The sequence below is a fragment of the Pristis pectinata genome, chromosome 14 (assembly GCF_009764475.1).
Source record: "Pristis pectinata isolate sPriPec2 chromosome 14, sPriPec2.1.pri, whole genome shotgun sequence".
Taxonomy (NCBI): domain Eukaryota; kingdom Metazoa; phylum Chordata; class Chondrichthyes; order Rhinopristiformes; family Pristidae; genus Pristis; species Pristis pectinata.
In genome coordinates, this window is record NC_067418.1 from 48,068,578 (window position 1) to 48,179,295 (window position 110,718).

General features: G+C 48.7%; 1 protein-coding gene across 1 annotated transcript; it reads right to left on the reverse strand.

Annotated features, from left to right (window-relative positions):
• Positions 1 to 9,990: 9,990 nt before the first annotated feature.
• Positions 9,991 to 95,273, reverse strand: chid1 (chitinase domain containing 1). The gene is made up of 12 exons (XM_052029101.1): positions 95,065 to 95,273; positions 92,252 to 92,401; positions 89,597 to 89,729; positions 80,792 to 80,836; positions 78,192 to 78,298; positions 72,961 to 73,022; positions 60,105 to 60,197; positions 52,347 to 52,448; positions 49,548 to 49,703; positions 21,210 to 21,290; positions 10,844 to 10,886; positions 9,991 to 10,285 (listed from the first exon to the last, which is right to left on the reverse strand). Exons 1-12 carry the CDS (start codon positions 95,164 to 95,166, stop codon positions 10,187 to 10,189), a joined length of 1,173 nt encoding a protein of 390 aa, XP_051885061.1. The 5' UTR covers positions 95,167 to 95,273; the 3' UTR covers positions 9,991 to 10,186.
• Positions 95,274 to 110,718: the final 15,445 nt, after the last annotated feature.

A 110,718-nucleotide genomic window follows, 5' to 3' on the forward strand; every position in this document is an offset into this window, starting at 1 on the left:
TTGTCCAGACGTTTGCTGTGGGTTACAGCCTTGTTGGAGTGTAGTCATCTCGGGCACCCACGGATACAGTGGGTGTATGTGGAAGGGCAGTGGGACTGATCTACTGATGTACTATGGCTGACCTGTCACCAAACTCGTTCTTTTTTTATTATTTTACAAACGTTTATTTGCTAAAAGCACCACAAAAGGACATCCAGTGTCAAACTACTACAACTAACGCAGGAAGCAGAAGAAAAACGATGCAAACTACATAACTACAGCGATAACGCTAACTAACACCCGCTAAACGCACCACGCAGCACTTCAGGTGAGAATCGCATTCCCGCCGTCCACCAGACGCAGTCCCCTGAGGGGCCCACCCATCGCGGAACTCAACCGGGCTGCCCGGGGATACCACCTGCTCCTTCTCCAAGGACACCTGGGCGTGGACATAAACTTGGAAGACAGGCGGACCGGCCGGAACCCTTGGCCGCCTGCCGCCTGGACCCGCAGAGGGCTGGTTTGGCCAGGCCCAGGAGAAGACCCACCAGGAGATCCCTCGAGCGCCGCCCCCCCCCCCACCCCTCCCTGCCGCACCGGGTGACCATAGATCGGCAGCGTGGGGTTGAAGTGCAGCCAGACCTTGAGGAGCAGCCCCTTCAGATACCCGAGGAGGGCTGCACCAAACTTGTTCTCCCAAAACCTTTCCCCGTTTTAAATCTACAAATCTTGGCCTTAAGTTTAGCCGGCTGAGGTGGCATTAGTTGCCATTGGTGGGGAGGTGTCTGTGGCCTCACCCACTCTGTGTCGAGGTGCTGTGTATCCCTGGTAGCCCACACACTGTTCTGGCCTATAGTCCAAGGTTCACCAGGTAAGGAACATAGAGTCATAGAGAGAGAGAGAGAGAGACAGACAGACAGCACGCAAACAGGCCCTTCGGCCCACCGAGTCCATGCTGTACGTCAGCCATCCATTTACACTAATCCTACATTAATCCCATTTAATTCTCCCCACATTCCCGTCAACTCCCCCTACCCCTCCCTCCCAGATTCTACCCCTCACCCACACACCGGGGGCAATTTACAGCAGCCATGTAACCTACCGACCCGCACGTCTTTGGGATGTGGGAGGGAACCGGAGCACCCGTGCGGGTGGGGAGCCCACGCGGTCACCGGGAGAACGTGCCGACTCTGCGCAGACAGCGCCGGAAGTCAGGATCAAACCCGGGTCTCTGGCGCCACGGGGCCAGCGGCGCTACCCGCCGCGCCAGCCCTTAAAACTAAGTATGACCGACGTTGACGGGAGCCTTGGGCTGCAGGCTCCATGGACCACTTTTCCCGATTCCCTTCTGCAGTTGTTCTTTCGGCTGGCCTTCAAACCTTGAGCGGTACAGCGGGAAGAGGCCCGTCGTTGTGTGGTTGTGGGGGGGAGGGGGGGCAAACCAGGCCACAGCAGGACCCTGGGTGGCAGGAGGCATCCCCGTGCCAGGTCAGGAAGGTGCAGACCTCACCCACGGCACTCACTGTCGGCACTGCTGACCCTTGCGCCCGCCCTGTTTCGCCTCCCCTGGGAAGGTCGCCTCCCAACTCTGGACAGCTGCCTCCTTTACTGACGCCGCACATGTATCCGGGCAGACTTCAACCACTCCGTGACAGAAGACCTCCCCCCGAACCCTCACAGCTCCTGCTTTCGTGGACCCCACATCCGCCGCTCTTCCACTGTCTTGTATCCGCCTGGAACATCAGCTCCCCGCACCCTGGCTCCCGGGGTTTTGAGTCCGGATTTCGGTTCTCCCGGATGTTTGTAACTTTGCTGCGGACGGCAGGGTCCAGGCCACCAATCCCAGCCGGGGACTCCCGCCAATAATCGACCCCACCGCCCACCCAACCCAAGCTGGTCCCTGGCAGGTGGGCGCTGGGGGTCAGCGGAGGGCCTGACTGTGACAGTGGAGGACGGAGAGTCTCAGCTTTGGCCAGTGAGAATCCCCGCTGAGCAGTGGCTGGCTTGTACAACAGCAATACCGGATATGGAAAGGCCTGGATAGGGTGAGCGCAGAGAGGATGTTTCCACTGGCAGGATCCAAGGGCACAGCCTCAGAACAAAGGGACACCCCTTCAGAACTGGGATGAGGAGGAATTTCTTCAGCCAGAGATAAGATCTCTTTATTAGTCACATGTACATTGAAACACACAGTGAAATGCATCTTTTTTTGTGTAGAGTGTTCTGCGGGGCAGCCCGCAAGTGTCCCCACACTTCCGGCGCCAACATAACACGCCCACAACTTCCTAACCCGTACGTCTTTGGAATGTGGGAGGAAACCGGAGCACCCGGAGGAAACCCACGCAGACACACGGGGAGAATGTACAAGCTCCTTACAGGCAGCGGCGGGAATTGAACCCGGGTCGCTGACGCTGTAATAGTGTTACACTGACCGCTACACTAGCATTCATGGAATCCGTCGCCACGGAGGGCTGTGGAGGCCAAGTCATTGGATGGATTTAAAGGCAGAGATCGATGGGTCCTTGATTAGTCAGGGGGTTAAGGGTTATGGAGAGAAGGCAGGAGAATGGGCTTGGGAAAAAAAATCAGCCACAATCGTAATGGCGGAGCAGACTCAATGGGCCGAATGGCCTAATTCTGCTCCAATATCTTGTGGTGTACAACCCCCAAACTATCACAAAGCAATGGGATAAAGCCCTTGACATCCATCTGTGGATAACTGCAGGTAACCCACAAACCCAGCGGTGGATCCCCAGGCCGTTGGGGTCCTGGAAGGGGAGACCCAGTGGCCGTGCACTAAACGTGTAGCTGGATTAATTGGACAGTTCAGTTCAAGTTTATTGTTGTCATAGCCACACATACGCAGTGAGCTCTTTGCAGCAGCAGCACAGTGCATTACAAGACGAGGACAAACGTAAGTTAACATAAACTTAAATTAACATAAATTATACACAACTTACATGAGTGCAAAATACAAAACAAAGTAAACACAATCACACCAGTACAAGATTGAGAGAGTAAAATACAGTCCGAGGTCGTGATGGGGATTTTCAGGCCGGTTCAAGAACCTGACGGCAGTGGGGAAGAAGCTGTTGTTGAACCTTGAGGTGTGGGGTCTTCAGGCTCCTGTACCTCCTGCCTGATGGCAGCATCGAGAAGAGAGCACAGCCCGGGTGGTGGGGGTCCCCGATGATGGGTTGTCGCCTTCCTGAGACGTCGCCTCATGTGGATGTCCTCGGTGGTGGGGAGAGCTGTGCCCGTGATGGAGCTGGCTGAGTCCACCACTCTCTGTAGCCTCTTGTGATCCCGTGCACTGGAGCTTCTGCGCCAGGCAGAATGCTCCCCACTGTACGTCTGTAGAAGTCTGTCAGGGTCTTCGATGACATGCCCAATCTCCATCCAACTTCGAAGAGTGTAGAGCAACGGTGAATCGATTCACCTGCGCTGCAGCCCAACTGTTAATGCTCTGCGTAAGTGACATTTGGTACAAGTCTGATCAGTAAATGGGAGTGCAGGGGGTTGGAGAAGGTGGGGTGGGAGGGGAGAAGAAATCTATTGACCTTTAAGCAACGGTGGGTTGCAATTAATTCCCTTGCTTTGAAGAGACTGGAGGGAGAACGCTCCACCGCACATCAATCACACAGGAGGCAGCACGCTGGGCCCTCCCGGGAGTTTGCGATGAAGGCGGCTGGAGCCTCACTGCTTGCGGCTGCTTCAGTTTATTGCACCTTCTGATCCTGTCACTGGGCTTCCTGACAGAGGAGGAATGAAAGGGGACTGACTGCGAGAGGCTCATTGCTCGCCTGTGCGCTTTCTCAGTCATCATAAACAACCCCAGGGGCAGGAAGGGAGGATGGGTCACAGGCAAGAGACGCTCCTGAGCTTTGAAGAGCTTAACTCTTGCATCCCTTGCATCAATTCCTGCAGCCACCGCTGCATCTCTTCACCCCTGCAGTAACTCCTGCATTAACTCGTATCAACTACTGCAGCCCTACACTCCTGCGTCAACTGCTGCAGAATCTCTTCATGCCTGCAGCTCTTCACTCCTGCATCAACTGCTGCAGCCACTCCTGCAATAACTACTGTAGCTCTTTACTCCTGCATCAACCCCTGCATCAACCACCGCATCCCTTCGCTCCTGCATCAACTCCTGCATCAACCACCACATCCCTTCGCTCCTGCATCAACTCCTGCATCAACCACCGCATCCCTTCGCTCCTGCATCAACTCCTGCATCAACCACCACATCCCTTCGCTCCTGCATCAACTCCTGCATCAACCACCGCATCCCTTCACTCCTGCATCAACTCCTGCATCAACCACCACATCCCTTCGCTCCTGCATCAACTCCTGCATCAACCACCGCATCCCTTCGCTCCTGCATCAACTCCTGCATCAACCACCACATCCCTTCGCTCCTGCATCAACTCCTGCATCAACCACCGCATCCCTTCACTCCTGCATCAACTCCTGCATCAACCACCACATCCCTTCGCTCCTGCATCAACTCCTGCATCAACCACCGCATCCCTTCACTCCTGCATCAACTCCTGCATCAACCCCTGCATCCCTTCAGCCCTGCATCAACTGCTGCAACTCCCGAATCTCTTCATGTCTGCACCTCCTCACTCCTGCGTCCGCCCCTTCACAAATTCCTGCACAAACATCCCGCGTCAATTCCTGCTTCTTTTTGCTCCTGCATCTGCTTCCCCTTCGGATGAAATGAGAACATCCCGGCCCGGTAAGTTGCTCTTGGTTTGCTTGCGTAGGTGTAAGTACGGTTCGGTGCCCTTCACTGAGCACCAGCAGCAACCCCCCCCCCCCAACCCACACCACACAGTCATTGGTAAGGATCGTATGTCACGCCCAGTGAAAGCATCAGCCCTCACGGGTCGCGTGCTCCAGTGCCAGGCTCCAGCAGGCCTAGTCTGGCATGGGGTGGTGCTGGTGAAGGCCAGGCTAGGGGCGGGTGGGGCACTCAACAAAGTAAAACCAAACAGCAAGGGCAATCAGTGTGGAGACGACAACCACTCCCCTCGCCCCCGTGCCGTGTTCTGATTTGTGTGCGTGCCCTGTGATGCGACCGTCGTCGCCTCGTCTTTCGACGGGTTCGGAGGTCGGTGTGCCTTCGACGCCGGGGCCCGATGCTCGGTCCTAGTCCCCTCCCTGCAGCCCAGCCGCCAAGGTCGCACGAGGTCGTGGCCAGTGTGCGCGGTACGGGGCAGGGCACGCTCCTCAGGTGGACCCTCGGCATCGAGGGTGACCCAGTTCAGTGGGTCCTGAGGTCAGTGTGGGACCCGCCCCTCCCGCAGATGAGGCAGGAGATGTCAGGCGGGATGGCGGCTGGCAGGCTTCGGCCAGTTACACGGGGACACTGCGCGCTCGAGATTCTCCACACCACCCCAAGGAGTTGAGGAAAGAGCTGCCCACTTTTTTACCCTGGGAGCACAGGTGGGGTGGTAAACGTTCTCCGTCCATCACCATTCTGATTACCTCACCCAACTCATGGACCAATCGTAAACAAGCCTGTACCTCAGTCAACCCCTCACTGAGTCAGTAATGTGGTTGTGAGCCTTCCTCATCCCCAGTCCCACCTGATCCATGTACAAAGAGGCACGGACCACCCCCCGTACGCAGCTGACTATAGATCTGGCGCGTCAGTGCTATCTGAGTTGACACACATGGGGGACTACTTGCCTGTACGTCGTCACCATTGGGATGAGTCCAGAAATATTCTGGTGTGGCAATGGATCCCTGCCAATGTGCAATCCAGATGATACACCAATGGTGTTGGAAGAACTCAGGGCTGCAACATCAGTTAGATTCATCATAGAATATAGAACAGTACAGGACAGAACAGGCCCTTCAGCCCACAATGTTGTGCCAACATAGCTAATCCCTCCTACCTACAGAATCCCCATATCCCTCCATTTTCCTCTCATCCAAGCCCCTCGTAAAAGCGCCCAATGAATTTGCCTCCACCACCCTATCAGGCAACGCATTCCAGGCACCCACCACTCTCTGGAGTGAAAAAACTTACCCCTCTCTGAGTAAAAAAACTTGAACCCACCCTCTCTCACCTTAAATGCATACCCTCTCTCACCTTAAGTGCATGCCCTCTGGTATTGGATTGCTCAATAATGGGGAAAAGATATTGCTTGTTCACCCTACCTGTGCCCCTCGTAATTTTATACACTTCCAACAGATCACCCCTCAGCCTCTGCCGCTCCAGACAAAAGAGCCTAAGTTTGTCCAGCCTCTCCTGATAGCACATGCCCTCTAATCCGGGCAGCATCCTAGTAAACCTCCTCTGCACCCTCTCTAAAGGTTCGACATCCTTCCTATAGTGAGGTGACCAGAACTGCACGCAATGCTCTAACCAGAGTTCTGTAGAGATGCGTCATAACTTCTTGACTCCTATACAGAGAAAATGTGCCTTCACATGACACACCATGTCCAGCATCTTGGGCTTCAGCGTTGCTAAGATGCATCGCAGAAGGTGGCCACAATGTTCCAAAGGAGCAAACTGCTCCAACCTTACCTCTGGACATCATTTTTCCATCAGCTCAAGCTTGTGGGAAGGAGACTTGAAACCGGAGAGGCGTGCGGCAGACCTCATGTAAGAGAGGCGAGGACAGTCTCGGTGGCAATGGGCAGGCACGGTAGTGTAGCGGTTAGCGTAACGCTATTACAGCGCCAGCAACCCCGGTTCAATTCTGGCCACTGCCTGTGAGGATTTTGTACGTTCTCCCCATGTGTCTGCGTGGGTTTCCTCCGGGTTCTCCGGTTTCCCCCCACATTACAAAGACGTACGGGTTAGGAAGTTGTGGGCGTGCTCTGTTGGCGCCAGAAGCGTGGCGACACTTGCGGGGCTGCCCCAGAACACTCTACGCAAAAGATGCATTTCACTGTGTGTTTCGACGTACGTGTGACTAATAAAGAGATCTTATCTTATAAAGACTCCTTCCTTCTCCAGTATGAGGCAAAGGATCACAGGCTGCCCACTGCGTACGCTGTGCACGCGCCCACCTCCACGGTATGAGATGGGCACAGATTGAAGAGGACCTCTCTGTTTTGTTTGGTGGTCGCTCGGTTTTATACGACCTTACATCCTGCTCGCCGACCAGAAAGACAGCGCTGGCCCCAAATCAGCCACTCCAACGACAGCGGCTCCCCAACCACGTTGTCTTGCATCCCTTTCGCTCTGCGATCACTCCGCCCCTGCACCAACAGAATGCTCCGGCCGATGCCGGCTTCCGGCTGCTGTTCGAGAGGGGGTGACCAACCTGGCGCAGTTGGGTTTGACACTGCAGGTCATCGGCAAAGGTTCCTCGGTCAGGGCAGATGAGGCTGGCAGGTTCGAGATGTGTATGAGTGTACCCTATCTGGCTGGCGTGAGGCAGAGGTGTCTGTGTGTGAGGACTGGCTCTACCCAGAGAAAGTGGCACGAGCTAACCCTGAAGCATAGAACAGTACAGCACAGAACAGGCCCTTCGGCCCACAATGTTGTGCCGACATAGCTATTCCCTCCTACCTACAGAATGCCCACCTCCCTCCATTTTCCTCTCATTCATGTGCCCATCCAAGCCCCTCTTAAAAGCCCGCAGTGAATTTGCCTATCAGGCAACGCATTTCAGGCATCCACCACTCTCTCAGTAAAAAATGTACCCCTCACGTCTGTTCTGAACCTACCCCCCTCACCTTAAATGCATGCCCTCTGGAATTGGATCTCTCAATAATGGGAAAAAGATATTGCTTGTCCACCCTATCTGTGCCCCTCATCATTTTATACACTTCCGACAGATCACCCCTCAGCCTCCGTCACTCCAGAGAAAAGAGCCCAAGTTTGTCCGGCCTCTCCTGACAGCACATGCCCTCTAATCCAGGCAGCATCCTAGTAAACCTCCTCTGCACCCTCTCTAAAGCCTTAACATCCTTCCTACAGTGAGGTGACCAGAGTGGACCAAGCACTGGGCGGTTTTGCCGAGGACACTGCAAGAGGTACCCTAACCAACGTCCACACAAACCATGGGAGATGGTCCACATGGAGAGTGCGGCAGAGTTTCCTGTTTGGGCAGGGAATTGATCAGATATGGAGGATCTGTTCAAGGGAGCTCGATGTGTTAGATGTGTTACCCTCCAGTCTAGATGAAGGGTCTCAACCCAAAACATCAACTGTCCATTTCCCTCCACAGATGCTGCCCGACTGGGTTCCTCCAGCATTGTGTGTGTGTGTGTGTTGTTCCAGATTCCAGTGTCTGCAGAATCTCGTGTCTTCAGTGCGTTCGGATGGCAGGCTACAGCAACCCAAAATCCTCACAGGGAACAGGTGAGAGTGAGTGCCCTCAGTGCTAAGGCAGCAATTGACTGAGTGTGACTGGGCAGGCACGGTAGTGTAGAGGTCAGCGTAACACTATTACAGTGCCAGCGACCTGGGTTCAATTCTGGCCACTGTCTGTAAGGAGTTTGTACGTTCTCCCCCTGTGTCTGTGTGGGTTTCCTCCCACATTCCAAAGACGTACGGGTTAGGAAGTTGTGGACGTGCTATGTTGGCGCCAGAAGCGTGGCGACACTTGCGGGCTGCCCCCAGAATACGTGACGCAAAAAGACGCATTTCACTGTGTGTTTTGATGTACATGTGACGAATAAATAAATATCTATCTATATCTAATGGACTTTGGGATGTCAAATTCTAGTAGGACATATAAAGTAAAAGGCAGGGGTCTTCAATACTCCTAAGGAGAGATGTATGGAGACACTTTGGGGTGCAAATCCCTAGCTCCCTGAAAATGGCGACACAGATGGATAGGGTGGTGAGGAAGGCATTTGGTATGCTTGCCTTCGTGGGCCACTGAGTGTAAGAGTTGGGATGTCACGGTGCAGCTGTACAAGACATTGGTTAGGTCACACTTGTGGAGTACTGTGTACTGTTCTGGTTGCCACACTACAGGAAGGATGTGGTAGCAACAGAGAGAGTGCAGAAGAGACTCAGCAGTACGTTGCCCGGAATGGAGGGCTGTAGTTACAAGGAGAGAGTGGACAGGGTGTGTTTATGCTCGCTGGAATGTAGGAGGCTGGGGGTGGGGGTGACATTTATAGAGGTTTATAAGATTGTGGAGGGGGGCACAGGTAGAGTAGTCAGAGAAGAAGGCGCAGGTTTAAGCTGAGAGGGGAGAAGTTTAAAGGAGATCTGTGGGATAAGTGCTTCACACAGAGGGTGGTGGGTGTATGGCACGAGCTGCCAGTGGAGGTGCTGGAGAAGATGCGTTAACGATGTTTAAAAAGCGTAGCGGTTAGCGCGACGCTATTACAGCGCCAGCGACCTGGGTTCAATTCCTGCTGCTGTCTGTAAGGAGTTTGTACGTTCTCCCCGTGTCTGCGTGGGTTTCCTCCGGGTGCTCCGGTTTCCTCCCACGTTCCAAAGACGTACGGGTTAGGAAGTTGTGGGCGTGCTATGTTGGCACCAGAAGCGTGGCGACACTTGCAGGCTGCCCCCCAGAACACTCTACGCAAAAGATGTATTTCACTGTGTGTTTCGATGTACGTGTGATTAATAAAGATACCTTAAGCACAAACGGACAGGTACTTAGATCGGAAAGGGGTAGAAGGGATTAGTGGGGACAGGGTCACGGTCAGTACGGGTGAGGTGAGTCTAAGGACCTGTTTCTGTGCGGTACGATTCCATCGTTCGAACAGCACGTTATTAACACCCAATAGTCCGGCGCTGCCGAAGTCCCAGGCGTGCCGGATTGATGGAGTCTTACTGCACTGCTGCCGAAGAGACGCCTGCAGAACCAGGAGCGAGTCGGCGGCTGAGCTGACATCACTCTGCCTCTATTGGCGGGTTGGGATGTGTTTCCACCTCCAGTAAAAGAACCGGGATGGTATCCGAACCATTCCCGGCCAGGCTGCCGCCGTGCGTTAGCGAGGAAACCTGCGGCTGGAATCTCGCCTCAGGTACAGAACCAAGGGAGACAAAACAACAATCCCGGAAACCTCTCACTCCATTAGAAAGGAAGCCGAGGGCACTCTCCAAACTTTTATTTCAAACCAAGTTTTTGGGAACTTAAATATTTACATTGGCTTCCAAATTCCACAAGTCTGGGTCAGAGCCCCTGTGTACCGTGACCGAGTTTGGCCACCCTCTAGGCTGCCCAGAGACAGGCTCAAAAGGTTCCAAAGGGCCATCTCTGTGGGAATGCCGTTTTCACAGTAAATCGTAGAAATAGTCCAGCCCCTGTCCCAGTTCCCAGATGGAGATCCCGGTGCCCAACTCTTTAGCCAGTTCCAACCGTAACTGTATAGACTGCAAAGAAAACAAAAGGAGTGAGTATTCCTATACGGACAAAAACTTCTCCAAAATAAAAGCAACTAAGTTCTCCAGTCAAGTGCTCGGAGTATAACATCATTCTCAGCCACTTACAGCATGGAGGTCACCAAGCTTGATTGACAGGGGGATAATCCAATCATCACGAAAAGGTCGTGGAGAATGAATGGAGAAGGGGACTGATTGGACAGTCCTACCAAAGAGCAGACAACTGGGTCAATGGGTTTCTTCTGCAAAGTGCAATCCCATGAAGTGAAAGGCGCCACGTAAAGGAAGCTGGTTTACCTCAGGGGCTCGGGATATACCTGCCATCGAGGTTCCTCAATTCACATTCACTCCAACCAGCACAGAGGGGATGCTGGGAGTGTGCGCCAATGGACCGCTTCACACACACACACACACACACACACACACACACACACACACACACACACACACACACACACACACACACACACACACAGAGCCAGGTACAGTAAAACTAAGACCCTTTCAGGAGTTAATGCAGAAATGTCCCCAGACCACGGCCTCTCTCACCTTTAATGTCGGATAAAACACAACGTGCTTCCCGCCCTGGTACCTGGAAACAAAGAAGGCATCATCAGGCGGGTGTGGTGATCCACAACTGGCCCAACCTCTCATTATCATGGTTCACCTCCCAACAACACTGTAATCACTTAGTCATGTCCCATTCGTATTCCAAACCCATTTCCCTTTCACACCTCTATGTGGTGCGTCATCCATTACAAGTTCTTCTTTCTTTCTTTCTCAATCTATTTATTAATTTTCAAATTAATACAGATAAATACATATAACATCGGTAATTATACACGTAATACAAAGCGATCAGGAGGACAATCATGACATATATAGTCATAAAGAATAAAAAAAATATAATCTAGGCCCCACGGTTTCTTGGTAAACGAATATATTACAAACAAAAAATCAAAAGGAGAAAGAAAAAGATTTATTATATAAAAAAAACACAAATCGAAAAAAAAATTGTAAGTAATAAAACGAAACAAACTAAAAAAAATTTCAAAAGAAAGAAAACTGGATGATATTTCTCGACGAACAAAGAGCATCATTATGTTGTCAACTCTGCTACTCTAAGTTCAAAGAATATTGAAAAGGGATCTATATCAGATGAAAATATTGAATGGATGGACTCCAAACTTCCTCAAATTTAAGCGAAGAATCAACAGTGCCACTCCTGATTTTTTCTACGTTTAAACATGATATAGTTTGAGAAAACCATTGAAAAGTAGTGGGAGGTATAGGGTCCTTCCATTTAAACAAAATGGATCGCTTGGCCATTAATGTAACAAAGGCAATCGTACGACAAGCAGCAGCAGATAGGTGGCCAGATTCCAGCAATGGTAGCCCAAAAATTGCCGTGATTGGGTGAGGTTGTAAATCAATACTCAATACAGTTGAAATAATGTTAAAAATGTCCCTCCAATATTTTTCCAAAAGAGGACAGGACCGAAGATCATAAGTTCTGTATGCGGCTCAACTCCCAGTGATAGACTAGACTGGGTTCATTCGCTGTTATACCTGGGTCATCCGCCAGTAATATCTTCTTCATCTGATCATCTCCCACTATACCAGGTTCATTCGCACTAGGCGACCGTTTCACGGAACACCTGCGCTCTGTCCGTAACTGTGATCTGCGTCTCCCCGTTACCGGTCACTTCAACTCCCCCTCCCACACTATCACTGATACATCCGTCCTCGGCCTCCTCCACTGCCGGGAGAAGTCCAAACGCAAACTGGAGGAACAGCTCCTCATTTTCCGTCTTGGAACCTTGCAGCCTGACAGCATGAACATTGAATTCCCCCGCTTTAGGTAATCCCCACACCCCTTCCCCACAACAACCACCCCCCCCAACCGTGCTTCTTCTCTCCTTCCCTTTCCTAGCCCTTTTATCCCCCTCTCTCTCCTTACCTTTAACCCGTCCCCCGGTGGATCTGCTCTCCCCTCCTCCCCCGCACCTGCCCATCACCATCTCTTACCTGCATCTACCTATCACCACCCTGTGCCCACCCCGCCTCCCCTCTCCTGTCCACCTATCACTGCTCTGCTTTTCCCTCCTATATATCGGGCTTCCCCCTTTTCCTATCTTCAGTCCTGAAGAAGGGTCCTGACCCGAAACGTTGACCGCCTGCTTTTCTCCACGGACACTGCCCGGCCTGCTGAGTTCCTCCAGCATCTCGTTGTTTTTCATTAGCACCACTACCCCAGGTTCAAAGAGCCATTTGACATTACGGCACTGAAGGAGGTCGTTTGGCCCATTGAATCCATGCCAGCCCAAAACAGGTCACTGGGTTATTCTTACTTTTCAGCTCACAGTGCGAAGCCTGGCAAATTACAGCTCTCAGCCAGCACGTGACGAGGGCTTCAGGTAGGGAGCACCAGGAGCACAACAATCACTGGGAGAAAGTCAAAATTGTTTCCTCCTTTTTAATTCTTCCAACTTAACAAGAGAAATGTGGTTGCTGTGGTATAAGAGGACTTCCACGTGACATTTGATAAGGCACCACATAATCAATTTGCCCCTGAGATTGAAGGTCATGCAATAAAAAGAGCCGCAGAAGCACTGGCTCAGTTGTGCATATAGCATAGAACAGTACAGCACAGGAACAGGCCCTTCGGCCCATCATGTCTGTGCCGACCGTGATGCCAATTTAAACAGCACATCCTCCTGCACGTGTAGGATATCTTTATTAGTCACATGTACATCGAAACACACAGTGAAATGCATCTTTTTGTGTAGAGTGTTCTGGGGCAGCCCGCAAGTGTCACCACGCTTCCGGCGCCAACATAGCACGCCCACAACTTCCTAACCCGTACGTCTTTGGAATGTGGGAGGGAACCGGAGCACCCGGAGGAAACTCACGCACACACACGGGGAGAACGTACAAACTCCTTACAGACAGTGGCCAGAATTGAACCCGGGTTGCCGGCGCTGTAATAGCGTTACGCTACTGTGCCATATCCTTCAATTCCCTGCCTGTTCATTTGTGTCTAAATGCCTCTTAAACGTTGCTACTGTATCTGCTTCCACCCACCTCCTCTGGCAGCGTGTTCCAGGTGCCCACCATCCTTCTGTGTAAAAAAACTTGCCACATAAATCTCTTCTAAACTTTCCACCTCTCACCTTAAACCTTTGTCCTCTAGTATTGGACATTTCCACCCTGGGGGAAAGGACTCTGACTGTCTACTCTATCTATGCCTCTCATCATTTTATATACTTGTATCAGGTCTCCAATGGTCCAGTGAAAACAATCCAAATTTGTCCAACCTCTCCTGGTAGCTAATACTCTCCAATCAGGCAACATCCTGATGAACCTCTTCTACACCTTCTCCAAAGCCTCCACATCCTGTAGTTCAGAACTGTGCATAATACTCCAAATGTAGCTTTACCAAAGTTTTACACAGCTGTAACGTGACTCCTCGACTTTTCTACTGTGCCCTTACCGATGAAGGCAAGCATGCATTTGGAGTATTGCGTGCAATTCTGGTCACCTCACTATAGGAAGGATGTCGAGGCTTTAGAGAGGGTGCAGAGGAGGTTTACTAGGATGCTGCCCGGATTAGAGGGCATGTGCCATCAGGAGAGGCTGGACAAACTTGGGCTCTTTTCTCTGGAGCGATGGAGGCTGAGGGGTGATCTGTTGGAAGTGTATAAAATTATGAGGGGCATAGAAAGGGTGGATAAGCAATATCTTTTCCCCATTATTGAGTGATCCAATACCAGAGAGCATGCATTTAAGGTGAGGGGGGCAGGTTCAGAAGACATGTGAGGGGTGTTTTTTTACTGAGAGAGTGGTGGATGCCTGGAACGTGTTGCCTGATAGGGTGGTGGAGGCAGATTCATTGGGGGCTTTTAAGAGGGGCTTGGATGGAGACATGAATGAGAGGAAAATGGAGGGACATGGGCATTCTGTAGGTAGGAGGGATTAGCTATGTCAGCACCTGTTCTGTGCTGTACTGATCTATGCTGTACGCCTTCTTTACCACCCTATCCAAGTGTTTAAGGACAGCTTGTCTTTTGGACTGAAGGAACGTGTACAGCAGAGTTCCCCAGAGATCGTTGCTAGCACCACTGCTCTCCTTACTATACATTCATGACTTTGATCTGAGAGAACAGGACACCAGTCCCCAATTTACAGATGAGGGTGGCACGGTAGCGTAGCAGTCAGCATGATGCTATTACAGCGCCAGCGACCCGGGTTCAATTCCAGCCACTGTCTGCAAGGAGTTTGTCCGTTCTCCCCATGTGTCTGCGTGGGTTTCGTCTGGGCGCTCCGGTTTCCTCCCACACTCCAAAGACGTACAGGTGGGTTAACGTAGGTTCAAGTGGATCGGCGCGGACTCACTGGGCCGGCAGGGCCTGTTACCGTGCAGTATAAATAAAGTTTTAAAGTTTTAAAACTAGGAGTCAAAGTGAACCACGAGGATGATAGAAAATGACCTCAAGGAAATGGGCAGATAGGTGGCAAGTGACATTTAGTGCCGGGAAATGTGAAGTGTTATATTTAGGTAGAAGAATGAAAAGAGGTGATATAACTAGAGGGCATAATTCAAAACAAGAACATAGGAGACTAAGGGTATAAGTGCATAGGTCACAGGGTCGAGAATATTGTTTGAAAATCAAACAGAGTCCTGGATTTACAATAGTGATTATAGGAGCAAGGAACTGCTGATAAGCCATCATAAAACAGTGGTTTCTGACACAACTGGAGTACTGTGTCCAGTTCTGAGTGATGCACTTCACAACTGCAGATGCAGACAGATGTGCAGTTTAAATGGGCATAGATAGGGTGGATATACGCAGTCTCCCCCCCCCCCAGGGAGAGGGAACCAAAAACTAGAGGGCATAGGTTTAAGATGAGAGGGGAAAGATTTAAAAGGGACTTGAGGGGCTTCTTCTTCACACGGAGGGTGGTGGGTATATGGGACGAGCTGCCAGAGAAAGTAGCTAAGGCGGATACAATAGTTCCTGGGAGTGAACATCACCAACAGCCTGCCCTGGTCAAATCACGTAGATGCCACGGCCAAGAAAGCTCACCAGTGGCTCTACTTCCTCAGGAGGCTAAAGAAATTTAGTTTGTCCCCTTTGACTCTCTCCAACTTTTACTGATGCACCATAGAAAGCATCCTATCTGGATGCATCACGGCTTGGTACAGCAACTGCTCTGCCCAGGACCGCAAGAAACTGCAAAGAGTTGTGGACACAGCCCAGTGCATCACTGACACCAGCCTCCCCTCGTTGGACTCTGCCTTTACCTCTCGCTGCCTTGGTGAAGCAGCCGGCATAATCAAAGACCCCACTCACCCGGGTCATTCTCTCTTCTCTCCTCTTCCATCGGGTAGAAGATACAGGAGCCTGAGGGCACGTACCACCAGGCTTAAGGACAGCTTCTACCCCACTGTGATAAGACTATTGAATGGTTCCCTTATACAATGAGATGGACTCTGACCTCACGATCTACCTTGTTGTGACCTTGCATCTTGTTGCACTGCACTTTCTCTGTAGCTGTGACACTTTACTCTGTACTGTTACTGTTTTTACCTGTACTACATCAATGCACTCTGTACTAACTCAATGTAACTGCACTGTGTAATGAATTGACCTGTACAATTAGTACGCAAGACAAGTTTTTCACTGTACCTCGGTACAAGTGACAATAATAAACCAATACCAATACCAACCAATACCAATAATGACATTTAAAGACATTTGGACAAGTACAGGGATGGGAAAGGTTTAGCGGGATACGGGCCAAACGCCGGCCAATGGGGCTAGTTCAGGCAGGCACCTTGGTCAGCATGGACCAGTTGGGCTGAAGGGCCTGTTTCCGTGCTGTATAACTATATGACTAGAGTTAAAGTGCCGGAAGTGTGGCGACACTCACGGGCTGCCTCCAGAACACTCAACGCAAAAGACCCATTTCACTGTGTGTTTTGACGTACATGTGACTAATAAAGAGATCTTGTCTTAAGGGCTTTGGAGAAGGATCAGAAGAGATGATACTAAAATGATACCATGGCTAATGGACCTTGGTTATGTGCTCAGACTGAACAAGCTCCTTGTGAGGGGATCTGATACAGGCTGTTAAATCATCAAGTGTCTAGACACAGAAACTGTTCCCATTGTGTTCCCATTGTCCCTCGCATTTCCCATAAAGTGAATGTGAGGAAATTTTGTACATACATTGTGGTTAGGGGGTGGAATACACTGTCCGGGGAATAGTGGGAGCACATTCAATTGTAGTGTTCAAAAGGGAGCTGGACAAATATCAGAAAGGAAGTGCTTTCTGGGGCTTTGGGACTGGCTGGATTGCCCCTACATAGGACCAGCATGGAGTCAATGGGCCGAATGGCCTCTTTTCCTGCTGTAACCTCTCCGTGACTCTGTAAATCTGAATCCCTCAGTAATTGACCTCTCCGCCATGGTAAATGGGTCGTTCCTGTTTATCCAAGGTTCTCACAATATTGAAAATGTCCATTAAATCTTCTCTGTTCTGCCAGCTTTTCTTTATAACTAAAACTTTACAGCTGAGGCATCATCCTTGTAGCTCTCTGCACCCTCTCTGGTGCTCTCCCATCTTTTCTATAGTGTGGTGACCAGAACAATACATAGTAGTGTAGTTACAGCCAAGCTAGTGTTTCAAATGGCCGCCCTCTTATATTCTGTACCACGGCCACTAGAGGCAAGTATCCCCTATACCTGTGTATCAACCTTTCTTGCTACCTTCAGGAATCGATGGGGATGCACTCCAAGATCCCGCTGCTGCTCTTGGGTTCTTGGTACCCGAAAACTTACCATGTGTTCCCTTTTCCAAACGCATTCCCTTCCGCGTCTCCAGAATGAACTTTGCCATTTGGGTGCCCACCTAACCAGTCCACCTGACATCTTCCTGTAACTAGGAACGCCCTTCTGCATGGTTAATCACGCTGCAACTTTGGTTTCATTGGGAAATCACGGGCCCTACAATCAAGTCGGTAATGCATAACACTAAAAGCAGGCAACCGAGTAGAAAGCCCTGCACTGAATGTTGCTCCGGTCACCAGAACTCCCAATGGTCACTACCCTTTGATAAGATATCTTTATTAGTCACATGTACAACAAAACACACAGTGAAATACATCTTTTTGCATAGAGTGTTCTGGGGGCAGCCCGCAAGTGTCGCCACACTTCTGGCGCCAACATAGCGCACCCGCAACTTCCTAACCCGTACGTCTTTGGAATGTGGGAAGGAACCGGAGCACCCGGAGGAAACCCACGCAGACACACGGGGAGAACGTACAAACTCCTTACAGACAGCGGCGGGAATCGAACCCGGGTCGCTGGCGCTAACCACTACACTATCATGTCTGTGACCCGTTGCTTTCCCCCACTGGGCCAGGTTTTAATCCGACAGTGCATCATCATCCAGGGATCCAGGCTCTGCTTCCAGGGAAAGCGGACATTTGCTTCTTCCAATCGAGACCACTGCATTTGTTCCTCACGACGTGCTCTCCCCTACACTGGGGAAGGCAAACCTGTGGCTGCTCTTCAGGACACCTCCGTTCAGTCCGCACGGCAACCCTGAACCTCCTGTCTCCGGTCACTTCAGCTCTCCCACCCCACTCTTGCCCTGAACTCACCGCCTTTGCTGTCCTGTATGAACAGCACCTCAAGAGCACAAGAGGATAGGAGCAGGAAGGAGGCCACCAGTCTCCTCAAGCCTGCCTCGCCATTCAACATGATCATGGCTGATCTGCCCCAGGCCTCATCTCCTAATATAGGTAAATTATCACACAAGCCTCTACTATAACTTCTGCCATTTCTTCCAGTACCCTGGGATGCATCCCATCAGGATCAGGGGACTTGTCTACCTTCAGGACCACTAGTTTGCTCATCACTACCTCTTTAGTGATAGCAATTGTATCGAGATCCTCACGTCCCATCGCATCATAACATTTCTCTTTGGCATGTTAGACGTCCTCCACCGTGAAGACTGACACAAAATAGTTGTTCAAGACCTCGGCCATTTCCACATCACCCAATATTAATTCCCCCTTCTCGTCTTCCAAGGGACCTACGTTCACTTTAACCACCTTTTTCTGCTTTATATAATTATAGAATCTTTTACTATCTGTTCTTATATTTTATGCTAGTTTACTTTCATAATCTATCTTCCCTTTCTTTATTGCTTGCTTAGTTGTTCTTTGTTGCTTTTTAAAGTTTTCCCAATCTTCCAGTTTTCCACTACTCTTGGCAGCTTTGTATGCATGAGCTTTTAGCCTGATGCCTTCTTTTATTTCCTTAGTTATCCAAGACCGGCTCTCCCCACCCTAACTGTCCTTGCTTTTAACTGGAATATACTTTTGTTGAGCACCGTGAAAAGACGCTTTGAAAGTCTTCCACTGTTCCTCAACTGTCCCACCACACAGCCTGTGTTTCCGGTCTACTCTAGCCAACTCCTCCCTCATCCCGTTATAGTCTCCCTTGTTTAAGCATAATACACTGGTTTTAGATCGAACTATTGCATCCTCCATTTGTATGAGAAATTCAATCATACTATGGTCACTCTTTGCAAGAGAATCCTTAACTACAAGATCGTTAATTTTACTTGTCTCATTGCACAGGACCAGATCTAAGAAACCATTTTCCCTTGTAGGTTCACTACCATGCCGTTCAGGAAAGCTATCACAGATGCATTCTATAAATCCTCCTCAAGACTGCCTCCACCAACTTGATTCACTCAATCTATGTGGAAGTTAAAGTCCCACATGACAACTGCGGTTCCATTCTTACATGCATCAGATATTTCTTGGTTTATTCTCTGTGCCACTGTAATGTTATAGGTAGCATAGTGGTTAGCACAATGCTTTACAGCGCCAGCGACCCGGGTTCAAATCTGGCCACTCTCTGTAAGGAGTTTGTACGTTCTCCCCGTGTCTGCGTGGGTTTCCTCCGGGTGCTCCGGTTTCCTCCCACGTTCCAAAGACGTACGGGTTAGGAAGTTGTGGGCGTGCTATGTTGGCACTGGAAGCGTGGTGACACTTGCGGGCTGCCCCCAGAACACTCAACACAAAAAGACTCATTTCACTGTGGTATTTCGACGTACGTGTGACTAATAAAGATCTTATCTTATAGACAACTCCCACCAGTGATTTTTTTTCCGTTTACTAGTCCTAATCTCTACCCAGATGGACTCAACGTTCTGCTCCTTAGAGCTTATATCGTCTCTCACTATCACCCTGATCTCATTCTTAATTAAGAGTGCTACCCCACCTCCCTCACCTTCCTGCTGTCCTTCCGTATTACCTGATACCCTTGGATATTTAATTTCCACTCATCTCCGCCCTGCAACCACGCTTCTGTAATGGCCACTAAATCGTACCCCTTTGTACTGATTTGTGCCACAAGTTCACTGACCTTGTTTCGAATACTACAGACATTCAGATAGAGTGCCCTGACACTCATTGTCCTTCTAGAATCTAATCTTTGTGTCCTTTGCGTTTGACTTTTCTGTTCTCCACTCTTACTTTTCTCTTTTCTAACTTTTGCTCTGGTCTCTGCTTTGCTTCCCTCTGTCTTTCTGCATGGATTCCCATCCCCCTGCCAGATTAGTTTCAACCTTCCCCAACAGCACGAGCGAACAATCCCCCGAGGACATTGATCCCTGTCCTGCCCAGGTATAGACCTTCTGGTTTGTACTGGTCCCACCTCCCCCAGAACCGGTTCCAAAGCCCCAGGAATCTGAAACCCTCCCTCCGCCACATATTCATCCTAACTATTGCTGCTATTCCTACTCTGACTAGCACCTGGCACAGGTAGTCATCCTGACATTATTACCTTTGAGGTCCTACTTTTTAATCTATCTCCTAGCTCCCTAAATTTGGCTTGTAGGACCTCATCCTGCTTTTTTCCTATATTGTTGGTACCTACATGCACCACGACAACTGGCTGTTCACCCTCCCCTTCCAGAATGCCCTGCAGCCACTCTGAGACATCCCTGACCCTTGCACCCGGGGTCAGGGATGTCTCAGGGAGTCCCGTTTGCGGCCACAGAAGTTCCTCTCTATTCCCCTTACCATGGAATCCCCCACCACTATAGCTCTGCCACTCTTTTTCCTGCCCTCCTGTGCAGCAGAGCCACTCACGTTGCCATGATCCTGGCTACTGCTGCCTTCCCCTGATGAGCCAACTCCCCCAACAGTGTCCAAAGCGGTATATCTGTTTTGGAGGGAGATGACCGCAGGGGACTCCTGCGCTACCTCCCTGCTACTGCTCTACCTGTTGGTCACCCGTTCCCCATCTTTCCCTCGGCCTTTAAACCGCAGTGTGCCCAACTCACTAAACGTGCCATCCACAACATTCCCAGGATCGCGGATGCTCCAAAGTGAATGCATGCGCAGCTCCAGTGCCGCCATGCGGTCCATCAGGAGCTGCAGCCGGACACACTTCCTGCATACGTAGCCATCAGGGACACTGGCAGCCTCCCCAAGTTCCTACATTGCGCTCTCCTTTGTGACGGCTGAGAAAATGTATTCATTTAGTTCTACCTTCTATCTCCAGGCACAGCCTGCTGTTTTAATCTCCACTGGAACTATTTTCATTAAGACCTCTGTCCTTACTTCTTTCCGATAACACCTAAAAATCTGGTTCATCTGCCATGAACCTCGCATCTGCTTCACCTTCTATATCTAGCTCGTCATCAGAATGTCAGAAAGATCTTACGCCGCATCTAATTCTGCAGCTCAGCAGTGGGACAACACCTTGGGAAAGATCCGTGAGGAGCATTCTAGGGCAGAGACACAGATGGAGTGGAAGGAGGCAGGAGATTGAAGAGAGGTTTCAAGGTCGGCTCATTTACAATTAGCATATTTTATATGAAAGCTCACCTTTTATATTCGAAGTAGTGTTCACCAATCTGGTCGTCCCAAAGCAGTTTTGTCTTGTGATCTTTCAGAATCTCTATATATCTGTAAAGATAAACCAGTCACTGAAAGTCTGGTTGTGTGCAGACATTATCTGTAGCAGTAATTACCAATAAGTTAAGATATCTTTATTAGTCACACGTACATCGAAACACACAGTGAAATGCATCTTTTGCGTAGTGTTTTGGGGGGCAGCCTGCAAGTGTCGCCACGCTTCTGGCACCAACATAGCACGCCCACAACTTCCTAACCTGTACGTCTTTGGAATGTGGGAGGAAACCGGAGCACCCGGAGGAAACCCACGCAGACACGGGGAGAACGAACAAACTCCTTACTGACAGTGGCGGGAATCGAACCCAGGTCGCTGGCGCTGTTATAGTGTCACGCTAACCGCTACACTACCGTGCCTGCAGTCCTCAGTATACAGAGCTGCGCCCTTTCAGAGTACAAATCCACAGAACTGTGAAGGGCCTAAAGAAGTAGCATCTGCTCAGCAATAGTAGATGCAACTAAAAACTCAGAGTCACAGCGTCACACAGCACGGAAGCAGACCCTCTGACTCAGGCGGTCTATGTTGACCATCAACCACTCATTTACGACAATCTCCCCACATTCCCATCAACTCTCCCCCAGATTCTACCCCTCAACCACACACCAGGGGCAACTTACAGCAGCCAATTAACATACCAACCCACGCGTCTCTGGGACGTGGGAGGAAACCCAGGCGGTCACAGGGGGAGAGTGCGGACTCCACGCGCAGACAGCACCCGAGGTCAGGATTGAACCCGGGCCCCTGGAGCCATGTGGCAGCGGCTCTACCTGCTGCATCAGTCTGATGCCCAAATCCAGCAGTTCACCTTGACCCTTCACTCTCAGGAGACTAACTGTTCATGCCTTTCCCTATGCTGAGCTCGCTTTGGATAGAAAGGAGGCCTTGTGGGTCATTTACCCATGCTGGCCCTTGTGAAAAGCCATCACTATTGGCCCAACTGCACCACTTCTTATTCACACCCGAAACGGTCGAAATGAGTGTCCGATGGACAAGTCTAAACAGATTGAAATCAGAGCAGGTTGGCCCGTCCACATCACTGAGGCAACGCACCCTCGCACTCAAATTTGGCTCTTTTGTGTGACTGCATCCTTGCGGTCCTGCCCAGGGCTGGCCAGCAACATCACGTCTTCTTCACGGGAAGAGGATGGGCTGTGTTAGGCGACAGGGATGCTTGGTGCAGCGTCCAATCCTTGTCGCGTTTCCATCGTCGTCTTGCTCAGCACCAGGAGGCAGGACCTCACGAGGTGGCTCAAGCTACCATTTACTCACCGTACGACGTGGATGAGGAGTCATGAGGTGACAGCTCACTACTGATGAAAGCACAACTTGGTGTCCTCTATTGAGTAGAAGGAGCGTCCAGCGCTCAAACCTTCCCCGATGGAGAATGCCCCACTTAATCACATGCAATGACACAATTTACAAGCTTATTACTAGTATTGAGATAAAGAGAAGCCATCTAGCTATAAATCCAACACAACATGGAAGAAATGTAAACAGGAGAGCAGGTTCCTCTTGATTCTATGCGGATTCTTTCAGAAGGTTACACCCGTCACCTCATCGCTGTGACAGCTACAATAAAACATTTGAATCCCGGAGGTAAAATAATGCAGCATTTTGTACAGCTGCGAGATACTGAATATGACATTAAATTCAGGACAAACGCACACAGTGAAGCCTCATACAGCTCAGAAGAACTCAAATTCGTTCCAGCTTACTCATTACAGAGGTGCTAATGACGGGAGGTGAGGGGAAATGCCTACCACAGGTCTGTTGGGAGGACAAGTACTGGTGTAGACAAGTCTCTTTCATGAAACAGTGCATCTTGCAGATTAATATAATAAATTGGGACACAGAAGTCAAGAGGATTAGAAAACGCCACATCCCTATCAGACTAAACCAGAAGAAAAAATCCGCAGTAAGTTAACTCTGCTCAGTAAATGTCGACTGAATGCGGTGACTACAGAGAGTGTACTTTATTGAGTAAGGATGTCTGTGAGACAAGGGCAGTGTCGTATCAGAATCACAGCAGGATTAAAAATAATTTGAGTCAGGGAGCTAATCTGATGGTAAATCTGGCATAATCTGCCGTAATCTGATTGCAAATATCTTTTCCCCATTTTAAAGGGATTCATCCAAAATTCTAATCCACTGCATCCGATTAACTAAAACTGGCGTCTCAAAACTAGGTTGTCGATGAGACAAAATTATAGCTGGTTGATAATTTGGTTAATCAGTAATTAAAGCAAGACGGGTACGGGATGATAGGTGATGTGTTGCAGCTGGTTTACATTCAGACACACGGCAGTAAATATCTGCAGCTTGAGGAACTTCAGCTCGGAGTTGATGAGCTGGAGTCCGAGATTCAGATACTGTGATGCATCAGGGAGGAAAGATACCGGGACACTTTGTTCCTAGAGGAAGTCTCACCCTTTTTTAGATTAAGGACCCTAGAGCTGGTTAGTCAAGAGAGACGGGAGGGTTGTCACCAAGAATAAGGCAGATGTGGGGATCCAGAAGGAGGCACTGGAGGAGCCACAACCTTTGCAGCAGGTTCTTGCAAGGGTAGGGAGGGTGAGTACACTGATCGTGGCAGGGCACCATTTAAGGGGGTGGTGGTATAAGGAACAGATGCTGTTCCATGCAACTACCAGAGTGAGCCCTGAAGGCTGTATTCCTTGCCAAGTGCTAGGGTTGACAGCTCTTCAGGGTTGGAGAGGACCAGAAAGGGAGACAAAGGAACCAACTTCCACGGTCCATGCGGGAACTAATGACACAGATAGGACAAAGAAAGAGGTTCTCCTGGATGAATATGGGCAGCTCAGGTTCAAGTTCATCAACAGAGTCACACTGAGGTAATAATCTCTGGATTACCACTTCAGCCAAGTGAATGGCGTTAATGAGACCAAGGAGTTGAGTGCGTTGCCTCAAAGATTGGTGTGGGAAAAACAGGTAAGATCTCTTTATTAGTCACATGTACTTCGAAACACACAGTGAAATGCATCTTTTGCATTGAGTGTTCTGAGGGGCAGCCCGCAAGTGTCGCCACGCTTCCGGCGCCAACATAGCACGCCCACAACTTCCTAACCCGTACGTCTTTGGAATGTGGCGCTGTAAAGCGTTACACTAACCGCTACAGTACCGTGCCTTTCATGGGGCACTGGGCACTGGGGAAAGAGGGAACTATTTCACTGGACCAGAATTGGGATGGGACCAGTGTCCGAGCAAATTAAATTACTTGGGCGGCAGATAAGGCTTTAAACAAAATAGTTGGGAGAAGAGTTCAGGCAAAGAAAACGTAAGAAGGACGAGAATAAGATGGTGATGCAGGGTAGTAAAGTGGTTAATGATAACCAGGGTCTGTTAGGAAGGGACAGAGTGTACAAACATAACAGGACACTTCCAGTTAGAGTCAGCTTAAGGCAAAATGGTAAAAAAACTGATGACTCTTTGTCCGAATGCACACAGCAGTCAGAGCAAGGTGGACAGACTGGCGGCACAACTAGAAATATATGAGTTTGACCTAATAGTCATGTCAGAGATGTGGTCCTAGGTGAGCAAGGTTGGGAATTAAATATTTCAGAATATTTAACGTTTAGAAGCGATAGGCAAAATAGAAAAGTGCAGCCGACGACTTTAAAGAGGCAGAGAGGAGGGGATCTTTGATCGGAAAATCAAGAAGAATTAGTTTGAGGGAGATAAGCAACAACGAGGCGCAAAAACCTTTGGTGGAAGTTGTCGATAGACCGCCCCACCCCCCCAGACAGTAAAGATAATGTAGGGCACTGTGTAAATCAGGCAATTGAAGGGGCATGTAACAATGGTAGGACAATCATTATTGGGGACTTCAACCTACACATAGACTCGGCAAACCAAATTTGCATTAACTAATTCACGAAGAAGAAATGTTTATCTAGATCAGTGTGTAGGAGGTGTGAACACGCTATTTTAGATCTTGCATTGTGCAATGAGAATGGGTTAATAACGCTGTTTGGAGTGTTTGGGGAAGAGTGATCATAATATGGTAGAATGTTTATATAACCAATGAAAGTGATTTAATTCAATCCAGCATCAGAGTCTTACATCTAAACAAAGCAAACTGTGAAGGAATGAAGTATGAATTGTCTATGGTAGGCTGGGGAAACTACATCTAAAGGTTTGACAGTAAATAAGCAATGATTAACTTTTAAAGAATTAATGCATAATTTACAACGAGTACACATCCCTTTAAAGACACAAAAACAACCAACAAGAAGAGTGGTCCAATCATGACAAGCAAGGGAAAAAAGTTTGAGATGCCGATAATATTACTGGAAACAGCGGAGAGCCTGGGGGTTGGGACTCAGCAAAGGAGTACCCTTGTTGGGACCGAGATCAAAGGGGACGGTGAATGCAAGGATCATCTCTTGAGGGATATAAAAATTGTCTGTAAAAGCTTCCAAAGAAAGGAAAAGATCGACAAAAGTTAATGCGGGTCCCTTACAGACTGAAGCAGGAGAAAATTATATCAAGGGCAGAGGAAACAATGGAGAATTGAAGCAAATATTTTCTCTCCATCTTGACAGAAGGAACTGCAAGAAATATGGAAATAGTGGGGGAACAAGAGGTCTGAAGTAAAAATGTATTTTCATTTTTACATATATTGTATATAAAACATATATTTTATTTTTATTTATACGTATAATTTTATATTAAAAAATATATATAAAAATCAGAAGTAAAAAATGGTATTGGAGAAGTTAAAGGTCAATAAGTCCCCAGGAGGTGATCACCTACATCCCAAGGTTGAGAAAGAGGTGCTCATGGAGACAACGGATACACTGGTGTCAACTTCCAAATTTCCATAGATCCTAGAACAGCTCCCATGGAATGGAAAGTAGCAAATATAACTCCGCTCCAGGGAAAGAGGGGAAAGAATACGAGGAACTGGAGCCTGACATCAATAGAAGGGAAAATGTTGAAATATATTATTAATAAGGTGGCATTAGGGCTCTTAGAAAATAAGAAGATCGGGCAGAGTCAACACGGATTCATGAAAGGAAAATAAAGTTTGACAAATTACTTAGAATTTTCTCGCAGTTGTAACCACTGGATTAGATAAGGGGTAGGCAGTGGACATGGCAAATGGATTTTTATAAGGTCTCCGACAAGGTGTCACGCAAGAAGCTCATTGGGATGGCGGTGAAGATTTGTGGAGTGAGACAGAGAGCAGGAGAGAGAGAAAGATAGATAGAGAAAGGTAGATAGATAGAGTGGGGGAGAGAGAGAGAGAGAAAGATCGTTTGATAGAGAGGGAGAGAGAGAGAGAATAAAAAAGGCTATTACAACATAAACATTCAGGTTTTTAAACTGAACGACATTTCATTTATTCTTTGACAGAAGCAATTTTCCCCACTTTTGGAATGCTCAGTACCCATTAGGATTGAAATTGGTCAGTTGGAGAGTCTCAGACAACCTGTCGGAGGATGGGCTTGCGGTGACTCGGCTGTCAGTAGCTGACAAATGTCCCACTAGTTTACCAATGAGCCACTGGTAATACACACGCTAAAAGACATCAGAACCAGCTACATGCCCAGCTCTTAATTCACAACTAGAAGAAGTCAAAAAAATACGAATGAGAAACTTTACTTCCAACCACATACAGGAGGCACGGACTTTCAGTACAATAATTACTACAAATGCTATACAGGAGCCACAGTACAGACCGCTGCACACGACACGTGGGCTGAACAGTTACTCACTACCACAACGCACCGCACACTGTGCGATAACTATTGCAGTGTATAAAAGGCAGGAGAAATGAAATGGCACCGAAAACCACTCAGTTCAATCGAAGCCATTGAAGGAATCAATAAATCCAGCAGAAAACCCAGCGGCAACGTGGGACATTCACTGTGAATGATAGGATCCCAGGGAGAACTGAGGAACAGAGGGACCTTGGTGATCAAGGATCCCTGAAGGTGGCAGCACAGGTAGATAAAATGGCCAAGAAAGCATACGGGATCCTTGCCTTCACTAACTGGGCCATAGAATTAAAGGTCAGCGGGGTTTTTTAAAATGTTATTTATACAGCATGGTAACAGGCCCTTCCAGCCCAACAAGCCCGCGCCGCCCAATTACACCCATGTTAACTTACTAACCCGTACGTCTTTAGAATGTGGGAGGAAACCAGAGCACCCAGAGAAAACCCATGCAGTGACTAATAAAGATCTTATCTTATATCACTAAGATATTAAGATATTTAAGATATTTATTTTTTAGCCACATGTACATCAAAACACACAGTGAAATGTGACTTTTTTTGCATTACTGAGAATTGAACCTGGGTTGCTGGCGCTGTAATAGCGTCACGCTAACCGCTACACTACCGTGCTTTGGCTTCCAGCATCTGTAGTCTCGTGCCTCCACCCTGCAGTCAAACACCGGCACCTGTTGCTCCAAGGCATATTACCCCACACTCGAACCTAACTCTCTGACCCATTAACACACCAGCTCTCAGAGGGCGGTTTCACATCACCCTCAAATGTGCACATAGCCTGGAGTCTGCCAAAAATCAGTCAGCACGCACATGAATAAGGAGAGCCCCTGCAAGACTACAGTGGTTCCCATCGTTCTGGACTATAGCACCTCGCCTGCTAGTACTCTATTTTCCTGCTCAATCCAATTCACTGAAGTTTAGGAGACACAAGAGACTGCAGATGCTGGAATCCGGAGCAGGCCAAGAAAGCTCACCAGCGCCTCTACTTCCTCAGGAGGCTATGGAAATTTGGTTTGTCCCCTTTGACTCACACCAACGTTTACTGATGCACCATAGAAAGCATCCTATCTGGATGTATCACGGCTTGGTACGGCAACTGATCTGCCCAGGACCGCAAGAAGCTGCAGAGAGTTGTGGACACAGCCCAGAGCGTCACGGAAACCAGTCTCCCCTCCTTGGACTCTGTCTTTACCTCTCGTTGTCTTGGTGAAGCAGCCAGCATAATCAAAGACCCCACCCACCCGGGACATGCTCCCTTCTCTCCTCTTCCATCGGGTAGAAGATACAGGAGCCTGAGGGCACGTACCACCAGACTTAAGGACAGCTTCTACCCCACTGTGATAAGACTATTGAACGGTTCCCTTATACAATGAGATGGACTCTGACCTCACGATCTACCTTGTTGTGACCTTGCACCTTATTGTGCTGCACTTTCTCTGTAGCTGTGACACTTTACTCTGTACTGTTATTGTTTTTTACCTGTACTGCATCAATGCACTCTGTACTAACCCAATGTAACTGCACTGTGTAATGAATTGACCTGTACGATCGGTTTGCAAGACAAGTTTTTCACTGTACCTCGGTACAAGTGACAATAATAAACCAATACCAATACCACACACAATGCTGGAGGAACTCAGCGGGTCAGGCAGCATCTGCGGAGGGAAAATGGACAGTCGATGTTTCAGGTGGAGACCCTTCACCTGAATTGAAAGAGTAGAGGGGAGACAGCCGGTATAAGGAGGTGATGGGAAGGGGGTCGAGCAAGAGCTGGCAGGTGATAGGTGGGTCCAGGTGAGGAGGAGTGATGGGCAAGTGGAGGAGGGGAGGGTGGATTAGCGACAGGCTGGGAGGTGACAGGCGGAGGTGACAGAGGGCTGCAGATGGTGGGATCTAACAGGAAAGGAAGATGGAGCATGGAGTTGAGTGAGGGAGGTGGGGAGGGCAGATGGGAATAGTTGGGGGGAGGGGGCCCAGTGGGAGGGGTGTGTGGGTGAGGGGCAGCTGGGGTGGGCGTAGGAGCAACTGGGTAGATCAGGAGTAAGGAGAAACATAGGGCAGAGGAAGGAGCAGTTCATCGGAAATTGGAGAATTCAAGGTTCACTGATAACATTTGTTTCTCCGTTGGAAGTGAGTGAATGGAATTTCACAGCCTAAGACATCGAGCTGTCTTCAGGTTATAAAGTCCAAACGCCACATTAGAGAAAGGCAGGCCTGTATCCCACCCCCTCTGAAGCAACCCAATTGAAACCAGGACCATGCATCAGTGCCTGCTTCACACAACCATCAGACAGCCTCGGCAGAAAATGACTGGGCTCACTCAAGCACGGCTACTGGTGATGCCTCGCTGTCAAATTGGAAACGATATTAAGTCGACTGAGAGAATTAGTTTGGGAAATGAGCACCAGGCCTCCAAATGATTTCAAGGTTCATGGAGCCTGAAATGAATTATTTTAAAGGGGTTACATGGAAATTGGGAACATTGCGGCCATGTATTGGTATCAGTACTGGTATGGGTTTATTATTGTTACTTGTACCGAGGTATAGTGAAAAACTTGCCTTGCATACCGATCGTACAGGTCAATTCATTACACAGTGCATTGAGGTAGTACAGGTTAAAAACAATAACAGAACCAGAGTAAAGTGTCACAGCTACAGGGAAGTGCAATGCAGGTAGACAATAAGGTGCAAGGTCATAACGAGGTAGATTGTGAGGTCAAGAGTCCATCTTATTGTATAAGGGAGCCATTCAATAGTCTTATCACAGTGGGGTAGAAGCTGTCCTTGAACCTGGTGGTATGTGCACTCAGGCTCCTGTATCCTACCTGATGGAAGAGGAGAGAAGAGAGAATGACCCGGGTGGGTGGGGTCTTTGATTATGCCGGCTGCTTCGCCAAGACAACGAGAGGTAAAGACAGAGTCCAAGGAGGGGAGGCTGGTTTCCGTGATGCGCTGGGCCGTGTTCACAACTCTCCGCAGTTTCTTGCAGTCCTGGGCAGAGCAGTTGCCGTACCAAGCTGTGATGCATCCAGATAGGATGCTTTCTGTGGTGCATCGATAAAAATTGGTGAGTGTCAAAGGGGACATGCCAAATTTCTTTTGGCAATTCCAACGCACAGGAACGCAAGAGGCTGCAGAGAGCAGTGGACACAGCCTGGTCCATCACAGGCGCAGCTCTCCCCACCTTTGACAGCATCTACAGGAGGTGCTGTCCCAAGAAGGCGGCATCTATCGTCAAGGATCACGACTATCCAGACCGTGCCATCTCCTTGCTGTCAGGCAGGAGGTACAGAAGCCTGAAGTCCCACACCACCAGGTTCAGGAACAGCTACTTTCCTACAGCCATCAGGTTCTTGAACCGACCTGCACAACCCTAACCCTACCTCAGCGGGAACAGTACGGACCACCTCTTGCACTGCCATGGACTTGCCTCTGATTGTGTTTTTTCACACTAATGTCTTTTTTTTACTATGTATTGTCTGTACCTGCGTGCCTGTGATACTCCTGCAAACAAGCTTTTCATTGTGCCTGTACCTCACTGCACCTGTGCACGTGATGATAAACTCAACTTGAGCTCGCAGAGCTGCCCCTTTGCTGCTCACTCTGAGGGCTGATGGCTGGCCAGGAGGAGGTGGTCACCTGACCCTCCCCATCACCTGCGGTGAGAAGTCTGTTTGGTGACCACTCTTTGCTGTGTTGCAGGGTTCAGCAGCAGTGGCGATTGACCATGCATTCCATGTTAGTGGTTTGTAACTGCGCCTCCTTTTGCTATGCTTCTGGTTAGTCCACTTAATGGCCATTTGTCTGTGGATGTAATGCAGCTGAGACTGAACACGGCCACCCATCTCACCCAGCTCAACTGGGAAGGGAAGGCCTTGTCAACTCCACAACCTTTAAGGCACGGTAGCGCAGCGGTCAGCGTGACGCTATTACAGCGCCAGTGACCCGGGTTCAATTCCCGCCGCTGTCTGTAAGGAGTTTGTACGTTCTCCCCGTGTGTCTGCGTGGGTTTCCTCCGGGTGCTCCAGTTTCCTCCCACATTCCAAAGACGTACGGGTTAGGAAGTTGTGGGCATGCTATGTTGGCGCTGGAAGCGTGGCGACACTTGCGGGCTGCCCCCAAGAACAGTCTACGCTAAAGATGCATTTCACTGTGTGTTTCGATGTACATGTGACTAATAAAGAGATCTTTGTCACCTACACTTCCCCATAGAGGTAGGCTAACTCAGGGACGACCAGGAATTGTGTGTTTAATGGCTTGGTATCAAGCCTGAAAAATCAGCGTAGCAGAAGGGCAGCAAGGTTACGAGCCGCTAAAATGGAATGCATGGTCAATGCCTCAACACCGCCATGGTTCCCTTCCCTCAACATCACACCATTCCCCCCAAACCACCTACCTGGACTTTGCCAGATTCCCTGGTTGACACTTGGGCACGGAGAGGGAAGGATCATCTCCAGTTGGACACTTGGGTGAACTAAACATAGCGTGTTTGACATCCACCACTCTGGCCAGTGACACCATCCCCTGACTTAACTCTGACTCGAGCACAGACCTGTATCCTATGCTGCACCAGGGGTATGCTGTCCAACATAGAACAGTACAGCACAGGAACAGGCCCTTCAGTCCACAATATCTGCACTGAATACAATGCCAATTAAACTAAATATCTTCTGCCTGCATGTGATTCATATCCCTCCATTCCCTGCATGCTCATGTGTCTATCTAACAGCTTCTTATACATCACTATTGTATCTGCCTCCACCACCACCCCTGGCAGCCCGTTCCAGGCACCCACCACTCCCTGTGTAAAGAAACTTGCCCCGCACATCTCCCTTGAACTTTCCCCCTCTCACCTTAAATGCATGTCCTCTTGCCCTCGTTGATTTACAGTGACTTGTGGTTCCAATACATCACACATTTGAAATCCTGCTCTCACCCTGGGAACTTTCCACTGCCCCCGCCACAGGTGCAACACCTGCCCTGACACCACCTCCATCCAGGGACCCAAACTGTCCTTTCAGGTGAGACAGAGATTTACCTGCACCTCCCTTAATATCATCTACTGCATTCGGTGCTCCAAGTGTGGCCTCCTCTACATTGGTGAGACCGAACGCGGACTAGGTGACCGTTTTGCAGAACAGCTGCACTCTGTCCGTAACCACGATCTGCATCTCCCCGTTACCGGTCACTTCAACTCTCCCTCCTACACTATCACTGATATGTCAGTCCTCGGCCTCCTCCACTGCCGGGAGAATTCCAAGCGCAAACTGGAGGAACAGCACCTCATTTTCCGTCTTGGAACCTTGCAGCCTGACGGCATGAACATTGAATTCTCCCACTTTAGGTAATCCCCACACCCCTTCCCCACAACCTCCCCCCCCCCCCCCACCACCATGCTTCTTCTCTTCCCTTTCCTAGCCTCTCTCTCTTTTTTTCAGCCCCCCTGTCTGTAAGGAGTTTGTACATTCTCCCCGTGTCTCTGCGTGGGTTTCCTCCGGGTGCTCCGGTTTCCTCCCACATTCCAAAAGACGTACAGGTTGGGAAGTTATGGGCGTGCTATGTTGGCACCGGAAGTGTGGCGACACTTGCGGGCTGCCCCCCAGAACACTCTATGCAAAAGATGTATTTCACTGTCTGTTTCGATGTACATGTGACTAATAAAGACAAGATCTCTTTATTAGTCACATGTACATCGAAACACACAGTGAAATGCATCTTTTTGTGTAAAGTGTTCGGGGGACAGCCCAGATAAGATATCTTATCTTATATCTTACAACTCTCCTCTTTGGTCATCCCTTCGGCTCAACGTCACCCCTGTGAATAAAAATGACTGCTGCAAATCGCACCCCTCGTTTGTGTTTTGTGTAAAGGGTATGTTATTCTGACACACACACTCCAGCTCTACAACACGTGCTTGGCTCGTAATGCCCCGTGAAATTTAACGAGTCGCACGTGACTGAAGAATCACTGCAGAAATTCAATAATAAGTAGAAGAATAAGTTGGCCCGCGTGATGCCTGGGTTATGATCCAGGCTTTGCATCAGGATAGGACTACACTAATCTGTAAGCCTTCCTCACTAACATCTGGGCACTGGTGCCCTCAAAGCTGGGTCAGCTGTCCATCAGAATAATGAAGTTAAAGCCTCAAACAGATAATATTCTGTGAGAACGACAGCTAGTCAGAGCACCAAAACTCTCCTGCACATTTCCTGGGTGTTTCAGGCCCATTGGAGAGACATGAGCTGTGAGGCATGGTGTGACACACACTAGGGTGGGTTTAGCCCTGGGAGTGCGCAAAGGTTGAAGCCAGACTCCATGAAATCTTATGATTTCAGAGCCCGGTCACTCTGACATCCTCCACCATGAAGTGCTTCAAGAGGCTGGTCATGGCACTCATCAACTCCAGCCTCCCAGAATGCCTCGACCCACTGCAATTTGCCTACAGCCAAAACAGGTCCACAGCGGACACCATCTCCCTGGCCCTACACTCATCTCTGGAGCATCTGCACAGTAAAGACACCAACGTTAGACTATTGTTTATTGGCTACAGCTCCGCTTTCGATGCTATAATTCCAAGCAAGCTCATCTCCAAACTCCTAGACACAGTGAAACACACTCCCTCTGCAACTGGATTCTTGACTTTCTGACCAACAGACCGCAATCAGTGAGGATGGGCAGCAACACCTCCAGCACAATTATCCTCAACACTGGTGTCCCACAAGGCTGCGTCCTTAGCCCTCTACTCTACTCCCTATACACTCATGATTGCGTGGCCAGATTCTGCTCCAACTCCATCTACAAATTTGCAAATGATAGTGGGCTGTATCTCAAATAAAAATGAATCAGTGTATAGGAGGGAGATAGAGAGCCTTTGGCACAGTATCATGACAACAACCTTTCCCTCAATGTCAGAAAAACAAAAGAGCTGGTCATTGACTTCAGGAAGGGGAGTTGGTGCACACACTCCCATTTACATCAACAGTGCTGAGGTCGAGAGGGTTGAGAGCTTCAAGTTCCTAGGAGTGAACATCACCAATAGCCTGTCCTGGTCCAACCATATAAACACCATGGCCAAGAAAGCTCACTAGCGCCTCTACTTCCTCAGGAGCCTAAAGGAATTTCCCCTTTGACCCTCACCCTATCTGGATGCATCACAGCTTGGTACGGTAACTGCTCTGCCTGGGGCCGCAAGCAACTGCAGAGAGTTGTGGACACAGCCCAGCACATTATGGAAACCAGCCTCCCCTCCATGGACTCTATACCTCTCGCTGCCTCGGTAAAGCAGCCAATATAATCAAAGACCCCACCCACCCTGGACACTCTCTCTTCTCCCCCCTCCCATCGGGCAGAAGATACAAAAGCCTGAAAGCACGTACCACCAGGCTCAAGGACAGCTTCTGTCCCGCTGTTATAAGATTATTGAACAATTCCCTAATACGATAAGATGGACTCTTGACCTCACAGTCTACCTCGTCATGGCCTTGCACCTTACTGTCTGCCTGCATCACCATATTATCTGTAACTCTAACACTTTATTCTGCATTCTGTTATTGTTTTACCTTGTACTACCTCAATGCACCGTTGTAATGAAATGATCTGTATGGATGGCATGCATAACAAAGATTTTCACTGTACCTCGGTACATGTGACAATAATAAACCAATTTATGATTTAAGAGCAGAACCGGCCAGGAAGCCCTGATCACTAAACCAACCTCCCCTCAACCGGCAAACCAGTACTCCTCGCCATTGGGCATTGTGAGGCGAAAGCACAGCACTCCAATGCTTCATAAAGCTGTACCATAACCTCCCTGCTCTTATTTCCTACGTCCCTGCTAATGAAGGCACGTATCCTGTCTGCCTTTCTTCACCACCTTATCTATGGAGGGAAATGGGCAGTTGACAATTTGGGTGCAGACCCAGTCCAGATGAACGTAGTATGACCCTGTCCATACTAAGCAAACTCAAGACTTGCAAGTTCTTTTTGGTAAATGTAAAGTCAGCTATGACTCCTCAATACTCTGGACAACCATTTCCAAAGGACCTTCTCCACCTGTCCATTGAGGCCAGGGTGACCAGCCCGTGTGCATGCTCTGTTAGCTTTTCATGGTAAACATTTGCCTGCGCCACCTCCAACCATCACCGCCACCACACCCAAACGTGCCAGGAAAAAAACATCCCAAGTTTTCACACGTTCTATCCGGGTCACCCTAAGTGCTGTTACAATGAACAGAGTGCCAGGTAAAGCCTGGTTCTCCTCGGATGGTCAACGACCTTCTTTAAATCACAAAAATGACCTTCATCTGCCGACACTTCACTCAGTGTTGTTCTGTGGAAGACATCGCTTGCTCCTTGCCGAATCTCTGATGCCAGTACAAACGTTCCAGGTCACACTTTGCAAACTTATGAGATTCTTGCAAATCACTTTGTGTTTTCAGGACTCTCCCTTAAAAACCCTCAAAATTCATTTGCACTGTACGTATAAAATTTTTGGAGACACAAGATAGCTGAAGCAAAAAACTGCTGGAGGAACTCAGCGGGTCGAGCAGCATCTGTAGAGGGAAATGTACTTTCGATGTTTCGGGTTGAGTCCAAGTCCTGCTGAAGGGCGTTGACCCAAAATGTCGATTGTCCATTTCCCTCCATAGATGCTGCCTGACCTGCTGTGTTCCAGCATCTCGTGTGTTGCTCCAGATTGCAGCATCTGCAGTCTCTTGTGTCTTCACCACCTTATCTACCTGTGCTGATGCCACCAGGGACCCTTGGACTTGTTCACCGAGGTCCCTCTGTTCCTCAATACTCCCTAACCATTCACTATGTATGTGCTACGCTTATTAGCCCTCCCAAAATGCATCAGCTCGCACTGATCAGGATTAAATTCTGCCAGCTTTCTAATTAGTAGTTCATTGAGACCCAGCACTACTTCCCTAGGGACAATACACTGGATAGTAAATGTGACCTTGCCAGCATCACCCACTCTCAGTAAACAATAAACACTACAGAAAGCATCCTATCTGGATACATCATGACTTGGTATGGCAAATGCTCTGCTCAGGACCGCAAGAAACTGCAGAGAGTTGTGGACACAGCCCAGCACATCACAGAAAGCAGCCTCCCCTCCCATGGACTCTTGTCTATAGCTTTCACTGCCTTGGTGAAGCAGCCAGCATAATCAAAGACCCCACCCTCCCGGGTCATTCCCTCTTCTCCCCTCTCCCATCAGGCAGAAGATACAGGAGCCTGAGGGCACGTACCACCAGGCTCAAGGACAGCTTCTATCCCACTGTGATAAGACTATTGAACGGTTCCCTTATATGATAAGATGGACTCTTGACCTCACAATCTACCTTGTTGTGACCTTGCACCTTATTGTCTACCTGCAATGCACTTCCTCTGTAGCTGTGACACTTTACTCTGCATTCTGTTATTGTTTTTACCTGTACTACCTCAATTTACTCTGTACTAACTCAATGCACTATTGAACGGTTCCCTTATACGATGAGATGGACTCTGACCCCACGATCTACCTTGTTGTGACCTTGCACTTTATTACACTGCACTTTCTCTGTAGCTGTGACACTTTACTCTGTACTGTTACTGTTTTTACCTGTACTACCTCAATGCACTTTGTGCTAACTCAATGTAACTGCACCGTGTAATGAATTGACCTGTACGATCGGTATGCAAGACAAGTTTTTCACTGTACCTCGGTACAAGTGACAATAATAAACCAACACCAATACCAATTTCATTTTATAAAGCATTCAAGAAATGCCTCTCCAGGTTAAGGGTGCTGTACTGTTGGCGTGCTGTGAAAGACATCTGAATGAGAAGCAGGACCCTGACTACAGGGAAAACATTGGCAATCACTTTCTGTACAAAACAAGCCAAGAAGTCAATTAAATTAAAGCAAGGCAGGAAATGAGCAATACAGAACAGATGTTCGGGGATGGTTTCAATGGTTGAGTTAATCTCAGTAGTTCCACCATTGCAATAACACACTGGAACCTCTCCATTACTTGTTGGCACTGTTTGAAGGCATCCTTTCCTGTCCAAAGATAATTACATTATTTCCCCTCTGGGCATGGAGGACATGTCCAACCTGACCTGCTGGGAGGTTACGCTGCAACCGTACAGGGTACCAGTGAGGTGGGACCTGGGGTACTGCGTGCAGTTCTGGTCTCCTTACTTGAGGAAAGATATACTGGCTTTGGAGGCAGTGCAGAGGAGGTTCACCGGGTTGATTCTGGAGATGAGGAGGGGTTAGACTACGAGGAGAGATTGAGTCGCCTGGGACTATACTCGCTGGAATTCAGAAGAATGAGAGGGGATCTTATATAAAATTATGAAAGGCATAGATAAGATAGAGGCAGGAAAGTTGTTTCCGCTGGTAGGTGAGGCGAGAACAAGGGGACATAGTCTCAAGATTCGGGTAATAGATTTAGGACGGTGATGAGGAGAAACAGCTTTTCCCTGAGGGTAGTGAATCTGTGGAATTCTCTGCCCAGAGAAGCAGTGGAGGCAGCCTCATTAAATATATTTAGGACGTGGTTAGATAGATTTTTGCATAGTAGGGGAATTAGGGGTTATGGGGAAAAGGCAGATAGGTGGATCTGAGTCCACGACCAGATCAGCAATGATCTTATTGAATGGCGGAGCAGGCTCGACGGGCCAGATGGCCTCCTCCTGCTCCTATTTCTTACGTTCTTACGACTCTGCGTTTTGCGACTCCTACGTTCTTTTCTCTACGTTCTCACTCTCTGACTGCTCCCATTGTAAAGCCTCTGGGATGATACCCCTGACCCAAGCCTGGGTCCTAGGAGGACCTCCAGGGAATCCTCTGGCTCACGAACATCCACTTGGGAAGGAAATCTCCTGCCCTCACCTGGTCTGGCCTCGCCTTTCTGTGACTCCAGACCTACCAAGGGGGTTAACTCTTAACGGTCCCCTTGGGTCGGGGGCAATTAGGGATAGACAATAAATGTTGGCTTTTCCAGGGACATCCACCCCCCTGTGAACTAAACTGAAAAACCTTCCTCCTCCCCTGCCAGACAAGCAGGCTGGTAACTTTCCCAATGACTTAATAAGAAAATCTCTGCTGGATGGTTAACGTACTCCTAACTAACAATGGCAAATAAAATGTACTGTGCCTGTGCTATAATTCTTCAACACTGCAGAGGACAGGTACCGTCCTGACACTTCTGAAATTCAATATTGCACGATTGACAACTGAAGATGCACTTAGGAAATCAATAATGTAGGCCACAGGATGAGATATCCTGAGAGAGCAAAGGACTGATTTATTTATGGGAACATTTCTGCTCATCAAGGAGAGTGGAATCAAGTAATTCTTTATCGTCAGCAGCCTGCGGTCCCCCAAGAGAGAAAAAGAGTAAAGCTTCTTTACATTATCCCGGCAAACTCCCCCAAATCAGAGACATTACACAATTGGCTACAAATATAAAGCTCCCACTATGTTCTATCAAACACTCCAAAGCCAAGTACTAAGTAAAACTCAAATAAAAACAGAAATGCTGCAAAGACTCAAGAGGTCAGGCAGCATCTGTGGGAAGAGAAACAGAGTTAACGTTTCAGGTCAAAAATCCTTCGTCAGAACCAGGGAAGAGAGATTTCATTTCAGATTTCCAGCATCTGCAGTTTTTTTTTGATTTTTCACTAAGTGAAGCTCTGGGAATACTTTATAAATAACCGGTATTGACAAATGAACTTACAATTTATGTGGCATTTTCCACGTTTTCAATGTCTAAGCTCTTCAATGACATGGACATATTTCTCTTTTCAACATAAACCATCTCATCTCTTTTACACCCATAGAGAGAAACATTTTAGTGTTGTGTTGTTGGAATCTACCCAAAGCCCCATCATATAGGAGCTTCACAGTGTTAGAGATGGGAGGAAAATACAAAGTTAAAGATAGAGAATGAGAAAAGGGAAATGGTTTGTGGAGAAAGTAAAGTAACAGTCCTGCAAGATTAGCAGAAGTAAATGCATGAGCCTTACTCCATCAATCTGACTTACCTCCAACAAAGCATCAGAGTAAAAGGACAGGCTATGGAGCTGAGTATTCAAGCCTGTTGGTGTGAGGCTGTGCAGGTATGTCCCCTCATGCTCTTTGAGTTAGTCAGTGGGACTAATCACAAGGCAGGAACATAAAACCTTGTCCATGGATAAGTGACCCTTGATCCCTCTTCTCACCGCACCCAGCAACAGTGTTGGTGTTTGACAGGGGGGGCGTTATTGGTTTAGGCAAAGACCTACCACTGGACATGAAGGTTCAGCCAGAAGCTCAAGGGTAGTGAGTATAGAATCCAGTGCATAAATATCAGAGCTCAGGTTGTCTCCAATATAAATGCTCCCCTATATAAATGCCCTATACAAATCTCTCCAATATAAATGCCTCCTATATAAATGCCCTACACAAATCTCTCCAATATAAATGCCCCCCTATATAAATGCCCTATACAAATCTCTCCAATATAAATGCCCTATACAAATCTCTCCAATATAGATGCCCCCCTATATAAATGCCCTATACAAATCTCTCCAATATAAGTGCCCCCTTATATAAATGCCCTATATAAATCTCTCCAATATAAATGCCCCCCTATATAAACGCCCTATACAAATCTCTCCAATATAAATGCTCCCCTATATAAATGCCCTATACAAATCTCTTCAATATAAATGTCCCCCTATATAAATCTCTCCAAGATAAATGCCCCCTATATAAATGCTCTACAGAAATCTCTCCAATATAAATGCTCCCTTATATAAATGCTCTATAGAAATCTCTCCAATACAAATGCTTCTCTATATCACTCTAAGCTTGTAACACCCAACCTAATCCAAGTAAGCGTCGGATTGTAAATGACACAAGTACTGGTTTGGGGTGCAGGGGCTGTGGAGGAATCTCAGGCCTGTACCAGCTGCTGTTTGGAACTAGCAGTGTTCATAGAGCTGGAAGTAAACGCCCCTGATTCGGATCCCGAGCCCAGCTCACTGAGGCTTTCAGACTGAGGCCGCTCAATGGGACAACTTCTCAAGGAGAGGAGGTCAAGGGAGATCAGCTTCTGACTTGGTCTATATTTATTCCTGGTCCTTAGTGAGAGTGGTAAACAGGGGATTGGATTTCCCCGGACAGATATGGGAAAGAGTAAAATGTGAGCCTTGCCCTCTTTCACACCATTAGCATCGATCAATACATCGTGCTCCAAACTGAATCCGTCTGAAGAAATATAATCTGCTTGTCAGAAGCAACTCTGGTCCAGATGCACTAAGCACCATGCCTGAACAGATACATCAAAGGGAATCATGCTGCAAAGACTATGAATAGATAACACATATGAGATACACTGGTCTGGCCAATATTCAATAGTCTTCAGACAGTACATCTCTGACTGTGCAGCCAACCTCCTGTGGATCATGTTACCACAATGTTTTAATTACCACTGAACTAGTGTTCGCAAACCAGGTCACCATGATAGCTAATCTCCCAGGTACACAAGTGTCATCACAAGAGATAGGCAGGGAAGAGGACTTCAGTTTTACCAGAGCGATGGGATTTCAGGACGGCGGTGGTGATACTAGAAGCTAGAGGCACACAAACAGGCAATGGAATGAAGTGGGGAGGTGAACACAAGAATAAGGGTTTTAAAACCAAGGCACGGATAAGAAGGGTGAAATGGTGCGGTGGGTAGAGCCACTGCCTCACAGCTCCAGAGACCCGGGTTCAATCCAGCCTCAGGTGCTGCCCGGCTGGGGTTTGCACCTTCTCCCTGTGACCGTGTGGGTTCCCACATCCTGTTAGTTGCCACTGTAAATTACTCCCAAGTGTACTTAGGAGAACGGGGGGGAGTGGAATCAAAACCTTTCGAGAGAGAGAAGGTTTCAGGGAAATAAATGTGGGAGAGGGATTAATGGGGTTGTGCTGAGAGCCAGTACGGGCATGATGGGTTGAATGGCTTCTTTCTATGTCAAAATATGAGAAGGAGCCCAGTGTAGGTTAAATGCTGACAGGGAGATGTACGGAGTGGCAGTCAGCATACAGGTGGCACAGTTCATTACTATAGTGCAATACGCATCTACTTACAAAAATTGAGAAAAAAATATTAACTGCAGGACAGGAGGGTGTGTGGGTGGTGCATAAGCCGATGTGTCTGTACGTGGGTGGGCACCTGTGAATCCCTGCTTCTCAGAACTGCGAGCCAACAGTTCAGAAGGTGCCGCAATTCCCCAGATGCGGCGACTAATGAAGCAGGATCACAGTAATGCACTGCAGCTCCATTCATTATGTGTGCCTGGAATTCCTCCCAACACACTCAGCCTCATTACCTCGCCAGCAGAGAATCTCATTACAAGCCGACACCGCCATTTACATGATTAGTGTGGAATTACAAATCAATTCTAATACACATCCTCTTTATTGCAGTTAATTAAACATTTAAATGCGCGACTGCTATGACATTTTAATTCTGATAATCAAAATGCAGATTGCTGAATAAATAGGTGGCGATAGTTTTGCAGCACTTGCTTCCCAGACAGTGAGGTAGCAGTGAGTCCACGCCACACACCCACTAGCAGTCTCGCCACTGGTCAAAGGGCAAATACTAGGAGTGAAGAACTACAGGGGCATCAGGAACACACAGCCGACGAGGAGACTCTTGAGGGAACGGTTGCAGGCGTTGGCCAAGAACCAACCACTGCTGGAAAATAGACGAACAGGGCACTGAGAGGAGGCATTTTCTGCATCTCACCTTTGCTTTTTCCGTAAATTTCCCCACCACCCTCTCCGCCTTCCCCACATCAATCATTTCCAGCAACTCACCAACCTCAGACCAGTAACCCGTCTGGCACCCACCCCAGGATCCCTTCCCCTTGCCTGTACCTTCCCCAACGTCACAAGTCCCTCACCCTCCTGTGCCCCCACCCTGGAGAATTACTGATCCTTCTCTTTACAGCTGATTTTCCCACCTCGCTTTGTGTCATCAGCAAACCCAGTACAGAACCCACTGGTTACCTGCTCTCTTCTCCACCTTCTCTCTTTCAACCAATACTCTCCCCGTGCTAATACAGTGGAAAATCTCCAGTCCAGTTCCTTGGGACTAAGAGAATTTGGAATTATGGACCAATTCCAATCACGGAGTTGATCACTGACTAGGTTTAACAGTGGTGCTGTGCACCCACTGTAAGTTTGAAGTGTTATTTGCTTACTATAAATACACTTTATAAGTAACATTATGGATAAATAAATCTTACTAAATCCCGTGTCTGCGTGGGTTTCCTCCGGGAGCTCCGGTTTCCTCCCACATTGCAAAGACATACGGGTAGGTTAATTTGGGTTTTAAAAATGGGCGGCGCGGACTCGTTGGGCCGGAAGGGCCTGTTACCATGCTGTAAATAAAAAAAATACTTATTGCATTCATTCAATGGAGGTATTAACATTTGTAAATATTTCTTGAAAAGTTACTGCTGAAACTTGTATTTTGGATCTTTTCAGAAGACAAATATTTGGACTGGGAATCTTCCCGAGTGTTGTCCTCAACTCAATGAGCTTTTATTTTATGAAACAATACCTTGTGTGGTGCTCTGTAAAGCGTCATTTGAAAATCCGGATGGATTACATCCACTGCTCCACAGTGAAAATTAAATCCACTCCATAAATTTCCCTTTGTGCCATAACTTTGCCCAATGTGTGCCGTTCTAAGTGTCATTACCAATGGGAGATTCTGAGAATGTCCTGAGAACTAACGGGTCTTTCATTCCCTATTTTTTCTCTCCTTCAATAGCAGTGTTACAGTTTAGAAAATATATTTAAAATATATACAGCTACTGTGGCTCAAGTCATGCCAAGGGGATTGGTCTGGTTTCTTTTATTTTTAATACTTTCTCTTCAGCAATATTCAAGACGAGGGCTTAGTTCTCAACGCCATCGGACATTGGATCCTCCTCCATCACTGTGATGTTTAGTTGGTAAATGCAGATACAAAATGTTCATACAATCCTGTACATATTCCATTATCCCCCAATAATAACCCGCATTATTTTTACTAATCTCCCTTTTTACATAGTTGTGAAAGCTCTTACAATCATTTTCTTTTATATTTCCTGCAAATTTGCTTTCAAAATCTGCCTACTCCCTCTTTATCCATTTTTTGGTCATTGGCGGATGCTTCCTAAAACTCATCCAATCCTCGGCATACTATTCTTGGCAACATTTTAAGCTTCTTATTTTAAGCTTCTTTTAATGATGACACCAACTGTAGAACATTTATTCAGCAGGGTAAGAAATACTAATAACTGTGGAAATAGTAAACCAAGGATTAAATTATGGACCCTGCAATCCAGATGCCTGACTAAATATCCAGTGACACATTCAAGTCCTCCCACGGCACAGTGGAAATTAGATTCAGTTAATTAAACCATTTATCAGGTTTTTTTTAAAGCACAAGTTTTATCAGACCAAAAACTATTGCTTATCATTAAAAAAATCTTGCTCACTCTTGCTCTTAAAGGAACAAAAATTCCTATCCCTTTCTGCTCTAATCTATATTTGATTAGAAACATGCATGTTAATGAATTGACATTGCCTGAGAATTAAAGAAACAGTGTGTGTGACTTGTCTGAAGTTTATTCAATGTGCTAAGCAGGACATACTCTGGCCACAAAATTTGGTAAGGTATTGTTTGGATATCTAAAATAAAAACAGATAATGCTGGAAACACTCAGCAGGTCAGGCAGCATCTGTGGAAGAGAGAGAGTTAATGTTTAGGTCGAAGAACTGGAAGTGGGTCTTGTTCGAAGACGAGGATGCAAAGAGACAGCACTGAGGGTGAACAAGGCAAGAGAGACAGATGGAAATCCTGCTCCAGAGCACAGTAGAACTTCGTCAGGTTAGGGCAGGCACGGTCGTGTAGCGGTTAGCGTAACGCTATTACAGCGCTAGCAACTCGGGTTCAATTCTGGCCTCTGTCTGTAAGGAGTTTGTACGTTCTCCCCGTGTGTGTGCGTGGGTTTTCTCCGGGTGCTCCGGTTTCCTCCCACATTCCAAAGACGTACGGGTTAGGAAGTTGTGGGCGTGCTGTGTTGGCGCCGGAAGCGTGGTGACACTTGCGGGCTGCCCCCCCAGAACACTACGCAAAAAGATGCATCTCACTGTGTGTTTCGATGTACATGTGACTAATAAAGATACCTTATCTTATCTTCCTGGAAGGGAAGTGGCGGTGAATTCAACAAGAAAGGGAAAATCAAAAGGAAAACCTGCGGATGCTGGAAATCTAAACTTAAAACCAGAAAATGCTGGGAACACTCAGCAGGTCAGGCTGCATCTGTGGGAAAGAAACAGAGTTTAATGTTTTAGGGGCAAAGACCATTCATCGGGATTCATTTTCCGAGGTAGAAATGTTAAATACTACGGGGGACGGGTTTAAGATGAGAGGGAGAAAGTTTAAAGGAGATTTATGTGGCAAGAGAAACAAAGGACTGCAGATGCTGGAACCTTGATGAAGAAAACAAGCTGCTGGAGGAACTCAGCAGGCCGGGCAGCATCCGTGGAGAAAAGCAGGCGGTCAACGTTTCGGGTCGGGACCCTTCTTCATTGATGTGGCAAGGTGCCTGGAACGGGCTGCCAGGGGAGGTGGTGGATAGCAACATTTAAGAGGCACTTAGACAGGCACAGGCAGGGAACGGAAGGACATGGATCACGTGCAGGCAGATGTGCAGTTTAAATTGGCCTCACGGTCGGCACAGACATGGTGGGCCGAAGGGCCTGTTCCTGTGCTGCATTATGTTCTATGAGTGTGGTGTTTGGTATTGGTATTGGTTTATTATTGTCACTTGTACCGAGGTACAGTGAAAAACTTGTCTTGCATACCGATCGTACAGGTCAATTCATTACACAGTGCAGTTACATTGAGTTAGTACAGAGTGCATTGAGTTAGTACAGGGTGCATTGAGTTAGTACAGAGTGCATTGAGGTAGTACAGGGTGCATTGAGTTAGTACAGGGTGCATTGAGTTAGTACAGAGCGCATTGAGGTAGTACAGGGTGCATTGAGTTAGTACAGAGTGCACTGAGGTAGTACAGGGTGCATTGAGTTAGTACAGAGCGCATTGAGGTAGTACAGGGTGCATTGAGTTAGTACAGAGTGCATTGAGGTAGTACAGGGTGCATTGAGTTAGTACAGGGTGCATTGAGGTGGTACAGGGTGCATTGAGGTGGTACAGGGTGCATTGAGTTAGTACAGAGTGCATTGAGGGAATACAGAGTGCACTGAGATCATACAGAGTGCATTGAGGTAGTACAGGTAAAAACAATAACAGAATACAGAGTAAAGTGTCACAGCTACAGAGAAAGTGCAGTGCAATAAGGTGCAAGGGCACAACAAGGTAGATTGTGAGGTCAGAGTCCATCTCATCATATAAGGGAAGATGGTGTCTAACTTGCCACTGTAGCACAAGGTGCACAGACCTCCAGAATGGAAAGTACATACTGCAAAATGTACAGAGGGTCGGATCCTGGTTAATATGCACAATGTTCAATTCCGTTCACGATTCCTCAGGAAATGAAGCAGGCTGTGCCAGCATGCAGCAAGTCCTAGACATCATTCAGACAAATAACAATCATGTCAACACAAGTCATGAGCAATGACTGTCTCAAACTGGAGAGAGAACATCCGCCCATCTTAACACTTGACAGCATCACCACCCCTGTCGCCTGAAATGAAATGAACAGCTTGGGGGGGGGGTGGGGGGGGGGGCGGTATTGCCACTGACCAGAAAGGTAAATGGACCAGCCACATAAACACAGTGTCTCACACAGAATGACAGTGGATTTACTAGATGCTACGCATTGGAACTACGGCGCGCGATGGCGGAAGGACCAAACGTCGAGTGCGGTGGGTGGGGTGCGGCTGCTTTCTCTTGGATGGTCTCGAGCTTCTTGAGTGTTTTCGGAGCTGCACTCAGCAAGTGGAGGGTGTTGTGTGCCACTGCCTTGTGGATGGTGAGAATGCTTTAGGTTGCCAGGAGCTGGGTCACTCACTGCAGGATGCCCAGTCTCTGCGTGCACAGGCTGCTTCACCTGCTGAGGAGTTGTGAATGGAATTGAACGCTGCGCAATCATCATAAGACAAAGGAGCAGAAGTTGGCCATTTGGCCCATCGAGTCTGCTCCGCCATTCTATCATGACCTGATCCATTCTCCCATTTAGCCCCACTCCCCCGCCTTCTCACCATAACCTTTGATGCCCTGGCTACTTAGATACCTATCAATCTCTGCCTTAAATACACCCAATGACTTGGCCTCCACAGCCGCCCGTGGCAACAAATTCCACAGATTCACCACTCTCCGGCTAAAGAAATTTCTCCGCATCTCTGTTCTGAATGGGCGCCCTTCAATCCTGAAGTCATGCCCTCTTGTACTAGACTCCCCTACCATGGGAAACAACTTTGCCACATCTACTCTGTCCAGGCCTTTTAACATTCGAAATGTGTCTATGAGGTCCCCCCTCATTCTTCTGAACTCCAAGAAGTACAGCCCAAGAGCCATCAAACGTTCTTCATATGCTAAGCCTCTCATTCCTGGAATCATTTTAGTGAATCTCCTCTGAACCCTCTCCAACATCAGCACATCCTTTCTTAAATAAGTGTGCATCCTCACGATGGAAGGAGGGTCATCGATGAAGCAGCTGAAGATGGTTGGGCCTAGGACACTGCCTTGAAGAACCTCTGCAGGGCCTGGGTTGCTTGACCCAACATCCTCAAGCAGCTTCCTCTGTGCAAAGTACGAATCAAACCACTGGGTGCCCACTGCCTTCAGCTTCACCAGGGCTCCTGAAGCCAGAGATCTGTGAGAACACTGCCAGGACTCGAGGGCCCGAGGTATAGAGAGAGGTTGGACAGGCCGGGACTTTATTCCTTGGAGCGTAGGAGACTTCCAAGGAATAAAGGAATGGATAATTAACTGCTGGCTCAGCCTACAAAGCCCACATCCCTTGAATGAATAAATGAGGGGTGACCTTACAGAGGTGTATAAAATCATGAGGGGCATAGATAAGGTGAACGAACACAGTCTTTTTCTCAGGGAAAAGGGAACCAAAAACTAGAGGGCACAGGTTTAAAGTGAGAGGGGAAAGATTTAAAAGGGACCCGAGGGGCAAGTTCTTCACCCAGGAGGTACTGCATTTATGGACTGAGCTTTTAACAACATTTAAAAGGACATGTGGTATGAAAGGTTTGGAGGGATATGGGCCAAATGCAGGCAAATGAGACCAGCTTGGGTGGGCACCTTGATCGGCATGGACGAGTTGGGCCTGTTTCAATGCTGTACAACTCTATGACTCTATGACACAATCAAATGACGTGTGGTTGGTTAGACACTAGTTATATGGAGCAGCTTGGCTAGAAGCAGGGCTAGTTCCACAGTGCAACTACTGTCAGGATGTTGTAGGCCCCACAGCCTTAAGCTGTCTCAGTGCTCGGCCATTTCCCAATATCACAAGGACGCAATCAGGAACACAAGAAAATTGGAGCAGGAGGAGGCCACTTGGCCCCTCAATCCTGCCCTACCATCCAATATGATCATAGCTGATCTACCCCAATGTATCAACTCCTGCTCTGTGCCAAACAGAGACAATTTGTTTGGACTGGGTTCTGTGATGAGATAAGATCTCTTTATTAGTCACACGTACATCGAAACACATAGTGAAATGCATCTTTTTTGCGTCGAGTGTTCTGGGGGCAGCCCACAAGTGTCGCCACGCTTCCGGCGCCAACATAGCATGCCCACAACTTCCTAACCCGTACGTCTTTGGAATGAGGGAGGAAACCGGAGCACCCGGAGGAAACCCACGCAGACACACGGGGAGAACGTACAAACTCCTTACAGACGGCGGTGGGAATTGAACCCGGGTCGCTGGCGCTGTAATAGCATTACGCTAACCACTACACTACTGTGTCTGCCCACCTGGGGACCTTGGGAGAAAGCAGGATGGATCATCCACCCAGTAGACTGAGGTTGCAGAGTTTTTGCAGCTGCGACACAGCTTGTTGTAACATCAGCAAACTAAACACAGTGCTCTCGATCCTTCATCTGAATCATTAAACAACAGGGTCCCCTGTACAGATCCTCGTGGCACCCTATTAAAAACTAAACAATCTGCCAACTTGAAGATGACCTGGTTTTCTTTCCTTTAAATCGGCCTCCATCACATATCTTTTAGCTTCAACCCATGAAACTTTATGGTGACGCAACAGACAGCAGATGCTGGAACCTGGAGCAACATGCAATCTGCTGGAGGAACTCAGTGGGTCGAGTAGCATCTGTGGGGGTGGGGATAAAGGAACTGTTGATGTTTCAGGTTGACTGATGCCGGGTTTTGACCCTAAAGGTCAACAATTCCTTCCCCCTCCACAAACGCTGCTCGACCCACTGAGTTCCTCCAGCAGATTGTTTGTTGCTCCACGAAACCACATTTCGCGTACAAGGTCTCACAGACGTGGCACAGGGGTTGAAAACCTAACCAGTAGTGCAGCGGTTAGCGTAACGCTATTACAGTGCCAGTGACCTGGGTTCAATTCCTGCCACTGTCTGTAAGGAGTTTGTACGTTCTCCCCGTGACTGCATGGGTTTCCTCCGGGTGCTCCGGTTTCCTCCCACATTCCAAAGATGTACAGGTTAGGAAGCTGTGGGTGTGTTACATTGGCGCCGGAAGCGTGGCGACACTTGCGGGCTGCCCCCAGAACATAAGATAAGATAGTTATTTATTAGTCACATGTACATTGAAACACACAGTGAAATGCATTTTTTTGCGTTACTTGAGAATGTTCTGTGTTACATTCTCAGTAACGCAAAAAAAGTTGCATTTCACTGTGTGTTTCGATGTACATGTGACTAATAAATAAATATCTTAAATATCTTAATATCTTAGTTATATAAGATATCTTTATTAGTCACATGTACATCGAAACACACAGTGAAATGCAACTTTCTTGCGTAGAGTGTTCTGGGGGCAGCCCGCAAGTGTCGCCGCGCCTCCGGCGCCAACATAGCACGCCCACAACTTCCTAACCCGTACGTCTTTGGAATGTGGGAGGAAACCGGAGCACCCGTAGGAAACCCACGCAGACACACGGGGAGAACGTACAAACTCCTTACAGACAGCGGCCGGAATTGAACCCAGGTCGCTGGCGCTGTAATAGCGTCGCGCTAACCGCTACTGTGCCTTATTCTTTACAGTTAAAGCTAAAATCAGCAGATTAAAGAAATAAATTACCACTTGTGTGAGCCTTCAGAGGGTGCACTGAATTCACACCTTTATATTTCAGTGGCCTGACTTGTCTGAGCTCATTCAATGGCCAATAAGTTTGCCCTACCAGCACTTCCAGCATGTAACAGCAACAGGATCCAGGGGGAATTTATGAATAATCCCTGGCTTGAAAGAGAATGAATCTTAAATTCAAGACTGACGATACATCTTACCTCTGTCCCACAATTGGTTCTACAGTTCCTCCAAATGTACCATAATCCATCCCGTAGAAATTCAGTCCCAACAGAATCTTACTCCTCCAGTTTGCATCAGGGTCCAATACCTGAATGCATGCTTGGATCCAGGGGATAGGAGAATTGGGGCCAGGTCTGGAAGACAATGGAAGGCTGTCAATACCACAAAAACATCGAAGGAACAAACCTGCAGCAAGTCATACAAACTACACTCTGACCTAAGTAAACAGAGGAAAACAAAGGGTTTTTTTTTAGCATAAAACGAGCTGCTAGAGGAATTCAGGTAGCACCAGTGGAGGGAAACGGGCAGTCGGCATTTCCGGTCAAAACCCTTCATTTGGACTAGGACTCGACCTGAAATATCGACTGTCCATTTCCCTCCACGGATGCCACCTGACCCGCTGGGTTCCTCCAGCAGTTTGTTTATTTGCTTCAGATTCCAGCAGCCTCTTTTGCCTCCAAAGGTTTTTACATGCAATGCAAATGAATTTTGACGGTTTTTAAAGAGAGAGTCCTGAAAACACAAAGCGATTTGCAAGAATCTCTTAAGTTTGCAAAGTGTGACCTGGAACGTTTGTACTGGCATCAGAGATTCGGCAAGGAGCAAGCGACGTCTTCCACAGTGCAGTACTGAGTGAAGTGTCAGCAGATGAAGATCATTTTTGTGATTTAAAGAAGGTCGTTGACCACCTGAGGAGAACCAGGCTTTCCCTGGCACTCTATTCATTGTAACAGCACTTAGAGTGACCCAGATAGAATGTGTGAAAACTTGGGATGTTTTTCCTGGCAAATTTGGGTGTGGTGGCAGTGATGGTTGGAGGTGGCGCAGGCAAATGTTTACCATGAAAAGCTAACAGAACATGCACACAGGCTGGTCACCCTGGCCTCAATGGTTGTGGAGAGTACTGATGAGTCATAGCTGACCTTACATTTACCAAAAAGAACCCGCAAGTCAATGTTTGTTTAGTATGGGTACAAAACGAATAAGGGGCTGTTGTGCAGAAGGCCACGTAGAATTCACTGAGGCCAACTTTCATTCCATTAAAACTATTCTTCTAAAGTATCCGGAACTAAAGCCTGGCCTTATGAAAAGTCGAAACCTTCTCCCTCTGGAACTCAGAGTTCAGTTCCGAGTCCTGAACTAACTTCCCGAGCCCATGAGCAGTTCCGCCCTGGAAAACAGCAATACCCCTCGCTCCAATCCCACGAGCCCAGTGCCTGGCCATTGTTCCACAGTGGAGCAAGATAACACCCTTGGAAGGGGTCAGGGGTTGGTTGGGCAGGAGGTCGGGGAAGGGTCAGAAGTTGGTTGGGGAAGGGGTCAGAGGTTGGGGAAGGGGGGGTGCGAGGGTTGGTTGGTTTGCTTTGGGAGGATCCCAGAGAAGGGAGACACACTTCAGACATGCTACCAGGGCCAATCTTGTTGGCTGGTGATTCTCCTCCATGAACTCCACACCCAGGTTAGCAGCTAATAATAGGAGAAATGAGAGGCCGCCTTATACCACGACCTGCCTTCAGAAATTGACTGTCAGGGCCTCATGCTGAGAGCTTACAGCTGACCCAGACTGCCGTGGACCTCACCTGTGGCCACCTTTGTCAGCGGTGAAAGCTCCCGGAGACATACTACTTCCAGTATTTGAGGATTTGCAGATCATCAGCCAACACCGTTAGGAGGGCAAGCACCCTGCACAACCTCTGAGCTTACGGCAGAGGTCTCTGATGGGTGATTGAGTCGAGATATGGCACGGCCGGAGGTCTGCCCGAGGATGAGGTCGTCACGTGCACTTCCCGGATGCCTGCTACGGGCCACGGGGAATTTTTTTTTTAGTCAGTGGCGACAGTTTATGAAGAGCCTCGTGTTCTGGCGGGGAGCCCGCAACGCCCACACAAGTGCAACTCCCAAATCTCGGCAAGTCCACGAGCCAGGCCTCTGTGTCACACATGCAGAAGTGCCCCAGGACCTCAGTAGGGATGATGCGTACCCCGAGCTTGTGGGTGACAGGAGATTCTGCGCTGCAAAGCGGTGGATGGGTAACGCGGACCACAGGAGGGAATTTTTAGGTTGCCAAGCTTTCCTGAAGGGCCTTGGATGGGAGATCTTGGCCTACCTCCCATCATGTGAAGAGACTGGTATTGGTATTGGTTTATTATTGTCACTTGTACTGAGGTACAGTGAAAAACTTGTCTTGCATACCGATCGTACAGATCAATTCATTACACAGTGCAGTTACATTAGGTTAGTGCAGAGTGCATTGAGTTAGTACAGAGTGCATTGATGTAGTACAGGTAAAAACAATAACAGTACAGAGCAAAGTGTCACAGCTACAAAGAAAGTGCAGGGCAATAAGGTGCAAGGTCACAACAAGGTAGATCGTGAGGTCAGAGTCCATCTCATCATATAAGGGAACGGTTCAATAGTCTTATCACAGTGGGGTAGAAGCTGCCCTTAAGCCTGGTGGTATGTGCCCTCAGGCTCCTGTATCTTCTACCCAATGGAAGGGGAGAGAAGAGACAATGATCCCAGGAATGTTTTCTCTTTCCATTCCCACCACCCCCCCCACCCCCCCAATGATCTCTCCTGACATGGTGGAGCTGCATGGGTGTTGTGGTGGGAGGGAGGGGCAGGGAGCAGTGGGGTGGGCCAGGTGAGATGCAAACCCAGTATGGGAGACCGAGGCGGTGGTCACATTCTGCATTAGACTTGGTGGCAGGACGGACACTGCTACAAAGGGCAGAACTGCCGTTCTAGAGTGCGCACAGCTTCGCCACAGACCTTACCGAGGTGCATTCGAGTAGTCGTACGTCATGAGACTGAATCCATCCACGACACGGGCCAACTGGTCAAAGTCTTGCTTCCCAAACATCCCAGGCTGGTTGGTCCTTGAAAGAGAAAGAGACAAAGTCAGAATTGATAGACAAGGCCTCACTTATCCTCATCCAAGGACCCTCCCCACCCGGGACATGCCCTCTTCATGTTACTACCACTGGGGAGGATATACAGGAGCCTGAAGACCCACACTCAACGTTTCAGGAACAGCTTCTTCCCCTCCACTGTCAGATTTCTGAATGGTCCATGACCCCCATGAACACTGCCTCGTTATTCCTCTTTTTGGTATTGGTATTGGTTTATTATTGTCACTTGTACCAAGGTACAGTGAAAAACTTGTCTTGCATACCAATTGTACAGGTCAATTCATTACACAGTGAGGTTATGTTGAGTTAGTACAGAGTGCATTGATGTAGTACAGGTAAAAACAATAACAGTACAGAGTAAAGTGTCACAGCTACAGAGAAAGTGCAGTGTAATAAGGTGCAAGGTCACAACAAGGTAGATCGTGAGGTCAGAGTCCATCTCATCGTATAAGGGAACCGTTCAATAGTCTTATCACAGTGGGGTAGAAGCTGTCCTTAAGCCTGGTGGTACGTGCCCTCAGGCTCCTGTATCTTCTACCCGATGGAAGAGGAGAGAAGAGAGAATGACCCGGGTGGGTGGGGTCTTTGATTATGCTGGCTGCTTCGTCAAGGCAGCGAGAGGTAAAGACAGAGTCCAAGGAGGGGAGGCTGGTTTCCGTGACACGCTGGGCTGTGTCCAGAACTCTGTGGTGTTTCTTGCAGTCCTGGGCAGAGCAGTTGCCGTACCAAGCTGTGATGCATCCAGATAGGATGCTTTCTCTGGTGCATCGATAAAAGTTGGTGAGTGTCAAAGGGGACATGCCAAATTTCTTTAGCCTCCTGAGGAAGTAGAGGCGCTGGTGAGCTTTCTTGGCCATGACATCTACGTGATTTGACCAGGACAGGCTATTGGTGATGTTCACTTCCAGGAACTTGAAGCTCTCAACCCTCTTGACCTCAGCACCATTGATGTAGACAGGTGCATGTACACCACCCCCTTTCCTGAAGTCAATGACCAGCTCTTTAGTTTTGTTGACATTGAGGGCAAGGTTGTTGTCATGACACCATTCCACTAAGCTCTCTATCTCCCTCCTGTACTCCGACTCATCAATGTTTGAGATATGGCCTACAACAGTGGTATCATCTCCAAACTTTTGCACTATTAGTTTTGTAACTTATAGTCATTTTCATGCCTCACACTGTGCTGCTGCAGCAAAACAACAAATTTCACGACATCTGTCAGTGATAATAAACCTGATTCTGATTCACCCCCTCTCTCTGACACCTCACACCGTCTCTCACCCCAAGCTACAGCAATGAACTGAATGAAGAATTCTGCTTTCTATTCCGACCCAATGCCATCTCTCTTTGTGGCATGCCTGCCCCTTCTCATTTACCCCGAGTGTGGGTTTTTGGGGTAGTACTTTCTGACAGGACTAAAGAACAGGAGCTCCTGCTTCAGTCTTTTCAAACAGCCATACCTCTCGGTCTGCTGGGTACTGTAGCTGCTGCTCTGATACACGTGTGTGTGATTTCCCCCTCCCCTACGCTCAGCGACTTCTCTTCCTTTAGAATCAGTGGTCTCCTCTCTCAATTCTCACTATCCACTCCCATCTGCTTGACGCATCATGGCTCGGAATGGCAACTGCTCTGCCCGAGACTGCAAGGAATTGCAGAGAGTCGTGTCACGGAAACCAGCCTCCCCTCCGCCGACTCTGTCTGCACTTCCCGCTGCCTCAGGGAAGCAGCCAACATAACGAAAGACCCTACTCACCCTGGTCATTCTCTGTTCTCCCTGGCTCCATCAGGCAGAGGAAACAAATGCTTGAGAACACATACCACCGGGGTCAAAGACAGTTTCTATCCCACTGTTATAAGACTCGTGAACGGACCTCTCGTACAATAAGGGTGAACTCGTGATCTCTCAATCTACCCCGTCGTGGCCCTTGCACTTTGTCTACCTGCGCTGCACTTTCTCTGTAACTGTAACACTGTGTCTCTTTTTCCTTTTATACTGCCTTGACGTACTTATGTATGGCATGATCTGCCTGGATGGCAAGCAAGCAAATGCTTCTCACTGTATCTCGGTACAAGTGACAATAATAAACCCATTACCACACCTGCAACCCCACCTTTCACAACAGCCTTACATCCAATCTGTTCTTTTGCCTTGCCCTCCCATTGGATGACGTTACTGCTCGAGGTATTACACAGTGGTACACTCAACACGTCATTACCGCTGGTACGGAAAACAAAATCAGGTGGAAGCTTTTCCTGGGGTAACACTTTGAACCTCTGGTTAACCCCTGCCGCATCTGTCCACCTAACCTGTTGCACGCACAGGATCCCCACTACTAACTCCTCAGCTTGTGGCTTCAGAGGAGCCAAGATGCATCAGTGACAGCAGAAATGCGGTCATCAATTGTTTGCAACAGGTTTACAGTGTCCAATGCTCTGCTGCAAGCAGTAATGGGGACGGAGCAGAGATTGTTCAGGCCCAGTAAAATGTGGAAGCAGACAATGGCTAACACGAGGGGATATAATTTTAAGGCGATTGGAGGAAGGTATAAGGGGGACGTCAGGGGTAAGTTTTTTACACAGAGAGTGTGTTGTGAGAAATCCACATGGCTGTCACGTGACAGTAACAGTAATGACCCCCGCTGATCGGAGGACAGGATTGCTCCTCTGATCGGAAGTGATACTACTGTCAATCAAGGTGCAGCTCCACCCACCCCTCAGGTGTGGGAGTACCTTTTGCCTCTGAACTTGCCTGACCAGTGCCCTTTGTCTCTGAACCTGCTTGACCTTTGGCTGTGGCAGGAACCTTTGTCTTTGACCCCCCCCACCCCACCATTGGCTCATTTAAATCACAACAGTGAGGCTCCACCCAGCCTCCTCGCACCATAAAAAGGGCTGCATCCACTAGCCCTTCCTCTTTTGACGACCCCAGGAGTAGTGAGACAACGCTGCAGAGATCACTGGTAAGAGTGCATCACCACATGGTCAGGGAGCGTTTCACTCAGACTCAGGGAGTGTTAAGGGCCAGTGCTAGTGTGGGACGGGCACTGAAGTGTTATATCTTGAAGTTGTACATTGTTACTGTGTGCTTGCGTGTATTAGTGTGTGTGAGTGTATTTTACCCCAGTTGCAATCCCCTCTCGTGTTTGTGGTATCCTGTGCGTGAGTGAGTGTGTTTCTGTTCCCATCCATTCTGTCCCGCGTTTGCCTTCGTGATTAAACTAGTTTTGATCTACAAAGCTCGTGTTCAGAGTCCTTGATCCTTAAGACAGTAAAGAACGATTTCACACAATAGAGTGGTGGGTGTGTGGAACGCACTGCCTGCAGAGGTTGTGGGGGCAGATACATTAGAGACATTTAAGAGACTCTTAGATAGACACATGAATGATAGAAAAATAGGGGGCAATGTGGGAGGGAAGGGTTAGATCGATTTTAGAGCAGGAGAAAATGTGGGCACAACATTGTGGGCTGAAGGGCCTGTACTGTGCTATGTAGAACAATTGTCAGGACCTTGTGTGTGAACATAGAATGTGCACAGCACAGGAACAAGCCCTTTGGCCCGTGATGCTGTGCCGAACTAATTAAACTAGCAATTAAATGCTTAACTAAACTAAACCCTCCTGTCTACACAATGCCCACATCCCTCCATTCGCTGCACATTCATCTGAGAGCCTCTACTGTATCTGCCTCCACCACCACCCTTGGCAGTGCATTCCAGGCACCAACTACTCTGTGTGAAAAAAAACCTGCCCCGCACATCTCCTTTGAACTTACCCCCTCTCACCTTAAATGCACGCCCTCTCATAGCAGACATTTCGATCCTAGGGAAAAATATCCCGGTTGTCTACTCTATCTATGCCTCTCATAACCAGGTAAACCTCTACATGATGCCTCCCCTCAGCCTCCGCTGCCCCAGAGAAAACAACCCAAGTTTGTCCAACCTCTCATCATAGCACATGCCTTCCGATCCAGGCAACATCCTGGTAAACCTCTTCTGCACCCTCCCCAGAGCCTCCACATCCTTCCTATAATGGGGTGACCAGAATTGAATGCAGTACTCCTGCTGCAGCCCAACCAGAATTTTATAAAGCTGCAACATAACTTCCTGACGAACTCCATGCCTCGACTAATAAAGGCAAGCATGCCGTACACCTTCTTTACCACCCTATCAACTTGTGCAGCCACTTTCTGGGAGCTATGGACTTGGACCCCAAGATCCCTCTGTACATCAATGCTGTTAAGGGTCTTGCCATTAACTGTGTACTGTCCCTTTACATTTGATCTCCCAAAGTGCAACACTTCGCATTTGGCTGGGTTAAACTCCATCTGCCATTTCTCTGCCCATATCTGCAACTGATCTACATCCCGATGTATCTTTTCGCAAACTTGCTTGGAGGACACAGATTTTGGGCAATGAGTAAATGAACCAGAAGGGAGCAGGTACGACCGGGGATACCTTGGCAGAAAAGGCGATGCAAGAAGATTCAAATCATCAATTGGAACAAAAAACTTGAAAAGGAAAAACAAATTGCTGGATCGAGGATCTAATTGTCCAGCTCTGTCAAAGAACTACAGGCAGTACAGCCTCCTCGGCTGTATCATCCCACAAAGTGTGCAGGGGTTTAGAGAAACAGGTTAGCACGCTTGTTCCACAATCCAAAGAAAGCTGCTCATGTGGTCTGTATACTAACCCACAACTTGTAACGAAGTCGGGCTGCATAGCTAACAACAGTGCATCCCTTCCTGATGAACTTAACGCATTCTATGCGCATTTTGAACAGAAGGGAAGTGGACTGTCACCATCCACCCTAACAGCCACCAACGCAGCTGAACCTGTGATCACAGTGGAGGACGTAAGATCAGTCTTCCGGAGAGTGAACACAAGGGAAGCACTTGGCCCAGATGGTGTCCCTGGCCGTGTGCTCAGATCTTGTGCTGATCAGCTGGCAGAAGTATTTGTGGACATATCCAACCTCTCCCTACTTCAATCTCAAGTTCCCTCCTGTTTTAGGAAGACCACTGTCATCCCGTACCAAAGAAAAGCAAGGTAACATGCCTCAATGACTACCGACCAGTGGCTCTGACATGCACCATCATGAAGTGCTTTGAGAGGTTGGTCATGGTACGCATCAACTCCAGCCTATCAGACAACCTGGACCCATTGCAATTCACCCATTGGCGAAACAGGTCTACAGCAGATGCCATCTCCCTGGCCCTACACTCAGCTCTGGAGCATCTGGACAGTAAAGACACCTACGTTAGACTATTGTTTATTGACTACAGCTCTGCCTTCAATACAATAATTCCAAGCAAGCTTGTCACCAAACTCCAAGACCTAGGACTCAACACCTCCTTCTGTAACTGGATCCTTGACTTTCTAACAAACAGACCGCAATCAGTGAGGATAGGCAGCAATATCTCCGGCACGATTATTCTCAACACTGGTGCCCCACAAAGCTGCGTCCTCGGCCCTCTGCTCTACTCCCTATACACTCATGACTGTGTGGCCAGATTCTGCTCCAACTCCATCTACAAGTTTGCAGATGATACCACCGTTGTAGGCCGTATCTCAAACAGCGATGAGTCGGAGTACAGGAAGGAGATAGAGAGCTTAGTGGAAAGATGTCATGACAACAACCTTGCCCTCAATGTCGACAAAAAAAAGAGCTGGTCATTGACTTCAGGAAAGGGGACGGTGTACATGCACCTGTCTACATCAATGGTGCTGAGGTCGAGAGGGTTGAGAGCTTCAAGTTCCTGGGAGTGAACATCACCAACAGCCTGCCCTGGTCAAATCACGTAGATGCCACGGCCAAGAAAGCTCACCAGCGGCTCTACTTCCTCAGGAGGCTAAGGAAATTTGGTTTGTCCCCTTTGACTCTCTCCAACTTTTACTGATGCACCATAGCAAGCATCCTATCTGGATGTATCACGGCTTGGTACGGCAACTGCTCTGCCCAGGACCGCAAGAAGCTGCAGAGAGTTGTGGACGCAGCCCAGCGCATCACGTACACCAGCCTCCCCTCCTTGGACTCTGTCTTTACCTCTCGTTGTCTTGGTGAAGCAGCCAGCATAATCAAAGACCCCACCAACCCGGGTCATTCTCTCTTCTCTCCTCTTCCATCAGGTAGAAGATACAGGAGCTTGAAGGCACGTACCACCAGACTTAAGGACAGCTTCTACTCCACTGTGATAAGACTATTGAACGGTTCCCTTATACAATGAGATAGAGTCCAAGATCTACCTTGTTGTGACCTTGCACCTCATTGCACTGCACTTTCTCTGTAGCTGTGACACTTTATTCTGTACTGTTACTGTTTCACCTGTATTACATCAATGCACTTTGTACTAACTCAACGTAACTGCACTGTGTAATGAATTGACCTGTACGATCGGTTTGTAAGACAAGCTTTTCACTGTACCTCGGTGCAAGTGACAATAATAAACCAATACCAATAATGTTATAAATGTTCGCGCACATACACACACACAAACACAAACTAAAATACAGCTGTGAGGGCGGTTTGGGCATTTTGTAGATGATACACACTGCAGCCACTGTGCACTGCTGGTGGAGGGAGGGTATATTTGGGATGGTAGCTGGGGTGTCAATCAAGCACTGGCTTCAAATATTGTCTGGATAAGTGCAGCTCCATCAACTGGAGAGGAGTCCATCGCACTTCTCCCTTTGTGCCTTGTACATGGTGCAAAGGCTTTGGGGTGTTAGGAGGTGAGTCACTCAGTACTGGATATACAGCCTCTGACCTATTCCTGGAGCTGGTCCGATTGGTGTTGATGGTGGCAGACTCAGCAATGGCAATGCCATTGAAAGGTGTGTTTATGTGTGTTCTTCTGTGTGTGTGTGTGTGTGTGTGTGTGTGCCTGTGAGTGTGTCTTTCTCTGTGTGTGTGCCTGTGTATGTGTGCCTCTGTGTGCGTATGTCTACGTGTGTGTGTGTGTGTGTGTGTGTGTGCCTGTGTGTCTTTCTCCATGTGTGTGTGCCTGTGAGTGTGACTTTCTCCATGTGTGTGTGTGTGTGCGCCTGTGAGTGTATCTTTCTGTGTGTGTGTGTGTATGTGTGTGTGTGTGTGCCTGTGTGTCTTTCTCCGTGTGTGTGTGTGTGTGTGTGTGTGTGTGTGTGTGTGTGTGTGTGTGTGTGTGTGTGTGTGTGTGTGTGTGTGTGTGTCATCCCACTCCTTGATGCAGTCTATGTTTGTGCAGCCAAGGGCTGATTCATTTGCTGAGAAGCTGTGAATGGAACTGAATATTCCACAATCGTCAGAAACCATCTCCAGAAAATGGACATAGAATCAAGTTACCATGCAGGCTCCTTCAGTGGGCTGAACAGCTGAGGGGTGTACAATGCGATGGGAAGCTCTGCTAATTGCATAGTGCAGGAGATTTACTGATAGTCTGCAAATGAAGGGTTTTTTAAGGAGGAAGTAGGGCTTATTTTGCTGATCTCCATGAGAACTTTTCTCACGGCACTCTTTAATAAACCACTCCCCATTCATTAGCAGAGAAACATCTCAATGCACAGTGTGCCCAAGTGCTTCGGTCTCACAGCTCTGCTACTACCTCCTGTCCAGGTGGACATGGTGATCCGTTATCAAATCTGATGCTTACCCTGGAGTGATTGCTGGTGGGATCACCAACACAACTTTCAGCTTGGCTCCATGCAGGGCTTCTGCCAAGTGTTGGATCATGTGAGCGAGCTCCCTGCAAAGCAAACACATCCCATCAGAGGCTACACGTGCTCATTGCCTGCACCTGTACCTGTGGCATTCCCCGAGCCCATCGTGTTGTGGGATGGAGCTTAGAAATCTCAGCATGGGCACCCAAGTTCTAACAGTTTATTAAATAACAGACCTAACAAGGGAATGTGAAGCCTGCACCTCACACTTCATCACCAAGTGAAGCTAATTCTCAAATATGCCAACATTTAGCTCCAGTTACAAATCAATACCTACATTGAACAAATTTCTCTGTCATAAACCAGCCTCTTACACAGCCTGAGTACCGTTTAGGAAGAGGGAGAGGATAGCTTTTTTTCACATACGCACATACCCACACACACATGAACACATGGACATACAGACACACACACACACACACAGATATATATATATATATATATATATATATATATATATATATATATATATATAGGTACACATACAGAGAGAGACACACACACACATACACATACACACAGACACAGATAAACAACACAAACACAGGTACACAAACACACAGACAGACACACAGAGGTACACATACACACACAGACAGGTACACATACATACAGGTATACACACAGGTACACAGACACACACAGGTACACATACACAGTCACAGGTTACAAATACACACAGGTACACATACACACAGACACAGACAGACTCATACACACAGGTACACACATACATTGATGCACACAGGTACACAGACACACACACACACAAAGGTACACATGCACACAGTCACAGGTACACAAACACACAGGTACCCATATACACAGACAGGTACACATACAGACACACACAGGAACACAGACACACACAGAGACACACACAAAGCTACACACACACAGTCACAGGTACACATACACACAGACACAGGTAAACATACACAGGTACAGATACACACAGACACAGACAGACACACAGGTATACATACACACAGGTACACAGACACAGACACACAGGTACACATACACACAGGTACACACACACATTAATACACATACACACACTGATACACACAGGAACACAGACACACAAGTACACATACACAGACTGACACACATGGGTACACAGACACACACAGGTACATATACACACACATTGATACACACAGGTACACATACACACACAGGTACACATAGACTGATACACACAGGTGCACAGACACACACAGTATATGAATAATACACTGGAAGAGGGTGCCTGTAGGAAAGATCAGTTCCTGTTAATATTGTGGGGTGAGGTTGTGACGAATCTTCAACCTCCAGAGAGTGAGACTTTGAGTGGCTTAAAGGAAAGGTGTGCATTCAACTAGCAGCCTTCACAACCTCAGGAGGTATGGGTGAAGCTGAACAGTATTAATAGTGGAAACACTGCAGCCAATCGTTACAAAAGGTACCAGAAACAGCAATATAAAACCTTACAGCTGCTTTTCATATAAAACATCTGCACTGATGGAAGGCTAGGTATTGACCAGGCAATTATAAACACCGCTGATCTCTTAGTGCACACCGCCTTGGATTAAAATGTTACTGGAGAATGAAAGTCCAGCATTGCGGGGAGGTTGTAGTTTGTAGAGAGTGGAGGTGGTGAAGAATGAAGATACCAGTTAAATGCAGTCATTCAGACAACGCAGTTAACCTTGAAAATCTACACACCTTTCAATGGAGCAGCAAAGGCCAAAGGGAGAACTAACAGAAACATTCAATGTTCTGAAGGGAACCGAGAACGTAAGTATAAATACGAAGGATTATTTTCACATTGAAGACCATTAACAAGGGAGCATGAACTAAGGTTGAATACGCAGCAGATATGGGGTTTTGAGGCTGATGGCACCAAGACAGGGTCAGGCTCCGAGAACAGTGGATGCAGGGGGTGCCAGGGCCCACAGACTACAAACCCCTGTGTCGCACTGAGCGCCTTGGCCCGTCAGAGCAACGGCGAGAGGAGGGGAGGAGGGAAGGAAGGAGCGAGGCAAGTCCAAGGGAGGAAAGAGGAGCCGGGTTGCCGACAGCATGATATTAGATGGGGCAGGCAGTGTTTCAAACGGAAATTGGCTGCCCCGTGCAATGTCAATGAAATCAAGCACCCAGCCTAAAAGGGTGAAGCCTGAAGGTTCTGAGCTGACTTCACTCCTGGACGCTGCACGTCTCAAAGGCAGCAACAGATAAGTTGGACTTATTGGAGTAACTCCAATAAGTTCTAATTAGTATTCATCCACCACCAATTCTAAAATGGACCAAAACGTAGGCCCAAACTGTCTCTGCACAGCACTGTCCTCCTGCCCTATACATGTTATATTTAACTTTTTTTTCTGTACCCTCAATGCTACCCATTCTACTTCCTCCCACAGCTGCAAAGCCACCCACACCCTTGAGACCACTGGCCTGTTAGCAAACCGTCCTCTCCACCTCATTGTTAGTGGGGCGGCCTTTTAATTGATAGGGCAGGCCCCCTATAAGATGTGTCACTTTACTCTGTACTGTTATTGTTTTTACCTGTACTACCTCAATGCACCCTGTACTACCTCAATGTAACTGCACTGTGTAATGAATTGACCTGTACGATCGGTGTGCAAGACAAGTTTTTCACTGTACCTCGGTACAAGTGACAATAATAAACCAATACCAATATTTATTTATTAGTCACATGTAAGATATCTTTATTAGTCACATGTATATCGAAACACACAGTGAAATGCATCTTTTGCGTAGAGTGTTCTGGGGGGCAGCCCGCAAGTGTCGCCACGCTTCCGGCGCCAACACAGCACACCCGCAACTTCCTAACCCATACGTGTTTGAAATGTGGGAGGAAACCGGAGCACCCGGAGGAAACCCACGCAGACACACGGGGAGAACGTGCAAACTCCTGACAGACAGCGGCCGGAATTGAACCCAGGTCACCGGCGCTGTAAAGCGTTACGCTAACCGCTACACTACTGTGCCTGCATTGTACAATGTACTGCAATGCGTCTTTTTGCGTTACTGAGAATGTGCTGGGGGGGTGGGGGGGTGGGGGGGGGGGGCAGCCCTCTATGTAGTCCTTCCAAAGACCCTCCGCCATACCACATCCACCCTCAGCCCGTGGTCCTCCTTCTGCCTCCCCTACACCACCATCGCACCCCCCATCCCGGCATCTGTAGCACTTTCTAAACCCCTCCACATGCTTCCTCCGTCCACAACAGAACCATTCTCCATTTACTGGAAGCTCTTCAAAATACTGAGGTCAGTATTTACTTGCAAATCGCTGCTGTAGTGCATTCTTGATCCAACAATAGCAGCCCTTAATAAGGTAGTGCTTGAAAACACACTGGCAAATTGATAAAATACAGCACTTTGTACACAGACTTTTTCAATTCAAAAACAGAATAAAGGACTAGACAGCACTACCAGCAATTTATAGTTCACAAAGAGGCACTGTTGTTTTGACAGTCTGAAGTTTATCCAGTGACTCTTGATAGGTTCCTGCAGAGAAAATCCCCAGCAGCACGTATGCAAGAGTCACCGATAAAACATAATAGAACTCCCAGATAAATATCAGCTAAGATCTGGAGTCATCCTATTACTTGAAGTCTCCCCTTTAATTATGGTGGGGGTTAACTCTTAACACTCAATCATAAACAATCTCACAGCCTTAGTGTCTTCAAGCTGAGTCAAAGAACGTAACCCAGCCACAGAATACTATTAGCAGCCTCATTCCAGCAGAGATGCAATGTTCAAAAAATAAAATCAGTTTCTCCTAGATATTTTTAGAAGCGAACGTGGAATTGGTTTATTAATGTTACATGAACCGAGATACAGTGAAAGGCTTTTTGTCTTGCATGCCATTACAACTTTGTAGGTGAACAGTCCAGGAGTAATTGTCTTTATCTCTGATTAGATGGCAGGAGTACACTTGTAAGAGCCAGATTTTCACTTATCACAGATAGAAATATGCTTTAATCTCTAACATTTTATTTAAACTGTTGCTCCATCAAAGTGAACCCATTATCAGCTAATTCCTGAGCACAGTCCTGTCTGAATCACTCAGGTTTGTTAAGGAATGGCAGTCAATTTTGAACCTGTTATTTAAATTACACCAAAGGTGGCAATTTTCATTTCTCTCTCAATTTTACCTTCAGCAACACATCCTGCAAGGTGACATCTGGTGAAGTCAATTTACATTCCCCTCACACTGTGTTATGTTAAATGTTACAGGATATGATCAGTTTGGCACAGGGTTGCATACCTCATCTGTTGAGATAGTAACTGGCAGAAATATCAATGGATTTTTGAGCCTTTCGCACATTAAAGGGAAGGAGAGGAGGCATGAAAATCCCAGACACCCCCGCAGAGGGGACAGGAGACAACAAGAAATTCCACAGACGCTGGAATCTGCAGCAATACACAAAAAGTGCTAGAGGAACTCAGCAGGTCAGGCAGCATCCATGGAAGGAAATAAACTGTTTCAGGCCGAGACCCTTCATCAGGACTGGAAAGGAAGGGGGCAGAAGCCAGAATAAGAAGGTGGGGGGAGGGGGAGGAGAACACGCGGGCAGGGGACAGGTGAGTTCAGGTGATGGGAGAGTCCTGGTGAGAGGGGGAAGGTAGGTGGGTGGGGGGAGGGTGTAGTAAGCTGAGAGGTGATGGGTGGAAGAGGCAAAGGGCTGAAGGAGGAGGAATCCATGGAATAGAGAAGGAGAGGAGAGGAGATGGGCGTCATCAAGGTGGGGGAAGGCAGCCATGGGAATAAAGGAGTTGGGGGGGGGGGTTAGAAAAAGAAGGGGTGAGGTCGCCAGAAGTTAGAGAAATCGATGCTGAGGCCGTCAGGTTGGAGACTCCCAAGGTGGAATATGAGGTGTTGTTCCTCCAGCCAAGGGGACAGGAGATGTGTTTGGGACTTTAGGTTACGAGGGATGGGAGAGCAATGCGTGTTTGGGTATTTTGGATATTACAGAGAGGACGAAGGCAATGACTTTTGGTTTCACACACACTGCAAGGTAACAAAGAGATTTGAGTCTGATTCACTTTATAGAGAACTTACAGAAGTCAGTTGGCTTAATTAATTTCTGCTGTGAATCCATCTCCCAACCTGCCTAATTTATTAGACTTACAGCATTTCTGTCCATTCTTTCCTTTCACATATTCACCTTCAACCACTGATTCTATATTTCCAACAATTGTTTTGTGCTTTAAAATATCTCCTTATTTCTCCATGGAGTCTACTTCACGTTCAAGGCTCTTAGCTTTGGATTCTCACAAGTGGAAGCACTTTCTCCACAGTGTTGCTAAAAAACCACCGTAACCACCACGTTGCAACTGGATAAAACTTCGGTTAGGCCACATTTGGAGGATTGTGTGCGGTTCTGGTTGCCGCATTACAGGAAGGATGTGGCGGTTTTAGAGAGGGTGCAGAGGAGGTTCACCGGGATGCTGCCCGGATCGTAGAGTATTAACTATAAGGAGAGGTTGGACACAACTTGGGTTGTTTTCTCTGGAGCGTCAGAGGCTGAGAAGAGACCTGATAGAAGTTTATAAAATTAAGAGAGGCATAGATAAGGGTAGATTGTCAGAGTCTTTCTCCCAGGGTGGGAATATCAAATGCAAGAGGGAATAGGTTTAAAGGTGAGAGGGGGAAAGTTTAAAGGAGGTGTATTGGTATTGGTTTATTATTGTCACTTGTATCGAGGTACAGTGAAAAACTTGTCTTGCATACCGATCGTACAGATCAATTCATTACACAGTGCAGTTACATTGAGTCAGTGCAGAGTGCATTGATGTAGTACAAGTAAAAACAATAACAGTACAAAGTAAAGTGTCACAGCTACAGAGAAAGTGCAGTGCAATAAGGTGCAAGGTCAACAAGGTAGATCGTGAGGTCAGAGTCCATCTCATTGTATAAGGGAACCATTCAATAGTCTTATCACTGTGGGGTAGAAGCTGTCCTTAAGTCTGGTGGTACGTGCCCTTAGGCTCCTGTATCTTCTGCCTGATGGAAGAGGAGAGAAGAGAGAATGTCCCGGGTGGGTGGGGTCTTTGATTATGCTGGCTGCTTCACCAAGGCAGCAAGAGGTAAAGACAGAGTCCAAGGAGGGGAGGCTGGTTTCTGTGATGCACTGGGTTGTGTCCACAACTCTCTGCAGTTTCTTGCGGTCCTGGGCTGAGCAGTTGCCATACCAAGCCGTGATACATCCAGGTAGGATGCTTTCTGTTTGTTTTCCCCCCCACAGAGTGTTAGGTGCCTGGAATGCACTGCCAGGGGAAGCGGTGGAAGAAATACGATGGTAATGTTCAGGAGGCATTTAGTCTGACAGATGAACAGACAGGGAATGAAGGGATGTAGACCATGCTCAGGAAGATGGGATTAGTTAAAATTGGCATCACAGAGTTAGTGGGCTGAAGGATCTGTCCTGTGCTGTTCTGTGTTCCATGTTCGAATGTCTAACCCATTCAGAATTCTTAAGACCCTATAAGCTCACCTTCCCAAGGGAAAAAGAGAGCCCTAAACTCTGCAATCTTATTCAATAGCAGTAAATTCTCTTTTCTGGTGCCAGCTTTTGAATCTTCTTACACTTTCTTCGGTGCTTACATTTGGTTGAGTTACCAGAGGACATCATGCCCAATTTTGGTCACAGTATTACTTAAAGAGGATGGTGGCTTTGGCATGAGGGCAGGTGAGACGAGCTGGAATAGTTCTAGGGCTAAGGGATTTCGGATGAGGTTTGAACGGAGAAGCTGGGGCTGTTTCCTTGGAGGAAAGAAACTTGAGGGAGGATTTGATAGAGGTCGACAATATTGTGACTGATTTAAGTAGCTCAAACAGAGGGAAGCTGTTTCCGTATCAAATGGTTCAAGTGGCAAAGATTTAAAAGGTGGAGGCACGGGATGTGGTGGTACGAGGAATTTTATTTTAAATGCAGAGCTGTCATGATCTGCTACTCACCAACTGCAGGAGTGGTGGAAACAATATCAATCAGGGCTTTCGAAAGGGAATTGGATCAGCATTTTAGACAAATTCGCAAGGAATAGGGGTGCCGGGATCACTCTGCCAGAGGCCGAGTGGGCCATTTTGTGCCGAAATGATTGTCTGGCTTCTATGCAATTACAGCAGCCTTATTACAAGTTTAACAAAACTTATTTTTGCATTTAGCACTTCTGGAAATAAGTGTATGAACTTAATTAGTAATTTTTAGTACTTTTTAAATCTGCAGTGCTGTATTCGATAATTCTTATCCCAAGAATCCTTGACTCTTCTAGCCCAGTTCCTTACTTTTCCGAGGTGTATGTGAGATTTTTATTTCCCACAAAAGCACACAGCCTCACATTTAACTCCCTTAAAATGTATTTGCCAGTCCGCGGTCAAAGGGCTTTTTTAATGTCATCCTAAGACAAGATATATCGAAACACAGTGAAATGCATCTTTTGCGTAGAGTGTTCTGGGGGGGCAGCCCGCAAGTGTCGCCACGCTTCCGGCGCCAACGTAGCACACCCACAACTTCCTAACCTGCACATCTTTGGAATGTGGGAGGAAACCGGAGCACCCGGAGGAAACCCACGCAGACACACGGGGAGAACATACAAACTCCTCACAGACAGCGGCGGGAATTGTAATAGCGTTATGCTAACCACTACACTACCGTGCCTTCCCTTCTGCAATGTTGTTCAAATTTTAGATATATGCAATGGTTTGCATATTTTAACTACTGAAAAAACCATTGCTTCTGAAACGATGAACACATTATTCTTGCAGGTGCTGCTTTCCAGTCTCTGGTCATTGTGTTTTTCTCCACTCTTTGCTTTCTAAGCCAATTTGTTACCCAGACAGCTACACGTCCCCAGCTTTCTTCATCCTAAGCTTAGCTGCAGTGTTCTCCCGTCCTGGTGAGGCTTCTTAAAGCACCCTATGCCAGGCAACAAGAGTGACTCTGACCCTGCGTTGTACACTGAACGACGTCACTTGTCACAGCCACTGGTCTCCACTCATGTCAGATGTACCAAGGGTGGGTGACCAAATTTCTGGAAAAGCGGTAAGAGCACGTGGAGGGCCTGATTACATTTAGCAATCAGCTTATGGATAATACTTTGCTTGAAACATAAAAATGTGATGCACAAAAAACTTCCCGGGCTCGACAGCCTTCACCCACAAAAGCCATGAAAAATCCTTTGCTTTTTAAAATCACGTTCTTCCTTCAGGCTACGAAGGCCCAGTGATTTACATGCCTATCGCAAGCAAATGCTCAATTCTGAGGGAAAGTGACCCCATTTAAAACCCAAGGATGAGCGCCAAGATCAACTGAACGAGAGGAAATCATTTGCCAACGGGCTGATTAATTAAAACAATCATTCTACTCCACGGTGATTTGAATCGATCTGGCTGCGTCATTTACATACTAGAGAAAGTGATCACATTTCACTGGATATTGAAACAGTGCCTCCCCACCCCTCCTCCAAAGACACACCAAAAAAAATCACTGAATACAGCACATTCCTGGTGCTATAAAACCAGCTGATCTATTGCGAAGGTCTTTCTGCTTTTAAAAGTACTACATAAGGTTCTGCAGTTTTATAACATTCAAAAGGTACAAGCGACTCAAACAACAGTGCCTGCAGGGAAAGAGAATATCAAAAGTTGCTGGCAAATAAAGCAACGAGACCTTGAGCAGATTCAAGGACACATAACACACCTGATAATCCTCAACATTACAATTTATTATAACAGCTCAGCTCATAAACACAGGGCACGTACAGGACTACCACTTTCAGTAATTACATCCATCTCAAACTGCCTGTCAGCAAAGATATGGAGGAAGATGTTCATGGATAGACGAGGTGTCACACACAATGCATCATGCTGTAGTATTTACACACTACTGCCTAGAAATTGGATCACGTAGCATTGTGCTTTGACACGTTTTGTGACCGGATTTCAGGTTTTAAGCATAAATTGCAAGAAAGTGGTGACTTTGAAAGAATCATAGTAATTCCCACTCGAGGTAAATCAGCAGACCACAGTCATGTGGCATGTAGTACATGTCCAGTTACACCACCCATCGTGCAGCACACATCTGGAACTGGATCATGTTCCCCCTCCCCCCGCCACCTAGTCTCTGCAGCTATGCTAATTTAAAGGGCTGGTCAGCCCCTCGACAGTTAACAGCTGCAGTCAGCTGCGGGGGGAACTCAGCAGGCCTCCCGCGAGCTGGTGGGACACCTTCAGTTGAGGAGCACAGGCACTTCTCCACGTTACCCTTGTGCAGAACGGGCACCAGAAGCAAGACTGGTGCGTCCGGGGGCTCCTACGGGAGAAAGAAAACAAGAAAAGACCCCGTGCTTCAACGGTGTTCAGGGAATCCGCTCGAGCTCCAACTCATTATAGAGCAAAGTACCCAGAGCTTCCCGTTTCCCATCAGATGGGGTGGCAGAGAAGGGTGGACCTTCAGTGGGCTGAACTCCATCCACACACTGTGTCTGGATGGCTCCGCTCGTGTAAGCCAAGGTCGGGGGCACCCTGAACTTCTGAAGCGCTGCATCGGACCGGGTGACATGGGGAGAAGGTACAAATTCCTTACAGACAGCGGCAGGAATTGAACCCAGGTCACTGGCGCTGTAAAGCATTACGCTAACCGCTACACTACTGTGCCTGCCCTAACCAATACCAACACCAATGCATAACATACAGCAAAAAAGGCTGCGAAATAGCAGAGCGGTATAGCAGTCAGATGATAAAAGAAATAGAATGAAAAGGATGGCTGTACAGCAATTCAGTCAGATAATACCTCAGGGACGAATTGTGCTGGTGGTCACAGCATTTAAAAGGGGTCACAAACAGCATTGTAAATTGGGAGGTGAATTGCCAACAGCGCTGCTGTGTGATAGGAACCTGGTTGAACCCAGTCGTAAACTACCCCAGTCACCGCTGTCGAAATCTCTGGCCTGGGGAGAGCAGCGTGGGTACATGGAGTGGGTGATGCCAGTCCCCACATGCCCCCCCCCCCCCCCCCACCGTGCTAGCCAGGGTGCAGCCACTAGCCCTGACCCTCAGCACTGAGCGGCCACACCACTGGCCTCAGTCCAACCCCAAATGCAGCCTCCCCGCACTGGGCTGCAGGTTGGTTCGTTGCTGTGTGGGAGCACAAGGGGGGAGGGTCCCAGAACAGCAGCAGCACAGCCCGAGAGGGCGAGGTATGTACACGTGAGCATTCATTGGGAGCTGGAGGACTATGATGTATCAAGGGTAGGACCAAGCAGGGTACCAGAGTACAGCAGAGAAACAAGAAGACTGCAGATGCTGGAAATCTAGGTGAAAAAACACAACGGTGCTGGAGGAACTCAGCAGGCCAGGCAGCGTCCGTGGAGAAAAGCAGGCGGTCAACGTTTCGGGTCAGGACTGAAGATAGGAAAAGGGGGAAGCCCGATATATAGGAGGGAAAAGCAGAGCAGTGATAGGTGGACAGAAGAGGGGAGGTGGGGTGGGCACAGGGTGGTGATAGGTAGATGCAGGTAAGAGATGGTGATGGGCAGGTGCGGGGGAGGAGGGGAGAGCAGATCCACTGGGGGACGGGTTAAAGGTAAGGAGAGAGAGGGGGGAAAAAACCGTAGAAGAAAAAAGAGAGGCTGGGAGAGGGAATAAGAGAAGTGGCACGGTGGGGAAAAGGGGGGGATTACTTAAAGTGGGAGAATTCAACGTTCATGCCAGCGGAGGTGCGGGAAACGGCACAGTTACGGGTGCGAGCTCTCTTGACCAAAGTCAGAGGGAAGCCCCGGTTAGAAAAGCGGAGGTGTGGGAATTCTCCCATTAAGTATTCCCCACTCACCTTCCCTACAACCCTCCCCAAACCCCCCCCCACCATGCTTCTTCTCTTCTTCCCTTTCCGAGCCTCTCTCTTTTTTCTACCCTTTCTCCCCCCCTTACCTTTGACCCATCCCCCGGTGGATCTGCTCTCCCATCCTCCCTATCTCTATCTCTTACCTGCATTTACCTATCACCGCCCACCCCTCCTCCCCTCTTCTGTCCACCTATCACTGCTCTGCTTTTCCCTCCAATGTATTGGGCTTCCCCCTTTTCCCATCTCCGCTTCCGCTCTGCCATCGATGGAGCTCTTTACACGCACTTCCTCCATCTCCCGGTTGACTGCTCTGAACCCCCTTCCCCTCCCCAGGTAGAACAGTGGTAGAGTTCCCTTGGTCCTCACCTTTCATCAACCACCCCCCCCCCCCCCACCCCGCCAACCTGGAGCCTTCCTCTGTAACACATCATCCTCCGCCATTTCCACCAGCGCCAAACGTTGACCGCCTGCTTTTCTCCACAGATGCTGCCCGGCCTGCTGAGTCCCTCCAGTATCGTAGTGTTTTTCAACCAGTGTACAGCATACTAGTTACAATAATGGTAATCTTGGAACTTGTATACAATTAAATCACTCAGATAAAAACTTAGCATCAGTAAAAACAAACATGGAGAAATTGGATTGCCAAAGCCAACTACGGATGTCCTACAGGAATAGAACCTGGTAACCTTGCACTTCTCTTCCTTTAGGGAGGATAATCTCTGTCACTGCTTTTCTTTATCTGGGTCTCTTTATGTCCATCTCAGGAGACTCTCAGAGCTACCTCGACTATACCTGCTCCCAACCTGCCTCCTGTAAAGACGTCATCCCTTTCTCGCAGTCCCCTCGTCCGTTCTCAAGAGGGGGGTTCCCGCTCCAGAACTTCTGAAGCGTCCTCCTCCTTCAGGAAATGTGGCTTCCGCTCTGCCATCGATGGAGCTCTTTACACGCACTTCCTCCATCTCCCGGTTGACTGCTCTGAACCCCCTTCCCCTCCCCAGGTAGAAGAGCGGTAGAGTTCCCTTGGTCCTCACCTTTCATCAACCCCCCCCACCCCCCCCCTAACCCGGAGCCTTCCTCTGCAACACATCATCCTCCGCCATTTCCACCAGCGCCAACCCAATCCTACCACCAGTCACATCTTCCCCATCACCCCTTTCCTCCCCCTCATCCCAACTTTTTTTGGGACTCCCTGGTCCACTCATCCCTCTGCACCCTCCCCTCCCACTCCCCTAGCACTTTCCCCTGTAACGCCTGTCCCTTCACTCCCTCCCTCACCACCATCCAGGGACCTAAACAGCCCTTCCAGGTGAGACAGAGATTCACCAGGGTGTCACCTGGATTGGAGCATTTCAGGAGATACTGGATAGGCTGGGCTTAGCTCCCTAGAAAAGAAGCAGCTGAGGGGTGAGTAGATGCCAAGAGGATGTTCTCTCTCATGGGGGGAAATAAACTAAGGGGTGTAGATACAAAACAAGGACTCATCCATCTATCATGGAGGCAAGGAGGAATTTCTTCACTCAGCGGTCTGTGACTCTTTGCAATTCCCTACCCCAGAGAGATGTGGAGGCAGAGTTATTTCAGACACAGGACAGTTAAAGGTTATGGGCATCGGACTGGAACGCAAGGCTGAAATCAAGATCACATCAGCCACCATCTTACTAATGGTGGAACAGATCAGTGGGGCCTACATAGAGTAATGCAGCATAGAAGCAGGCCCTTTGGTCCAACTGGTCCATGCTGACCGCAGCAACATCCCCGCTAGTCCAAGTTGCCCGTGTATGGCCCATAACCGTCCAAGCTGTAGTTGGCTTCAGTTCCTATTTTTAACGTTCTTATAATTCCTCCCAACATTAGACAAATCAAGCCCAAGAACAGATAACCCTCTTTGCCCCTCTTCACTCAGCGGTTCTACGTTAATTTTGACTCCACTTACTTCCGCTTCTGGCCACCGAGCTGGCTCCACACCTCCAATACAAAGCCATCAAACTCCTCCGTCTGGGGGATAAAAAAAAGAGAGAGATCAAAAGTAAACATTTTCTGAATCTAACTTGGACTTTCAAACATGGTGGAGACCTTCCTTGAACTATTTTCAAAACCTTTGGTTAAAGTACAGATATTGGCTGATATCATTATGTATTAAGGGTTTTTCCTCGTCCTTTTGTTTTAGAAACCAAACAGCTTCGGTCTTGGTAGTGGGTCTAGACATTTTTTTTATAATACAATTATTCCAATTTATTCGTTATTAATTATCATTTTTGATTACTAATATAGGGTATTGTGATTTCAAGTACGATTTAACACAATGTATTTAGTAGTATTTTATTTTCTATTTGATTCATGTACTCTGTATTTTCTTTCTGGAATTAATAAAAATATTGTAAAGAAAAAATAAACAGGAGGTTTCAGACATCACTGGGGCAGGGTAGACCTTGGCAATGGCTCTCAGTGTAATGGAGCCCACACCCTAATGTGAAGTAGGGTGGAGGAGGGTTTAAAATAACTTGGCACCAGGATGGAACAGTAGAGGAAAGGGAAACAAGGCACACAGAGGAGATGATGCACTGCAAGTAAAAACAAACAATATATTCCAGACAGAGGAGGATTGGACTCGAGCCAAATCTAAAACAGTTTTAGATGGGTTGATAAAAGCACGCAAGAGTGTGGTGAGCCAAATAGGATTTTAATATAGTGACAATCATTGAGAACTGGCTTAGAAAGGAGAGGAATATTCCTGACTACAAGGCAATTAGGGAAAACAGGGAAGGAAGAAAGAAAGACAGGCAGCAGAATTGATCAAATACGTCATTATAAGCGGGCTAATGTCGTGGAGAAGCCAAGTGAAGTCTACTTGGTTATAATTAAGGAATGCCAAAGGAGAACATACACTACCATGTGCAACTATCAGGAAAAAGATGGACAAAATTTACAACTGGTCATAGTGGGGAGCAAACATTCGGGAGTGGTGACAGAAACTTCAATTTAATACAGATGGGGATAGTAACTGTACATGGTCAAGTTAAGGAAGGAATTCCTGAATGTAAAGAAGAACACTTCCTTGATACACGCAATAAGTTAAATCTCATTGTGGGGATTAAGTGTGCCCAATGGATTCTGTTTCAGTCAGGATACATTTGGGGAATAATAACCAAATAAGAACAGGAGAAGAATAAGGTAAAATCAACTGTAAAATACAACTGCAGAAGAGCTGACTTCAGTGACTGAGAAAGGAGTCTGGCCCGAGTGGACTGTAAGGAAAACAGCTGAACGGAGAATAGATGCTGTATGTGCAGAGAAGAGAAATTCCAATAAGCGCAGGGTGGGTGGGGGAAAACACCCATAGCTAGAGGTTCCAAGATGACAAAATGTTAAAATAAGACCATGTAAAGGAAGCTCAATTGTCTTGTTCATGATACTGCTAAAAGGGAGTCCAAAAATCTTTTGTGAAATCAAATAATTAAAAGGAAGGGTTTGACAAATTAGGGACCATAATGGCGGCCATCTTGTGGAGGCAGAGGACATGGCTGAGGGAATGGATGAGTGTTTAGCATCCACCCTCACTACGGACCCAGAGGACTGCCAATTAAGCTGAAATGGAGGGAATAGCAACGTTGGCTGGAATCAAAGTAGGAGAGGTAAGGAAAGGTCAACCATCCTCAAAATGGAAATAAGTCCTTTGGTCTGGATGGGGCGCCTCTGAAGCCAGGTGGAAATTGAGGAGTCTGGCTGAGACTTTCCAATTCCTCCTCGGACAAGAGAAGGGAGATAAACAGATCTACTTTCCTACATAGTGGGGAAAAATTTTCAGCAACTTCAATCGAGGACAAAATTAATTGGCACTTGGACAAGGATGAGCAGCAAACGATGGGTGGATTTGTTAAGTAAAATTGTGTTTCTTTGTTTTAAACTTTTCCAATAAAACGTTGTGATGAACCAAGTTGTTTTCAACTCATTCCTGGACTCCTGAAAGAACCTGCAGATTCGAAAATAACCGGATCCGACAGTTTCAAACTCAGAAATATCGCAATCAATGAATAGAATACAACCTATATGCACCAGGGGTCATAGGCTTGTAAAGTTGGTTTCGGTAGAAAGAATAAGAGACAATATAAACTATATGGAACAATTTTCAGAAACAGCAAACAGGCCTGTGTGCCGTCTCTGATAGGTTTCGGTAGAAAGAATAAGAGACAATATAAACTATATGGAACAATTTTCAGAAACAGCAAACAGGCCTGTGTGCCGTCTCTGATAGGTTTCGGTAGAAAGAATAAGAGACAATATAAACTATATGGAACAATTTTCAGAAACAGCAAACAGGCCTGTGTGCCGTCTCTGAAGGTGGCATAACTGAGAATGCTGTTAAAATATCACAAGGGGACCATTGTTTTACTAATGGGGGCAGCAAGTACAAATACGGTTATGCTAAACCTCTGCTGGGTCTCAGCTGGACTAGATAACATGCCTTTATTAGTCACATGTACATCGAAACAGACAGTGAAATGCATCTTTTGCGTAGAGCATTCTGGGGGGCAGCCCGCAAGCGTCGCCACGCTTCCGGCGCCAACATAGCACGCCCACAACTTCCTAACCCGTACGTCTTTGGAATGTGGGAGGAAACTGGAGCACCCGGAGGAAACCCACGCAGACGCACGGGGAGAACGTGCAAACTCCTTACAGACAGCGGCGGGAATTGAAGCCGGGTTGTTGGTGCTGTAACAGCGTCACGCTGACCCCTACACTACTGTGCCTGCCCACTGTGTCCAGTTTGAGTACCACATTCTAGGATGGATGTCAAGACTGTAGGGAGAGTGCAAAGATTAACCGGAATCAGAGATGGGGTACTTAGTAAAGTGGGAAACTAGGACAGTCAGCAGGAAGAGGATTGATGAAGATGGGTAGAACCTAAAAAGCTACAGAGCCAAAAAAAAAACAACTGCTTCTTCAAACAAAAAAAAAATGCATTAATTTTCCCCAGCCAGAATTCCACCCCATCTCTGCATGGAAAATAGTTCTACGTTCCCTTCTTTTTTTAAAAAAAAGCCTTCATTTGGCAAGACACCCATGTCCAAGGAGGATTGGAAAAATCACAGCCAGACTCCACAATTTCCACCTGACTTCAGAGGCGCCCCATCCAGATGGAAGGGCATTTTTCTGCTTTGAGGACTGCCAACCGTTCCTCATTGCTACACTTCATTGTTGCCACTGCCTTAATATAACTTTCTAAAGGAGAAACGGAAACTAGCTGAAGGGAAGGAGTTGAAGGCATGAGGAGAGGACAGGAAGCGAGCATGTCTCACGAAGAGCCGCACTCTCTGAGGTACATACAACTCCATATAAACCCATTGTCTTCACAGACCCACTCATTCAATGCTGATACAGGTTCTTCTGACAACCTCTGCTTCTCTTCCCACAGATGCTGTTTCCAGAATGTTCTGCTTTAATTCAGACTTCCAGCATCTGGAGTTTACCGATTCTCATCGGGTGCTTCAACTCCAGATCGCGGAAGACATTGATCCCTTTCCCTCTCCAATACCTGGATTCCTACGGGACCTACCACCCCTTAAAAATTCCCTTTGAAATTTTCCCTGTTAATTTGCCTGTGCATCTTTAATTCTATTCGTTGTGATTAAAAGACAGCGAAGCCCCTACTTAAGATTATCTGGCTGAGTGAGCACCCCTGGTTGAGAACATGCTGGGCAGTGAACCTCCCGTTCACAATTGCCTAGGAGACTGAAACTCACACTCAAGATTACCGCCCTTCAATCTCCACACTATTTGGTTTCCCCAGGTCAAAATCGTTAACCCCTCACATCAGGCTGCCAAAACATCCCGTAGACTTGCCCACCAGGCACGTGGAAGTGGCTATTACAAATCATTTTACCAGCCGCCGATGTCCCAATCTGTCCACCTGACGGGCAGGGCAGCATTAGTAGGAGTTGGAACACATCCAGCTATAGGACAGCGCATTGGTTTGGAAATCAGACACAGCAGATTTGATCCCCACCTCAATCCTACTGATGTTGCACGGAAGGTCTCAAGCCCCCGCTCCACAGGATCTTATCCTATGCTAATCCTGTCCCCTCACCCTCCACAGCCACTGCCCAGTACACAATCACACTCAAGAGACCCTGATCGTTTGAACTTCATCCATTGGTGCAGTTGAAGGTCAATCGCCCAGTCCTGCCTTGCCCCCCCATCCCCAAACCTTCCAAGCCCAGCCTCAGCCCGTTGTATTGTGGAGGGTCATGGCTGTCACATGACAGCACTGCCCATTACCTGGTCGAAAGACACACCACTGTCAATCAAGGTTTGGCTCCACTCCACCCATTAGTGCACACCTGACCATTGGTCCTTTTGTACTTGGCCTTAAGCCATTGGCCTGTTTGAACTACCTGGGCTGGACCCCCCAGCCCTCCAGCACCATAAAGAGGGCCACACGTGCATGGTTCTCTCTCTTTTGTCTCCGAGGGATGGCTTGTCTGTAAGCTGTGCACTGTTTAATAGAAGTTAGGAGCACCTGCTTCATTCCAGGCTGAGTAACCGTGTAATGGCGCTGGAGAAATTAGTTAGTATCCCTGGTAGCATAAAACTGTGCCTGCACTGAGTCAAGGGGTGGCAGGTATTGTATTGGCTGTTCCTTGATTGTATGTACCCAGTTAGTTGTATATGTGTGTGTATTTTACCCCGTTGCGATTTTCCCAAGCTCGCTATGCGCGTGTGTTATTCCTGTTGCCATTTTCCGTGGTCTGTCTTTGTAAATAAAATCCTTCCTTGCCAGACTTGTTCAGAGTCCTTTACTTTCGAGATCCTTTGAACCTGTTTCCACCTTCCAAGCCCGCTAGGGCCCGCCCCACCTCTCCAACTTGCCTGCCCTTAGCACCCCGATGAACGTGGCGAGTCTCGCACATTCAGTTGGGTTGCGGGGCCTATTGGCCCTTCCCTTGTCTGTGCGCGAGGAGGTAACCAATCATCGGACACCGGCGGCTACCTCAAAACGTCTGGGGCCTTGCAGGCATTCACCACGCAGCCGAGGCGGGGGGGGGGGGGGGGGTGGGAAAGAGGAGAGGAGCACTGGCTTTCCTTGGCTGGTCCAGTGAGGAAGGGGAAAATCCTGCTGGGTTTTTTTACGCTAACAAACAGAAGAGACAAAAGGCTCCGACTGACCTTCGCCGTCTGCACCAGGGCATCTGCCAACCCCTCGATCTCATCCTCGCTGCTGAACACCTTCTCATAATCGTGGTAGGTCCAGCCATCAAACAGAACCCGGGGAACTGTTGGGCAAAGGGTCAGAAGATGACGCAAAGTCAGCACTGGTGAAAAAGGTAACTGGAAATTAAGGGTTAATGGTGTGCAGCTATTGTTGCTTCAACTATAGTTGTGACTGCTTGGGTGAAACAAAGAAGTGCTTAAGGCATATCTTGTTTTGCTAAAGTCTGCTGTAAGCAACTGCCCAAGTACGTGTAACTCCGCACGTAGGTACGTTTAGATTAAGTATAAAAGGAGGGACACAAACATGTAAATCTTTGAGTGGGGATCAGTACAGAGCACGGGTTACACTGTTTACTCTTTCTCTGTATCCCTCACTCCTGCTAGCATTAAATAATAAGGCGCTTATTGTACGCTCCTTGGTTCTGCAGTTGTCTGCTTTATTACAGCACGGATTGACTTTCACACTGGTAGACGGGAATGATCCAGGGCACAAGTATGGGCAGCATGGGAGAGCCAAGGAGCACTCCAATCACCACAGAGCAAATCTATTCAAGTATTGGTACAATTCCCCGCCTTGGTTCCAAACTCGTACTGATCTTAAGGCAGTGGGTACACAGGGATACCAGGGCAGAAGAGGCAGCTGGCAAGAAATATTACTTAAAGATCGTCAAGGTTTGGTTTAACCATTCCCTTAATGTGGTCAGATCACCATCAACTCTAATCCGAGTGAAATGGCTGAAAAGGTGAACAGACTTTACAAAGAGAGGGCACCGAATGCGTGGAATGGATTGCCCGAGGTTGATATTTAACCGGTTGGAGGGATCAGTTTTTAAAAAGGATTTGTCATTTGAACTCCAGAGACTTTTTTTTAAAATGCAATCTTGCCCCTTTCCCCGTTCCAAATAAAGCACAATGAGACAGCGGGGCCTGGTCAAAAGCGACGGTGAGCGGGGAAACGGGAAGGAAGAGAGGCTGCACTTTAGACTCTTTAGGTCAGAAATCCAGCAGTGACGCATTAGACAAGAGTCCCAGCCAAAAGAGGTTCCTTGGAAGAACACATCAGACAGGCACAGGTTAGATCTGCTCGGACAACAGACTGGCTGGGACATTGGACCCATTAAGGCAACAAATCCAGGAACCATACATTTGATAGTTCATCTTACTCCAATAATGCCAACACCCCTAAGTGAGCTTCAGTTGAGAGATTCACAGAGCAGCATTGTCAGGTGCTGAAACTGACTGGAGTTCTCTACTGATGTTACTGCAAAGTTCCTGCAGCTGCCAGCATTTAGCTCAGCAGGTGTGATCGCCAAAGCCATATTTTAACCACAATTTCAATTTAGAGGCCGATTAACCTACCAACCTGCACGTTTTTGGGATTTTGGGATGTGGTGGGGGGAAACTGGAGCGGTCACAGGGAGAACATGCAAGCTCCACACAGACAGCATCTGAAGTCAGGATTGAACTCTGGTCTCTGGAGCTGGGAGGCTGCAGTTCTAAATGGTTGAAATGCATTTAATAATTAAAATAAAACACATTTGACTTGCATACAATTCATTAAACCGTTAACATTGAAGTAAAATGGAAAAAATAAACCCTTCTCACCCCTTTCCACACAGGTCAGTAACCCCACACTACTCGATAAGACAGCGCAGGATGTGCCCCCAAGGCTGGTTGTAAAGCTGAGGGGCCAGATGCGAAGTGTATTTAGCAGTACCTCACGGAACGCCCCGGCCCCATCTGTGAGCCCAGGGCTGCAGTGGGAGGTCAGACCACATCTGGCCTCCCCCCAGAACATGCTCTACTTTACTGTTGAAACGTTACAGTTGTACAAAATGTTGGTTAGGCTGCACTAGGAGCATTGCGTGTGCACTCTGTGGGAAGGATGCGACTAAGCTAGAGTTGTTTCTCCAGGACGTCGCCGGGACTGGAGGGCTTGAGTTATAAGGAGAGACCGGACAGGCCGGGACCGCTTTCCCTGGAGCGAAGGAGGCCGAGGGGTGGTTTATAAAATCATGAGGGGAACAGACAGGGCAGATAGTCTTTTTTCCTGGGGTAGGGGCTTCTAAAACCTGAGGGCATAGATTCAAGGTGAGAAGGGAAAGATTTAAAAGGGGATCTGAGGGGCAACTTCTTCACGCAGAGGGCGGTGGGTGTGTGGAACGAGCTGCCAGAGGAAGTGGTAGAGGCAGGTACAGTTACAATATTTAAGAGACATTTGGACAGGAAGTTTAGAAGGAATTAGGCCAAACACAGGCAATTGGGACTAGCTTAGATAGGCATCCTGGTTGGCACGGACGAGTTGGGCCCAAGGGTCTGTTTCCACACTGTACGACTCCAGGACTCTTGTAGGGGTAAGGAAGGAAGACACTGGCGTTGGCCAGAGCCAGCCAGCAGTCCTCCACAACAATTGGTGGCCAGATCTAACATCTGAGGGGGTGTAAACACTATGCCCTGTATTACCCGTGGAGTGCAACATCTAGGGAGACTAGAGGTGATCACCGTATTACTGCAAGTGTAGTAACATTAAAACTGATAGATAATTCACCACTCACCAATACGGACTGCGTTGAAATCTCCCCTCACCTTCTTCATCCATCCTGTTTATGGATAACAAGAGCAGTTATGTGCACAGTACAACAAAGCTAGCAGATTCAGTTTAATGGTCTCTTAGAAACTAGATAAGATCTCTTTATTAGTCACATGTACGTCGAAACACACAGTGAAATGCATCGTTCGCATAGAGTGTTCGGGGGGGCAGCCTGCAAGTGTCGCCACGCTTCCGGCGCCAACATAGCACACCCACAACTTCCTAACCTGTACGTCTTTGGAATGTGGGAGGAAACCAGAGCACCCGGAGGAAACCCACGCAGACACATGGGGAGAATGTACAAACCCCTCACAGACAGCAGTGGGAATTGAACCGGGGTCGCTGGTGCTGTAATAGTGTTACGCTAACCGCTACACTGCCGTGCCTGCCTACCTCTAACCTCAGGGAGCAAAGTTTTAAACATATTCAGCGGAGGATTGATTTACGGTGACATTTTCAGTTTGAAAGTGGGAATGACCACGGGACGAAGAGGAGGATGTGAGCAACAGATGGGGGCAAACACGGCCGTGTGGGCTGCTTTGGTGGAATCACTGGCTCCTAAAGGAGAAGGCTTCTACTTTGGATGGAGGTCATTTCCAATTCCAAGTTTGGCTGGGTGCTGCATACTACACAGGCCTTGTGCAGATGCGCTTCGGGCAAAGGAGATGAGTCCTGAATCAGCAGGGTGAGGGATTTGTTCATAAAAAATGTTAAACCACAGAGAAAATTTGAAATTGGTTCATTGTTTATAAAGTCCTGATGCATCCCCTTCTTCCCTTTATCACATCACTTCTAGTGATCCCACAGAAAGTAAATAGCATCTCAAAACCTCACAGGACATTATACGTCTCTTCCCCAGCACTCCATATACAGTAAAACACCAACAATCCATCATCTGACTATTCGGAAGCCCCGACGGTTTGGCACCTGGCTCGCAGGCAATGCTTGCTACACTTCCTCTCCACATACTGGGGCCCTGGTTCCTGTAATCCCTTTAAACACTCCCAGCTCTACTTGTGGTGCTCCCTTGGAACTCACCCGTCTCCATTTCCCCACAGTCCCTTGAGAAATTTACCGGGATCATGGGGAAATTTATGATTCTAATGTGCAACATCCGAACAAAAAATACATATTCAAAGCGTGTTGGAGTGTTAATAGAATGACATTTGTTAGTCCTCGAGATCTGCTCATCCAGCACCAAAATCCTGAGCACACCAGATAAATAGAGTTTAACTACAGTGAGACACAAGCACTGGTGGCTCAACAGGTGAAAAGTTGACGCTCTGAAATAATAATAAAAGGATAAAACTGTTTCACATTTATGCTTCAAAATTCTTTTCAATCATGTTATTAGTAATGTCCACAGGAGTATTTTACAGATAGCAAACAGGGTTAATCCTGGAGGATTCTTAAAACAATAACACAGTACTACCACCTAGTGGTTTAACAGTCCAACAAAAGGAAAGTTGAAGGTGTAGAACAAATGTATGATGCCCACTGTCCATCCTGACTTGGAACGGGACCTGCACTTGGCACAATAGCCAGAAGACCTGCTCTCAGATCCCAGGATGACGAGGTTACTGTCCTGGCTCAGCCTCTGCACTGGCCAACTTCTTATCCGCGCCCATCTCAGTTCACCGTGCTTCCACTGCAGACAAAGGCGCCTGTTTCAAGAGTCTGTACCGTGTCACCGTGACGGCTACTGAGTTGTACCCATCCATTTCTAGTGGTGCCATTTACTCACCCACCTGGTTACAAATGCTGCACGGTTTTACATAGAGGACTTCAATTCTGTCTTTGCCTCATTTTTCCCTGCTCTGACTTCTCGGATGTTTTCTGTTATGTTCCGACCTGATAAACTCTGGTTATTACAATTCACCTTGCTGCACCGCAACAATTGCTCTGCCATTTTTTCCTATAACTTTCTAACTTTCCCTTCAGTAGTTTCTACCGACCCCCACCCCACCTGTTTAGTTTTAGCTTTATCTATAACAAATTCCATTGGCCTTCCTGGAAAGATGACTCCCGAGAAATGGGAAGAGGTCCACTTTCCCCCCCAAGATCATACCGTGGGCCTTTATAGTCAGAGGGCAGTGTTGTACATCATGGGCAGATAGGTATAGGGCCTTTGCTTTGCAGATGTTGTGCCCATAAGAACAAGACCCATTCTCTCATACACTTTGGGGAATGCTTTGACAGGGACTTGCAGCTCGCTCTGCAAATGTACCCATGTGTGCCAATGTTTTCTGCTTACCTCCATCTGAAGACTGAAATTGGAGTGACATTGATTCTGGATTGGGGATGGCACATTGAAAAGTTTCCCTGTCTTATCCCGAAGACAGACACAATAGACTGCAGATGCTGGAACCTGGAGCAACACACAACGCACTGGAGGAACTCAGCGGGTCAGGCAGCATCTTTAAAAAGGAGACGGGAGACAGTGGCCTGATGATCATCCAGAGGAAGGCGAGAGGAGGTGTCTGAGAGCTGCAAGGTAGACGTCAGTCTACCTTGGCACTGTCCTTGTCTGCGGGTTTGATGGCGAGATTTGGATTGGGATGGAGGGAGCGGAGATCAGAGGGGGGTGAGGGGAGTGGAGAAGTCAGGATGGTTACGGTAGCGTAGTGGTTAGCGTAACGCTCTACAGCGCCAGTGACCCGGGTTCAATTCCTGCCACTGTCTATAAGGAGTTTGTACGTTCTCCCCATGTGTCTGCGTGGGTTTCCTCTGGGTGCTCCGGTTTCCTCCCACATTCCAAAGACGTACGGGTTAGGAAGTTGTGGGCGTGCTATGTTGGCGCCGGAAGCGTGGCGACACTTGCGGGCTGCCCCCAGAACAGTCTACACAAAAGATGTATTTCGCTGTGTGTTTCGATGTACATGTGACTAATAAAGATACCTTATCTCTTAACATCGCCTCAGTTGTTGGGAATGAAAAGGTTCAGAGAGGGCAAAAAGCCATAAGGGGGTGGGGGTGTTCCAAATGAGGAGGAGGGTTTGAGGCGGGAGAAGGGGTCCTCAGTAGAGGGTGGGGAATCCTTGCCGAGGAAATAGGCATGGAGGCGGAAAGAGGAAGAGCGCCACGTCATGGCGGGCGCGGAACTCGTTGAGGTGCGAGCCCAGGGGTACCAAGGCAAGGCCTCTGCTGAGGACAGCCCACTCTGCATCAGGGAGGGGAAGGTCAGAAGGGATGGTGAAGACATGGCAGGGGTCAGTCATGGGATTAGAGAAGGGCAGTGGCGAAGAGGGCTCAGGGGAGGCAAGGTGTTGGGAAGAAGAGGGCTCGGCGAAGCTGCCCGACCCGCTGAGTTCCTCCAGCATTTTGTGTGTTTATCCTGTAGGTCAGCTCCATTCCAGTAGCAAGCCTGTTGGTGTAGAAAAGCGTCGGGGTGGTAACGCAGCCTTGGATAACAACAGACTGCACTGAGATCGGGTCTGCTGTGGACTCTTTGGTTAAAATCACAGCTCACATGCCATCGTAACAAAGGCGCAAGAGGGCGGATGAATTTCTGCTGGCAGCCAAGTTTGAGATGGCTGCTCCACAGTTCCTCTCAACTGACAGTCAGGAGATCCTCCTGAAGGTACCACAATTAAATGCGCCTTTCCTTAAGGAAGGTCTCAATCTGAGGTCCCCTGGCCTATCCTTTGACACTCACCAACTTTTACTGATTCACTATAGAAGGCATCCTATCTGGATGTATCACGGCTTGGTACGGCAACTGCTCAGCCCAGGACTGGAAGAAACTGCAGAGAGTTGTGGACACAGCCCAGCGCGTCACTGACACCAGCCTCCCCTCCTCGGACTCCGTCTTTACCTCTCGTTGTCTTGGTGAAGCAGCCGGCATCATCAAAGACCCCACCCACCCGGGACATTCTCTCTTCTCTCCTCTTCCATTGGGTAGAAGATACAGGAGCCTGAGGGCACGTACCACCAGAGTTAAGGACAGCTTCTACCCCACTGTGATAAGACTATTGAACGGTTCCCTTATACAATGAGATGGACTCTGACCTATGACCTCACAATCTACCTTGTTGTGACCTTGCACCTTATTGCACTGCACTTTCTCTGTAGCTGTGACACTTTACTCTGTACTGTTATTGTTTTTACCTGTACTACATCAATGCACTCTGTACTGACTCAATGTAACTGCACTGTGTAATGAATTGACCTGTACGATCGGTGTGCAAGACAAGTTTTTCCACTGTACCTCAGTACAAGTGACAATAATAAACCAACACCAATATCCTTCCCCTCCCAGAAATGGGAAATGAAGCTGTGGATTTGTGACTTTTTTTTACAACTACAGCAGGGATACCACCTGCTCCAGAGGTCTTGTGGATTTTATTTTGAGTTCTTGTTGGTTAGGGGTGGCAGCGTGACTGTATTGGACAGTCTACCTTGGGATGGACTCGAGGACAGAGTCATGGTTGGGTTGGTCTTCTCAGTGCTTTCAGTGGGCACTGACTGCCTCTCTGGCCTCGGTAACGATCCTCCGTCCTTGGCTCTGAGTGGGGTCAGCCCTTGGAATTTTGGGCCACAGTTGGGCTGGACAACACTCGTTGTGGTCGTCAGTGAATTACTGCACCCCTTGCACCCACCACCTGTTCTTCAGGTCCTGGGTGTTCTGTTGGACCTGAGCTTTCATCTGGAGGTAGAGCATCAGAGTGTTTTTCCATTTACCCAACCCAAGTTAGTTGGCCAGGGGTCAATACTTCGTGGGGGACTTGTAGCAATGTTACTTTTCTTGTAGCAATGTTTCTGCTGCTGCCATGGTTTTGGGGGCAGGTTGATGGAGATAAGTGGATTAAGTGGCGGCTGGTCCAACTGTCACCAGTATCTGTCGTGATGCAGGTGATGTGGACATCATTGTGGTCTGTCCCTTGGGTGATGACCCAGGTCCCCTTGACCATCAGCACTACTCAACCTCTCGCCATTTAACAAATACACTTCTGCTTCGTGCACCAGAGTGGATGGTCAGACATTCTTCCCCCCGACATTCCTTCCGCCTTCTTCTCACCCACTCACTAAACTTGCCCACATCCCCTCGAAACCTCCGTCATCACAATCCCACCTGGTTTCATAGCAGTCACATCACTCAGGGAGAACTAGCTAACTGGATACAGAATTGGCTCGATGGTAGGAAGCAAAAGGTGATGTTGGAAGGTTGTTTTTCGGACTGGAGACTGGTGACTCGTGGTCGGTGCTGGTGACTCAGGGGTCGGTGCCGGTCCTACAGTTGTTTGTCATCTATATCAACCAGTTGGATGGGAACATACAAGGTGTGGTTAGTAAGTTTGCAGATGACACTAAAATAGGTGGTATAGTGGACAGTGAAGGAGGTTATCAAGAATTACAAGGGGATCTTGATCAGCCAAAGAGCAGTTTCCAAACAATGCCTCACTTGGAAGTGATCTTTGGTTTAGATTATTGGTAGGGGTCTCGTTATGTCCACTTTCCCTTGACTCTGATCCATCCATCCCCGAGCAAGAACCAGTTCACCAATCAGTTCACAAAATGGTGGGTAAGTGGGCCGAGGAATGGCAAATAGAATTTAATTCAGATAAGTGCGAGGTGTTGCACTTTGGGAAGTCAAACCAGCATTAAGTGGTGCTGAGTGGTGGAAAAGTCTTCTGCTTTTGTTTATTAGGTTCTTATAGCCAACAGCCACAAAAATGCCAGGGGTTGCACTTTAGGAAGCCAACCCAGGGTTGGACTTTCAGTGAACGGTAGGGCCCAGGGGAGTGTTGTAGACAGGGGGGTCCTAGGAATACAATACATGATTCCCTAAAAGTGGCATCACAGGTAGACAGGGTGGTGAAGCAGGCTTTTGGAAAAGCTGGCCTTCATCAGTTAGGGCATTGAGTACAGATGTTGAGCTGTTATGTTGCAGTTGTACGAGACGTTGGTGAGGCCGCACTTGGAATATTGTGTTCAGTTTTGGTCACCCTGCTGTAGGAAAGATGCCATTAAGCTGGAAAGAGTACAGAAAAGATTGTCGAGGATGTTGCCAGGACTCAAGGGACTGGGTTATAGGGAGAGGTTGGGCAGGATAGGACTTTATTCCTATTATTGGAGTGTAGAAGACTGCTCTGAAGTACGGCAACTGCTCTGCCCAGGACCGCAAGAAACTGCAGAGTTGTGGACACAGCCCAGCGCATCACGGACACCAGCCTGCCCTCCTTGGACTCTATACCTCTCGTTGTCTTGGTGAAGCAGCCAGCATAATCAAAGACCCCACCCACTCGGGACATTCTCTCTTCTCTCCTCTTCCATCGGGTAGAAGATACAGGTGCCTGAGGGCACGTATCACCAGACTTAAGGACAGCTTCTATCCCATGGTGATAAGACTATTGAACGGTTCCCTTATACAATGAGATGGACTCTGACCTCACGATCCACCTTGTTGTGACCTTGCACCTTATTGCACTGCACTTTCTCTGTAGCTGTGACACTTTACTCTGTACTGTTATTGGTTTTACCTGTACTACATCAATGCACTTTCTACTAAATCAATGTAACTGCACTGTGTAATGAATTGACCTGTAAGACCGATTGGTTTGCAAGACAAGCTTTTCACAGTACCACGGTACAAGTGACAATAATAAACCAATACCAATGCCAAGACTGAGGGGCGACCTTATAGAGCTGTATAAAATCATGAGGGGCGTAGATAAAGTGAATGCGCACAGTCTTTTTCCCAGGGAAAGAGAATCAAAAGGGAATGAGCTGCCAGAGGAAATGGTTGAAGCAAGTACAATAACAACATTTAAAAGGTACTTGGACAGGTACATGGATAGGAAAGGTTTAGAGGGATATGGGTCAAACACGGGCAAATGGGACTGGCTTAGATGGAGATCTTGGTCGGCATGGACGAGTCAGGCCAAAGGGCCTGTTTCCACGTGGACACAAGATTCTGTGGTGATTACCTGCACTACCTGCCTGTCACCTCACACCCCTCCTCAGTGCACCAACTGCCTTGGAAACCTTCCTCGCCACTCCCCTTCTCCTCGCCATCTCGCCTCTCCGCTCTCAGTCCTGATGCAGGGTTTCGACCCTAACAAAAACAAAGATCCACAGTTCCTTTCCTCCCACAGATGCTGCTTGACCTGCTGAGTTCCTCCAGCAGGTTGTCTATTTGGGCCTTTCTCCACGCTGCACGACCTCTCTGATAATGAATTGACGAAACTGTGCCCCAAGCACCAATCCCTATGGCACCGTCTTAATCATAAGCTGCCAACCCTCCTTCTACCTGATAAGCAGTTCTCAGTCCATGTCAATATATCACCCCCAGTTCCATGTGCTCTAATTAGTTGACCAGACGCCTGTGTGGGACCTCATTGAACACCTTCCGAAAATCTAAAATTCCAAAAATCTGCTCGTTTCCCCATTATCCTATTAGTTGCGTCCTCAAAGACCACCAGTGAATTAGTCAAACACAATTTTCTTTTCATAAGCAGGTTGGCTCTTCTCAATCCTATTGAGTAAAACATCTGAGTTCCTAAGCTACAATAGCCAGTAACATTCAGGTTGGGGGGGTATACACCAGGGTGCCAACGTTCCAGGTCTCGAAGAGCATGCTGAGGTGCAGGTGCTGCCTGTGGCACAGTTTACTGGATAGCTGTTTAACACCAGCCACGGACAACAGAGCAAGATCTTAGTGCAGTGACATGGGGCCTAGTCTCCAGTCATCTCGGGCTCCCTTACTATTAGGGCAGCGTAGGCGGCCAAGGAGAGCAGTCAGAGTAGGAGTGGGATAGAGAATTAAAGTGACAGGTACTGAGTACTGATCACTGCTCGATGGTGAGATAATTACTGACTGAAAGTTCAGATCTCAGCATAAACTCCCCATCTTTCTCCACCACAGGAGGTGCTTTAACTTGAGGGGACACTGGCCTGTACCAGCTCTTGTGCCTCATGTGTACACCAACAGATTTCTAACACTCTAACAGACTTCTACAGATGTACTGTTGGAAGTGTCCTGACAGGTTGCATCATGGTCTGGGATGGCAATTCGAATGCGCAGGAATGCATGAAGCTGCAGAGAGTGGTGGACTCAGCCCGATACATCGCGGGCACATCCCTCCCCACCATCAGTGGTATCTACAGGAGGGGCTGCCTCAAGAAGGCAACATCCATCATCAAAGATCCCCACCATCCAGGCCATGCCATCTTCTCATAGCTACCATCGGGCAGGAGGTACAGAAGCCTGAAGTCCCACACCACCAGGTTCAGAAACAACTACTTCCTTTCAACCATTCGGTTCTTGAACCGACCAGCAAAATCCTAATCAGTACAGTTTAGCAACACTAGGACCACTTTGCACTAAATCGGACCTTGTTTTTTCTTGTATGATTTTATATAATTAATGTTTTTCTTGTGAATGCTGCTTATCTGATGCTATGTGCCTGTGATGCTGCTGCAAGTAAGTTTTTCATTGCACCTGTGCACACATGGACTTGTGTATATGACAATAAACTCAATTTTGACTTTAAACCTCCAGCCCCCATTGTTGAAGCCAAAATACCCTCATGGCACTGAAGTTCAGCAAGTGACCACCTCTGACAGGGCACGGCAAGTGAAAGGAACTCAAACTGAACACCGGTCTAGAATGTTGCATTTCACACACGGAATCAGATAGCAGCCACTTCCCCACGACGACCGGGAGATACGGTTAGTGAAGTAAAAGCGGTAAGAGCACAGGTTTTAAAAGTACAGTGAAAAGTATTGGGTGCCTTATACAGATCAATGCGGTCAGGAGCAGAGACATCACCTTGGTCTACGTCGTGCTGGCCAGTCACGTGATATAGCTGAAGTCCTTTTCTCTGGATCTGCAGCCACACTGGAGAAATTAAGGTGAATTTTCCACCAAAAGTCTTTGTAATTTCATAGCCATGGCTATTCCACTGCAAAAGCAAAAAACAAAGAGGAAAATCAGGAGGAGGTGTACGGGAAAGAACAAGATTGTTGAACTCAGCTGGGTGTCCATCTCTCTCCCTCCTTACTCAAACAGGGCCACCCACCTCGCGCTCGGGAGACTTGAAAAATATGGTTAGAGCTTCCACTCGTACTTCTTTCAGTGTTGTCAGATATTTAACAAAGGCTCTTACTTCTAGCGAGACGGGGGCAAAACATTCATCGAGAACTTGGGCTTTCACAAGATTCCCTCACTGGTCCCACCATACCACCGTGCCTACTCTTACCACCTCCGGGTTTATAGAAGATTTTTAGGTTCCTTCCCAAAAGAACACAATCTATTTGTGGATGCTCTCCATATTGTTCTCGCATACCCTTATTCTTATTGCACTTGGTTCTCTTGGAATTCTCTTACACTTGGAATTGTGAGTCCAACATTTAAAATGACCTCCATTTCCTGTGAATGACTGGGCCCTGCCAGGGGCAGCATGTAAGGGCACTACCAGCTGGGTGTTCAGTTACACACCCCATCTGGAGCTTCCCAGTGACCCATGGCTGCTCAGAGCAAGCATCTATTCGGGAGACACAAGAGACTGCGGATGCTGGAACCTGGAGCAACACGCACTCTGCTGGGGGAACTCAGCAACGGGTTGAGCAGCGTCTGTTGGGGGAGGGGGGGCGGCAGGAGGAGGTTGGGGAAGGAACTGTGGACATTTCAGGTCAAAACCCTGCATCAGGACCGACAGTGGAGAGGCGAGAGAGGCTCTCTGGGGCTCGGTGTCTGAGCCCTAAATCCCAAAGCAGGAGGCCACTTAAGGCTGTAGCGGTTAGCGTAACGCTATTACAGCACCAGAGACCCGGGTTCAGTTCCGGCCGCTGTCTGTGAGGAGTTTGTACGTTCTCCCCGTCTGCATGGGTTTCCTATGGGTGCTCCGGTTTCCTCCCACATTCCAAAGACGTACGGGTTAGGAAGTTGTGGGCATGCTATGTTGGTGCCGGAAGCCTGGTGACACCTGCGGGCTGCCCCCAGAACACTCTACGCAAGGATGCATTTCACTGTGTGTTTCGATGCAAGATATCTTTATTAGTCACATGTACAATGAAACACACAGTGAAATACATCTTTTGCGTAGAGTGTTCTGGGGGGGCAGCCCGCAAGTGCCACCACGCTTCCGGCGCCAACATAGCACGCCCACAGCTTCCTAATCCGTACGTCTTCAAAGCGTGGGAGGAAACCGGAGCACCCGGAGGAAACCCATGCAGACACACGGGGAGAATGTACAAACTCCTTACAGATGGAATCGAACCCAGGTCGCTGGCGCTGTAATAGCGTTACGCTAATGCTATGTGACTAATAAAGATATCTTATCTTATACCTCATCTTACCTTATATAAGATGATGAGTGATCCAATTGTAACCTCAACCCCACATTCCCGCCTACCTGCGGTAACCTTTCACCCCCTCGCCTTTCAAGTACACATCTACCTCTGCCTTAAATACATTCAAACACTTGACTTCCATTACTTTTTGGGGAAGAGGTTTCCCCAAAGATTAACGTCCTTCTGAGAGAAAAAACTCCTCATCTTGGCCTTAAATGACGAGCCCTGACTTTTTAGGATGGCGGCCCCTAGTTCTAGGTGCTCCCTCAAGGGGAAACATCCACTCTACTTCCACACTGTCGGACACGTTTGGATCTTGTATGCTTCAATCAAGACCCCCATCAGACTCCAGAGGATACAAGCCCAGCCCATCCAACCTTTCCTCATGCGACAGCCCATTCATTCAGTCTGGTGAACCTCCTCTGAACTGCTCCCAACACATCAACACCCTTCCTTTAACAAGTAGACCAATACTGCCCGTGGCGCTCCAGATGTGGTCTCACCAACAGTAGTCAGAATCCACTCAGGGAACAAAACCATGCTCATACCCCGGCCAGGGTCCTGCATGGGGTGAGGTCCCCACCGAGGCTCCGTGTCCATAGCTTGATATTCAGGCCCAGTACAAATTCGTCTTGAGCACGCTGCCTGGGCAAGGCTCATCTGCGACTCAAGCGGCTGGCTCTGGTTGGTACCCGTTTTGGTCCACTGTGTCGAGATGACCAATGTCATTTTATACTCACTGTGGCATCATGTGCCCTGTATGGCAGTCCAAAATAATAACAGCCAATGCCTCATGTACAAACTCGTTGATTGTAATCAGCTCAATGGCAGTGGAGAAGTTATCAACAGCAGGGTAATCAAGGTTATCGGAAAGTTTTAAAACTCAGACTGAGCGAGTTCCGATTTTGGAAGTGTGAGACCAGCGGATGGTTCATAGTTTTTATACTTCACTTGTCATCGGATTTTTATTCACACAGGGAATGTGTTCGGTTTCATACGCAACTGCCAAGTATCCAGCTTGTGCAAGCAGCCACGCGCCTGTCACACTGAGCTGAAGATAAAGGCCTCCACTGACTAGCAATAGCACCACCACGGCAATTCAATACAAACTCTTCCCATCTCAGGTACTCACGGGGGTGATGTATCCCAGGACTTCATTGTTGAAGTGTCGTTCTGTCGCTTTTGGGGCGCAGTAGCTCTTCTGCTCCCTCACAATATCTTTGGCCTTTGGGTCAGTGACAACGAGGCCACGATCCTGAACCAAATGTTTCGAAGGTCCTGCCTACAAAAACAAATACTAATGTTTATAAGAGGCTCCCTGCCCATGTATGCCAAACTACTGCACACAAGCACTTCTGCAGCCATGGGAGTCAAGGCACTACACTCGCTGTTATGCACCAATTTTCAGGCAAGCACCCATTTCTGTCAGTTTGGGGGGGGGGGGGGGGGGGGGTCAAGGCACGAAGCAAATTCAAGTAAGGTCATGGAGTCTTTAACATCTCTCAGAGTCACCCCAACTGATTAAATAGCCTATAATTTTAATGTCTCATCCACAAGGTGATGGCCCAGAACACTACGCAAAAAGATGTATTTCACTGTGTGTGTTTCAATGTACATGTGACTAATAAAGAGATCCTGTCTTATCTTATCTTTACCTCAGTAATCTTAAAGCCAATTCTGGAAATTTGCAACAAAAAGAGAAGATGCTGTAATTCTTGAACACATCAGGCAGCACCTGCAGAGAGAGAAACAGGGCTAACGTTTCAGGTCAGAGTCAGAGACACTGACTTTTCCCAGTTGTGATAAAAGGTCTCCAACCTGAAACGTTAACTCTGTTTCTCTTTTATTCCTCTTTTGCACTATTTATTTATTTTTGTAACTTAGAGTAATTTTTATGTCTTTGTGTCTTGCACAATACTGCCACTGCAAAACAACAAATTTCACAACACGTCAGGGATAAGAAACCTGATTCTGATTCTCTCTACAGATGCTGCCTGACCTGCTGAGCACCTGCGTCATTTTGTTGTTTCTTTTATTTCACCTTTACCTTAGCACCGCGCAGTATAGAATGTAGAACAGTACAGCACAGGAACAGGCCCTTCAGCCCACGATGTCTGTGCAGAACATGATGCTAATTTAAACTAATCCCACCTGCCTGCACATAGTCTATATCCCTCCGCTCCCTGGCTGTTAATGTCCCTGTCTAAGTGCCTCTTAAAGGTTGCTATCATGTCTGCTTCCACCACTTCCTCTGGTAGTACGTTCCAGGCACCTACCACTCTCTGTAAGTAACTTGCCTCACAAATGGAGATACGAGACTGCAGACGCTGGAGTCTGAAGCAACAAACTCTTGAAAATTGAAACCATAATCTATTACTCAATGGATATATAATGCCACAAACCAAACCACAAGTTGAACATGTCCTACAATTGCAACAAGAACCTTTCCTATGAACCACGCTGCTCAAGAAAATATTAGGGCAGATAGCCAAAAGCTTGGTCAAAGAGGTAAGTTTTAAGAAGTGGCTTTCAAAGGAGGATAAACGCCAAGAGGTTTAAAGATGGCAACAATGCAAGGCCGTCAGTGGGAGTGAGATCGTTCAGAAGCCTGACCTCCAAAGTTTCCTTTGCACTCCCACATTACTACCTTTGAAATGCCTGCAGAATCTAACATTGCTCACTTCTCATGTGCCAACTCCATCTGTGCAGACTCCGCCTGCCCACCAGCTCCCTTGACTTCAGCTCTTCCTCCGATTCTGCAGAGTGCTCACCCAATACCCGGAACTGTCGTCCAATGACACCGTTTGGGAATGCAACAGCCACAAAGTCAGCTCCCTTGCCACTCATTCTGCCCGTCCCGATTAACTGCTCGGGATGCAAGACAAACGCTGCACCGTCCCACACGGCCTCGAGTTAATTTTCCAAGATCACCAAGAGTTCTTCCTCCAGTACAGAGCCCAGCTCCCAAACCCCAGACCCCTAACCCAAGCTCCTTAACCCAAGCTCCCTGACTCCAGATCCCTAACCGAGCTCCCTAACTCAACCCAGCTCCTTAACCCTAGACCCCCTAACCCGAGCCCCTCACCCAAGCTCCTTAACCCCGAACCCTAGCTCCTTGACCCCAGATGCCTAACGAGCTCCTTGACCACTGACCCCCCTCCTTGACCCCACACCCCAGCTCCTTGACCCCAGACCCTTGATTCCTTACACAAGCTCCTTGACTCTCGATGCTTAATCTGAGCTCCTTGACCCCAGACCCCCTCCTTGACCCCACACCCCAGCTCCTTGACCCAAACACTTGACTCCTTACCCGAGCTCCTTGACCCAACCCCAGCTCCTTGACCTCAGACGCCTAACCTGAGCTTCTTGACCCCAGCACGTTGACCCCAACTCCTTGACCCCAGACCCTAGCTTCTTGATCCCAGACCCTTGACTCCTAACCCGAGCTCCTTGACCCAACCCCAGCTCCTTGACCTCAGACGCCTAACCTAAGCTCCTTGACCCCAGACCCCCTCCTTGACCCCACACCCCAGCTCCTTGACCCCAAACACTTGACTCCTTACCTGAGCTCCTTGACCCAACCCCAGCTCCTTGACCTCAGACGCCTAACCTGAGCTTCTTGACCCCAGCACGTTGACCCCAACTCCTTGACCCCAGACCCTTGACTCCTAACCCGAGCTCCTTGACCCAACCCCAGCTCCTTGACCTCAGACGCCTAACCTGAGCTCCTTGACCCCAGACCCCCTCCTTGACCCTACACCCCAGCTCCTTGACCCAATCCAGCTCCTTCACCCCAGACCCCAGGTCCTGGGCCCCAGACCCTTGACCAGGGAGCCCGGAGCCCAGCCCCTTGCCCCGGGATCGGCCCCGCTCCAGGCCCGGATCGGCCCTCCAGCCCCTCTCCCCTGCCCCAGACCACCCACCCCCCTGCTCTCCCGAGCTCACCTCCTCCTCAGGGCTCCGGGCCCCCGCCTTCTTCGCATCTTTCTTCGAGAGGGTGGCCCCGGTCAGCAGGAAGGGCAGCGCCGCCAGCCAGCACCACCTCATCCCGTTCGCGGACGCGGACCGGCGCTAGGACCCGACGGTTCCAGCAGCTCGTTAAAGGCGTCGCGATTAAAGGGGAGGCCAGAGAAGGAACGATTTGGCCGATTCCGCGCGGTTGGCGGGAGGTGAGACCAGCGCGCTGATTGGAGGCGGCGGAGAGCCTCCCGGGTGACCTGTTCTGAGTGGTTGATAGAGCTGCCAATCAGGAGGCGGAAGGGGCGGTGCCGGAGAGCCCAGGTTGGAGAGCATGTGATCTGCTCCTGGGCTGCGGGGTATTTAAAGGAGGCGAGGTGCAGTCTGGCTTAAGTAGGAGGGAGTCTGTTGGTTGCATTGGAGCAGCTAAGACCTTGGGCTGGGTGAAGAGCTCAATTAAAATGGACTTGAGGATGGCAACTACCTGTTATGTGGAGCCACTGAAGAACTGGTGCTTGTAGTTCTCAGTAGAAACCTACGGCACAATTCAGACCCTTCAGCCTACAAAGCTGTGCCAAACATCTCCCTTAGAAATTACTAGGCTCACCCACAGCCCTCTATTTTTCTCAGCTCCATGTACCTATCCAACAGTCTCTTACAAGACCCTATCGTATCCGCCTCCACCACCGTTGCCGGCAACCCATTCCACGCACTCACCACTCTCTGAGTAAAAAACTTACCCCTGACATCTCCTCTGTACCTACTCTCCAGCACCTTAAACCTGTGTCCTCTTGTGGCCACCATTTCAGCCCTGGGGAAAAGCCTCTGACTATCTACCTGATCAATGCCTCTCATCATCTTATATACCTCCATCAGGTTACCCCCTCATCCTCCGTCCCTCCAAGGAGAAAAGGCCGAGTTCACTCAACCTGTTCTCATAAGGCATGCTCCCCAATCCAGGCAGCATCCTTGTAAATCTCCTCTGCACCCTTTCTATGGTTTCCACATCCTATAGTGAGCCGACCAGAACTGAGCACAGTACCCCAAGTGGGGTCTGACCAGGGACCTATACAAAGAGGAAGCTTGTTTGACTTATTGAAAGGTGAAGATGGAGAAACTTCAGTGGCGGAATAGTTGGTAGCCAGCGGACATTAATGAGAATCAAGGAACTGCAGATGTTGGAAATCCCAAAATAAAGACACTCAGCAGGTTGGGCAGTGTCTGTGGAGAGACAAATCGTCGAGGTTTTAAAGACCCTCAATTTCAAAGTTGAAAGTCAAAGTCGAGTTTATTGCCAGATGCACAAGTACATGTATGCACGTGTGCAATGGAAAACTTGCTTGCAGCAGCATATAACATTTAAGCAGCATTTACAAGAAAAACATATTATACAAAAATCATACAAGAAAGAACATAATTAGAACAAAAGAAGTCCACTATAGTACATTTAAGGTGATTTGCAAGTATTCCTGAGATAAGAATTTTTAAAAAATCTCAGTGCTCTAGAATTCACTGCTGAAGTGGCAATGGAGATGTATGTTCGGGATGTTCACAGTGGGCTGGATTGTCTTATTCTGTGCTGTAGCATTGCTGGATTCCAACAAGTCAAGACATTGAATAGCATTAACCATTCTATCAATTAATTTATTAAGCCCTGGACTTTGAATCAATGCAAAATAATGTCAATGCTCATGACAATCACATTTTTTACAAAAGTACAACTATAATAATTTATGCTTTTATATTGGAATGCATGAAATGAGTTGATTGATCTTGACTGGAAACTTGCAGTCTACAATGATTATGAAATACTCCATTCTTTACGAAAATGGTTGTTTTTTTTTATCTACCCATTTAATTGCGTAAACACAAATAATCAATTTACTTCAGCATGGTTCCCTAGTTGGAGATTAACCTTTCCTCATTGTTACCATTAATGCTGTGGGAGTGATACAGTGACCACGATTGTCATCGCTCTGGTCTATCCCTATGCTCACCAAACTTTACTGAAAGCTTGCCCCTTGAGACTCCAGAAGCACAACGTGATTGTGATTTGAGGAAGAAATCCAAACCATATTTTTTAAAGTTTGATAATTAGCATTTCCTTTGTCTCCTAGTACACAGCATGGGTGTTGTGCCAAAGTTAAGCAGGATTGTTCGCAGATCCGATAGAAATAAGCCTTGCACACGCAATGCTGCACACAACACACTTTATTGCTGAGTTACAACGTGGTACTTACCTTGGAAGCACGCCTGAGCCCGTTTAACTGCAGTGCCCCGCTCCAATCGGTCCACAGCATCATATTCCAAAATAAACTTTATTCATCATGAAAATAAACAAACTATATACAACAATAAAACAGTGTAAACCTCTACATTTGTGCATAGATCAATCATTAGTATTACCTTTTTATATTAAAAAAGCACCACTGCCACTCGTGTGGCTCCCTGGGTGCTACCCCATTCCCATATTTACAATATTTAGGGGGCTTCCTTGCGTGACCCCGCCCCTCCCTCTCCTGTGGCAGAAGAACCCTAAACTGTAGTCCTTCCCCACCGAGCCCTTGCGTGGGTGAGCCCAAATCCGAGAGACCTCACCACGGTGTGCTCACTCTCTTTTATACCCTGGTCACTTCTCTCCGCCCCATACCCAGTTCCATCCTTTGTCCAGGTCGACCCCTCACGTGACCGTTGCCTCGAGCACTACAGGCTCACGTCTGCAGGGACAATACCTCAGTTACCCAGCACCCAGGTCACCCTTCCCCCGCGCGTGCGTACACACACACACACACACACACACACACACACACACACACACTTGGTCCCAACGATTGTTCCTTGTGCTCTCTGGCTGACATTTCAGGATTCTTAATACAATAAGTTAGATAAAGAAATGTGTTCCTCTTCAGATGTGTAATCCTGAAACACATCACATTGTGGAGATGGGAAATACACACTGAAAAGGCTCTGGTTCTTGTGTTGACCTAACACTTCCAAAGACAGATCAACTGATTGTTAGGTTATCAGGGAAATGTTATTTGATGGAATGAATCAGTTTCATTGGATTGGATGCTTGGATTGGTTCTGTTCTCTAAGGCCAAAGAATCGCTTAAATTGATCATCAGCCCTGTTTCCAATCCATACTTCCATTGGTAGACGTTCTTAGTAAAAGTGCAGGGTTCCTTAACGAATCATGAGACTGACAGAGGAGTGGTTGGCGATCTGATGGTCGAGGTTGGGAGCTGACAGAAGTGGAAAAGGGTCAATGTGCAAATATTAAGATATATGACACAAAGAACTAAACACTTAAACACGACGATGCTGGAGGGACTCAGCAGGTCAGGCAGCACCTCTGGAGAAAAGCAGGAGGTCAATGTTTCGGGTCAGGACCCTCCTTCAGGACCCGAAGCGTTGACCGCCTAGCTTTTCTCCACGGATGCTGCCTGGCCTGCTGAGTCCCTCCAGCATCGTCGTGTTTTTCATCTAGAGTCCTGAAGAAGGTCCTGACCCGAAACGTTGACCGCCTGCTTTTCCCCGCGGATGCTGCCTGGCCTGCTGAGTTCCTCCAGCGTCATTGTGTTTTTCACCTGGATTTCAGCATCTGCAGTCCTTTTGTTTCTCTAACACTTAACCCAAGCTTTTAATTCAGAAAACAATGAACTCTAAAGAACCAGGTGTAAGTGATGGACAAAACATAGAGAATACCGGATGGGGTGGGGTAAAGAGGAGACAGAAACAAAGGGTCAAATTTTAATCCAGCTCACCCAGTTGCCCAGAGGGATTCACCTTGGTGGGTTGTCTAGATATTTGAGAGAGGGTTAAGTGTTAAAGCTGTTAATGTTAACCTGGGCCAGAACAGGAAACAGGACCCTGATCCGGCAGCTTTGGAGCGGAACACCCATTTTACCTCCTGCCCAGTCCTACTTGTTCTGCCTCCTGCAGACAGAGTCACTGCCAGCCAAGGGGCAGGGCACAATGACATTGTCCTGACTTACCATGTCTCTCCTATCAGCCACTAACCAGGACAGTGACAGTGAGAGGAACTGTCAGCTTCTGACAAAGCCAGAATCTTTGCAAATGACCTTTTTTTGCCAGGCGCTTTGTGGATTTAAAATACGGTGCAGAAAGATGCTGTTTGACACGTGTTGTGAGCAGCTCCACGTTGTTTGTGATCAGACCAAGCGCATTTTCTGTATTACAGCAAGCCAAACCATCCTGTTCCCCACCTGGCGAAGACCCCACTTGGGGTGTGCGTTTTGCACTGACAGCTCATTGACTGCACGGTGATCCCCACACTAACTCTGTCGTTCCACCCAGTCAAGTGAAAACAGTCTCCATCGTCTGACAGATCATCACCACAAATGAACATCTTACCTCTAACCATGGTGGGATGTAACCCCAGTGCACTAGGCTTGCCCGGACAGGCAGTCCTCCTCAGCGGTTAAGGGCCTCGGTCCCAGCCACCAGTTTTAAATCACCCGAAAGCACCAGAGAGCCAGAACAACTGGCTGGCGTTTTGTGTCTTTCTGACTGACTTTGAGGGTCTGTGGTTTTAGGTATTGAGCTCGTCTCCAATAATAATACGGCCACAACCCAGGACTGCCCGTTTCTATCTCCTCCCCAAAATCCACAAGTAAGACTGTCCCAGCAGACCTATTGTCTACGCATGCTCTTGCCCCATGGAGCTTGTATCCTCCTACCTGGACACGATCCTGTCCCCCCGGTCCAATCCCTTCCCACCTACGTCCGTTGACACATCACTCTCCAACTCTTCCATAGCTTTAAGTTCTCCAGCACGCACAACCTCATCTTCACCATGGACATCCAGCCCCATATACCTCCATTTCTCATCATGACGGCCTCACCACCCTCCGCTTCTTTCTTGGCCGGAGACAGAACCAGTCCCCGTCCACGAACACTCTCCTCTGCCCGCTGAACTTGTCTCACCCTTAACTTCACTTTCCATTCCTCTCACTTTCTACAGACCAAGGGCGTAGCTAAAAAAAAGAATGGAGTCCTGAAGAAGGGTCCTGACCCGAAACATTGACCGCCTGCATGGATGCTGCCTAGCCTGCTGAGTTCCTCCAGCGTCGTCGTGTTTTTCATCTAGATTCCAGCATCTGCAGTCCTTTGCTTCTCTATCAATCTGGCCCTGGATAACAGTAAGACCATAAGTACAGTGTGACCCCCAAATAAGAGTGAGAGATAATGACTAGATGGTGACCCCGAATACTACAGTGTGACTCTGAACGATCATGTGAGACCACAAATGCCGTAGAACCGCAAATAGTGTGAAATCATGAAAACAGTGTCCCTAAGTAACAATACAGCACCACCCTGAATTATATTGATCTTTAATAATTGTTAGACCATGCAGCACGGGATATGATAACCTTATTAGTCACATGTACATTGAAACACAGTGAAATACATCTTTTGCATAGTGTGTTCTGGGGGAAGTGTAACGCTATTACAGCGCCAGTGACCCGGGTTCAATTCCCGCCGCTGTCTGTAAGGAGTTTGTACGTTCTCCCGGTGTCTGCGTGGGTCTCCTCCGGGTGCTCCGGTTTCCTCCCACATTCCAAAGATGCACGGATTAGGAAGTTGTGGGCGTGCTATGTTGGCGGCGGAAGTGTGGTGACACTTGCAGGCTGCCCCCCAGCACATTCTCAGTAACGCAAAAGGATGCATTTCACTGTGTTCCGATGTACGTGTGACTGATAAATAAGTATCTTAAATGTCGCCACACTTCCGGCGCCAACGTAGCATGCCGACAACTTCCTAACCCCTACGTCTCTGGAATGTGGGAGGAAACTGGAGCACCCGGAGGAAACCCACACAGACACGGGGAGAATGTACAAACTCCTGACAGACAGTGGCGGGAATTGAAACCGGGTCGCTGGCGCTGTAAAGCGTTACACTAACCGCTAAACTACTGCGCCTGTTCTTCAGCCATGCCCTCTGGTATTCGACATTTCGACGCTGGGTAAAAGATTCTGACTGTGTACTCTATCTATGACTCTCATAATTTTATAAACTTATATCAGGTCTCCCCTCAGCTGATGCTCCAGAGAAAGCAATCCAAGATTGACATGGATAATGAGAACCTGAATAACACAGTACAGCACTGAAGTGGCCCTCAATAAAATGGTGAACCCAATTAGCATGAAACACCACAGGTGGTGATAAACCAGCGTACAAGGGTGGCATGGTAGCATAGCGGTTAACACGACGCTATTACAGCGCCAGCAATCGGGGTTTGATTCCCGTCGCTGTCTGTAAGGAGTTTGTACGTTCTCCCGTATCTGTGTGGGTTTTCTCCCACATTGCAAAGATGTACGGGTAGGTTAATTTGGGTTTAAAAATGGGCGGCGCAGACTCATTGGACCAGAAGGGCCTGTAACCATGCTGTAAGTAAAAAAAAAGAGTGAGATGGGACACCTGGTTGATGGTGCCACAACAACAACCTCTCACTCAAGGTCAGTAAAACTAAAGAGCTGACGGTTGACTTCAGAAAGCGGAAGGAGGGCGAACATGCGCCAGTCTGCATTGGGGGATCAGTGGTGGAGAGAGTCAGCAGCTTTAAATTCCTGGGCATTAACATATTGGATGACCAGTCCAGCACGTAGCTGCAGTCACAAGGAGGGTGCACCAGTGTCTTTACTTTATTAGGAGGTTCAGCTTGTCACCGAACACTCTAACAAACTTCTACAGATGTATTGTTGAAAGTGTCCTGACTGGTTGCATCACGGTCTGGTATGGCAGCTCGAATGCACAGGAATGCATGAAGCTGCAGGGAGTGGTGGACTCAGCCCAATACATCGCGGGCACATCCCTCCCCACCATCGGTGGTATCTACAGGAGGGGCTGCCTCAAGAAGGCAACATCCATCATCAAAGATCCCCACCATCCGGGCCGTGCCATCTTCTCACAGCTACCATCGGGCAGGAGGTACAGAAGCCTGAAGTCCGCACGCCACCAGGTTCAAGAACAGCTACTTCCCTTCAACCATTCGGTCTTGACCCTAATCACTACAGTATAGCAACACTATGGCCACTTTGCACTAAAATGGACTTTGTTTCTTTTTGTTCTAATTGTGTCCTTTCTTGTAAAAATTGTGTATAATTTATGTATAATTTGTTTTTTTCTTGTGAATGCTGCTTATCTGATGCGATGCGCCTGTGATGCTGCTGCAAGTAAGTTTTTCATTGCACCTGTGCACACGTGTACTTGTGCATATGACAATAAACTCAGCTTTGACAGTATGTCTCTAAATAAATCAGTGGGATACCAGGTAATAATGTGATCTTAAGTAATGGTGTGTGATCCTGAGTAATGTGTGTGATCCTTGATAGTAGTGTGATCTTAAACAATAGCGAGACCATGCATACAATGTGCCTCGTGAGTCCATACAGGTTAGGCTGAGGGGGAGAACACCAGTCCCATTGTGGGGAGCAGAGCCCAGTCAGCGAGGTTCCGGTCATTAGAGAGGGTCACAGGGTTGGAGGTCCTTGGAGAGGTGGATCGGTCCTTGGGACATGGCTGAGAGGCAGGCGAATTGGGAAGATTGAATGGAGGTGGTGTTGGCAGGGGGCAGAGTGTGGAGGCGAGGGCCACAATTGTCCAAGAGGGGCAACCGGCGACCGAAACCATCGGTGGGTGGGCAGTCGGGGGAGGGTCACGGACGGGGGAGGTACAGTCATGGAGGAAGACCGTTAAGTTGGATATGGTCAGGGATGGGCGCTGTTGAGAAGGGACACAGTTGGATGAGGAAGATGGAAGGGGTAGGAGAGCGGAGGTGGGGTACTGTCAGGGGAGGGGCATACTCAGGGAGGGACAGTCAGGGACAGTGCATGGTCACAGGCTGGGCCCAATTGAAGTCAAACACAGGCAGGGGATGGGCAAAGTCAAAAAGGAACACAGCCCCGGGTGGGGCACAGTGAGACCTGGGACTCGACACCTCCCTTTGCAACTGGATCCTTGACTTCCTTACCAACAGACCGCAATCAGTAAGGATAGGCAAGCGACACCTCTGCCGTGACTATCCTCAGCACTGGTGCCCCACAAGGCTATGTCCTCAGCCTCCTGCTCTACCCCTAGACACTCACAACTGTGTGGCCAGATACTGATCTAACTCCATTTACAAGTTTGCAGATGACACCACCGTAGTGAGTGGTGTCTCTGTGTACAGGAGGGAGGTAGAGAGCTAAGTGACATGGTGTCATGACAACAACCTTTCCTTCAAAATGTCAGCAAAACAAAAGAGCCGGTCATTGACTTCAGGAAGGGGGGGCAGTGCACACGCTTCTGTTTACATCAATGGTGCTGAGGTTGAGAGTGTCACCAATAGTGTCCTGGACCAACCATGCAGATGCCATGGCCAAGGAGGTGCCTCTACTTCTTCTGGAGGCCAAATAAATTCATCAACATGTCCCCATTGACCGCACCCCCTCACAAAATTTTTATCGATGCACTATCCTGATGCATCACGGCTTGGTACGGCAACCTGCTCTGCCCGGGACTGCAAGAAACTGCAAAGAGTTTGTGGACGCAGCCCAGCGCATCACGGAAACCAGCCTCCCCTCCACGGATAATGTCTACACCTCTCGCTGCCTTGGTGAAGCAGCCAGCATAAATCAAGACCCCACCCACCCGGGTCATTCTCTCTTCTCTCCTCTCCCATCAGGCAGAAGATCAGAAGTCTGAAAGTGTGTACCACCAGGCTCAAGCACAGCTTCTATCCCGTTGTTATAAGACTATTAATTGGTTCCCTACTATGATAAAATGGACTCTTGACCTCACAATCTGCCTTATCTTGGCCATTGCACCTTACTGCCTGCCTGCACTTGCTCTGTAACAGTAACACTTTACTCTGCATTCTGTTATTGCTTTTCCCTTGTACTGCCTCAATGCACTGATGTGATGAAGCGATCTGTATGGATGGCATGCAAATAAACCAATTTATTCACCAATTAGTCCGGGTAGTGAGCAGGGTTGAGGAGAAAGAGTCAAGGATGGGGCTCGTATTCGGCAGGTGGACCCAGTCAAGGAGGATCAATGGGAGGTGTTAGATACAGCTGGGGAGGGATACAGTTGTTGGCGGGTGGAATATAACCGAACAGGGACAGAGAGAGGTTGGACAGAGTCAGGGGCTGTTGCAATGGATGACATGGATACAGGTGGGGTTGGCTGTCAGGAAGGCTACAGTTGCGGGAGGGGAGGGCTGGGATGGCTGGAGTTGCAGAAGGATATACAGTGGGTCACAAGTACTGTGTGGCAAGTACTGTGTACCGTGACTGTGTGGCCAGATTCTGCTCGAACTCCATCTACAAGTTTGCAGATGATACCACCGTTGTAGGCTGTATCTCAAACAGCGATGAGTCGGAGTGCAGGAAGGAGATAGAGAGCTTAGTGGAATGGTGTCATGACAACAACCCTTCCCTCAATGTCAACAACAAAAGAGCTGGTCAGTGACTTCAGGAAAGGGGGCGGTGTACATGCACCTGTCTACATCAATGGTGCTGAGGTCGAGAGGGTTGAGATCCTCAAGTTCCTGGGATGTGAACATCACTAACAACCTGTCCTGGTCAAATCATGTAGATGCCACGGCCAAGAAAGCTCACCAGCGCCTCCACTTCCTCAGGAGGCTAAAGAAATTTGGTTTGACCCCTTTGACTCTCACCAGCTTTTACCGATGCACCATAGAAAGCATCCTATATGGATGTATCACGGCTTGGTACGAAAACTGATCTGCCCAGGACCGCAAGGAACTACAGACGCTTGTGGACACGCCCAGCGCATCATGGACACCAGCCTCCCCTCCTTGGACTCTGTCTTTACCTCTCGTTGTCTTGGTGAAGCAGCCGGCATAATCAAAGACCCCACCCACCCGGGTCATTCTCTCCTCTTCCATCGGGTAGAAAACACAGGAGCCTGAGGGCACGTACCACCAGGCTTGAGGACAGCTTCTACCCCACTGTGATAACACTATTGAACGGTTCCCTTATACAAGGAGATGAACTCTGACCTCATGATTTACCTTATTGTGACCTTGCACCTTATTGCCACTGCACTTTCTCTGTAGCTGGACACTTTACTCTGTACTGTTATTGTTTTTACCTGTACTACCTCAATGCACTCTGTACTAACTCAATGTAACTGCACTGTGTAATGAATTGACCTGTACGATCGGTATGCAAGACAAGTTTTTCACTGTACCTCGGTACAAGTGACAATAATAAACCAATACCAATAATGTGGACACAAGTCAGGCAGGTGGGTGGAGGCAGACAGGGAGGGAGCACACCCTTCCCCCAGCTCCCCCTTCCTCCTACCTCCTAACCAGGGAGGAAGCACTTCCTTCCCCTGCTTCCCCTTCCTCCTACCCCCTTCCTCCCTACCCCACCCCACTTCTCCGACTCCTTCCCCTCTTCCTAACCCCTTCCCCTACCCTTCTTCCTAACCTCCTTCCTCCCTTCCTAACCCTTCTTTCTACCCCTACCCTTCTTTAACCCCTTCCTCCCTACCACCTCTCTTCTCCCAACCCCATTCCTTCCTACCCCCCTTCCTCCTTACCCCCTTACCTAGCTCCCTTCCCCTCTCCTAACCCCCCTTCCTCCTTACCCCCTTCCCCTCTTCCTAACCTCCTTCCTCCCTTCCTAACCCCCTTCTTTCTACCCCTACCCTTCTTTAACCCCTTCCTCCCTACCCCCTTCCTAACCCCCTTCCTCCCTACCCTTCTCCCCAACCCCCTTCTCCATACCCGTCCCTACCCCTTCCCCTCTTCATCCTAACCCCCGTCTCCCTACCCACTTCCTAACACCTTCTTCCTACCCCCTTCCCCTCTTCCTAACCCCCTTCTCCCTACCCCTACCCTTCTCCCTAACCCCCTACCTCCCTCCCTACCCCTTCCACCCTTCCTAAGCCCCTTCTTTCTACCCCTACCCTTCTTTAACCCCTTCCCCCTACCCCCTTCCCCTCTCCGAACCCCCTTCCTCCCAACCCTTCTCCCCAACCCCCTTCTCCATACCCGTCCCTACCCCTTCCCCTCTTCCTAACCCCCTTCCTCCCTACCCTTATTCCTAACCCCCTTCCTCCCTAGCCCCCTCCCTACCCCTTCCCCTCTTCTTCCTAACCCGTCTCCCTACCCACTTCCCCCTTCCTAACCCCCTTCTCCCTACCCCTTCCACCCTTCCTAAGCCCCTTCTTCCTACGCCTACCCTTCTTTAACCCCTTCCCTTCTTCCCAACCCCTTCCTCCCTACCCTTCTTCCTAACCCCCTTCTCCATACCCCCTCCCTACCCCTTCCCCTCTTCTTAACCCCCGTATCCCTACCCCCTTCCCCCTTCCTAACCCCCTTCTCCCTACCCCCTTCCCCTCTCCCTAACCCCCTTCTCCATACCCCCATCCTGACCCCTTCCCCTCTTCCTAACCGTACCCCTACCCTTCTTTAACTCCTTCCTCCCTACCCCTTCCTCCCTCCCCTTCTTCCTAACCACCTTCTCCATACCCCCTCCCTACCCCTTCCCCTCTTCTTCCAACCCCATCTCCCTACCCCTACCCTCTCTTCCTAACCCCTACCCCCTTCCCCTCTTCCTAACCCCTTCTCCATACCCCCCTCCCGACCCCTTCCCCTCTTCCTAACCCCTTCCTCCCTCCCCTTCTTCCTAACCCCCTCCCTACCCCTTCCCCTCTTCCTAACCCCCTACCCCTACCCCTCTTCCTAACCCCCTACCCCTTCCCCTCTTCCTAACCCCCTTCTCCATACCCCCCTCCCGACCCCTTCCCCTCTTCCTAACCCCTTCCTCCCTCCCCTTCTTCCTAACCCCCTCCCTACCCTTCCCCTCTTCTTCCAACCCCATCTCCCTACCCCTACCCCTCTTCCTAACCCCCTACCCCTTCCCCTCTTCCTAACCCCCTTCTCCATACCCCCCTCCCGACCCCTTCCCCTCTTCCTAACCCCTTCCTCCCTCCCCTTCTTCCTAACCCCCTCCCTACCCCTTCCCCTCTTCTTCCAACCCCATCTCCCTACCCCTACCCCTCTTCTTCCAACCCCCTACCCCTTCCCCTCTTCCTAACCCCCTTCTCCATACCCCCCTCCCGACCCCTTCCCCTCTTCCTAACCCCCTACCCCTTCCCCTCTTCCTAACCCCCTCCCTACCCCTTCCCCTCTTCTTCCAACCCCATCTCCCTACCCCTACCCCTCTTCCTAACCCCCTACCCCTTCCCCTCTTCCTAACCCCCTTCTCCATACCCCCCTCCCGACCCCTTCCCCTCTTCCTAACCCCTTCCTCCCTCCCCTTCTTCCTAACCCCCTCCCTACCCCTTCCCCTCTTCTTCCAACCCCATCTCCCTACCCCTACCCCTCTTCCTAACCCCCTACCCCTTCCCCTCTTCCTAACCCCCTTCTCCCTCCCCTCCCCTTCTTTAACCCCTTCCTCCCCACCCTTCTTCCTAACCCCCGGTTCCCTACCCCCTTCCCCCACCCCCCTTCTTCCCACGTCTGTCCCACGTCCCGCCGCTCCCCTTCCCTCCGGGGGTTGCCCCAGTGTCCTGCACCCTCCGCCAAGCCCGGCTGCCGGAGCGGGAACAACTTCCGTCAACATTCCGCTCCCCCGCCCCGGAACCCCGGCTCTCTGGGACACTCAACATGGCGGCATTTCCCCCGCTGGGACACTCAACATGGCCACGTTCCCCCCCCCCCCCCCACACCGGGACACTCAACATGGAGATATTCCCCGTCCGCGACACTCAGTAGGTGAGATTTCCACACTCCCTTTGCCCGTCACCATGGCGAGGTTTCCCCCCAGTGGAACACTCCAAACGGTGATCTTTCCAACTCTGGGACCCTCAGTGAGGTTTTTGCGTCTCGGCGGTAAAACATCGCCATGTTGAGTGTCCCAGGGCGGGTGAGGGGATCCGCCATGTTGAGTGTCCCCCAGGCGGAGTCCCGCCCACCGCTTCCCTCTGAACCGCCGGCAGATTGTTACAACCGGAAGTCCCGCCATTTTGATCGGAGCGGGGCGAGGAGTCGGGTACGGCGCCAAGTCCGGGGCGGGGGCGGCGCATGGAGGCGGGGGGACTGGGGCTTGTGCGGGTGAGGGCAGAGGTGCTGGCGGGGTGGGTGCGGGGTACAGGGGAGGGGGTCGGGTGCAGGGGGTGGGGTGCGTCGGGAGGTGATGGGGAGGGGAGGGTGCGGGGTGCAGGGGGAGGGTGAGGGGAGGGTGCGGGGTGCAGGGGGAGGGTGAGGGGAGGGTGCGGGTGCAGGGGGAGGGTGAGGGGAGGGTGCGGGGTGCAGGGGGAGGGTGAGGGGAGGGTGCGGGGTGCAGGGGGAGGGTGAGGGGAGGGTGCGGGGTGCAGGGGAGGGCAGAGGAGGGTGAGGGTGCAGGGGGAGGGTGCAGGGGAGGGCAGGGAGGGTGCGGGGTGCAGGGGGAGGGTGCGGGGTGCAGGGGAGGACGGGGAGGGTGCGGGGTGCAGGGGGAGGGGGAGGACAGCGGGGTGTGGGGGGGAGAGTGGATGTGGGGTGCAGGGGAGGGCAGGGTTGGGTGCAGGGGAGGGGTCGGGTGCAGGGTAGGGGGACGGAGGGCAGGGGTGGGGTGGGGTGCGGGTAGGGGGGGGGGGGGGAGGGGGGGGGGGAGGGGAGGAGGGGGGGTGTGGGGGGGGGGGGGGGGGGGAGGAGGGGAGGGGTGGGTGCGGGTGCAGGGGGGGTGAGGGGAGGAGGGGAGGGGATGGGTGGGTGCAGGGGCGGGAGGGGAGGGGGTGGGTGCAGGGTGCGGGGGAGACAGGGCAGGGAGTGGATGGTGCAGGATGCGAGGGCAGGGCAGGGGGAGGGGGTGAGTGCGAGGTGCAGGGAGAGGAGGGGTGGGTGTGAGGTGCAGCAGGGGGGAGGGGGGCGTGCGGGGGAGGGGGGAGGGTGCGGGGGAGGGTGCAGGGGAGGGGTGGGTGCGGAGTGGAGGGGAGGGTTGGGTGTGGGGTGCAGCGGAGGGGGTGGGTGTGTGGTGTAGGAGTTGGGTTGTGGTTGCAGGGAGTGGGTGTGGGGTGCATCGGGAGGGGATAGGTGTGAGGGGGTGGGTGAAGGGTGTGGGGGGGACGGGGAGAGGGTGGGTGTGGGGTGCAGTTGGGAGAGAGTGAGGTTAGGATTGGGGATAAAGTGGGTGCAGGGTTGGGGGTGGGTTGTTAGGGTGGATAGGGGCAGATGGTGAGATGCTAGGCTAGGGTGCGGTGGTTGAAGGGGGTTGTGCTGATGGGATTTGGGTAGGGGAGGGTAATGGGTTGGAGAGGGGGTTTAGTGAGTAGGATTGGGAAAGTCAGGGATGGCTGGAAATGGGATGTCACAAGATGGAGAGAGAAGGAAGATGGAGGTAGTGCGGAAGGAAGGTATGTGGTACTGCAAAGCAACTGATCCTGGGCAGGGTGGGACATAATGGGAGGGCATTGGAAGATTTCGGTAATAGAGGAGCAGGAGCATGGTTATAGGCAAGAAGGAGATGAAGGCGGACTGGAGATGCTGGAATCTGGAGCAAAAAACTGGAGGAACTCCAGGTCAGGCAGTATCTGTGGAGGCAATGGGATGGTCGATGTTTCGGCTTAAGACCTTGCATCGTGAGTCCACCGCCTGCGTCCTGATTCAGGGAGATGGCAGGTGATGGGCTCGTGATTCGGGGTTGGAGATGTGGTAAAGAATTCTGGTTGGTAAGTGGTGGGGTGGCAGGTATGGAGTGGTGATGTGTCCGGAGGTGGAGGGGATAGTGCGGTGGGGACAGGGAGTTGGGGAGCCAGCAGGTACAGGGAATGAAAAAGTGGGAGGGGTAGGGGATACTCGCTGGAATTCAGAAGAATGAGAGGGGATGTTATGGAAACATAAAAATTTATGAAAGGGATGGATAAGATAGAGGCAGGAAGGTTGTTTCCACTGGTAGGTGAGACTAGAACCAGGGGACATCGCCTCAAGATTCGGGGGAGTAGATTTAGGACGGAGATGAGGAGAAACTGCTTTTCCCAGAGAGTAGTGAATCTGTGGAGTTCTCTGCCCAGGGAAGCAGTAGAGGCTGCCTCATTAAATATACTTAAGACACAGTCAGATAGATTTTTGCATCGTAAGGGAATTAAGTGTTATGGGGAAAAGGCAGGTAGGTGGATCTGTGTCCACGGCCAGATCAGCCATGATCTTATTGAATGGCGGAGCAGGCTTGACGGGCCAGATGGCTGACTCTTGCTCCTATTCCTTGTGTTCTTATGGAATGGGAGGAATAGGCTTGGGAATGTGAGAGGGCGAGTGGACCAAATGGGAATTGCGTGGCTGGGGTTGGGATGTGGTGAGGTTGAGAGTAAAGGGTAGAGGGGGATAGGTGATGTGGAAGGGAGGGGGGGCACAGAATGGATGGAAAGGATGGTTGGGATTGTGGTTTGATAGATCTATTAGTGTTCTGTGAAGGATGCAGAGAGTCTCCAGGGGGATATGGACAGCTTAAGTGAATGGGCAAGGACATGCCAGATGGAATATAATGTGTAAAGTTGTGAGGTCACTGACCTTGGTAGAAAAAAATAAAAACTGGAGTATTTTGGAAACTAAGAGAAGATAGATAAAGACAAGATCTCTTTATTAGTCAAATGTACATCGAAGCGCACAGTGAAATGCAGCTT

Bases quoted from the DNA above. Each gene is read 5' to 3' on its own strand.
- chid1 (XM_052029101.1), bottom strand. From the start codon at position 95,166: ATGAGGTGGTGCTGGCTGGCGGCGCTGCCCTTCCTGCTGACCGGGGCC. The intron at 78,299-80,791 runs GTGAGTGGTGAA...TTTGCCCAACAG, and splicing joins TTTCAACGCAGTCCGTATTG to TTCCCCGGGTTCTGTTTGAT. The intron at 21,291-49,547 runs GTAAGATGTATC...TTATCTTTACAG, and splicing joins GAACCAATTGTGGGACAGAG to ATATATAGAGATTCTGAAAG.